At 40.8% G+C, this 107,777-nt stretch overlaps 1 protein-coding gene across 5 annotated transcripts; it reads right to left on the bottom strand.

Annotated features, from left to right (window-relative positions):
• Nucleotides 1-1,488: 1,488 nt before the first annotated feature.
• Nucleotides 1,489-91,546, bottom strand: ATG4D (autophagy related 4D cysteine peptidase). 5 transcript variants are annotated; one of them, XM_058168463.1, is made up of 12 exons: nucleotides 91,339-91,546; nucleotides 89,030-89,330; nucleotides 74,759-74,842; nucleotides 74,204-74,377; nucleotides 73,997-74,032; nucleotides 73,450-73,783; nucleotides 71,769-71,833; nucleotides 71,491-71,639; nucleotides 70,985-71,063; nucleotides 70,314-70,390; nucleotides 4,362-4,481; nucleotides 1,489-2,799 (listed from the first exon to the last, which is right to left on the bottom strand). In XM_058168463.1, exons 2-12 carry the CDS (start codon nucleotides 89,244-89,246, stop codon nucleotides 2,617-2,619), a joined length of 1,518 nt encoding a protein of 505 aa, XP_058024446.1. In that variant the 5' UTR covers nucleotides 89,247-89,330; nucleotides 91,339-91,546; the 3' UTR covers nucleotides 1,489-2,616. The 5 variants fall into 5 exon arrangements, with proteins under 5 accessions (XP_058024446.1, XP_058024445.1, XP_058024450.1 ...); XM_058168462.1 differs by having other exon boundaries at nucleotides 91,348-91,546; XM_058168467.1 differs by lacking the exon at nucleotides 89,030-89,330 and having other exon boundaries at nucleotides 74,204-74,375; nucleotides 91,348-91,546.
• Between the last annotated feature and the right edge of the window lie 16,231 nt (nucleotides 91,547-107,777).

The raw sequence follows: 107,777 nt of genomic DNA, 5'->3' as shown, positions 1-107,777 counted from the left end.
AGCTAAACCATGCAGGGTCACCCAAGATAGACAAGTCATAGTGGAGAAGAGATTAAAAACTAAAATCATGGCATACGGTCCCATCACTTCCTGGCAAATAGAAGAAGAAATAGAAGCAGTAACAGATTTTATTTTCCTGTGTCAAGATCACAGCAGAAGGTGATTACAGCCATGAAATAAAAGATGCTTACTCTCCGAGAGGAAAGCTATGGCAAATCTAGACAGCTTATTAAAAAGCAGAGACATCACCTTGTCAACAAAGATGTTTATAGACAAAATTATGATTTTCCCAGTAATGTATGGATGTGAGAGTTGGACCATAAGGAAGGCTAAGCACTAAAGAATTGATGCTTTTTAATTGTGGTGTTAGGGACGCGGTGGCTCGGGCTAGGACGTTGAGCTTTTTGATCGAAAGGTCGGCAGCTCAGCGGTTTGAATCCCTAGTGCTGCTGTGTAACGGGGTGAGCTCCCGTTACTTGTCCCAGCTTCTGCCAACCTAGCAGTTTCGAAAGCACATAAAAATGCAAGTAGAAAAAATAGGGACTACCTTTGGTGGGAAGGTAACAGCGTTCCGTGCGCCTTTGGCATTGAGTCATGCCGGCCACATGACCATGGAGATGTCTTCGGACAGCGCTGGCTCTTCGGCTTTGAAACGGAGATGAGCACCGCCCCCTAGAGTCGGCAACGACTAGCACGTATGTGCGAGGGGAACCTTTACCTTTACCTTTACCTTTAATTGTGGTGTTAGAGAAGACTCTTGAGAGTCTCTTGAACTGCAAGGAGATCAAATCAATCAATCTTAAAGGAAATCAATCATGACTGTTCTTTGGAAGGACAGATACTGAAGCTGAAATTCAAATACTTTGAATTATTTGAGAAGAGAGGACTCATTGGAAAATACTCTGATATTGGTAAAGACTGAAGACAAAAGGGGAAGGGGATGGCAGAGGATGAGCAGATAGTGTCATTGATGTGGTGGGAATGAGTTTGGGCAGATTCTGGGAGACAGTGAAGGACAGGGGAGCTTGGTGAGTTCTGGTCCATAAGGTTGTGGCAGATCAGGTACGACTTATTGACTCAACAACAAAACACCATTCTAAAAATGATTGGTTCTAACTGCAACTTGTTAACTACAGTATCCTAGACAGTGGTGTGATTCAGCCAGTTCGCACCACTTCGGGAGAACCGGTTGTTAACTTTCTGAGCAGTTTGGTGAACTGGTTGTTGGAAGAAATCATTAGGGCAGAGAACCGGTTGTTAAATTACTTGAATCCCACCACTGATCCTAGAGTATCTTAGCGTGAGAATTTTCTTCTATAACAGAGTCCGGTGCAGAACATGCTTTTGTGGACATTTCTGATAAATACATGAACTAATTCCTCATGTATTTATGGAATACCTTGAATAAATGGTGTGACCATTTATCAAACTAATTATTGTAGAAAAAACCACAGCATTAGTTCCCAGATACAGACACAGGTAACTTGCAAATTTTCAGAGAACATTTATTGTCTAAAAGTGGGAGTGTTGCCTCTGAAGGGAGGAATCTCTTTGCAGTAAACTTGTAAAGTGCCAACTGCATATTACAGGACAAGTTTGACTTCCTGTTCCTGCACCCACACCTAAATTAAGAAAAACCATTATTTATAAAAGGCAGAAGGCATATAAAATGTCCAACCGCCAAAACTGTTAATCTACTTGCAAGTGGAAAAGTGTCATGAGGAAGAGAAATAGCTCTGAAAACAGTACTGGGTGAATGAAGGTGGAGAGAACTGAAACATACCTAGCGTAAGTGAACCAATGGTGGTGACCAATAGCTTTTTGTAATAGAACACCCAACCAATGTGCAAGGCTCTGAGAGGCTGACTCTACCAGATATATTAATTTTACCTGATTTCTACTTGCAATATTTCTCCTCCATGGGAGAGTAAGCCCTTCAGTTTTTATTTATGTTATGACTATATTGTTTATTCAAGCCAATAAAGGTATTACCAGCCACTCTGTTTTATACTTGTCTTGTTTTCCCCAATTCAGTTGCTCAATGAATGGCTGTTTGAAGAAATCCTCAGTCTTTAAACTGACATTAATACAGGGTCTTCCCTCCATATGCACAAAAATGCAACTTAAAAAGAGACTATTCCTTTTCTTCCTTCTTTTTAAGGGCCTATGAAACAAGTCCAGAGCTGATGAAAAGGAAGCTCTTGTTTTCAGGCGGGTGCTCAGTGTCAGTAGGAAAGACAAATCTGAAGCTAACCGACAGTCTCCTTAATAATCCTCATCTGACTGTTTCCTTTCTACTAAAAAAAAGGTCAAGGCTGTCATTTTAGTACTAAATGTCCTTTTTTTACATTCAGCAGCTTTATTCCAGTGTCACGACCTTCTGTTAGCGCCTAACAAAAGGTGAGAATAGGTCCGTGTATGGGTTTATTAGATTGTGTTTTTTTTTGCAGTGTCCTTTATAAGGAACAGCTGAGGTACTACAGGTCAGAGAAGCAAAGACAACTGCTTTGTTTCAGATTTCTTTTTTGGACTTAAGAAATGCAGCGCTATTTCAAGCCTACATTCTCTACATAAATAAAAAATAAGTTTGAGATGGTGGGTCTGCCTAGCCAGCAATCATAAGACAACAAATTCCTCAGCTGAGGGCTTCTTTATTCTGTCCCGTTTACTATGTCGTTGGACTTGCATGGTTTGCTGGGCAAAGTGGTCACACATCTCCTCCAAACCATATTCCTGAGCGCAGCCCTCCACAATCGAGAACATGGGATATTTTTCTTTGACAGCTGCATAGTTTAGGATCTGCAGTGGGAATGAAGAATAATGAACTGGCACAATCCATTTACTTTAATAAAATTCAGACAAGTTGGCTTGGCCTTAATTTTTATTAGGCCTGGATTTTGCTCCATTTCTGACTGGAGGAGCAGTCCTTTTATAATGGCTTGTAATAATTACACAGAACTCACAATTTATGATGGAAGCTTCCAGTTTTCTAGGTCTGAAGAATCTTAAACATAGTGGGTAAAATGCTAGTACCTTCCTTTAAAACAGGACCCCAACCTTTTGGACCTCAGGGACCACCAAGTTCATAATTTTAAATCCTGCGGACCACTAATACGAATCCAGTGCGCTGCTTGCTGAAGCGCCTGGATTCCCAGTGATGGGATGGGGTCCTTCAGGCCCTCTCCCTCCTCTCTCTCTCTCTCTCACTCTTTCTCTCTCATTCTCTCTCTCTCCCCCTCTCCCATTCATTCTCTCTGATTCCCTCTCTTTCTCTCTCTTTCTCTCTTTCATTCTGTCTCTTTCTTTCGTTCTGTTTCTCTGTTTCTCATTCTGTCTCTTTCTCTCTTTCTCATTCTCTCTCTCATTCTGTCTCTTTTTTTCTCTCCCCCATTCTTTCTCATTCTCTCTCATTCTTTTATTCTGTCTCTTTCTCTCTCTATCTCATTCTCATTCTCTCTCATTCTCTCTCTCTTTCTGATTCTCTCTTTCATTCTCTCTCTCTGATTCTCTCTTTGTCTCTTTCTCTCATTCTTTCTCTCCCCTCATTCTCTCTCCCCTTTCATTCTCTCTCTCCACCCTCTCTTTCTCTCTCTCATTCTCTCTCTCTCTTTCTCCACCCTCTCTCATTCTCTTTCTCATCTCATGGGCCAGCCAGTGTCTTGGGGCTGAGAGGAAGTCAAGCATCTCCCCAAGAGACCGAGGTGCACGGAGCACCAACAAGGGCTGATGAGATCCAGCAAGAGACGAAGCTTCGCTTCCACTTTGGAATATGGAGCGAATCTCCATCCCCCCTCCCCTTACCTTGCCAGGCGAGGAGTGACTGGGAAGGGAGGGTGAGGGGCGGGGACAGCCACTGGTGGGTTCAGATGACAGGAAGGTACAGCAGCGGGAAGAAACAGCCCAGGGTTCCCGCCACCTGGTGCTTCGGCCCGCCTCCACTGCCACCCACCCCCCTTGCACCATTACCTCATTCCAGCCAGCAAGGGCTACGCTGCAAAGTTGCAAGTTGCACAAACCTCCCTTTACGACTAACCAAGCCCCACTATGAGCTGCCTGGCCAATCCCATATTCCAGAACTCTAGTCACAGGACTGGCCATTGCTCATCCCGGAGCAGCTCCTCCACCCAGGTATGCCGCAGACCACCACAATTTTCTCACGGACCATCAGTTGGTGACCACTGCTTTAAAACACAAGCCTCTTTAAAAACTCATCCCAAGTTTTCACAGTTTCAAATTCTGCAAATAAACACTTTGCATTTGTTTCCCCAAATTTCTGTCAAGTTCTCTATTTAATCCAGAGTAAACATGCTGTAATTCAGAGAATAACTTGCAAGTGAACCCAGAAAGATATAATTCCTCACCCGAGTTAAGTCTAAGCAGAGATGTTCAAATTCCATTCTGTGACGTACATAGAACCCAATAGTACAGCTGGGATCCAACTTTGTGAATGATGTTTTTCGAGGGTAGTTACAATGGAAAGTCTGGAAAAGAGTTAACAACATTAAGTTCCTCCAATTTTTTTAGACTGCCTGTCTCTAGAATCAACCTTCAAATGAAGTCTTAGATCATTCCACCATAAACAGGAACTGGTAAGATTGAGAACAGACATCATAAGTCTCAATGCCTCTTTCTGTAATGAGGCATTGAGAAAGAAAAAAATAATTATTTTTTTAAACTAAAAGAAAAAAAACTAAAGAAAAAAAGAAAAGAAACTAAAGAAAAAAATGATTATTTCAAAGCCAAATATACAAACCACTACAATATAATAGATTGATATCAAGATATCTTTGCTTTCAAGATGATATGCTTTTACATGTAAATGTATGGAATAGATCTTACAGTTCAATCTCATTATCTTGAGAAGTCAGCATAATTGAGATAAATGTTTTAAAGAGGAAAATTTAAAATAACCTGTGAAATTATTTTTAAAATAAGTTATTTATACATTTTTTATTTTTATTATAGAAAAAAAGTTCCTATTGTCTGCAACTCATTAGCATCCTTAAAACAATGACATCACATCTTGATATTCATGTGATATTGGAATTGTTACTTACAAACAACCTCAACTTTAGGTCACCTACTATGAACTATGATATAGAGAGATCCCTCTCATACCATGTTTCCCTGAAAATAAGACCCAACCAGAAAATAAGCCCTAGCATGATTTGTTAGAATGTGCCTAATAGAAGCCCTACCCCAAAGGCCTACCCAGGGGTTGGCAACACACAGCTCTGGAGCCACATGTGGCTCTTTGATCGCTCTGCTGTGGCTCCCTGCCAAACTGGTAAATTTCTGCAGTTTGGTGAATCAGCTGATCCCACCACTGGCTGGTCCCTCCCCTCCCCGTCACTCCTCGCCTCACCTGAGAAGGTAAGGGCGACAGCAGGGGATGGAAAAGCGGATGGATCCCATCTCTTGCTGGGTTTCATGGTCACTTCTTCTGAGGTGCTGAGCGTGCCTCGGCCACTCGGGCAAACATCCAACCTGTTCTCCGCCCAGAGACACTGTCTGGCTGAGCCACGGCCAATGCCGGCCTCACTAACATGAGAGCTGGCGGGGTTTGAATGGGATCTGGGAGGAGGAGATGACGAAAAGTGGGAAGGATCCGCAGTGCTAAGCCGCAGCTTTAAACCTTGCGTGGGGGGCTTTTGCCGCCCAGAGGATGCTTTTCAATCAACTCTGGATGTGGCACCACTCCACTAGAGGAGTAAAGCTCAGGGCAGCAGAAAAAGGGGGCTGGTCCCACTGAACCTTGGATGTCCACCCTGGGGGTCTGGCTCGGAGAAAGCAGGAACCCTCACCAAAGATGCCCATCAGCTAGTCAACCTGCCAGACCTGCCTGCCTTTGCTGTGCTTTGGCTGAGCCCGGCTGTTCACTTGAAGAGGGTCTCCCTGCTTGTGCGTGCCCTCCTGGCCCCTGCCTTAGCTGGCCACAGTATCGCGTGAGGAGAAAGAGGATGATGGTCATCTTCAGGGAAGCCTCCACCATAACTTGCACTCGCTCCTCAGCCAGCCCAGATTTCCAAAAAGTTGCCAAGAAAGAAATCTGGGCTGGCTGAGGAGCGAGTGCGAGTAACGAAGAGCCCCAAGGAGACCTTACCAGGTCGGCCCAGCCTCGGCTTTCCAAGAGAGAGAGAGATACAGATACAGAGAGAGAGAGAGGGAGGGAGGGAGAGACAGAAAGAGGGAAAGAGAAACAGGAGAGGAGAGAGAGAGAGAGAGAGAGAGAGAGAGAGAGAGAGAAAGGTGAACACCTGAGGCCAGGTGTGGCAAGAGGTGATGGGTGAGTTGTGGCTGGGTGTGGCAAATAATTTAACAACCATTTCTCTGCCTTAATGATCTGCTGGGTAGGCATGCCTAGGGTTTTGTGTCATGTGACTGGGTGGAACTAAGTGACATTGAGTTGGCCGCAACCACCCAGTCACACCAATTGTTAAATTATTGGCTCCTGGTGTTTTATGTGGGAAGCAGGTCCAAATGGCTCTTTGAGTGTTTTAAGGTTGCAGACCCCTGCCCTACCCATTAAGCCCTAGTTAAGAGACTCAGCCCTGGGGGGAGCGGGGTGGGTGTAGCCAGTACGGCGCGTGGGGGAGCTGCAGTATGGCGGCACCACCCCTGCCTCGCCCCCTGCCTCATCTGATCCATTCGATGGTAGCGCTTCACAACCTCATCAACAAAATTGGCAACAAAGATGCTGAGAAGGAGGGGCTGCAGAAGGAAGAGAGTAAGAAGTAGAGGAAAGATGACAAGGAAAAGAAAAAAAGGCCAAGGAAGAAGAGAAGTACCACCATAGTATTACTAACCAGGTTTTCTATTTGTAAATTAAAATCATTAAATTGCATCAGGCTGTTCTGGTTGAAGGTTCTTCCCTGTCGGTGGCTTGGGAGGGACTGAGAACTGGATGAATTCATGGCTGTCTGAAATGTGCTTGCAGTGACTGCTAGACATAAGAGTTGGCAGCCCCGTGCCTCCGCCTGCTGTCGGTGCTCCTGCAGTCGTCCCAGTTGCTGCAAATGATTGGTGAGCATGTCGAAAGTGAAAAGTGGAACTTGCCTGCTGCCTTTGCATTGCGGAAGGTGGTGAAATGTAGAGAGGCTCTTTCTCCCTTCCAAAACCCGCTAGGACGTGTTCTGAATAACACCTGGCTTGAACTGCTATTGAAAGGCCTCCCGGCTCTTTCCTTAAAGGAGGGTGGCTCTTCTCTATGTTATGCTGCCTTCTGCAGGGCAAGGGATGGTGTGCGAGTCCAATTTTTCGCTTTTCACATGCTTGCTGATCTCTTGCAGCACCTAGCACAAGTGAATACCCATGCTTCTGCTGGCCTCATGGGGGCTCTTCACCTTCTTGGCAGTGCTGCTCTTGGCTGCCCTGCTGGGCTGCTCCTGCCTGCGCAGGGTGAGTTGGCCCAGATCTACGATTTCTAGAGTGCCCTCCCCTGCTGCCAGCCTGTCAGAAACCCTTCACCAGTGGCTGTCGTGCCACCCACGCCAACCCGCCTGCTGCCTTCAGGCTGCTGAGCGCCAGTAGGCATGTCTACTCGGCACTGGGCTATGCGCTGAGGCCGACACTCTTTGGACCCTGGCCCTGATGGGTGCTTCAGCTCTCATGCTGGCTGTTAGAATGGGCTTCCTCTGGCCACCTTCAGCCTCTACCTTACCTGTGGCTGCTCTACAGCCAGCTTTTGCCGCCGCCTTTCCTTCCACCCAGCCCCTACGGAGGGCTGCCGCAAGGTGAGGTAAGGCAGGTGGTGGGGGAGTGGCGCTCCTCCCTCTGCCTGCCAGACACCTGCCAAAGGCAGGCAGGGGAGCGGCCCTTCACCTGGCCTGTGGGGTGCGTGGGGAGCTGCAGCGGGAGGTACTGGAAGCTGCTGGGTAGCAGCCGGGGTGTCAGCCTCCACTCCAATCTTCGTATACTTTTGAATGATTATATCAGTAGATAGAATGTGAAATGTTTATTTCTGTATTATAAAACTATTAAGGTAATGGGATGTATCATACCACCGTACGGGGTAAGGGAAAGGAGCCTATTAAGAGTGTCGGCTGACATAACAGTGTGGGAGGGGGGATTAACGACTGAGTGTTATCAGCGCGGGTTTTTTCTAACAGACACTGCATTCCTAAGATGACTGACAACTAGAGACCTGTGGAAGAAGATTACCACGAGGGGCCGAGAAGGAGCTGGCATTGGACCAGACCAGCCTGACCTCCTGGAGGAGGAGGGACAATTGGGGGGATATGATATGTTAGCCATATTTTGTCTCAGATCCAACTTTACTATCTGCTATCAAGACTGTAAATAGTAAAAGTACTTTTCTTTATTCCAAATGAAGTCAAGGTGAATTCTTTCCTAATTATAGTCGGAGGTAGCCTGACATTAAGTTGGATCTCAAATCATGTCTACCAACCAGGATTGCAATCGCAATACCGGGGGGGGAGAAAACCCAAATGTGATGGAAGGCCAGCTGCTGACTGAGCTGGGGGAGGCGTCCGGAGGAATTTTTGCTGACACTTTTAACCCTGAGCTGGAAGATTGCAGAGCTCGGTGGATTGAGCAATTAAAGCTGGAAGAGGAAAGGTGGAAACCAAGTACCGAAGAGCCTCAGTCTGGAGAAACAAAAAGGGGGGAAAAAAAGACGGTGAGACTTTCGGATTGGCAGGAAGAGAGAGAGATAAGAGACAAACGCCAGTTGGAGGAAGCATTTCGTCTTTTCCGTGAGGTGAAAATAAGACAAGCAGCTCGCCAAAGGTATGAATCCCCTATTCGGTCCTCCAGGTGGGAGGGAGAAGAGGAGGAAGATAAGACAAAGGGGCCAGCTAGAGGTGATTCCCAGGGCGGTGAGATTTCTGAAGAGCCAGAGCCGGGAACCCTCTCCCCAGAGGAAGCTGAATTGGATGGGGGTCGCGCGCCACCTGCTGATCAAGCAAGGCTGCGCAGGGGAAGGAAAAAGCCAAAAATTCCCCCCATATCAGAGAAATTTGATGGAAATGCGAAGGAGTTGGGACTGTTCCTGGCGAAAGTGAATGACCACATGATAGACTGGGGGGAAGATTATTGGTCACAGGCAGCACAAGTGAGAGCTGTGACCCACAATTTGACCGGAAGAGCAGCTGCGTGGTATGTGTCGTTATATACCAACCACTCCCCCTTACTGCAAAACTACGAGCATTTTATGACTGCACTGAGGAGGAGGTTTGAGGACCCCCTGGCAGAGCAAAAGGCCAAAGGTCGAATGAAAACCATCAGGCAAGGGAGGAGACCGGTGGCTGATTATAACCAGGAGTTCAGTGATTTAGTTCCCTTGATGAGAGGGTGGTCGGAGGTGACCCTTGTGGACATTTTCAAAGATGGTCTGAATGGAGATCTCTACGAACTGTGTCGAGCACGAGCCTCTCCAACTACGCTGTATGGCTGGTACACCCTGGCAGCAGAGATGGAAATCAAACTAGTGAAGGACCGTGGCAGAAGACAGCGCACTGGAGGGCCATCCCTTGGCCGTTCTCCAGGAGGCACCTATAGGGACGTCCCTAGATTGGAGGGAGGAAGACCACGTTCGTCTGCGTGCTACAGATGTGGAAAAGAAGGCCACCAAGCAGCCGACTGTAGGGTTAAGTTGATACCAAGCACGACCTCTGATGGTGAAAAGGAACCAGTGAAACCAGCGGCTAAGGCGCGTAAACCAGCAAAAGTGGGGGAGGGCGTTGCCAAGAAGGGCACGCCCATCAAGGAGGATGGCGAAGCGTCGACCGATACTGACGACAGCAAAACCACATCAGAGTCCGATGAAGACCTTCTGGTGAGTTGGGCACGGGGCCCCTTGAACATTCCAGTCAATCTACATGTACCCTCTTCGGGTAATAAGGGGGAACTGCTAGCACTACTTGATTCTGGATGTACTAGATGCATGGTCAGTCCCGAACTAGTAGAAAAAATGGAACTAAGATTGAGAACCCTAAGTAGGCCCATAACGTTTGCCCAGTTGGATGGCTCTGTGGCAGGGGGAGGACCCGCCCATTTCGTAACAGAACCCATAGAAATGATAATGGGAGACCACCGCGAAATTCTGAACTTCATAGTAGCCCCAGGAATGGACCAACCCCTGTTGCTAGGCCTGTCATGGTTGCGGAAATGGAACCCCCATATTAACTGGAGAACGGGAGTCCTACGTTTCCGCTCCAAAACATTAAAAGGGAAAAAGGGGGAACCCAAGAAGGGATCTACCGTGGCCATGCACCAGGATACGTTGGGGGCAATGATCGAACGGATAGACGGGGAGGAGAGGATACCCAAGGAATACTGGGACTTGCGAGAAGTCTTTAGTGAGAAAGCATCAGACGTACTTCCTCCCCATAGGCCTATTGACTGTGCCATAGACATCCTTCCGGGGGTAAAGCTTCCAAAACCAAAAGCTTATCCCATGACCCAAAAAGAATTGGGTGAGCTACGCAAATTCATAGACAAAAACCTAGAGCGGGGTTTTATCCAACCGGCTAGACCTCGCGTGGCTGCGCCAGTGATGTTCCGGGAAAAGAAAGATGGCTCCTTTCGTCTTATAGTTGACTATAGGAATTTAAACGCGTGTCTTGAAAACATATACCCCATGCCACTCATGAAAGATATGTTAGCACATTTAGCGAAGGGAAAATTCTTCACCAAACTGGACCTGCGAGAAGCCTACTACAGAGTTCGTATAAAAGAGGGGGATGAATGGAAAACCGCTTTCAACTGTCCACTAGGATGTTTCCAGTTTCGAGTACTGCCCTTTGGACTGCAGGGGGCGCCCGCAGTTTTTATGCAACTAATAAATGAAATACTCCATCAGCATTTGTTCAAAGGAGTTCTTGTCTACCTTGACGACATACTTATCTATACAGAAACAATGGAAGAACATATTAAACTAGTAAGAGCTGTTCTCAAAAAGTTATTATCTGCAGAACTATATTGCAAGCTATCCAAATGTGATTTCCATCAAACCAAAATAGACTACTTAGGGTATCGCATTTCAGCTGATGGGTTAGAAATGGATCCAGAAAAAGTGAAAGCTGTCTTGGAATGGGCCCCCCCACGCACACGCAAGCAACTCCAAAGTTTTTTAGGATTCGCAAATTTCTATCGTCAATTCATCCCCTCCTTTGCTCAAATTGCTTTACCAATCACCAACCTCTTGAAAACTAAAGGAGACACGAAACCCAAACCATCATTACCTCTCGAATGGACAATGGAATGTCAGGCAGCATTTGAAAAATTGAAACGACTCTTTGTCACGAACCTATTTTAAAACACCCTGACATGGATGTTCCTTTTGTAATACAAGCTGATGCCAGTGATGTAGCAGTCGGAGCCGTTTTGCTCCAAAACAATGCTGATGGTAAACTACAACCCTGTGCTTTCACTTCTCGAAAATTGACTGAAACTGAAAGACGATGGGCTATTTGGGAAAAGGAAGCATTTGCAGTTCATTGGGCTCTCTGACGTGGAGACAATTCTTAGAGGGTTCAAATCATCCTTTTGAAGTTTGGACTGATCACAAAAATCAAGAAGCCCTAAAGACTCCTAGAAAACTTTCACCTAAACAAGCCCGCTGGGCTCAATATTTTAACCGCTTTAATTTCACTTTACATTACATTCCTGGAGGGAAAAACTTCTTAGCGGATGCTCTCTCACGTTTGCCCCAATACAATTGCACTCGCTCCAAGGTGGTTCACCAATACTTCCTGTGCAACAGTTGGCAGCCCCAGCAATAACTAGAAGCCACTCCAAAGCTGAACCCTCACTCCCAGATGAACTGACCAAGTCGTTTAAAGAAGCTTTAAACACCGATGACTGGTACTTAGCGCATTCCCATGAATGCACACTCCGTGATGGACTAGCTTGGATTGGAACAAAACTGTATGTTCCTCTATCACTCAGAGAAACCATCCTACAACGATGCCATGATGCCAAAATGGCAGGACATTTTGGATTTGTGAAAACTTTGCATCTTCTTAAAAGACAATTTTGGTGGCCAAGTCTTAAAAAAGACATTCAAGCATATGTAGCAAGTTGCCCTATTTAGCATCATCCAAAAGGCCTCCGGGAAAACCTCCTGGACTACTTCAAACGGTAGCCAGGCCAGGAACCCCATGGAAAGAAATATCCATGGATTTCATAGTGGAATTACCTGAAAGTTCAGGCAATACTGTTATATGGGTTGTGACTGACCTTTTCTCCAAACAAGTCCATTTTATTCCATGTTCAAAAATACCCTCCTCAAAGACTCTAGCAAAGTTGTTTGTACAACATATTTATAGACTCCACGGAGTTCCTGATCGCATCATTTCAGATCGAGGAGTTCAATTCACTTCTCAATTTTGGAAAGAATTTTTACGACTCATTGGCTCCGCCAAGGATTAAGCTCCTCCCATCATCCCCAAACTAATGGAAGCTGTGAACGTTCGAACTCTGTACTAGAACAATATCTACGATGTTATGTTAACTACCAGCAAGACAATTGGGCAGACCTCTTACCTTTTGCTGAAGTTGCCTACAACAACTCAATTCATAGTAGCACGGGATTTACTCCCTTTAAAATAGCTTCAGGTCAAGATTTTGTTCCTATCTCGGAACTCCCAAAGGAAGAAACTACTGTTTCCTCTTTGTCAGAATGGATAGATCAAATACAAAGCACATGGAAAATGACTCGCAAGGCGATCGACGACGCTCACCGTGCGCATAAAAAACAAGCAGATAAAAAAAGGTCCCCTGAGAACAAATATCAAGTGGGCGATAAGGTTTATCTTTCCACCAAATATCTTCAAACCACTCAGAAATCTAAGAAACTTGGACCCAAATATGTGGGACCTTTCCCATAGTAAAATCATCAACCATGACAGTACAACTAGATTTACCAAAAACACTTAGGAGAATTCACCCCGTTTTCCATGTGAGCTTGCTGAAACCTGAACACACATCTACTTTCCGTCCTAACCATACACCCCCTCCTATACCAATTCTCATAGAGGGCGAACAACACTTTGAAATAAAAGAAATTTTGGATTCAAGAAAACATAGAAATAAAATTCAATATCTTATTGCTTGGAAACACTTCCCGTTATCCCAAGCTGAATGGGTGAACAAAGAAGATGTTCGTGCTTCGGAAAAGATAGCACAATTCTATAAAAAATATCCTGACAAACCCTAACTTCTCTTTTTTCTTTCTAGGACTGACGTCCTTGTTGCAGGAGGGCCGAATGTCAGCCTCCACTCCAATCTTCGTATACTTTTGAATGATTATATCAGTAGATAGAATGTGAAATGTTTATTTCTGTATTATAAAACTATTAAGGTAATGGGATGTATCATACCACCGTACGGGGTAAGGGAAAGGAGCCTATTAAGAGTGTCGGCTGACATAACAGTGTGGGAGGGGGGATTAACGACTGAGTGTTATCAGCGCGGGTTTTTTCTAACAGACACTGCATTCCTAAGATGACTGACAACTAGAGACCTGTGGAAGAAGATTACCACGAGGGGCCGAGAAGGAGCTGGCATTGGACCAGACCAGCCTGACCTCCTGGAGGAGGAGGGACAATTGGGGGGATATGATATGTTAGCCATATTTTGTCTCAGATCCAACTTTACTAGCTGCTATCAAGACTGTAAATAGTAAAAGTACTTTTCTTTATTCCAAATGAAGTCAAGGTGAATTCTTTCCTAATTATAGTCAGAGGTAGCCTGACACGGGGTTTGGCGGGCCAGCCGGAAGGCGAGGTGGCTGCAGGTGAGGTAGAGATTGAAGGCAACCAGGGGCAGCCCCATGCCCACCTCACACAACCAGAACAAGAGATGCAGCGCCCACCACAGCCAAGGCCTGAAGAGCGCCCAGCTCAGCCTGTAGCCCAGCACCCGTAGCACTGAGTAGGCGTGCAGGCCGGCACTCAGCAGCCCAAAGATGGTTGTGGGCAAGGCAGCATGGCTCCACTGGTGGTGGGGGTGTACTCCAGAAATCGTAGAAGTAGGCCAACTCCCCCCGCACCAGGTAGAAGCAGCCCAGCAGGACAGCCAGCACTGCTAGGAAGGCAAAGAGCCCCTGCGAGGCCATCAATAGCACGCAAAGCTGCTTGGCGGCCAGCAGCTAAGAACTGTCTTACCAGCAGCAAGGCCAACGGGCAGAGGCCAGGTCATGCTGAGAGCTTGGCCTATTGTGGCTGCGGGCAGACGGGATGGAGAGGGATGGCCCGGCGGTAGCAACACTCTCACTCCCATCAGCCCCCGAGCTTGCTGCCTCCTGTAGATGGAAAAAATAACACATCCCCAAAAGTAAGCCGTAATGGGTCTTTTAGAGCAAAATAGAAAAGAATTTTTTATTGGCCAAGTGTGATTAGACACACAAGGAATTTGTCTTGATGCATATACTCAGTGTACATAAAAGAAAAGATATTTTCATCAAGAATTCTAAGGTACAACACTTAATGATAGTCAAAGAGTACAAATAAGCAATCAGGAAACAATATCAATATAAATCGTAAGGATACAAGTAACAAAGTTACAGTCATAAGTGGAAGGATGGGTGATGGGAACAATGAGAATCTGCAGTAGTGCAGATTTAGTAGATAGCTTGACAATGTTGAGGGAATTATTTGTTTAGCAGAGTGATGGCGTTCGGGAAGAAACTGTTCTTGTGTCTAATTGTTTTAGTGTGCAGTGCTCTGTAGCGTCGTTTTGAGGATAGGAGTTGAAACAGTTTATATCCAGGATGTGAGGGGTCTGCAAATATTTTCACAGCCCTCTTTTTGACTTGTGCAGTATACAGGTCCTCAATGGAAGGCAGATTGGTAGCAATTGTTTTTTCTGCAGTTCTAATTATCCTCTGAAGTCTGTGTATGTCTTGTTGGGTTGCAGAACCAAACCAGACAGTTATAGAGGTGCAAATGATAGACTCAATAATTCCTCTGTAGAACTGGATCAGCGGCTCCTTGGGCAGTTCGAATTTTCTTAGTTGGCGCAGAAACAACATTCTTTGTTGTGCTTTTTTGATGACATTTTTGATGTTAGCTGTCCGTTTTAGATCTAGAGTCCTAGGTAGAACCTAGAAATTTGAAGGCCTCTACTGTTGATACTGTGTTGTCTAGTATTATAAGAGGTGGAAGTATGGAAGAGTTTCTCCTAAAGTCTACCATCATTTCTATGGTTTTGAGTGTGTTCAGTTCCAGATTGTTCCGGTCGCACCATGTGGCTAGTTGTTCAACCTCCCATCTGTATGCGGATTCATCATTGTCTCGAATGAGACAATTACTATTGTGTCATCTGCAAACTTCAGTAGTTTATCAGATGGATTGTTAGAGATGCAGTCATTGGTATACAGAGAGAAGTGGGGAGAGCACACAGCCTTGAGGGGGCCCTGTGCTAATTGTACAGGTATCTGATGTGATTCTGCTTAGCTTCACCTGCTGCTTCCTGTTTGTTAGGAAGCTTATAAGACTTATAAGTCTGTTCAGGTACCTGTAGCTGGTTTACCTTAGTTAGAAGAGTGTCTGCAATGATGATATTGAATGCTGAACTAAAGTCTACAAACAGGACCCTTGAATAGGTCTTTGGAGATTCAAGATGTTGTAGGATGTAGTGCAGAGCCATACTAACAGCATCATCTGTTGATCTATTTGCTCGGTATGCAAATTGCAAGGGGTCTAACAGCAGATCCATGATAGTTTTCAAGTGGGACAGCACTAGCCTTTCAAAGGTTTTCATGACTACAGATGTTAGAGCAACTGGTCTGTAGTCATTCAGTTCCTTGATGGTGGGCTTCTTCGGCACTGGGATGATAGTAGAGCGTTAGAAGCAAGAAGGAACATAGCACCTCTCTAGTGATGGGTACCTGTAGATGGTTTAGCTTAGTTAGAAGAGTGTCTGGAATGATAGTATTGAATGCTGGACTAAAGTCTACAAAGAGGACCCTTGTATAGGTCTTTGGAGATTCAAGATGTTGTAGGATGTAGTGCAGAGCCATATTAACAGCATCTATTGATCTATTTTGATCAGTTGATCTATTTGCTCGGTATGCAAATTGCAGGGGGACTAACAGTGGATCCATGATAGTTTTCAAGTAGGAAAGCACTAGCCTTTCATGTTTTCATGACTACAGATGTTAGAGCAACTGGTCAGTAGTCATTCAGTTCCTTGATGGTGGGCTTCTTTGGCACTGGGATGATAGTAGAGCGTTTGAAGCAAGAAGGAATATAGCACATCTCTAGTGATTTATTGAAGATACGGGGGCTTCCGGTGGCGCCACCTTCTTCGCTGGACGCCTAATTAAGGTGCTCCGCACTGAATTTTGTAAAAGCCGGCGAAAACAGCGAAGAACAGCTGTTCGCCGGCTTCAATTTCTCTCCCTGGGAGAAATGGAGAGGATAGAGCAGTGGGAGAGTGGTAGATCTCCCCAGGGGCTTTGTTTTGTTATGCAAAGCTCTGGAGGGTTGAGTCCCACTGAAATCCTGCCAAGCTCTGATCTTCAGCGCGCTCCTGAAAAGGCAGGAAAAGAAGAAAGTGTCCATCTCTGCTTAATTGATTTTTTTCCTTGTGGATTTCTATATGCAGACGGAACAGTGAACAACTGTTACAACAGTGAACAATAGTGAACAACTATTAGATTGCAAGTATTTTTGATTTCCTGACTTCTACCTTTTAAAAAGAGAAATTTTCCTTTTCGCTTTAACTGATTGCTTAAAATGGCGTCTGAGAGGAAGTGAAAGTGAATTGAATCAAAAGTGGAAGCAGGCTGTGTAACTAAGAAGCTAAGAAACGCTACTTGTGGATTGTAACAAACTGAGCTCTCCTATACTTAAAGGGGAAAAGAGAAGTTTTTAAACTTAAATTTTGTGACTTTAAAAATTGAAATGGCTACTAAACCACCTAAGACTGCTGGCAGAAGGGGATCTGAAGTAGCTTTGGAAGATTTGATTAAAGAGCAAGGAAAAGTGTCTGAAGAGAGATTTAAGGAGATGATGGAAAAAATTACGGATAATAATGAAAAAATAAGAGAAGAAATAAAAGAAAATAATAAAAAGATTAGAGAAGATATTTTGATGGCTTTTCAAGTTTGCCAAATAGACTGGAGGGGTTGGAGGAGGAAGTGCAAGAAATAGTCCAGTCAAACCAGCAATTAGAAAATAAGATGGAAGGGATGCAAATAAAATTGGACAAAAATGAAGATCAAGTGGTGGTGATGCAGTATAGAATGATGGAAAGAGCTCTGAGAATTAGGGGATTACAGGAAGAAAAAGGTGAAGATTTTTTAAAAAAAATTATCAGAAGCCCTGGCTGAATTTATTGAATTTGATCCACAAGAGGTTGCCTATCAAATTGACAAAATTTACAGAGTTAATTCCTGGATTGCTAGGCAGAAGAAACTTCCTAGAGACATTGTGGTTTACTTTTTGAAAATGACAGTGAGAAATCAGATTTTGCAAGTTGCATATCAGAAAAAGTTGAAAATAGCAGACCAGGAGCTGAAGGTTTTGAAAGAGATTCCTCCCAAGATGTTAAGAGATAGGAAGGACTTTATATTTTTTACATAAGAACTTAAAAAGTACTAGATTCAATTTAGATGGGAAGTTCCAGTTGGTTTGACAGTGTATTATCAAGGAAGAAGATATCGTATTGATACTGTGCTTAAGGCCAAAGATTTTCTTTCTACTGTGCTGAAAGTTGAAATAGAAGTAATAGAACAAAAAATTCAAAAGACCCAAATGGGTGTGGAAGCTGAGGTGACCCCAGTGATGTTACCATCTAAAGAACAACCACAAGAACGAAGAGTAAAGGTCAGGATTCTGCTACAGAAGCGGTGGGAGGAGCAAGGCCGAAGATACGGCTGATTGTTCAAAAGCTTCAGGAGGCCAGTAATGGCAAATAAAATTCTGACTTGGAATGTTAATGGTTTGAATTCAGCTAAGAAGAGCAGAAATATATGTCATTATTTGAAACAATTTAGAAATGATGTGATTTGCCTACAAGAAACACATATTAAATCATCAGATAATAAATACTTAATAAACTCAAAATTAGGTAAACATTTTGCTGCCTCAGCTTTGGATAAGAAAAACGGTTTAGTGGTATATTTGAGAAAAGATATACCAGCCAAGTTAATAGAGGCAGATACTCACGGAAGATATATTGCCATTGAATTTGTATTAGAAACAAAAAAGACCCTTTTGCTTGGTATATATGCACCCAATCAGCAACAAGAAAAATTTTACAGAATGTTGTATGACAAGTTGATTCAATGGGATTATAAATCGTGTATTATATTAGGAGATTGGAATGGAGTAATAGATACACGAAAGGATAAGAAAATTTCTTCTAAGAAGATACCTGCACATGCAAAGCTGCCTAAATCCTTTTTTGAGATAATAGAAGATTTTGAGTTGAGAGATGTATGGAGACTGCGGAACTTGGAGGAAAGAGACTATACTTTTTTCTCTGATAGGCATCTATCCTTCTCACGTATTGATTTTATATTAACTTCTAATGATTTGCTTTCTAGGGTGAAGAAAACTAAGATATTTCCAAGATATTTGTCTGATCATAGTCCTGTTTGGATGGAATTGCAATATGGAAAAGAAGGCAGAAGAACATGGAGATTAAATGAAAATTTGTTTAGATATTTGTTTTTTTTTTTTGTTTGTTTTTTAATATCAGGATAATGTAAATCAATGTAAAAAGCAGATGAAAGAATTTTTTGATTATAATTTGAATAACGAAACATCGATAGAAATGGTTTGGGATGCCAGTAAAGCTTTTATGAGAGGTATATTAATATATATTAATAATAGACATAGAAATAAGCAACAAAGACAGTGTAGGTATCTAGAAGAGGAAATTTATAAGAAACAACAATTATTAATACATAATCCGCATGATCAAAAACTTAAAGATGCAATAAAGTTATTACAAAGTCAATTTAATATGATAATGGCTGACCAGGTGGCAACAAATATACAATATGCCAAACATAATACTTTTTGTAGTGCAAATAGACCTGGTAAGTGGTTAGCATATATTTTAAGGAAAAAACAAAAACAACACACTATAGAAAAAATAGAATATAAAGGTAAAGAGAGATATCAACAGGATAAAATTAAAAAAGCTTTTTTAGAATATTACACAAATTTATATCTTAAAGATAATATATTGAACAGGGATATTGATAATTATTTGAAATAGATTCTGAAAGGGACTTGGTAAAGGACTGTATGATAAAGTGGACACAAAATTTTCAGGAGCCAATATTACTGGAAACTTGGGAAAAAATTTGGGTTAGAAATGTTAAATTCACGCAGGCACAGAATTTAAGGGAAATTTTTATAAAATGTTTTATAGATGGCATTTAGATCCTAAGAAACTATCGTGTATGTATCCAGATATGCAAGCAAAATGTTGGAGATGTAATTGTGATGACGCTACATATTTTCATATTTGGTGGACTTGTAAGGATATTAAGGCCTTTTGGATAAAAATTTGGTGGATTTTACAAAATGTTCTGAAAAAGAAGATAAAGTTCCTGCCGCAATTTTTTCTGCTGGGAATTATTACGTACTGTACAGTAATTGAGACTAAATTGATTTTAAATCTAAAAACAGCGGCAAGATTACTGATAGCGACAATATTGGAAGAAAAAAGAAGTACCTACAATAGAAGAATGGATATTGAAAGTTGCCAATTTGGATGAGATGGCAAAAATCTCAGCCTTTTGAAAGATACTTAAAGGAATGGAAAAAATGGATTGACTATATTCAAAGTAGGTATCAGACTAAGAGTTATCAGACTGCCTTTGAATGATTAGGATATATTATTTCGGATTGTTTTGGGGGAAGTTAGGAACTGATGAGAATTGTAGGAGTATAATTGAGTTGAGAGGGAAAATTTTTTAGCATATGTTTATTTTTAACTACACCTTGTGTTTGTTCTGGGAAGTCGGGGGGGAGGGGGGGTGGGGGAAAAGGGGGGGGGGAAATTTTGTAAAACTTTTTCAATAAAAAAAAACAACCCGAAGATAACAGGTGAAGATGGGGCCAATTGGTCAGCACAGACTTTTAAGCAAGAAGGACTTATCTTGACTCGGCCTGGAGCTTTTCCTGGCTTTTGTCTGTGAAATACCTCTTGCACTTCCTTTTCTGTGATCACTAGGGGTTGTGAACCCAATGGGATGGGGTCAGTTGTAGGAGGCTTGACTGTTGGTGTGTCTGAGATGGGGGTTGTGGAGATAGGTGGCTGTAGTTTCCTTTCAAACTTGCAGTAAAAATTCCTTTCAAACTTGCAGTAAAAATATTCAGGTCAACTGCCAGTTGCTGATTTCCTTCAGCCTGGGAAGAAGGTTTGCCATAGCCGGTGATATTTTTAAGAGTTTTCCACATGTTTGCTGGTTCTTTTGTTGAGAACTGATTCTTTAGCTTTTCAGAGTAGTTTCTTTTTGCTGCTCTGATCTCCCTTGTTAATACATTTCTGGCCTGATTGTATAGCATTTTATCACCTTTTCTGTAGGCTTCCTCTTTGGAATGATGTAGCCGCTTAAGTTGAGCTGTGAACCAAGGTTTGTTGTTACTGTATAATTCACAAGTTCCTGGTGGGTTCACATAGGTCTTCACAGAAGCTGACGTATGATGTTACAGTCTCTGTGAGTTCATCCAGGTCTGCAGAGGTATCTTCAAAAACATTCCAATCAGTGCAGTCAAGGCAGGCCTATAGCTTTAACTTTGCCTTCTCTGTCCAGGTCTTCACTGATTTAATTGTTGGTTTTGTGGTTTTAAGTCTTTGCCTGTAAGCAGGTACAAGGTGAATCATGCAATGATTCCAAAATTCCAAAAAGGGTCATTCCAAGACAAGTGGTCAGATTTCAGGAAAGTGCCCAGGTCAACCATCACAAATTTTGATGAAATTTGTTTGGGAGAAAGCTTTCGGGGGTTTTTCAAGTATTCGAGGTTTTTGTGGTCCGTCCATACCTCGAAAGGTTCTTTTGCCCCTTCAAGGAAGTGTCTCCAGGAGAGGAGTGCCCAACGTACTGCAAAGGCTTCTTTTTCCCAAACTGCCCATCTGCGTTCAGCGTCGGTCATGCACACACGTCCCCAATGAACATTGGTAAAGTGTTCTGTTTGTTGATGCAATACTTGCGGAGATAAAGTCATTTGTATGACCCCTGACTCAGATTTCAGCAACTTTGAGTCATAATATCTCCGACAATATTTTGTTGGGAGAAACAAAACTTGGCCATGTTGTACAACTTGTGCTCTATTAAACAAAATAATAAAAACATTCTCACGCACAATCTCCATCTAGATAATTGGGAGCAAATTTGGCCGAAAATGCTGCAGCGCGAACAAAGGGTAAAGTTTGGCTTCTTATATTATCTCTGGAACGAAAGGTATGAGGAACACAAAACTTTGTGAATAATAACTTAGCAACACAAGGTTGATGAATATAAAATTTCATTCTTCTACTGCTTTCCAATAGTTCACACATTGAATGTATATTTAACAGTTTTTGTAAAAATGCCAAAAATAGGGTATTTTCAGTCCACTTTTACAAAAAAAGACCTGGAAACTCTGTTAAACCATTCTCAATGGAAAGAGCATGTTTCAACCCCTCTTAAAAAGTAGAGTTGGTGAAGAGATTTGACCGGAAGCATTATGGCGATATTCGGGGAATAGCAGACTCTGATGAGCCTTGCGAAAACCCGGGCTGACAAACCACTGTCGGGGGGTCTTTGGACTAGGTCTGTCCTGTAGGGACGGAGAAGAAAGAGAGGCACCTTGGACGACCAAGAGGAACAGGGAAGTTCCTCGGAGGTCGGAGGAAACTCTTCGACTTGGCGGCTAAGCCATCACTAAGCTGGGGCAACCAGACTAAAGTTTTGAGCAGGAGCAGTGATTTGGATGGAGTACAGGTACCGAGTGAGTGATTGGCCAGCTCACAAGTAAAGAAGAAATATTTTTAAATTGCTAAAAGATGCCCCAGTGAAGAAACAGCAGCTAATGGGCGTTGAGGAATGTTAATGGAGAGAGAACAAAGCGGAAGTTTAAAGTGTCAAAGCCCGAAACGGAACTTGAGTTTTGGTTTAGAATTTGTCTGGAGATATTTAAATTATTAGAAGAAGAAATCCGAAATAGTGGTGAAGAGGATTGGAAATCATTCTAAAACTTTTGAACATTGAAGGAAGAACAAAGAAAAGTTTAAAATTAAAAACCCTGCAACAGAGTTTTTGTTAACTGGATTTGAATCTGGATTTTAAAATTGGAACTTGGGGAACATTAAAATAATAATAATAAGATCGAAATTGGCAAATATTGGCAACGTGGATTTAATAAATAAATTAGATTTTTTTTTAATTTGTTGATTAGAAGTGTGGATTGGAGAGAGACATCTACAGGCGGAAAGAAACATTACAATGGTTACTTTTGAGGAGGATTTGTTTTTGTTTAAACTGTTTGATCTCAACATTCAAAGAAAGTGGAACATAACAAAACTTAAAATTGGAATAAAGACAACTAAGAAACAACAAAATGACACAGGAACTACTTGAAATGATTAAAACAATGCGCATATCATTCAAATTGAAAATAAATGAAATGATTACAATGATGCAGGAAAACCTAAACTGGATGAACTAGAGACTGTGTTGGAACATACTCAAGTGGAAGAAACCAGGAACGAGAAGCAAGAAAGTAGTATTAAAACTAAAGACATTGATTATTAAAAATTAAATGATTATGATGGCAGTAACAATGAAAAAAGAGAATTTAGGAAAAAATTAATGGGAAAAAGGAAACAAATAAAGGAAAGAAAAGGAAAGGATAAAGGTTAGAAATGAAGATAAACTTTAAAGATTACATTGGGATTAACAATGACAAAAATAGAGGGGTTGGAAAGAGACGAGAAAAAGAAGACGGGAAGAGACAAAATATAAAAAATTCAAATTATTACACTGGGATTAACTGGTAAAGCAAGAAAGGTGAATGGGGAAAAGGAGGAGAGTAGTTGGACATACAGGGCAAACTAGGAGAGTAAGGATTTTTAAAATTAGGAAAAAAAGGAGAAAATAAGAAAATAAGAGGATGGGATAAAAGATAGTAAGATCTATAACTGAAATTAATTATTAGAGGGATGACATAGAAATGAATGACTTTAAAGTGAATAGTATAATATATTTGACTGCAGTACTTGGATAAATGGCGGGGGGGGAGAAATGGAAAAGAGGGAAAGAAATGAGTTGTTTATGTAAAAGGGTATGAACATCAAGATTTATATCTGGAATATTGGTATTTAGGGAAAATATGTGAAAATATATTTAAAAAGGAATGGAAAATTGGGTTTATTAAATGATTTTAATGTTATATACTTAAGTAAATTGTAGTATTGTATTATTTGGTTAATCTGATAAAAAAGAAATGGAAAAGAGGGAAAGAAATGGGTTATATAGGTAAAAGTGTATGAAAATTAAGATTTATAACTGGAATAATAGAATCTAGGGAAAATATGTGGAATTACGTAAAAAAAGAATGGAAAATTGGATTTATATATATAAGTGAATTGTAGTATTGTACCATTTGGCTAAACTGATAAAAAAAAGAAATGAAAAAAAGGGATGAAAATATTTGAAATTATATTATATTGTGAAAAGGGAGTAATGGGAGAACATTTGAATAAGATAATTTAAAGTTAGATTTAGATTTTAGAAAAATGACTGATTTCAATTTAAAGGGTTTCAATTTGAAAAAAGTAAAGAGAGGAGTGGAAAAAGAAAAATTGATTAAGATTAGAGATTAGAACGAATGGTAATATTGTTTATATATTAGAAGAAATAGAAGGAAAATAAAATAAAAAATTAGAGAGAAGGAATTTTATGGCGAAAAGTTAAATATATAAAATGGTGTTGGAGAAAACTAAAAGCGGTACAAATTTTGACTCAGCCAATACTCTGTTCAGAAAAAACCTACTGTTTGTTTGTATGTGTGTTTAAAAAAAACAAAAAACTTTTTTTTAAAAAAACTAGAGTTGGTGTTTCATTGCTGACGTATAAAGCCCTAAAAATAGGGATAAAGTGGAGGACATTGTATGGCAACCTCACATCCATTCTATCATTGTTTCGTCTTGTTTGTTTTATATAGACATTATTACTACTATTATATTGTGTTGGTCCATGGTGACATTGTCACTACCAGTTCAGGCACTTGACCCAGCAACCCCATCGTTATAGGGGGCATACCTGATAGCCATGTAATACCAGCTATATGTGGGTTTCTTCGTTCAGGATACCAAGCCTGTAGTTTGGTTCCTTCCTTGAGGTTCCAAAGCCTTGTGTGTGGGTATCTGTCCAGTTTCCAAGCTGGCAATTGGGCAGCTTATCGTAGAGATATTTAATTCCGTGAATGTTTCTGTTGCAAAAGTTGAACAGATCTGTTGGCATATTAGGTTGGTTGCTGGTTGCTGAAGGCTGACTTAAGCAGTCAAATGTTTAGTCATGCCGCCAACTCCATCGCATGGTGATTTAGTGAAACAAAATCACAGGGTGAAACATTCATGGACTTAAATATATCTATGTTCCGAAAGAAGAAATCAAAGAAAGCAGGATGCTGCAAGAAGATGATGGAAAGTTAGCAGCACAATAGCTGGCACAAGAGATCATCGCCAGTTTGTGTCAGTAGATTCAAATTCGATTTCTGTCAACAAAGTTTCAAATGACACAATTATCTTTGTGGCCAAACTGTCCAATACCGTCGATCCGAATTTAAAATATGCAAACCTATTTCCCGGTTGTTATGTTGCCTGCATTTATGACAAAAAATGATGGATAGGTAGCGTCGGTAACATTTGTGCATCTGAGAGGTCCTGCTCATTCATTTTATTGGCCTGAAAGATGTTTGTTGGGTTCCGGAACCACATCTTATTTATGTGCTTCCAGTGCCTTCAGTTACATCATCAGATCGACAGTATCAATTCTCAGAAGCGATGCTAAAAAACATAGTGCGTAAATTCAATAATACATAAGCAGTTATTGGAATTTGGCAGTTCATATGAACAGTATGGACTTTGACTTGGAAACCCTATAAGATTTCATTTCATTTCATTTCATTTATTAAATTTTTATACTGCCCTTCTCCTGAAGGACTCAGGGCGGTTCACAGCCAACGTAAAACAAAATTCATACAATATATATAGATAAATTAAAAACACTATAAAAATCTGATTAAATTTTGGCTAACAATTAAAATTAAGTTATTAAAATGAAATAATAAAACCCCAGTTAAAACACAACACATTAGGCTAGCCCTGTGTGATGAAACAGGAGAGTCTTGAGCTCGCGTCGGAAGGTCCAGAGGTTGGGGAGTGATCGTAACCCCGGAGGAAGCTCATTCCAGAGGGTAGGAGCCCCCACAGAGAAAGCTCTCCCCCTGGGGGTCGCCAGCCAACATTGTTTGGCTGATGGCACCCTGAGGAGACCCTCCCTGTAGGAGCGCACAGGTCGATGGGAGGCTACCGGTGGCAGCAGGCGGTTCCGTAAATACGCCGGTCCTAAGCCATGGAGCGCTTTAAAGGTGGTTACCAACACCTTGAATTGTACCCAGAAGACCACCGGCAACCAGTGCAGCCTGCGCAGGAGAGGTGTTATATAGGAGCCATGAGTGGCTCCCTCTATCACCCGCGCAGCCGCATTCTGAACCAGTTGAAGCCTCCGAGTGACCTTCAAGGGGAGCCCCATGTAGAGAGCATTACAGTAGTCCAGGCGGGAAGTGACGAGGGCGTGAGTGACCGTGCACAAGGCATCCCAGTCTATGAAGGGGTGCAACTGGCGAATTAGGCGTACCTGACAAAAGGCTCCCCTGGCGATGGCCGTCAAGTGATCTTCTAACGACAGCCGAGCATCCAGGAGAACACCCAAGTTGCGAACCCTCTCCATAGGGGCCAATGACTCTGCACTAACAGCCAGCAATGGAACCAGCCGACTGTACTGGGACGCCGGCATCCACAGCCACTTGGTCTTGGAGGGATTGAGTCGGAGCCCGTTCCTCCCCACCCAGACCCGCATGGCCTCCAAACACCGGGACATCATGTTGACGGCTTCATTGGGGTGGTCCGGGGTGGAGACGTACAGCTGAGTATCATCAGCGTACTGATGATACTGCACCCCAAAACCACGGATGATCTCCCCTAGCAGCTTCATATAGATGTTGAACAGAAGAGGCGAGAGAACCGATCCCTGCGGCACCCCACAAGTGAGGTGCTTCGCAGTCGACCTCTGCTCCCCTGCCAACACCGTCTGCGACCAGTCAGAGAGATAGGAGGAGAACCACCGAAAAACGGTGCCCCCCACTCCCAATCCCTCTAATCGTCACAGCAGGATACCATGGTCGATGGTATCGGAGCCTTTTGTCAGGTACGCCTGATTCGCCAGTTGCACCCCTTCATAGACCGGGATGCCTTGTGCACGGTCACTCACGCCCTCGTCACTTCCCGCCTGGACTACTGTAATGCTCTCTACATGGGGCTCCCCTTGAAGGGCACTCGGAGGCTTCAACCGGGATGCCTTATGCACGGTCACTCACGCTCTGGTTACATCTAGGTTGGATTACTGCAATGCTCTCTACATGGGGCTGCCCTTGAGGTGCACCCGGAGGCTACAGTTAGTCCAGAATGCGGCTGCGTGAGTAGTAACGGGAGCCGCTCGTGGCTCCCACGTAACATCACTGCTCCGTAGTCTGCACTGGCTTCCTGTGGTTTTTCAGGTGCGCTTCAAGATTTTGGTTACCATCTTTAAAGCGCTCCATGGCTTAGGACCTGGGTACTTACGAGACCGCCTGCTGTTACCCTTTGCCTCCCACCAACCCGTACGCTCTCACAGAGAGGGTCTCCTCAGGGTGCCGTCCGCCAAACAGTGTCGGCTGGTGGCCCCCAGGAGTAGGGCCTTCTCTGTGGGGGCAGTGACACTCTGGAACGAACTTCCCCCTGGCCTACGTCAAGTGCCTGATCTTCGGACCTTCCGTCGTGAGCTCAAAACACATTTATTCATTCAAGCGGGACTGGCATAATAGTGTTGAATTTTAATTTGGGGTTTTGTTAATATTTTAAAATTATAAATCTAAATTTTTAATTACAGCCTTTTATAATCTGCTATGTTTTAAATGTTGGTTTTAATTGTATATATCTTGTGTTTTATTTTTGGCTGTACACCTTTGGGAGAAGGGCAGTATAAAAATGTAATAAATAATAATAATAATAAAAAAGCCGCTGAGAGGTCTAATAGGACCAGGACAGAGGAACAACCACTATCCCGAGCCCTCCAGAGATCATCAACCAACGCGACCAAAGCCGTCTCCGTGCTGTAACCAGGTCGGAAGCCGGACTGGAACGGGTCTAAATAGACAGTTTCCTCCAGGTACCGAGGAAGTTGTCGTGCCATCACACTCTCAACAACCTTTGCCAAGAAACGAAGGTTGGAGACAGGACGGTAGTTTGATAAAATAGCTGGATCCAGGGAAGGCTTCTTGAGGAGAGGCCTCACCACTGCCTCCTTCAAGGCGGACGGGAAGACACTCTCCCTCAAAGAAGCATTTACAATTCCCTGTAACCAGCTTCGTGTAACCTCCTGTGTGGCCAGTACCAACCAGGAGGGACACGGGTCCAATAAACACGTGGTAGCCTTCAACCTCCCCAGTATCCTATCCATGTCCTACTTTTGTAGGAGGTTTGAAACATGCTCTTTCCAATGAGAATGATTTAACAGGACTTCCAGCGATGGCGCCAGAGCAAAGTGGGTGAGGGTGCGATTTACAGCTTCCGAAAGCCCAATTAATTCCGGAAAAGGAGCCCTTTTAAGGGCATTCCCAAACCCGGAGGATTTGGGAAACTAAAGGGGAAGGCTTTATTCTTTGGATGAGATGCTAGCATCCTGGAGGAAAAAAGCTGAACCCCTTAAATCCGGCAGGAAAAAATCTGTTTTTAAGGCAGATCGAGAGCAATGGCGTCCGCATAGCATGGAAGTGAAAAAGGGATCCCAGCATCGGCGGTCACGAAGGATTGGAGAAAGTAAAAGTGAAAACTTCATCAAAGTAGTCATGAACGAGAGAGTCGCAGAGGGTAAAGAGAGCAGCGGCTGTGAAGGAGAGCGCTTAACAGGGGACAACCAAACGAAGGCAACAGAGTAACAGAAGGTACGGAAGGAGCAATTAACAAAGAAGATACAAAGTAATAAACTGTAATAATCAGACTTGAGTTAAAGATCTAATTGCATTACAAGAAGGAAGAATAGCGAAGATATAATACACGGTGGATTTAAACTTTAAAGTAAGGAGTCTTCATACTTAGATAAGCGGATTTGGTGGATTTAGTGAAACAAAGAGGGGATAATTTGGAAAGAGATTAATAGATACGTGGACAATTGTGGATTTATAACTATTAAGAAGAAGACAGAGTGGACTGGAATAAAGAGGTTAAAGAAGAAATAAATACAAAATACAAAAAGAGAGATGGGAGGACGTGGATTTGAGAGTGACTAAGCCTGAATGGACGATCTGATGCAATAGGGAGTGGAAAGAAGAAGAAGAAGAAAATCAAAAAAGAACTTTAAAAAAAAGGAAAAGTCTGGTTGGAATTCATTATAGTTACTGGATTTGAGAGTGACTAAACCCAAATGGATGATCTGATGCAATAGGGAGTGGAAAGAAGAAGAAGAAAATCAAAAAAGAACTTTAAAAAAAAGGAAAAGTCTGGTTGGAATTCGTTATAGTTAATATATACATTGATAAAATTCTTATTTGGGAGGAACCACTTGGTTTGTTGTTAACACTTGAAAAGGAGAGGTTATAAAATATACAATTAAGAACAACAATTTTAAAGAACTGTTTGGATAAGTGCAGAAAGGAGGATATATTTTGATTATTTGATAATATATAATAATTACAGTAAAAATACTTGAAGATTATAATAGTTAATTGAATAATTGATTAGCTAATTTGATCTGGGGGAAAAAGTGGGGGAAGACTGTTAAAGAGTAATTGAAAGGTAGGGCTTGATTTGCGTGGTGGTAAATAATTAAAGGAATTGATATATATAGGAATTAGGGGTAAGAAGTAAATACTGAGTATTACAAGACTATACTTTTATGATATTGTGGAAAAACCTTACAAGAAATTTAATAATGTCAACCACATCAATAGTAATAAGAACCGGGAAAAAGCCCATCTCTAACCCAACATCTACAGCATCTCCCACAACCCAACGGTCAATTGAAAATATGTCAGAGAAAGAAAAAGCCAAAACAGAATCGACAATGCAGAGTATGCAAAATATGCTCCAAATTATTCAAGAGATACTGATGAAGTTCCAAGAAACAATGGCAGATAACCAAGAAGAGGCCAGGAAACACCATCAAGAAATTAAAAATGAGATAGAAAGATTTAAATATGAAGAAAAGGATGGAAAATATACAACATACAGCTGCAGAAAATGAGCAAAAAGTTACAAAAATAGAAACCAAGGTGGACCAACTAGACCTCAAAGTAGAAATGGCGGAGCAGAAGGCATCACAATCAAATAAAGAATTAATGGATTCAATCGCTTTCCTGGAAATGGAGAAGGCATCGTTTTTCCTGCGCTTCCAGAATGTCGTGGAAGAAAAAGAGGAAGACCTGGGGGGGGGGAAATAATTGAAAACACAGCAGAGCTAGTACAGAGAGATAAATCGGAAATAAGAGGAACCACAGATGAAATCTACTGAATACACAACAATTATATAAGGCAGCATCGCTTAACATGGGAAGTGCATATAAGATTCACACAAAAAACAGTAAGAGATGAAATCTATAAAAAATCAAGAGAAGAGACTCTTAACATATAAAGGGAAAGAAATTATAATTTTAAAACAAAATCCGTGCAGAATTCGAGACCAAAGACAGCAATACCATTTTCTAAAATCACGTCTCATAAAATATAAAGTAATGTTTAGGTGGCTTATCCCCGAAGGTATATTAATTACATGACAAGATAAGAAGTTCAAAGTAGACTCAATAAGGAAAGCTCAAGAACTTTATAAAAATGATTTGGAGGAGGAACAAGAAAGCAAGGATGAATTAGAAAGCAGAAGTCAAGAAGATGACCTACAAGAGGAGTTAGAAAGAGAGAGAGAGTTAAGGAGAACTCAAGAAAAAGAATGAGAAGAAAAGAAGGAGCAAGAAAAGAGAAAAAACAAAACAAGAAACACCGAGAAACAAATACAGTAAGATATGGAAGAGACATTATCCCTATTTTCAGTGAACAATGGTTTAAATGCACAGAAAAGAGAATACAAGTATTTACAAAATTAAAAAAACTAAATATAGATGTGATTTGTTTGCAAGAGGTCCATATAAAAAAAGGATTCTAAAAACTATTGGAAAATAAGAAATTGGGAAGACTATATGTATCATTATCACAACAAAAAAAAGAGGAATAGCAGTGTATATAAAAGAAAAAATAAATTCAGAATTAGCATATGCAGATGATGAGGGGAGAACTTTGATGATAAAACTAGACATGGAATATAAACAAATTTTATTAGTAGTTGTATATGCTCCAAATAAAAATCAACAGGGATACTACAAAAATTGCACAATACAATAACAGAACAAGAAATAGAAAACGCATGCATTATAGGAGACTATAACACCATCATTGATAGTAAAAGAGATTACCATAGCAAAAAGAGAAAAAGAAGAAGGAAATATTACCCAAAGAATTCTTTAACATGGCATTAGAACTAAAGTTAAGAGACATATAGAGAGAAGTTCACAAAGAACAAAGGCAATATACATATTATTCCCATCCCCATTAATCATGATCCAGGATTGACATGGCCTGGATGACAACACAATTGCAAATAAAAATAGAAAAAATAGAAATAGGAAAAAATAAATGGGTTGACCATAATCCGATAATCATCTACTGGAAAGGACAAAAAAGATATAAAAGATGGACCTTAAACCAAAATATATGTAGAGACAGAATATAAGAAATTCCTGGAAAAAGAATTAGAGATTTTCTTAAGTATAAATAAAAAAGAAGATACATTGATCCAAACTCTTTGGGACACATTTAAAAGCATATATTAGAGGAGTGACGATTGCATATATGACAAAAAAAAAGAAAAGAGAAAAGGTCCCACCAAAACAAACTACAGGAAGAGCTTAAAACAGCAGAAGAGGAACTGCAAAAAGATCTCCAAAATAAAAAAATAAAAGAGGAAAGGAGGATAATTAAACATAAATTAAATCTGATAATTCAAGAGGAAGTGGCATTGAAAATAAAGATGCCCAAACAAAATTATTTTGAGCATGCAAACAAGGTGAGCAGATGGTTCGCCTATAAATTAAAAAAGATAAAAGAACGATTCAACATTTGAAAGATGGGGAAGGGAAAATCCAATACAAAAGAGAAGATAAGAAACGAATAGTACATACTTTCTTTTTGAAACTATATACACAGGGAGAAACAAAAGAAGCAGAAATTCAAAATTATTTAGAGGAAACGAATGTATCCAAATTGATAGAAGAATAGAAAGAAGTATTAAACTGGCCAATCTCTGAAACAGAATTTGGAATGGCAATAAAAAGACAATAAAACAATAAAACACCAGGCCCAGATGGAATACCAGTTGAACTATATAGGAGTATTCAAAAAACAAACAGGAAGATTAACGCTGGAAATGTTCAACGAAGCATTACAACATAAAAACATACTCCAAACATGGACAAAAGCATTAATTACACTTATACCTAAGGAAGACACAGACCAGCAATTAGTACAAAACTACAGGCCTATAAATATATATGTCAATTATTGCTGAAGGTTAAAAACAATTTTAGATCCAGATCAAAATAGTTTCCTGCCTGGTCGACAAATCAAAAATAATACCCGGACCATAATTGTCATATTAGAATATTATGAAGTACACCCAGAGAAACAAGCTTCACTGGTTTTCCTTGATCCCCAAGAAGCTTTTGATAATTTGAATTGGAGATTCATGATATAACAAATTAAAAAAATGAAATTTGGATCCAAATTTGAAAAGACGATTGAAAAAATATATTCAAAGCAAACTGCAAGGGTGATTATTAATCAAGACATGACAGATAGATTTGAAATAACAAAAGGTGTAAGACAAGGATGCCTACTTTCCCCACTTTCATACTATCATTGAAGCCACTCTTAAAAAAAAATTAGAGAAGATCGGGAGATAAAACGATTGAAAATAAAAAATGAGAAGTATAAACTGCAAGCTTTCGTAGACGATATGATTTTTATAATTGAGGAACCCTTAAAATCAGGCCCCAAACTTTTTTTAAAAATAGAAGAATTTGGCATAGTGGCAGGTTTGAAAATTAATAGGAAGCAATCCAAATTACTAACAAAAAAACCTTACAAAAAACAAGAGACAGAACTAGAAAATAGCATGAACATTCAGACAACAAAAAAATAAAATATCTAGGGATTTGATTAACAGCAAGAGGTTCCTCAATTAAAAAAGATAATTATGACAAATTAATACTGCAAATTGGGAAAGATTTGGAAAGATTTGGAAAATTGGAAAAATTTACAAATTTCATGAATGGGAAGAGTGGCAGCAATCAAAATGAATGTCTTGCCCAAAATCTTGTTCCTCTTCTAGGTTATACTGATAAGAATAGAAAAAAATTACTTTGATTTATTAAATAGATTGACCTCAAAATTTATATGGCAAGGAAGAAAGTCTAGAATTAGATTTAAAACCCTACAAAATACCAAAGATAGGGGAGGAGTAGTCCTACCAGATTGGGAAATTTATTACCAAGCAGCATGCCTGACATGGTTAAAGGAATGGATGGAACTGGAAACAAAAGAATTTTAACAATAGAAGGTCACGACCTACAGATAGGATGGCATGCATTCTTGTGGGGTGAAAAGTACAAAACCCATGGGTATTTTAGAAGACACATAATTAAGAATTCATTATTAATAATTTGGAATAAAGAGGTTAAAGAAGAAATAAATACAAAATACAAAAAGAGAGATGGGAGGACGTGGATTTGAGAGTGACTAAGCCTGAATGGACGATCTGATGCAATAGGGAGTGGAAAGAAGAAGAAGAAGAAAATCAAAAAAGAACTTTAAAAAAAAGGAAAAGTCTGGTTGGAATTCATTATAGTTACTGGATTTGAGAGTGACTAAACCCAAATGGATGATCTGATGCAATAGGGAGTGGAAAGAAGAAGAAGAAAATCAAAAAAGAACTTTAAAAAAAAGGAAAAGTCTGGTTGGAATTCGTTATAGTTAATATATACATTGATAAAATTCTTATTTGGGGGAGGAACCACTTGGTTTGTTGTTAACACTTGAAAAAGGAGAGGTTATAAAAATATACAATTAAGAACAACTTAATTTTAAAGAACTGTTTGGATAAGTGCTGAAAGGAGGATATATTTTGATTATTTGATAATATATAATAATTACAGTAAAAATACTTGAAGATTATAATAGTTAATTGAATAATTGATTAGCTAATTTGATCTGGGGGAAAAAGTGGGGGAAGACTGTTAAAGAGTAATTGAAAGGTAGGGCTTGATTTGCGTGGTGGTAAATAATTAAAGGAATTGATATATATAGGAATTAGGGGTAAGAAGTAAATACTGAGTATTACAAGACTATACTTTTATGATATTGTGGAAAAACCTTACAAGAAATTTAATAATGTCAACCACATCAATAGTAATAAGAACCGGGAAAAAGCCCATCTCTAACCCAACATCTACAGCATCTCCCACAACCCAACGGTCAATTGAAAATATGTCAGAGAAAGAAAAAGCCAAAACAGAATCGACAATGCAGAGTATGCAAAATATGCTCCAAATTATTCAAGAGATACTGATGAAGTTCCAAGAAACAATGGCAGATAACCAAGAAGAGGCCAGGAAACACCATCAAGAAATTAAAAATGAGATAGAAAGATTTAAATAATACGAAGGAAAGGATGGAAAATATACAACATACAGTTGCAGAAAATGAGCAAAAAGTTATAAAAATAGAAACCAAGGTGGACCAACTAGACCTCAAAGTAGAAATGGCAGAGCTAAGAAGGCATCACAATCAAATAAAGAATTAATGGATTCAATCGCTTTCCTGGAAATGGAGAAGGCATCGTTTTTCCTGCGCTTCCAGAATGTCGTGGAAGAAAAAGAGGAAGACCTGGGGGGGGGGAAATAATTGAAAACACAGCAGAGCTAGTACAGAGAGATAAATCGGAAATAAGAGGAACCACAGATGAAATCTACTGAATACACAACAATTATATAAGGCAGCATCGCTTAACATGGGAAGTGCATATAAGATTCACACAAAAAACAGTAAGAGATGAAATCTATAAAAAATCAAGAGAAGAGACTCTTAACATATAAAGGGAAAGAAATTATAATTTTAAAACAAAATCCGTGCAGAATTCGAGACCAAAGACAGCAATACCATTTTCTAAAATCACGTCTCATAAAATATAAAGTAATGTTTAGGTGGCTTATCCCCGAAGGTATATTAATTACATGACAAGATAAGAAGTTCAAAGTAGACTCAATAAGGAAAGCTCAAGAACTTTATAAAAATGATTTGGAGGAGGAACAAGAAAGCAAGGATGAATTAGAAAGCAGAAGTCAAGAAGATGACCTACAAGAGGAGTTAGAAAGAGAGAGAGAGAGTTAAGGAGAACTCAAGAAAAAGAATGAGAAGAAAAAGAAGGAGCAAGAAAAAGAGAAAAAAACAAAACAAGAAACACCGAGAAACAAATACAGTAAGATATGGAAGAGACATTATCCCTATTTTCAGTGAACAATGGTTTAAATGCACAGAAAAAGAGAATACAAGTATTTACAAAATTAAAAAAACTAAATATAGATGTGATTTGTTTGCAAGAGGTCCATATAAAAAAAGGATTCTAAAAACTATTGGAAAATAAGAAATTGGGAAGACTATATGTATCATTATCACAACAAAAAAAAGAGGAATAGCAGTGTATATAAAAGAAAAAATAAATTCAGAATTAGCATATGCAGATGATGAGGGGAGAACTTTGATGATAAAACTAGACATGGAATATAAACAAATTTTATTAGTAGTTGTATATGCTCCAAATAAAAATCAACAGGGATACTACAAAAATTGCACAATACAATAACAGAACAAGAAATAGAAAACGCATGCATTATAGGAGACTATAACACCATCATTGATAGTAAAAGAGATTACCATAGCAAAAAGAGAAAAAGAAGAAGGAAATATTACCCAAAGAATTCTTTAACATGGCATTAGAACTAAAGTTAAGAGACATATAGAGAGAAGTTCACAAAGAACAAAGGCAATATACATATTATTCCCATCCCCATTAATCATGATCCAGGATTGACATGGCCTGGATGACAACACAATTGCAAATAAAAATAGAAAAAATAGAAATAGGAAAAAATAAATGGGTTGACCATAATCCGATAATCATCTACTGGAAAGGACAAAAAAGATATAAAAGATGGACCTTAAACCAAAATATATGTAGAGACAGAATATAAGAAATTCCTGGAAAAAGAATTAGAGATTTTCTTAAGTATAAATAAAAAAGAAGATACATTGATCCAAACTCTTTGGGACACATTTAAAAGCATATATTAGAGGAGTGACGATTGCATATATGACAAAAAAAAAGAAAAGAGAAAAGGTCCCACCAAAACAAACTACAGGAAGAGCTTAAAACAGCAGAAGAGGAACTGCAAAAAGATCTCCAAAATAAAAAAATAAAAGAGGAAAGGAGGATAATTAAACATAAATTAAATCTGATAATTCAAGAGGAAGTGGCATTGAAAATAAAGATGCCCAAACAAAATTATTTTGAGCATGCAAACAAGGTGAGCAGATGGTTCGCCTATAAATTAAAAAAGATAAAAGAACGATTCAACATTTGAAAGATGGGGAAGGGAAAATCCAATACAAAAGAGAAGATAAGAAACGAATAGTACATACTTTCTTTTTGAAACTATATACACAGGGAGAAACAAAAGAAGCAGAAATTCAAAATTATTTAGAGGAAACGAATGTATCCAAATTGATAGAAGAATAGAAAGAAGTATTAAACTGGCCAATCTCTGAAACAGAATTTGGAATGGCAATAAAAAGACAATAAAACAATAAAACACCAGGCCCAGATGGAATACCAGTTGAACTATATAGGAGTATTCAAAAAACAAACAGGAAGATTAACGCTGGAAATGTTCAACGAAGCATTACAACATAAAAACATACTCCAAACATGGACAAAAGCATTAATTACACTTATACCTAAGGAAGACACAGACCAGCAATTAGTACAAAACTACAGGCCTATAAATATATATGTCAATTATTGCTGAAGGTTAAAAACAATTTTAGATCCAGATCAAAATAGTTTCCTGCCTGGTCGACAAATCAAAAATAATACCCGGACCATAATTGTCATATTAGAATATTATGAAGTACACCCAGAGAAACAAGCTTCACTGGTTTTCCTTGATCCCCAAGAAGCTTTTGATAATTTGAATTGGAGATTCATGATATAACAAATTAAAAAAATGAAATTTGGATCCAAATTTGAAAAGACGATTGAAAAAATATATTCAAAGCAAACTGCAAGGGTGATTATTAATCAAGACATGACAGATAGATTTGAAATAACAAAAGGTGTAAGACAAGGATGCCTACTTTCCCCACTTTCATACTATCATTGAAGCCACTCTTAAAAAAAAATTAGAGAAGATCGGGAGATAAAACGATTGAAAATAAAAAATGAGAAGTATAAACTGCAAGCTTTCGTAGACGATATGATTTTTATAATTGAGGAACCCTTAAAATCAGGCCCCAAACTTTTTTTAAAAATAGAAGAATTTGGCATAGTGGCAGGTTTGAAAATTAATAGGAAGCAATCCAAATTACTAACAAAAAAACCTTACAAAAAACAAGAGACAGAACTAGAAAATAGCATGAACATTCAGACAACAAAAATAAAATATCTAGGGATTTGATTAACAGCAAGAGGTTCCTCAATTAAAAAAGATAATTATGACAAATTAATACTGCAAATTGGGAAAGATTTGGAAAGATTTGGAAAATTGGAAAAATTTACAAATTTCATGAATGGGAAGAGTGGCAGCAATCAAAATGAATGTCTTGCCCAAAATCTTGTTCCTCTTCTAGGTTATACTGATAAGAATAGAAAAAAATTACTTTGATTTATTAAATAGATTGACCTCAAAATTTATATGGCAAGGAAGAAAGTCTAGAATTAGATTTAAAACCCTACAAAATACCAAAGATAGGGGAGGAGTAGTCCTACCAGATTGGGAAATTTATTACCAAGCAGCATGCCTGACATGGTTAAAGGAATGGATGGAACTGGGAAACAAAAGAATTTTAACAATAGAAGGTCACGACCTACAGATAGGATGGCATGCATTCTTGTGGGGTGAAAAGTACAAAACCCATGGGTATTTTAGAAGACACATAATTAAGAATTCATTATTAATAATTTGGAATAAAGACGACTTCCTGGTTGGCTCCATTGGCAATGGAGGTGATCTGTTTGATCACCAACCTCTGGATCATGTTGGACCGCTAAGGCAGCGACAATCAGCTGTCCAGCGGTTCGAAATTCCCCCTCTTCGGGCGAAGAAGAGGAGGTGAGCGAAAGAAGCAGAGGTAGAGCTTCCCTAGAACTCCTGGAAGACACCAGGGGGCTCGAAGGGTTAAGCCTCCTCAGAACTTCAAAGCACTCCAGATCTGAGGCTTTTTTCCTGCTTCGGCAGGAAAATTGCCACGACCAACTGCCGGGACCAATTTTAACTTAAAGAAGAAAATACCAGACTGAACAGAAACAGGAGAGCTCTAACTATAAAAGCAAGTAATTGAATCAATTCCCTGTTATTTTTTTTTTAAGTTTTGGAGTTGACTTTAAAGCGAAAATGGCGGTTGTTCTTTAATGAGCTACGCAGTTGAAAACGAAAGTGTTACAATTCTCACTGTTTGCTGTTTATTGCTGAAGACCAGCTGGAGATTTTTTAAAACATTGTAATGAGAAGGGAGAAGAGATATTGAGACTGTTTTTTTAAAAAAAGACTTAGAAGATTTATATGTAACATTAAGTTAAAGAGAAATTTTAAGAGATGGCAGCAAAACAATTAAAGACAACTGTTACAAAAACCCCAGGAAATCAACACCGGGAGTCTCTCCAGCACATACAGCAGATACAAAATCTGTTGATGCTATGAATTTGCAAACTTCTCAGATAGAAGATAAGTTTAAATTAATTACAGAAGAAATGTCAGTGATGAAAAAACAGATGTCAGAAATTCAAATTGGAAATAAAGAAGTCAAAGAAGGTTTGGTGTCAGCAGTACAGGGTCTGGCATCAAATGTGATTTTACTGGAGCAGGAAGTAGAAGAAATAAAGAAAGTTAATTTAAAATTGGAAAATAAGATTGAGGTAGTTCAAAGTAAAATGGATAAAGTTGATGATGAAATTGTTTTGGTACAATATAGAGCTATGGAACTTACTTTACGAATACGTGGCCTGAAAGAACATAAACAAGAGAATTTGAAGCAAATTTTTTCTGAGGCCTTTGCGGAGATTTTGGCAGTTCGGCCAGCAGATGTGGCTTTTCATATTGATAAAATTTATCGTGTGAATTCCTGGATAGCAAGACAAAGAAATCTTCCGAGAGACATTGTTATTTATTTTACTACTAGAACAGTGAGAAATGAGATTTTACAAGCTTCTTTTAAAGGAGACAAGATTCAAGTGGCTGGCCAAGATATTTTAATACTAAAGGAAATTCCCCCCAAAATGTTGAGAGGTAGGAAGGAGTTTGCTTTTTTGGTGAACGAACTTAAAAAACGTCAGATTGAGTATAGATGGGACATCCCAACTGGTATAATAGTTTACTATGAAGGGAAAGCACATCATCTTAATACAGTCAGTAAAACACGAGAGTTTTATGCTTATGTGCTTAAAGCTGGAAGTCCACCATCTCCGGATGGTAGGAGAAAGGAAGGCGAAATTAAAGAAAAAGAAATGATAGTAATGGAAGAAGACCTTTTACAAGTGTTGGATGTGTCTAAGATGGGATCAGAGATTCCAAAAGAGCCAAGGATGACAAGAGCGGCTGTCAAATGCAAGGAACAAGAAGAAAAGGCTCAACAGGCTCAATCTGCTATTACCAAGATGGAAACAGTGGGAGGAGCAAGGCCCAAAGAAAGATATGATTTGCGGCTGGTGCTTCAAAAGTTTCCGATTGCTGATAATGGCAATTAGACTTTTATCTTGGAATGTTAATGGATTAAACTCACCACAAAAGAGAAGAAAGATATTTCATTATTTGAAGCAATTTAAAAATGACATTGTATGTTTACAAGAAACACATATTAGAATATTAGACCAGAAATATTTGATAAATTCAAAATTGGGAATACATTTTGTTGCATCCGCTACAGAAAAGAAGAATGGACTAGTTGTTTATATAAAGAGCAATTTATCTGCAACATTAATTGAGGCGGATAATCAAGGAAGATATATCGCTATTGAACTTTTATTGGAGGGGAGAAAAATACTTTTAATAGGAGTTTATGCACCAAATCAACAACAAGAAAAATTTTATAAGTTTTTTCATAAAAGAATAACATCTTGGGATTATAAAACTTATATATTAATGGGTGATTGGAATGGAGTGATGGATATCCAGAAAGATAAAAGAAGTCTTAGAAATATTTCCAATCGTGTAAAACTGCCAAAGGCCTTCTTTGATCTGATGGAAGATTTAGAATTGAGAGATGTATGGCGAGAACGCAATGAAAAAGAGAGAGATTTTACATTTTTTTCTGACAGACATCAATCTTTTTCTAGGATCGATTTTATCTTAATTACTAATGATTTGTTTTTCAGAGTGAAGAAGACAAAAATTTGTTCTAGAACTTTGTCTGATCATAGCCCGGTTTAGATTGAGCTAGATCAGGAAAAAGAGGCCAGGAGGTCGTGGAGGATGAATGAGAACTTGTTTAAATACGAACAAAATGTAAATGAATGTAAAATTCTAATGAAGGAATTTTTTTCTTTGAACATGGATAAAGGGACACCTATAGAGATAATTTGGGACACCAGCAAGGCTTATATGAGGGGAATTTTATTAGAGATGAATAATAAATATAGAAATAGATTGCACAAAAGGCGAAAAGAATTAGAAGAGGAGATTAAAAGGAAGGAGCAGTTATTGGTATGTAATCCAGGAGATAGTAAAATAAAAGAGTCAATAAATATATTAAGAGGTCAATTTAATATGCTAATGGCAGATCAGGTGGCAACTAATTTACAATATGCAAAACACAATTTGTTTAATAATTCTAATAAACCTGGAAGGTGGTTAGCATATTTATTAAGAAAGAAACAGAAACGACGTATAATTATAGAGGTAAGGAAGTATATCAGCAAAATTTGATTAAAAAAGTTTTTTTAGAATATTATACTAAGTTATATTCTAGAGATGTGATTAATGATAAAGATATAGATAGATATTTACAGGACCACGGTATCTTAGAAATTACAGTAGATCAAAGGGAAGAGTTGAATCAATTAATTTCTTCAGAGGAAATAGTGTTTGCAATTAAGCAGCTTAAAGCGAATAAAGCACCAGGTACAGATGGTTTGACAACTACTTATTATAAAAATTTACAAAATAAGATGATTGTATCACTTAAGGAGTTATTTAACAGAATACAAAGGGGAGGAGAAGCTCCTCCCTCATGGAGGACAGCTTTTATTTCATTAATACCTAAAGAAGATCGAGATGGTGTTAAACCAGAGAATTATAGGCCAATATCGCTTTTAAATACTGATTATAAGATATTTGCTAAGATATTAGCGAATAAATTGATGCCACTGATGACTCAATTAATTCATAATGATCAAACAGGATTTATTAAGGGGAGACAGATGAGATATAATATGAGACAAATTGTAAATTTACTTGAATATTTGGAAAGAAACAGCCAGGTCTCAGCAGCATTCTTCTTTTTGGATGCGGAAAAAGCTTTTGATAGATTGGATTGGCAGTTTTTGTTTAAAGTAATAGAAAAAATGCAATTTGGGGATTATTTTATTCAAGCAATTAAGGCTATATATCAAAAGCAAACAGCTCAAATAATAGTGAATGGTGGATTAACAGAATCTTTCAAGATTGAGAAAGGGACTAGACAAGGATGTCCCTTGTCACCATTAATATTCATTTTAACTTTGGAAATATTATTGAGTAATATACGTGGTTTAGATCAAATAAAAGGAATTAGAATTAAAAATCAAGATTATAAATTAAGAGCGTTTGCAGATGATCTGGTTGTTTCTTTATCTCAACCAATACATTCAGCTGTATATCTGAAGGAGACAATTGATCAGTATAGTAAGGTATCTGGGTTTAAAGTGAATCAACAGAAGACAAAAATGATAATTAAAAATATGAATACACATCAGAGGGAAGAACTAGAAAGAATAACTAGATATGAAGTAGTTAAAAAGGTTAAATACCTAGGAGTATATATTACAGCATCGAATGTAAAATTATATAAAAATAATTATGAGGTATTGTGGGGAAAAGTAATTAAAGAAATGGAGAATTGGAAGAAGTTACAATTATCATTGTTGGGAAGAGTGGCAGCTATAAAAATGAATGTTTTGCCTAGATTTTTATTTTTGTTTCAAATGATTCCAATATTGAAGAAAGATGCAAATTTACAAGAATGGCAAAAAGGGATTAATAATTTTGTATGGAAGGGTAAAAAACCGAGAATAAAGTTAAAAATAATGCGTTAGGGAAAGAGGGGGTTTAAAAATGCCTAACCTGAAATTGTACTATGATGCAGTTGTTTTAGCTTTAATTTCTGATTGGATTAACTTAACAGAGGAAAGGATTTTGAATATAGAAGGTTATGGTTTATTATATGGATGGCATGCATATGTAATATATGACAAGAAAATTGATAAGACATTTAAGAATAATATGGTCAGAAGTGCTCTGTTGAGGGTTTGGAAAAAATATCAATATAAGTTAGATGGAAAGATACCAATATGGACCATCCCCAGACATATGATAGAGAATATAACTATATTACAAAAAATGGAGGTTATCACTTACAAAGAGCTTTTGACTATGGAAAAAGGGGAATTACAGTTAAAATCTAGGGAGAAATTGAGGGATGAAGGGAGAAATTATACATGGTTCCAGTATGGACAATTGCAATCTAGATGGAAAATAGATCAGAAAATTGGTATAAGGCAGTGATGATAATTTGGTAAAACAAATAAAAGATCAAGGTCAACAGCATATAAAAATACATATATAATGTATTGGTTGAAATTGATTCAGAAATGGAGTTGGTTAAAGATTGTATGGTAAAATGGGCACAAAATTTTCAACAACCTATAATGTTAGAAACATGGGAAAAAATTTGGGTGAGGAATGTTAAATTTACGCAAGCACAAAATTTAAGAGAAAATTTTTATAAAATGTTTTATAGATGGCATTTAGATCCTAAAAAACTTTCATGTATGTATCCAAATGTGAAAGCAAAATGTTGGAGATGTGATTGTGAGGATGCTACCTATTATCATATATGGTGGACTTGCAAAAAAGTTAAAGCCTTTTGGATTAAAATATGGTGGATTATGCAGAACATTTTGAAAAAGAAGATCAAGTTTGTTCCACAGTTTTTTTTTATTAGGAATAATTCCAGATTGTACTGTTATAGAGACAAAACTGATTTTGAATTTAATAACTGCTGCAAGACTATTGATTGCACAATATTGGAAGAAAGAAGACTTACCGTATATACTCGAATATAAGCCGATCCGAGTATAAGCCGAGGTCCCCAATTTTACCCCAAAAACTGGGGTAAACTGGGGACTCGAGTATAAGCCGAGGGTGGGAAATGAGGCACCTACCGGTTGGGGAAACCCTCCCTCCCTCAGCTGAGAAGGCTGGCGGCTCCCCGCCCGCCCTCTCACTGCACCGGCAGGGCTTCCCCCGCCGTCCGGTAAAATGTGAAAAAGAAAAAAAACTCGAGTATAAGCCGATATATCGAGTATGCGAGGGCTTAAAAACAAAACTCGAGTATAAGCCGTATAGACCCGAGTATAAGCCGAGGGGACGTTTTTCAGCACAAAAAACGTGCTGAAAAACTCGGCTTATACTCGAGTATATACGGTACCTACAATTGGAGAATGGATTAGTAAAGTATCAAATTTAGCAGAAATGGCAAAAATTTCTGCCTACTTGAAAGACTGTACACAAGAAAAATATATTTTGGAATGGAGAAAGTGGATTGATTATATTCAAACTAAGTATCAGATTAAAAAATATCAATTAGTTTTTGAGTGAAGTTAGGAATTGCTATGTATTAGAGTTTAAGAAAGAAGGGAATTGATAGTGTGATGGTGTTATATGGAATATGTTTTATGTTATATTTTAGATTATGTTTGTTAGTTACAATAGCCTGTATTCTGTTCTGGGAAGTCTCGGGGGGAGGGGGAGGGGGGGAAATTGGGGGGGGAAGGGGAAGATTATAAATTGATTAATTGCCATTGTACAGGAATAATGGTAGAATTAAACAAGTTGGAATGGTGTAAAGTCGGGACTGCTCGGTAACCACTCCCGAAGGGAAAGGGTAAGGAAAGAGGAGTAAAGAAGGAAGAAAGTAAGTAGGCAGGTAGGTAGGTAGGAAAGAAGGGAGGGAGAAGAAAGGATAGGAGGAGAAGATAGAGGGTTAGAAAAGATGGTAGTGAGAAGTGGGAAAGAGGCGGGGAAGTAGGAAAGCGAGGAGAAGGATGGTGGGGAAAGTTGAAGAAGGATGAGAAGGGTAGAAAGGATTAAGGGAGGGAGTGGCGGTCGAGAAGCCCTGATTGAGTATAATTTGAGTATAGGATCGATTGTTGGATAAGTGATTGTATTGTACACTGGTCAAATTGTGGGAATTATTATGGAAAATAAAAAATTTTGCCCTGGGAAGGCAAAAATAATAATAATAATTTGGAATAAAATTAAAAAACAACACTATATGAATATAAGATCTTGGATTTCCCTCAATGAAATACTAACACATCCAAATTTAATAGATTGGTCCAAAATAATTAGGTATAGAAATATATCAATTGGGAAAATTAAATATATCAATTGGGAAAATTAAAAACAAAACAAGAATTGGAACAGGATTTGAATAGGGAAGTCCAATTTTTATATTTATTATTTATTATTTTGATTTATATACCGCCCTTCTCCCGAAGGACTCAGGGCGGTTTACAGCCAAATAAAAACAAAAATATAAAAATTAAAAACATTATTAAAAGACTTATTCAATTTGGCTAACAACTAAAATTCAATAAAAAACTAAAACTCAATTAAAAGCCCCCATTAAAACCATTAGGCCAGCCCTGCGCGATGAAACAAGAATGTCTTTAGCTTGCGTCTAAAGGTCCGGAGGTCAGGGAGTTGACGTATCCCTGGAGGTAGCTCGTTCCAGACGGCAGGAGCCCCCAAGAGAAGGCCCTCCCCTTGGGGGTCGCCAGTCGACATTGTCTGGCCGACAGCACCCTGAGGAGGCCCTCCCTATGGGAGCGCACTGGTTGATGGGAGGCATTTGGAAGCAGCAGGCGGTCTCGTAAGTAACCTGGTCCTAAGCCATGGAGCGCTTTAAAGATGGTAACCAACACCTTGAATTGCACCCGGAAGACCACCGGCAACCAGTGCAGCTTGCGCAGGAGAGGTGTTACGTGGGAGCCTTGAGTTGCTCCCTCTACTACCCATGCAGCCGCATTCTGGACCAGTTGGAGCCTCTGAGTGCTCTTCAAGGGGAGCCCCATGTAGAGAGCATTGCAGTAGTCTAGGCGGGAAGTGACGAGGGCATGAGTGACCGTGCATAAGGAATCCCGGTCTAGGAAGGGACGCAACTGGCGTATCAGGCGAACCTGATAAAAAGCTCCCCTAGCTACGGCCTTCTAGAGACAGCCGTGCATCCAGGAGGACGCCTAGATTGCGAACCCTTTCCACGGGGGCCAATGCCTCGCCCCCTACAGTCAGTGAAGGAGTCAGCTGACTGTATCGGGATGCCGGCATCCACAGCCACTCTGTCTTGGAAGGGTTTATTTATTTATTTATTTATTAAATTTTTATACCGCCCTTCTCCCGAAGGACTCAAGGCGGTGTACAGCCTTATTTAAAACACATAAATACACAAAAATCCCAGGACTTCCGTTGGCGCCACCTTCTTCGCTGAGCTACTAATTAAGGAGCTCCGTACTGAACTTCGTAAAAGCCAGGAAAATGCCGGCTTTAATCTCTTTCTCTGGATGAAAGAGAAAGATAAGAGCTGCAGGGGTGTGGTAGACCTCCCCAGGAGCTTTGTTTTTAATTAAGCAGAGCCCTGTGGGTCGAGAGTCCCATAAATATTCCTGCCATAAGCTCCGACTTCAGTGCGCTCCTGCAAAAGCAGGAAAAGAAGAAAGTGTCCATCTCTGCTAATTGTCTTATCTTTATGGATCTCTTTAAGCAGACGGAATGAGTGCGAGCGAACAATTACTGGATTGCAAGTATTTTTGATTTCCTGACTTCTACCCTTTTAAAAACAGAAACTTTTTTTTTCTTTGTTTCAACTGACTCTTTAAGATGGCGCCTGAAAGGGAGTGAAAATGACGAATGGAATTCTAAACAGCCTGTGTAACTAAGAAGCTAAGAAATGTTATGTGTGGATTTTAATGAAGTGAAGTGAGCTCTCCTACACTTAAAGGGGAAAAGAGAAGTTTCTAGACTTATATTTTGTGAATTTTAAAAACTGAAATGGCTACTAAACCACCTAAGACTGGGGGTGGAAGGGGTTCTGAACCAGCTTTAGAAGATTTGATTAAAGAACAAGGGAAAGTCTTTGAAGAAAAGTTTAAGGAGATAATGGATAATAATGAGAAAATAAGAGAGGAAATAAAAGAGAATAATAAAAAAATAAGAGAAGATATTTTGATGGCTTTCCAAGGTTTGGCAAAAAGACTGGAGGTGGTGGAGGAGGAGGTGCAAGAAATTGCTCAGTCAAATCAGCAAATAGAAAATAGAATGGGGGGAATGCAAATTAAATTGGACAAAAATGAAGATCAAGTGGTGGTGATGCAATATAGAATGATGGAAGGAGCTTTGAGAATTAGGGGCTTGAATGAGGAGAAAGGGGAAAATTTAAAAAAAAAATTATCAGAAGCTCTGGCTGAATTTATTGAACTTGATCCACAAGAGGTTGCTTATCAAATTGACAAAATTTATAGAGTTAATTCCTGGATTGCTAGGCAGAAGAAACTTCCTAGAGATATTGTGGTTTATTTTTTGAAAAGAACAGTGAGAAATCAAATTTTGCAAGTTGCATTTCAGAAAAACTTGAAAATAGGAGAACAGGAGCTGAAGGTTTTGAAAGAGATTCCTCCCAAGATGTTAAGGGATAGAAAGGACTTTACATTTTTTACACAAGAACTTAAGAAATACCAGATTCAATTTAGATGGGAGGTTCCAGTTGGTTTGACAGTGTATTATCAAGGAAGGAGATATCGCATTGATACAGTGCTTAAGGCCAAAGATTTTCTTTCCACCGTGCTGAAACTTGAAGTAGAAATAATAGAAAAAAGAATTCAAGAGACTCAAATGGGTGTGGAAGCTGAGGTGATTCCAGTGATGTTACCATTTGAGGAACAACCACAAGAACAAAGACTGACGAGGGGAGCCCTTAAGCGTAAAGAAAAGGAGCAACAAACTCAAAGTAAAGTTCAGGATTCTGCTACAGAAGCGGTGGGAGGAGCACGGCCGAAGATACGGGAGGACGATCTTCAGCTGATCGCTCAAAAGCTTCAGCAGGCCAGCAATGGCAAATAAAATCTTGACCTGGAATGTCAATGGTTTGAATTCAGCTCAGAAGAGAAGAAAAATATTTCATTATTTGAAACAATTTAGAAATGGTGTAATTTGCTTACAAGAAACGCATATTAAACTATCAGATCAAAAGTACTTAATAAACTCAAAGTTAGGTAAACATTTTGTTGCTTCTGCTTTGGACAAAAAACATGGCATAGTGGTTTATTTGAGAAAAGATATACCAGCCAAGTTAATAGAGGCAGATATTCACGGAAGATATATTGCTATTGAACTTACAATAGAAACAAAAAAGACCCTTTTGTTTGGTATATATGCACCCAATCAGCAACAAGAAAAATTTTATAGAATGTTGTATGATAAATTGATTCTATGGGATTATAAATCGTGTATTATATTGGGAGATTGGAATGGAGTAATAGATACACGAAAGGACAAGAGAACTTTTTCTAAGAAGATACCTGCACATGCAAAGCTGCCTAAATCCTTTATTAAATGCTTAAAGAGGCCAAATTTACTAAAAAGGTCAAACCCGATATAAACCTTTAAAATTTAAAATTATAAATAGATTAATACATTAAAATTAAATTAAATTAAAATTAAGTTAAAATTAAATTAAAATACTTAGGCTAGTCACGCCCGATTAAATAATAGAGTCTTCAGTTCCCGTTTGAAGGTTCGGAGGTAAGGAAGTTGACGCAGCCCTGGAGGTAACTCATTCCATAGGGTCGGTGCTGCCACAGAGAAGGCTCTCCCCCTGGGGGCCAACAGCCGACACTGTTTGGCTTGGACAAAGCAATGAATTTGTGCGGGCAAACTGTATCAATGGAGGGAAGAATATATTCGTGAGTAATTCTGGCCTTATCTATAATTTCCTCGTTATCTCCAGAGACTTGGCAGGCCCATGGGTAGACGTGGCCAGGACATTTATCTATGTAAATAAAGTAGAAGAGAAGGCCTTTGATTGACTCTTTGTTGGGAGTATTGGGGGAGGGAAACAGAACATTTTGTCCAAGACCCCGACTAAACCATCTTCCACCAAAGATGGACCAGCAGCAGGTACAGCAGCAGTTACAGCAGCTACAAGCGGCTAATCAACAGCTCCAGCAGCAAGTGGCTCACTTGGCAGGCCAACTTGCTGCCGGGAATGTGCCTGCAGCCCCCCCCCCCCGGTCCTCCCACTCCTCCTCCTCGTCGCAAGTGCCCGATAACCATGCCAGATAAGTTTTCTGGGCAGCCTGAGATGTAACCCGACCTTCACAGTGCCAGCTCTACATGGCTATGCGGCCAGAGGATTTCCCAGACGACCGGACTAAGGTGGCCTTCGTGATTAACCTTCTTTCCGGCTCGGCTGCCTGATGGGCCACGCCCCTCTTGCTCCAGGACAGCCCCCTGCTGGCGGACCAACAGCGTTTTTGGCAGCACCTGCGCATCATGTACGAGGACCCCGTTCGGATGCTGACGGCAACCAGGCGCCTTAAGGAACTCCGTCAAGAGAAACGCCCCCTGCAGGAGTACATCGCCGAATTTCGTCTTTTGTGCCAGGACTCTGACTGGAATGATGCAGCGCTGGTGGACACGTTCTAGGAGGGACTCTCAGAGGAACTGCAAGACAAGCTGGCCCGGGTGGAGGCGCTGCGAACCCTTGACAACTTGGTGCCCCTTTGTCTCCGCCTCGATGCCCGTCTGCAACGGCGAACGTCCTGTCGCACCCCCGGGACCCGCCGTCGACATCTGCACCCCCGCTTCCTGCGCCACCAGCACCCCGGGTCACCCCACGTTTTGTAACCGCTGCGGAAGAGCCCATGGAGTTGGGAGCGGCCAGACCTCGCCTGACAGCCCAGGAGCGGAACCGGAGGTGCCAAGGGGGATTGTGCCTGTACTGTGGGGAGCCCGGCCACTTCGCCGCTTCTTGCCCCAGAAAGTGAACTGGGGCACGCACGCTGGTCCCTGAATCACAGCGTGACCAATCGGGAAACGGAGCAGGCCCGACCTCGGGGAAACCCTAGGTCGGGCACGTACTAAGCCCACACTGGACGTTGCGGAAGTAGACTCTGGGCCCTCTCGGCATCTGATTCTGGACACACAGATATGGTTGGGGAACCAGTCAGACGGGCTCCAAGCGCATGGGGCCACAACAAACTTTATGGACCAGGCCTTTGTGACCCAGTTTGCGGTCCCCGTGGTTAAGGTGGACCCTCTGATGCGGGTAGAGACAATTGATGGACGAGAACTGGTGTCCGGCCCCATTAAATTCACCACCCAGCCTTTGCGCCTAGCATGAGGACCATGAGGAGGCGATCCAGTTTTATGTCACGGCGGACCTTCATTTTCCCTTAGTCCTTGGGTTGGCCTGGCTTCGGACCCACGATCCTCAGGTGGCCTGGTCGCGGAACGCCATTTCTTTCCCGAGTCTGCAGTGCATCGACCACATCCGCCACACTTGTGCTGGCCAGAACATCCCCACCGCTGCCATCACCTTGCCTCCTGAGCTGACGGACTTCGCCGACGTGTTCAGCGAGAAGGAGGCGGACCAACTACCCCCGCATCGGCCCTACGATTGCCCCGTGGAACTTCTGCCCAATGCACCACTGCCTGTGGGACGCCTGTATTCCATGTCGGAGCCCGAGTTGGCCGCCCTCAGGGACTTCCTGGACAAAAACCTGGCCCGAGGGTTCATCCGGCCTTCAAAGTCCCCTCTCTCGGCCCCGGTCCTCTTCGTGAAGAAGAAGACAGGGGACTTGCGCCTCTGCTGTGATTACCGCCGGCTAAATGCCATTACGGTGCGGAATCGCTACCCCCTGCCGCTCATCCCGGAGCTACTGGAAAGGTTGCGGGAGGCCACGATCTTCACCAAGCTCGATCTCCGGGGGGCCTACAACCTGGTGCGGATGCGAGAAGGAGACGAATGAAAGACGGCATTCGGCACCCGATACGGACACTATGAATACACTGTCATGCCATTTGGGTTGACCAACGCTCCCGCCGTTTTCCAGCACTTCATGAACGACGTGTTCCGAGACATATTGGATCGGTTCGTGGTGATCTACCTGACGGACATCCTGATTTACTCACGGTCCAGGGAAAGCCACCTTCGACACGTCGGTCTGGTTCTGCAACGCTTGCGGGAGCAACAACTCAATGCGAAGCTGGAGAAATGCGTCTTCTTCCGGACTTCCATAGAATTCCTCGGGCATATCATCTCGCCCGAGGGCATTGCCATGGACCCACGCAAAGTAGAAGCTTTGTGTAGCTGGGAAGCCCCTCGTCGGGTGAAGGATGTTCAGCGCCTGCTGGGCTTCGCCAACTACTACCGGACCTTCATCCCGGGCTTCGCTACACTGACGGGTCCACTTACCCAGTTCCTCAGGAAGAAGGTCGCGTTCCGGTGGGGTCCCCCACAGCAAGAAGCATTCACAGCCCTCAAGAAAGCCTTCGTCACGGAACCCGTCCTGAGGCATCCCGACCCACTCCGGCCTTTTGTGGTGGAGACGGACGCATCCAATGTGGCTCTGGGAGCGGTGCTGCTACAGGCTCCGACAAATGGCGGCACACTTTTTCCCTGCGCTTACTACTCCGGAAACTCAATCCTTCCGAGCGCAACTACACCATCTGGGAAAAAGAGTTGCTGGCTATCAAGGATGCATTCGAGGCTTGGCGACACCATCTGGAGGGGGCCCGACATCAGGTGGAGGTCCGAACGGACCATCGGAATCTTGAGCACCTCACCACAGCTCGGAAGTTGAACCAGAGGCAGATCTGGTGGTCGTTGTTTTTTTCCCGGTTCAACTTCTGCGTGACTACATTCCCAGCGGTCACAACCGGAGGGCGGATGCCCTGTCCCGCAAGCCAGAGTACCTCTGCGCCAAGGACCCCCTTCCTCCACGGACGGTAACCAGGTTTGAAGCCGGACTGGAACGGGTCTAGAAAAACAGTTTCCTCCAGGTATTGGGGAAGCTGATATGCCACCACACTCTCAACAACCTTCGCCAAAAAGCGAAGGTTGGAGACTGGACGATAGTTCGCCAATACAGCTGGATCCAAGGATGGCTTCTTGAGGAGGGGCCTCACCACCACCTTTTTCAAGGCGGTGGGAAAGATGCCCTCCAACAAGGAAGCGTTGGTAATTCCCTGGAGCCAGCCTCGCATAACCTCCCGGGTGGCCAGTACCAGCCAGGAGGGACACAGGTCCAATAAACATGTGGTCGCTTTCAGCCTCCCCAGTATCCTGTCCATGTCCTCGGGAGCCACAGCGTCAAACTCTTCCCAAATAATGTCACCAAGATCTACCTCCGTCATCCCGCCTGCATCTGCCCAATCCACGTCCAGACTGTCCCGGATCTGAGTGATTTTATAATGCAGATATTTTCCAAAGTCCTCAGCACGCCCTTGCAAGGGGTCCTCCCGTGCTCCCTGCAAAAGGAGGGAGCGGGTCAACCCAAACAGGGCGGCTGGGCAATTATCTGCCAATGCGATAAGAGCGGAAATATACTCCCGTTTTGCCGTTCTTATCGCTACTAGATAGGTCTGAATATGAGACCTTACTAGTGTTCGATCAGATTCAGAACAACTGGCCCTCCAACCACTCTCTAGGCGTCTTTTCCGGCGCTTCATCTCTCTCAGCTCCTCAGAGTACCAAGGAGCTGGTCGAGACCGGCGCCAGGTCAGAGGCCACAAAGGCACGACGCGATCCAAAGCCGCAGCCACCGCCCTTTCCCAGGCAGCCACTAGTTCTTCAGACGAGCCGTGAGCTAGATCCTCGGGAAATGGCCCAAGCTCCATCAGAAACCTCTCCGGGTCCATCAGGTGCCTGGGAGGGAACCAACGAGTCGGCCCCGTCTCCCTGCGGTGGGGGTTGGTGGTTCGAAAGTCAAGTCGAAGGAGCGAATGATCCGACCATGACAGGGGTTTGATGATTAAATCCCCTAATTCTAGATCATTCAACCACTGCCCAGAGACAAAAACCAGATCCAGTGTGTTTCCCCCGATGTGAGTGGGACCCTCCACTAACGGGATGGAGAGATATTCTTTTTGTTCTGCGCATGCGCAAGATGGCGCTGTTCTGAATATTCAAGTCGGTGGTTTGGTGATCAGCCCGGCTGATGGTAGCATTGTGGTCGCCTACCTAGCCATTTTCGCCCCCCGGCCCACTGCGGACCCTTTAGGACCCACGGCTGCCGAGAACGGAGCCGGGAGGGCGATCGGTGGATGGCGACAGCCATTTTAGGCGCGGGGGATGAGATGGCGTTCTGGTCGGCGCTCCGGTCGGCGCTCCAGCCTCCCCCGGCCTCCTCCTTTGTGCTCTCCTGCCGCAAGGACAACTGCGGTCTCTTCGATATCGGAGGTGAGGAGGGCGTCCTGGCCTGTTTCTTCGGCCTGGTTCCCCGACAGTGGCGATGTCAGCTGTGGCCCCCCGTCTGCTTGGGACTTTGGGACTTATTGTAACTTCTCTTGGGCCCCCTGTGATTTCTTGGGAGCTGTTTGGGGAGACCGGTTTGGAGTTGTCGGGACTGGATTGGAGTTGGACTGGAGTTACTGGAAGTTGCTGGGAGCTGCTGGGAGCTCCATCTGGAGACAGCGATGGACTTGGATGGTGGCTTGGATGGTGGCTACGGAGTGCCCCCCCCCCTATTTTAGGACCCGGGTATTACCTTTGGACAGACTGTTTTCATCTATGCCCTGGATTATTTAAGATCTTGGTTATGGATCTGCCAGGATTGCACCATGGGTCTGGTCGATATTGTATATTTTATATCTTATACTTTATATTTTACCTCTTATACCCCATATCGCACCATGGAGATTGACTGTCCATTTTTCCATCCTATGTCATCTTATACCTGGATCCTAATCAGAGAGCTACCTCAGGATAACATCTTTGATAACATCTTTGTCAGTCTGGGACGATCCACCTTTCTGCTGACTTTTATTTTTATTTCATGCGCTACTCTTTACCTGAACTTTTGCACCTGCAAGGTGCCCCCGCCTCGCAGGAACGGCCCTCTACATTACCGAAGGCCAGCCTTAATGAGGGGTCTTGGGACCCAGAGAGGTGGCATGCGTCCAGAAAGAACCTTTGGGGTTTTTTAGACAGGGAATTTTTAAAGGTGGGGGGAGGGAAAGGATGGGTATTGGGGGTAACCCGTCGGGGAGGGGGCCAGTTCCTGCATGTGCTTGCGGCATCTCTACAACAGGTTCGAAGGTAACGGGGGATGGTTATGTTCCTATTAGTGAGGGTGGTTCCATCTGCATGGTAAGTAGGAGGGGCAGATATGGCGGAAGTGAGGGGCCGTATCATTTTCCGGGGGTGCGCGTTCGCTGTTTAAAAGCGATCGCTCGCCCCGGCCCCTCAGACTCTTCCCGTTCCCCGAGTAGCCAGAACCCTCTGGGCTTGGGACTTTGGCTGATACTGTGCAATGCACGGTCCGTCGTCAATAAAGCCCCCCTGATTCATGATTTTATACAGGGGAGGGCTGCAGACCTCATGGGCATTACGGAGACCTGGTTGGGCACGGAAGGGGGGGTTACCCTTGTCGAAATGTGCCCTCCAGGTTTCCGAGCATTCCATCAGCCAAGGGCCCAAGGTAGGGGTGGGGAGGTGGCGGTTGTTATTAAGGAGAGTCTAGAACCGAGGGAGACCACTATACCTCAGATATCCGGTTGTGAATCCCTTTTTGTGAAGTGGGGTCATAGAGTCCAGGTGGGCTTGTTGATCACGTACCTGGCTCCTTGCTGCGTGACAACAGCCCTGCCTGAGCTGCTGGAGATGCTCGCTGGTGTGGCGGTGGAGACCCCCAGACTTATGGTCATGGGGGATTTCAACTTGCCATCGACCAGCGCGGCATCGACAGCAGCTCGGGAGTTCATGGCTTCCATGAAGGCCATGGACCTGACTCAAGTAGTTGATGGCCCTACTCACATCGGGGGAGGCACACTGGATCTGATTTTTATCTCTGGATAGTGCTTGAATGATCTGGATTTAGGAGATTTAGTCATCGAGCCTTTGTCATGGTCAGATCATTCTCTCCTTCGTCTGGACTTTCGGACAGCCACTCAACACCGCAGGGAGACGGGACCAATACGCTGGTTCCGTCCCAGGTGCCTGATGGACCCGGAGAGGTTCCTGACGGAGCTTGGGCCGTTCCCTGAGGGTCTGGCCCACGGCACGGCTGAAGAACTAGTCGCGGCTTGGGAACAGGCCGCGGCTGGGGCTCTAGACCATGTCGTGCCTTTGCAGCCTCTGACCCGGCGCAGGTCTCAACCAGCTCCTTGGTTTTCCGAGGAGCTGAGGGAGATGAAATGCCGGAGAAGACACCTAGAGAGTGCCTGGAGATCCAGCCGTTCGGCAGCTGACCGGACACTAGTTAGGTCATATAGTAGGACCTACCTAGTGGCATTGAGGGAAGCGAAGCGTTTTTACGTTTCCTCCCTCATTGCATCGGCAGATAACCGCCCGGCCACCCTGTTTCGGGTGACCCACTCTCTCCTTCAACAGGAGGTGCGGGAGGACCCCTTACAAGGGCGCACCGAGGATTTTAGCGTTTATCTATACGATAAAATCGTTCAGCTTCGGGATGGGTTGGATCAAAATTGGGTAGATCCAGGTGAGATGTCGGAGACTCGTCTTGTTGAGACTGTTTGGGATGGGTTTGACCCTGTGACTCCTGAGGACATGGACAGGTTGTTGGGGAGGTTGAATGCCACCACATGTTTACTGGACCCGTGCCCCTCCTGGCTGGTGCTGGCCACGCAGGAGGTGACACGAGGCTGGCTCCGGGGTATTATTAATGCTTCTTTGTTGGAAGGGGTTTTTCCTGCTGCCTTGAAAGAGGCAGTGGTGAGACCCCTCCTCAAGAAGCCTTCCCTGGACCCAGCTGTTTTAGGAAATTATCGTCCGGTCTCCAACCTTCACTTTGTGGCGAAGGTTGTAGAGAGTGTGGTGGCATGTCAATTACCCCAATATCTGGATGAAACTGTCTATCTAGACCCGTTCCAGTCCGGCTTTCGTCCCGGATACAGTACGGAGACGGCTTTGGTCGCATTGGTTGATGATCTCTGGAGGGCCCGGGACAGGGGTTATTCCTCTGCCCTGGTCCTATCAGACTTCTCAGCGGCTTTTGATACCATCGACCATGGTATCCTGCTGCACCGGCTGGGGAGTTTGGGAGTGGGAGGCACCATTTATCGGTAGTTCTCCTCCTATCTCTCTGACCGGTCGCAGACGGTGTTGGCAGGGGGGCAGAGATCGACCGCGAGGCGCCTCACGTGTGGGGTGCCGCAGGGGTCGGTTCTCTTACCCCTCCTGTTCAACATCTATATGAAACCGCTGGGTGAGATCATCAGTGGTTTTGGGGTGAGTTACCAACTGTCCGCTGACGATACACAGCTGTACTTTTCCACCCCAGGCCACCCCAACGAAGCTGTCGAAGTACTGTCCCGGTGTCTGGAAGCCGTACGGGTCTGGATGGGGAGAAACAGGCTCAAGCTCAATCCCTCCAAGACAGAGTGGCTGTGGATGCCGGCACCCCGGTACAGTCAGCTGCAGCCGCGGCTGACTGTTGGGGGCGAGTCATTGGCCCCGATGGAGAGGGTGCGCAACTTAGGCGTTCTCCTGGATGGGCGGTTGTCTTTTGAAGATCACTTGACGACCGTCTCCAGGAGAGCTTTTTATCAGGTCTACCTGATTCGCCAGTTGCGCCCCTTCCTTGACCGGGATGCCCTATGCACGGTCACTCATGCTCTTGTTACCTCTCACTTGGATTACTGCAATGCTCTCTACATGGGGCTCCCCTTGAAGGGCACCCGGAGGCTCCAGTTGGTTCAGAATGCAGCTGCGCAGGTGATAGAGGGAGCCGCTAGTGGCTCCCATGTAACACCACTCCTGCGCAGGCTGCACTGGCTACCTGTGGTCTTTTGGGTGCACTTCAAGGTGTTGGTTATTACCTTTAAAGCGCTCCATGGCTTAGGGCCGGGTTACTTACGGGACCACCTACTGCTACTTACGGGACCACCTACTGCTACCGCTCTCACAGAGAGGGACTCCTCAGGGTGCCGTCCGCCAAGCAATGTCGGCTGGCGGCCCCCAGGGGAAGGGCCTTCTCCGTGGGGGCTCCCACCCTCTGGAATGAACTTCCCCCAGGACTCCGTCAACTGCCTGACCTTCGGACCTTCCGCTGCGAGTTGAAGACATATCTATTTATTCGCGCAGGACTGGCATAGAAATTTTTAGAAGTTTTTAATATTTGGATTTAAATTTTATGGGGTTTTATGGTCTTAAATGGATTTTAATTTGGCCTTATATTTAATAAGTTTTTAATTACTGTTTTATTGTGCACTTTTTACTGTTTTATTTGGCTGTGAACCGCCCTGAGTCCTTCGGGAGAACGGCGGTATAAAAATTTAATAAATAAATAAATAAATAAATAAAAACTGGGTCAGGTCCAAGGCCGTCATGGAAGCCATGAACTCCCGAGCCGCCGTTGACGATTCACCAACCGATGGCAGATTGAAATCCCCCATAACCATAAGTCTGGGGGTATCAACCGCCATCCCAGTTAACGCCTCCAGCATGGACATACTTCCAAATTAGATCAAAATATATAGAAGATACAAAGACTAATCAGATACAATTGGAGCAAAATGAATTGGATAAAATAATATATGGGAAGGACCAAAAATTAATTAGTAAAACATATAATTTCTTGTTACGGTATAAAATGAAAGAGGAAATAGTGAAAGATATGATTAAATGGGCAAGAAACTTTAATCATACAATAGAACTAGAGAAGTGGGAAAAGATGTGGAGATCAAACATGAAATTGACAATATTGACAACATACAAGGAAAACCAGATGAAGATGTTTCACAGATGGCATCTTCCACCAGCTAGAATAGTAAAGATGTTCCCTAGTAACTCACCAAAGTGTTGGAAATGTAAGAGTAACTATGGAACATACTATCATCTCTGGTGGACCTGTTCGGTGGGAAAACAATTCTGGGCTAAAATCAAAAAGTGGTTAGAGGAGATAATACAGGAATCAATAAAGGGAGAGCCAGAACAATTCTTATTAGGAATTCCAACAGAAAACTATACAAATGATACACAATACTTAATACTACACATATTAACAGCAGCACGTTTAGCTTATGTGCAAAATTGGAAGAAGGAGAACCCACCAACAGAAGAAGATTTAATTAAGAAAATCCTAAAATGTACAGAGATGGATAAACTCACAAAAGAAATCAAAGAAAAAGAGGATATAGAATATTATAAGGTCTGGTGTAGATGGTATGAATGATTGGAAAATAGGAAAGATAATGAAAATTGAACAACAGGGTAAAATGTAGGTGAAATAAAGGAAGATAGATAATATAAAAGTAAAATAAGATAGAATTAAAATATGTATAAATAGTAAGAAAGGACCGCTTTGAATAGCTGATAAGAAACAGTGATATATATATAAATGTTGTATGTTTGTCTTGTGTTTTAATGTGTTCAAAAAAAAGAGAATTATTTAACAGAGTTTCCAGGTCTTTTTTTGTAAAAGTGGGCTGAAAATACTCTATTTTTGGCATTTTTACAAAAACTGTTAAATTTACACTCAATTTGTGATCTATTGGAAAGCAGTAGGAGAATGAAATTTTATATTTGTCAACCTTGTGTTGCTAAGTTATTATTCACAAAGTTTTGCGTTTCTCATACCTTTTCTTCCAGAGATATAAAAAGCCAAACTTTACCCTTTTTTCACGCTGCAGTCATTTTTGGCCAACTTTGCTCCCAATTATCTAGATGGAGATCGCTCATGAGAATGTTTTATTATTTTGTTTAATAGAGCACAACAAGTTGTACAACATGGCCAAGTTTTGTTTCTCTCAACAAAATATTGCCGGAGATATTATGTCTCAAAGTTGTTGAAATCTTACTGTCAAAGGCTGTATAGGGTCATACAAATGACTATATCTCCGCAAGTATTGCATCGACAAACATAACACTATACCAATGTTCATTGAGGACGTGTATGCATGTTCACACCAAATTTCATCAAAATCCGTGGTAGCTGACCTGGGAGCCCTAGACCACTTGACATGGAATGACCCAAAATCAATATGACCCAGTCTTATTTTCAGGGAAACATGGTATTCATACTTTGAAATATTAATACTGTGGGGTTAGATAGTGTCCTGGGATTCACAATTCTGGTGAATTCTGGTTTGAGAGATAAAATATTTTGCTATTTTATTATTAATATGTGAAAAATACATATATTATAAAAATATTAAATACATTTTCCTACAATAATGGCAAATTCTAGGATCATCTGGTCATTTTCTCCTACAGTTCCAATAACTACCACTTCCTCAACCATTTCTTCCTTGTTAGTAATTATTAAGTTCAGTGTAGTTGATCTACTAATTTCTTCATTTATATTTTGGCCAATTAAATTATCTGAAAGGAATGTCAAGAATAAGTTGGATCTCCCACTGGATGTTCAATCTGATTCCCATATTTTTCAGTAACTGAAAAATCTCCCATTAGCACACTGGTATGTTTCCTGGATACTGTGGTCATCTGATAAGATTCTAGATCTTCTGCTTGGTTGAGTGGCCTGTATGTTTCTTTCTGGTTTTCACCCTTAGTATTATGATGTCAGCCCTGAAGTTGGAAGGTAAAGGGAAATAGATTGCTTAAGCAATTTCATGATAAATACCCACATAAGCCAAAGGGACTACCTGGATGGGCGGGGGGAGAAGTCCCCAACTAACTTCTCTGTGATCTTGTTCTTTCTTACAGGAAACTTTCTTCAATTGAAGGGTGGCAGTCCATCAACCCTGAAGTTGGCTGAACTGTGTGTCAGCCTCCGCTTTAATTTAGTGTATTTCTCCTACTAGATTATCTGACTATTTTATTACCTTGTTAAACGTTTGCTCTACTGATTGTCTTACATGCTTTATGGAGAAGAGGGGGGAGGTTTTCACTGTTCCCAGCGTCGGCTGACATTGTATGTGGGGGAGAGAGGAAATGCCATTTTCAAAACCAGAGGTTTGAATTGTGTTGGCGCGTGAATGTAACAGCAGCTGCTGATTCCACATTCCATTCGGAAGATTGACAGAGGGAGAATATCGGAAGTGAAACTACACGTGACTGAGGAGAAAGAAGACATTGGACTATTATTGTATGACCTCTAGTAGGGGGAGGGTTCAGGAGAGAATATGACTCTGGGGATTTGATTTACTTCCAGTTCCAGCTTTGCTTTTCACCGCATCCAGACTTGTATGATAAAGATTACCAAATTCTTCAACATGATGAAGTTGGGTTTTTATTTTCTCAAACACTGATCTGGGGCAGGCTGACATTAAGCTGGAACACACCCAAAATCAGTCATCCCGGATCACAACCGAGGGGACTGAAAAAAAATTTTTTCCCCATAACGATGTCGGAGCACGAATATGAACCTGATGAGGAACAGCTGGCAGACATCTCATCTCAGGACCATCGCAGACAAGCTGATAAAAAATACTTTCTGGGAAAAAAGCCAATCTCAGAAGATGAGCTGGAGGAGTCAGAAGCAGCTTTGGCAGCCACATCGGGCCCTCCCAAATACTCAGGAATTTCTGCAGAGTGGCTGGAGAAATTACAAATAGAGGAAAAACAGGAGAAAGCCAAACTGGATTTTAAAAGTTTTCCAGACCCAGGGAAACCACAATCCGGAGTTACTAGACATAAACAACAAAGAAAACTCTCTGCTTGGCAACAGGAGCAGCAAATCAAAGATCAGTTACAGATTGCAGAAGCTGTGAGACTGTATCGTGAGGCGAAAGAGCGACAGAGATATCGTGAAAGGTATGAAAACCCCACCCAAACGCCCTGGGGGGAGAGGGAAGAGGTGGAAACAGAAATTTCAATGGCCACCGGTGATGCAGCATACACCAGAGAGCTTCAGGAAGACCGAGAGCCTGAGCTGCGTTCTCCAGGAGCCGCAGACATGGCCACGGGTCAGGGGGTCCCCACTCCACAAATGTTGCCTCGCAGAAGGAAAAAACCTAAAATTCCACCAATTCCCAGAAAGTTTGATGGGGACCCCAAAGAATTAGGCTTATTCCAGGCTATGGTGGATAGCCACATGCAAGAATGGGGGGAAGATTACCTGTCAGAAGCCTCTAGAGTAAGAAGCGTGACTCAAGTCTTGAGTGGTAGGGCGGCTTCCTGGTACGTGACTTTATACCAAGAGGATTCCCCTCTCCTAAGAAACTACCATCATTTTATGGCCGCCCTGAGAATGAGGTTTGAGGACCCCTTGGCAGAACAAAAGGCCAAGATTCGCATGCGGTCCATCAGACAAGGGAGGAGACCAGTGACCGACTACAACCAAGAGTTCAGTGATCTGGTACCTCTCATGAGAGGGTGGTCGGAAGTGGCTCTTTTGGACTAATACAAAGATGGCCTTAACGGAGAATTATATAAATTATGTAGAGCCCGAGCATCCCCAACTACCCTGCATGGCTGGTACACCCTGGCAGCAGAAATGGAGATAGACCTAGCCAAGGACCGCCTGCGAACCGATCGTAGCTGGAGGCAAACCCAACCTCAATTCCAGAGGGAACCAACCAAGGATTCTGTTGCACTGGAGAGTGGGAAGAAGAAACCCACAGGCTGTTTCAGATGTGGAAAAGAAGGCCACCGAGCCGCTGATTGTCGGGCAAAGCTGCCGCCAAAGGCGACCCCTAGTGGCAAAAAACCAACGGCGCAGGTGGAACCAAAATCGCGAGAGATCGCAAAGAGGGGAATAGATGACGCAAAGTACGCTCCTCCCATCGAGAAGGAACTTGGGACTCCGACCGGGTCAGATGACACCGAGCCATCTTCGGAATCGGATGAGGACCTTTTGGTGAGTTGGAAAGGGGGGCCCCTTACCGTTCCTGTACAACTGCTTATCCCATCCTCAGGAATGCAAGGGGAAATGCTAGCCCTCCTAGACTCTGGTTGTACCCGATGTATCTTAAGCCCCGAGGTGGTGGAGAGAATGGAACTGAGACTAAAAACATTAAGCAGGCCCATAGCCTTCTGCCAACTAGATGGATCGATTGCGGGGGGAGGCCCAGCCCACTTTGTGACAGAGCCCATAGAGATGACCATAGGTGACCATAAAGAAATCATAAACTTCATAGTTGCTCCAGGAATGGACCAACCTCTCGTGCTGGGTCTCTCGTGGCCCCGAAAATGGAACCCTAAAATAAACTGGAGAACAGGGGTGGTGCGCACAAAGGCACTAAAGAAGAAGAACATAATTTTAAAAACCCCTGATCCTGATTGCCCTGAGAAACTAGGGGCGATGGTTGAGCGCCTAGAGGGGGAGGAAAAAATTCCTAAAGAGTACTGGGAACTACGAGAGGTTTTTAGTGAAAAGGCCTCTGACGTACTGCCTCCCCATAGGCCCACAGACTGTGCAATAGACATTCTACCAGGAGTGAAACTCCCAAAACCGAAATCTTACCCCATGACCCAAAAAGAATTAGGGGAATTACGGAACTTCATAGATAAAAATTTAGAACGAGGATTCATTCAACCGGCTAGGCCTCGAGTTGCAGCCCCAGTCATGTTCCGGGAAAAGAAAGATGGCACCTTTCGCTTGATAGTTGACTATAGAAATCTAAACTGTGTGTGCGTGGAAAATGTATACCCCATGCCTCTTATGAAAGACATGCTCGCCCACTTAGCCAACGGAAAGTTCTTTACTAAACTGGACTTACGAGAAGCGTATTACAGAGTACGCATAAAAGAAGGGGATGAATGGAAAATGGCGTTCAATTGTCCCCTTGGTTGCTTCCAATTCCGAGTCTTACCATTTGGGTTGCAAGGGGCCCCAGCAGTTTTCATGCAACTAATAAATGAGGTTCTCCATGAACACTTGTTTAAAGGAGTTCTTGTTTATCTTAATGACATACTTATCTACACTGAAACCATGGAGGAGCATGTGAAGCTAGTAAGAGCAGTACTTAAAAAATTGCTGGCCGCTGAACTTTATGCAAAATTGTCAAAATGTGAATTCCACCAATCAAAAATTGACTATCTGGGATACCGTATTTCCTCTGATGGCTTGGAGATGGACCCTGCCAAAGTCCGAGCAGTACTAGAGTGGGCACCTCCTCGCACCCGCAAACAATTACAGAGCTTTCTGGGATTTGCTAATTTTTATCGCCAATTCATTCCCTCTTTTGCTGACATTGCCCTGCCAATCACCAATCTCCTCAAAACAAGAGGAAATACTAAACCCAAACCATCCTTACCACTGGAGTGGTCAATGGAGTGTCAGGCCGCTTTTGAAAAGTTGAAGCGATTGTTCGCCGCCGAGCCTGTCCTCAAGCACCCTGACATGGAATCCCCATTCGTGGTTCAAGCTGATGCTAGTGACGTAGCAGTCGGAGCAGTTTTACTCCAAACCAATGCTAAAGGTGAGCTACAACCATGTGCTTACACATCTCGTAAACTCACTGAAACAGAACAGAGATGGGCCATCTGGGAAAAGGAGGCTTTTGCAGTGCACTGGGCTTTGCAAACATGGAGACAATTCTTAGAGGGGGCCAAACACCCTTTTGAAGTATGGACTGATCATAAAAACTTAGAAGCCCTGAAAACTCCCAGAAAGCTATCACCAAAACAAGCTCGATGGACCCAATACTTTAACCACTTTAATTTTGCCTTGCGCTACATTCCTGGGGGAAAGAACTTCCTCGCGGACGCCCTTTCCCGTTTACCTCAGTACAACAGTACTCGCAAGGAAGTAGCACGGCCTATACTCCCAGTGTAACAGCTAGCAGCCCCAGCGATTACTCGTACCCAAGCTCATACCGATCCGATGTTACCAGACGACCTCACCAATTCGCTCAAGGAAGCCTTAAACAAAGATGACTGGTTCTTAGCCCATTCGCACGAGTGCACTCTTCGCGATGGACTAGCTTGGGTAGGAGCAAAGTTATACGTGCCTGCATCTCTGAGAGAGGTCATACTTCTACGTTGTCATGATGCTAAAATGGCTGGCCATTTTGGATTCGTCAAAACCTTACACCTCCTGAAAAGACAGTTTTGGTGGCCAGGTCTTAAAAAAGACATTGAATCCTATATAGCAAGCTGTCCTGTTTGTGCATCAGCTAAAAGACCACCAGGGAAGCCTCCTGGATTGCTACAAACAGTAGCCCGTCCAGAAGCCCCATGGAAAGAAATATCCATGGACTTCATAGTGGAATTACCTGAAAGTGGAGGAAATACAGTAATCTGGGTGGTTACTGACCTGTTCTCCAAACAAGTGCACTTTATCCCATGTTCCAAAATTCCTTCTTCAAAAACGTTGGCAAAACTGTTTGTCCAACACATCTACAGACTCCATGGGGTTCCTAAACGAATAATCTCTGACAGAGGGGTGCAATTCACTTCTAAGTTTTGGAGAGAATTTTTGCGGTTGATAGGCTCCACCCAAGGTTTAAGCTCCTCCCATCATCCTCAAACTAATGGTGGCTGTGAACGCTCAAACTCAGTACTGGAACAATACTTACGATGTTACATTAACTATCAACAAGATAATTGGGCAGATTTAATACCATTTGCGGAAGTGGCGTACAATAATTCTGTTCATAGCAGCACTGGATTCACCCCATTTAAAATTGCCTCTGGTCAAGAATTTGTCCCCATTCCCGAACTCCCTGAACAAAAACCATTGATTCCGTCCCTGGCTGAATGGATTGAACAATTGCAAAGTACATGGAAGATTACACGAAAAGCTATTGATGATGCTCATCACTCACACAAAAAACAAGCAGATAAAAAGAGAGCTCCTGAAAAAAAGTTCCAAGAAGGAGATAAAGTTTTCTTATCTACTAAATATTTACAAACAACTCAGAAATCTAAAAAACTTGGACCAAAATATGTGGGCCCATTGCCCATCGTGAAAATCATAAATCCAGTAACGGTCCAACTGGAACTACCTAAATCTCTCAAAAGAATTCACCCGGTTTTCCACGTTAGTTTGCTCAAACCTGAGCACACATCCCCCTTTAGACCAAATCCTACTAAGGCCCCTGTACCTATCCTCATCAACGGAGAAGAACATTTTGAAATTAAAGAAATTCTAGACTCTAGAAAACGTAGAAATAAAATCCAATATCTTGTAGCATGGAAACACTTCCCTCTATCACAAGCTGAATGGGTTAACAAAGAAGATATGCAGGCCCCCAAAAAACTGGCACTATTTTATAACAAATATCCTGATAAACCCTAACTTTTCTTTTTCTTTTCCAGGACTAACGTCCTTCTTTCGAAGGAGGGCCGAATGTCAGCCTCCGCTTTAATTTAGTGTATTTCTCCTACTAGATTATCTGACTATTTTATTACCTTGTTAAACGTTTGCTCTACTGATTGTCTTACATGCTTTATGGAGAAGAGGGGGGAGGTTTTCACTGTTCCCAGCGTCGGCTGACATTGTATGTGGGGGAGAGAGGAAATGCCATTTTCAAAACCAGAGGTTTGAATTGTGTTGGCGCGTGAATGTAACAGCAGCTGCTGATTCCACATTCCATTCGGAAGATTGACAGAGGGAGAATATCGGGAGTGAAACTACACGTGACTGAGGAGAAAGAAGACATTGGACTATTATTGTATGACCTCTAGTAGGGGGAGGGTTCAGGAGAGAATATGACTCTGGGGATTTGATTTACTTCCAGTTCCAGCTTTGCTTTTCACCGCATCCAGACTTGTATGATAAAGATTACCAAATTCTTCAACATGATGAAGTTGGGTTTTTATTTTCTCAAACACTGATCTGGGGCAGGCTGACACTGTGGCCATTTTCCTTTTTGTAGGTTTCTCTAGGGAGTTTCTTTTCTCATTGCTTCAGGGCTGACACAGCCTGGCCAAGGGGAAGATGTTCACCAAACTAGATCTGCAGGACGCATACTACCGGGTCCAAATGGAAAACTGCTTTTAACTGCCCACTGGACAGCTTCCAATTTAAAGTAATGCTGTTTGGATTACAAGGGGGCCCTGCTGTCTTTATGCAATTAATCAACAAAGTGTTGCATGAGCACCTATACAGTGCTCATAAAGAAGCATCTTATAGGCGCCCCTATAAGGGAGTCCTCGTCTATTTCTATGACATTCTCATATTCTGTGAAACAATGGAGGAAAATGTAAAACTAGTGTGCTAAGCTATACGTCAAGCTGGCAAAATATGAGTTCCACAAAACCACTCTAGACTACCTGGGCTACCAAGTATCAAAAGAGGGGGTAGAAATAAATCTGGCAAAAGTCAAAGCCATACTAGACTGGCAGCCCCTTCGCACTGGCAGACAACTTCAAAACTTCCTAGGTTTTGCCAACTTCAACAGTATCAACAGTATCAACAGTAGAAACCTTCAAATTTCTGGGTTCTATCATATCGCAAGATCTCAAATGGACAGCTAACATCAAAAACATCATTAAAAAAGGACAACAAAGAATGTTCTTTCTGCGACAACTCAGTAAGCTCAAACTGCCCAAGGAGCTGCTGATCCAGTTCTACAGAGGAATTATTGAGTCTGTCATTTGCACCTCTATAACTGTCTGGTTTGGTTCTGCAACCCAACAAGAAAAACACAGACTTCAGAGGATAATTAGAACTGCAGAAAAAATAATTGCTACCAACCTGCCTTCCATTGAGGACCTGTATACTGCACGAATCAAGAAGAGGGCCATGAAAATATTTGCAGATCCCTCGCATCCTGGACATAAACTGTTTCAACTCCTACCCTCAAAACGACGCTATAGAGCACTGCACACCAGAACAACTAGACACAAGAACAGTTTTTTTCCCGAAGGCCATCACTCTGCTAAACAAATAATTCCCTCAACACTGTCAGACTATTTACTGAATCTGCACTAATATTAATCGTTTCATAGTTCCCATCACCAATCTCTTTCCAATTATGACTGTATGACTATAACTTGTTGCTGGCAATCCTTATGATTTGTATTGATATATTGACCATCAATTGTGTTGTAAATGTTGTACCTTGATGAACGTATCTTTTCTTTTATGTATACTGAGAGCATATGCACCAAGACAAATTCCTTGTGTGTCCAATCACACTTGGCCAATAAAATTCTATTCTATTCTATTCTTCTATAGGCAATTCATCCTTTCTTTGCAAAATAGCCATGTTCATAACAGAACTATTAAAGAACGGGAGGGGGGGCATCCGAAACCCTGCTCTGGTCAACCCCTATCCTGGATTTTAGAATGTCAGCAGGTGTTTGAGATACTAAAGCGACTGTTTGTTGAGGAACCAATCCTCAAACACTCTGACCCCAACCAGCTGTTTGTAGTGCAAGCAGACGCCAGTGATATCGCTGTCGCCACGGTCCTAGGCCAAAGAAATACAGGTGGAGATCTGCAGCCATGTCTTATACTTCCAAAAACATAACTGACACCGAAAGGAGATGGGCAGTGTGGAAGAGGAAGCTTATGCAGTCTGGTGGGCCCTGCTAACCTGGAGACACTTTCTACAGCACAGTCCAATGCTGTTTGAAGTCTGGATCAACCATAAAAACTTAGAAGTGCTAAAAAAAACCAGAAGACTCTCCCGAAAGCAGGTTCGATGGGCACAGTACTTTAAACGGTTTAACTTCGAACTAAAGTACATCCCGGGAAGGAAGAACCTACTCACTGACACCCTATCCAGAAAACCACAATTCAACAATAAGCTGTAGGAAGTAATCCATGCAATCATTCCCTCCTCCCAAACAGCAGCACAAGCAACCACTTGGTCACAAAACAAACAGCTAAACCTCTGGGGGGCGGGAAACATGGAAAAAAACTTAAAAAGGGAACTACTAATAGACCCCTGGTACTAAGAGGCACTACCCCTTAAAGACGAACTAGCTTGGAAGGGCTGACAAATATACATGCCTCAAAGCCTACACCTTCAAGTGCTCCAAAAAAGCCACGATGCCAAGTCAGCTGGACATTTTGGATACTTAAGATGCTGCATCTCGCCGGGAGGCAGTTTTGGTGGCCAAGAATGAAGAAAGACATTGAGGACTGTGTGAAAAGCTGTGCCACTTGTGCAACCATGAAGAAAAGACTAGGTCTGCTCCAGCAAGTGGCAGACCTGTCCCAAACATGGAAGAAAATTGCCATGGATTTTATTGTGGAGCTTCCCCACAGCGGGGGGAACACGATCATTTGGACCATAGTGGACTTGTTCTCAAAGCAAGCCCATTTCATAGCTTGCCCAGGACTCCCATCATCAGAAAAGCTGGCTAGATTATTCATCAAACAGATTTATAGGCTGCATGGGGTGCCCTGCAGAATCATATCAGATAGGGGAGTCCAATTCACGGCAAAGTTCTGGAGGGAATTTATAAAGTCCATTGGGTCATCACTTTTCATCCAAGTATGAATGGGGCAGCAGAACAAGCCAATGCAATGATAGAACAATATTTGAGGTGCTATGTAGACTACCAGCAATCGGATTGGGCAGAACTACTGCCATTTGCAGAGGTGGCATATAACAACGCAGTACATAGCAGGACAGGCCTGTCTCCTTTCCAAATCACAACTGGAATGGAATTCGTCCCAATGCCTGAATTGCCAAGAGAACCCCCTTCATCCATGTCATTAAATAAATGGACAGAATTCCTGAAAGGATTGTGGGAAAACACTAAGCACACTTTGAGGGAGGCGGCAAAAACCTATAAAAGACAAGCTGACAAACGCCAATCCCTCCAACCGCAATTCCAGTGGGAAACTGAGTATACCTATCCACAAAATATCTAAAATTAAAATTAGCCTCTAGGAAATAGGGTTTGAAGTTCGTAGGACCATTCCCCATAGTAAAGATAATTAACCCTGTAACAGTACAATTGAAACTGCCCCGGCTGTTGGGGAAAGTGCATCCGGTCTTTCACTGTAGTTTGCTGAAGCCAGTAGCAAGCTCACAGCTCAGGCCACTAGATCGGGCAGCCCTGAAATCGATTTTGATTGAAGGGAAAACACACTATGGGATTTTCTAAAATCTAAAAGGATTTTAGATTCCAGAGTGCACAGGGGGCAATTACAGTACTTAGTCTATTGGAAGGGGTATCCCCTATCCGAAGCTTCCTGGGTGAAAAGTTGAAAGGTAAAAACAGATAGATTGCTCAAGCAATTTCATGATAAGTACTCCCATAAGTCAAAGGACTACCTGGGGAAGGAGAGCTTAGGGACTTCCTCAACTTTTATTTATTTATTTATTTATTATTCGAATTTATATACCGCCCTATCTCCCAAAGGACTCAGGGCGGTTTACAGGCATATAAAACATCAATATCAATATACAAATTAAAATAATCCTTAAAAAAACTTATTCTAGCGCCCGAATTACTAACTTCTCTCTGATCTTATTCTTTCTTACAGGAAGCTTTCTTCAATTGAAGGGGGGCAGCTTGTCAACCCTGAAGTTAGTCAAACTGTGGGCATTTTCCTTTTTGCAGTTTTCTCTAGGGAGTTTCTTTTCTCATTGCTTCAGGGCTGACACAGCCTGGAGTGAAGGGGCCAGGGAGTGGGGTGTAGAAATAGCTGGAGTATTGTAGCCTAAATGAAATGCCTTCCTGTGGGAATTGAGGATGTTGGTGTAGGTGTTCGAAAGGTAGAGACTTAGGTCACCTAGCAACTGGACTGTATGTTGACTGGACCATGTGTCTGGAGACTCTGGAGGAAGTTGTAAATGCTCCAACACCGGAAATTTTTAAGAAAATGTTGGATAGCCATTTGTCTGATATGGTGTAAGATTTCCTGCCTGGGCAGGGGGTTGGACTAGAAGACCTCCAAGGTCCCTTCCAACTCTGATATTATTATTATTAAGTGACAAAGTTTTACTTTTAATTGGGTGAAAAACTGGTGGGAACGTAGAGCCGGTTTTTCACCAGGAACATGCCAACTTGGGCCTCTTGTGGTTCAACAGGCTAATGCAGTCTGTTATTAACACAGCTGCCTGCAATTACATACAATTACTGCAGGTTCGAGTCCCACAAGGCCCCAAGCCTTCCATCCTTTATAAGGTAGGTAAAATGAGGACCCAGATTGTTGGGGGGGCAATACAAGTTGACTTTGTATATAATATACAAATGGATAAGACTATTGCCTTACACAATGTAAGCCGCCCTGAGTCTTCGGAGAAGGGCGGGATATAAATTCAAATAAAATATATATATAAAAAACTTGATATATCCCAATAAAATGTTCTTTGAGGAAATTGCCTGCCTCGGAGATCTTATTGAATGGGATGTATTACTTGGAACCTTGACACATGAATCTCTATACAAATGGGCTTATTCGTGTGTATTATACTATTATTGCTTCTGTGGGGTCTGGTTTTTTAAAGAAATTAAATCCTTTCAATACTGTATTCCATTCATAAATTCCATCTCATCAGGTGTTAAAAATACCAACAAGCCATATTTACTCCCTCTTTACTAAATCTTCTAATTTTCTCTGCATGCTCCCCATAATTTGTGGCCTTGAATATAGCCCTTCTTCATCTTCTGATGTATTCATGAGCATCCCTTTCTTTTTATTGCTTCCTTATTTATTATAAGATTATGGATATGGACATTTTTTAGGGTGGTTCTGGATACTGATGCTTCCCTTCCCCTCCCCCACCATCCCAGATTTAGTTTAAAACTTGCCAGATAACCTGAGCTGATAACACTTTTCCTCGGAAAGAAGTATCAAGATTTAGGAAGTTTTTACATTGTAATGCAAAAATGATGTAATGATACCTTGACTCATTACAATGGCTTTTCTCTGATGCTGAGAACAGTCTGTCAAAAACTGATAATTATATTAATATTGGATCTTAAGTTTAACTTTAAGATCCAATATTAATATAACCATCGCGTTAAGTGTAAGGTCTGCTTTAATATTTACACTGCATGTTCTGCTTCTAAAAGGGGGGGGGGGCTAATTTACTACTCATTGTTTACGATGTTCTTGTTCTGCTTTCAATATCTGATTGAATCCAGAAAATCCCATTCAATTCTCAATCTATATAAATTCAAGAAAGTAAAATTTAAAGATAGCTCCAAGCCTGACTTCCAAAGTGCCACATTATAAGAATTTCTGGCCATAGTAAAATCTACTTTTCTTCTCCTTATGCTTGATCCTACCTCCAGTACTAATATGTATAATTTGGCTATAACAACACGAAAATACTTTCTTCAAACAGAGTATTCTTCCTAATATTGGGTTATTTCTGGAGTTCTAATTGCTTTCTTTCATGATTTCCTCAACTATTAGATTCCTTAAGTTCAAAGAGATATTGATAAAAGCTCACCTCTACAGGAAAGTTCTCCTTAGTGGTATCCACAAAAGGCTGGCAGTAATGGGGATCCAAGTATAATAAGAAGTCATCTAGGCAGCAAGGGAAGTAGGAGGTGGAAATAAGCAATGCATCTTAGTATGACTATCTTCTACTTGAAAAAAAACTACACTTGTCAGAAGAGACATGGACCACCCAACATGCCTTTAGCTGCTTTTTCAACAAATTGCCTCCTTTTTGAATTAGTCTGCTGCTTAACTGGTAGCAATTTTACGAATAGCTATTAGCTTTTTCCCCATTTACCAAGGATAATTCTACTTTTTATTAGGTAAATAACAGGAGTTACCTATATGCAGGAATATTCTCCAAGTACAGAGAACAACTACTGCCTTTTTAGCTACAATCCATTCAGTTCCAACTAGATAGTTCTTTCTTTTCTAAAAATAAGCAGCTCCAAAAAATAAAAAAATCCCTGCTTATTTACTTCTTTTTATATTGACCATTCTTCAAACAAGAGCAACTTTACCATATGCATTGGTTACTGTATATTAAGAATTTGGGTAATAAATTTACTGGCTATATAGTTTAGTGTAGAAGTTAGAAAAGCTGATTTGGCTTATATCAACCTATTATTAGGAGGAAAAAATAGATTAGAGATTTCTGAGGTTCACAGTGAAATTGATTACCTTGATATCCGACAAAGTACAATGAATGTTTTGGTTTTCCTCCAATAATTCCAATGCAGAAATCTAATTTCAACAGCTCCTGCAGGATAAGGTTTAGAATTCAGGAATTCCACCAAATCTTTGTTCTTTTTTTACTGTCATATTCAACCCCCAGTACTTATCTAGGAGAGAGACTATCACTTTTCAACCACATTGGACAAATGTAGGGAAAGAGAATGTAAGTGGTAAGAGTTGGAAAAGCTGATAATTCAATTTACTGTTATTCCTGATTTGCTGATTTTGTAAGAGCAATTTTCTTGCCTTAGTTAAACAAATGGGAATATGTACAAGGAGATTCTAGAAACCATCTCCTACACAGACATTGTACAATTCTGCTTACAGAATATTACAACTTTGAGACACAATCAATATGTCTTTTTCATGAAATCAGTTGGAAAAGAACAAGACATCAACATGGATTGTATGTGACCCTGGTATCCCACTATTTGCACCTGTTCTCAAGTCACCTTGATGCATTCCACATAGGCAGGATTAAAAGTCTCTCCACCCAGCCGCATGGGCACCAGGATAATGATTGCTTTCCATTCTGCCTCAGGATCCCATGGAGTCCTGCTGTTATTCTTCTTGGCTAGGTTTGCCACATCCCCTTTGTACACTATGGGGACATGAAAGAAGGGAATTCAGTCATAAACTATATGGACAAAAAGCTGGTTAAATCCCTTTGACTGTCCTGAGACTTGAGCCTAGGACAAACCTGCCCAATTCCCCTTTCTCCAAACCTTACCTGTGCAATCCTGAGAAACATATATTACCAGGTTGCCTGCTTCTATGGAGCAATCCACTGCTTTCCTACAGGAACAAAATAGCACACTTCAGTGGAACAGTATCCTGCCAATTTTCACAGTTCAGATGATTGTCATGGGAAGGAGGATGGAAAGTAGGCAAACCGTAAACTTATTAATAGGAAATATCCTTGCTGGAATAAAAAGAAATTGGGCTCAGTTTGGGATAGCATAATGATGTAGGAGTCAGAAAAGCTTCCAAGATGCCATTGCTGCTCCAATACATAAAACTGTAGAATCTTTTATCCTCTTGATATTGCCGACCCACAACTCACAGAAAATTGAATCAACATAGCATGCCAGGAATTCTAGTTTAGCAGCATTTGGGAGGCCATAGGTTCCCCTTTCCAAATAAGAATATATTTGGCTTGCAATGTGACAGCTTCTGAAAAATTCAGATTCTAAAAAGATGTGAACTTTGCCATGTATTGCCTTTCTCTTCTTTTTCATAATTAATGATGCAATTCATCAACGACAAGAGAACCAGCAAAGTTCTATTGTTACTATTTTCAGTAAAATTTGGAAACGTTTCCTGCACTCTAAGCCGGCATTTTAAGATTTAGTGCTTTAGTCAACCATTCTGAAACCTTGTGATAACAGAGTTTGATTATCCTTGGTTGTGTTATCAAAAAATTCCCAAAATAAGAACTTGGAGCATTCTTGGCAGAGAACCTGACTCTCACATAGCTAGCTGAGCACCCAATAGAATACTGAAATAATTAGGAGCATGCAAAATGTTTCAATGTTAACCATTTGAAACATCCACTTTTTAAATTTGAAACAAATTACCATATTTTTCAGAGTATAACACACACTGGAGTATAAGACGCAGCTTTGTTTTTGGGGAGGAAAATAGGGGGGAAAAATCTGCCTACCAGGTATTCATCTGGCTAGTGTCCTTAGTTTGGTCAGCTTCAGCACATTACTTTGCTGGTTTTTTATCCTCTGCTTGGGGATAAAAAACAGCTTCTAAGGCACAACTGAGAGGAAGCAGCAATGAGAAAAGCAGGCAAAGCACGGGGAGATTGCTTCATTTAGGGAGATCGCTTCGCTCGGCTAGCACCTAGTTAGAACTGAAAAAAAAGCTTCTAAAGAACAGCTGAGAGTCAGAGCAAAGCATAGAGATCACTCGCTAGCGCTTCGGTTAAAGCACACTGGAGAGTCGAGGGAGCAGGCAAAGCTGGGAAGATCACTCACTAGGACCTCATTAGCACCTTGTTAGGGCTGAAAAAAGCTTCAAAAAAGCTATGTTCCAAGTATAAGATGCACCCAAATTTTCAGCCTCTTAGGGGGGGGAAAGGTGCATCTTATACTCCGAAAAATACAGTATTTCAGTCTCAAAACATTACCAAAGTGATTGAAACAGCCTATTTCAGATGCAGAACAGCTATTTCAAATTAGAATTAATTATTTTGAACTCCGTCGGATATTTCCATTTCAAAATTATCAAATTCAAAGTGCTCTGTACAGAATAAACCTCTCAACTTAACTACCAACAAATGGACCAGAATATCTACCCATAAAAACTCCTGCTGAGAGAATGTTAATAATCTCCAAACCTGCTCTTCCTCATCTCTGTAATATAAATTCCTTCAGATATCATATTACCATATTATCACTCACCTGAGGATGTGGGCAGTAACAGAAGGGCCATACCAATCTCCAGCTTTCTTCCCTGAATTATGCCCAAGATCAACTAGTTGGTGGATCCCAAAGGGTGCTTGTGGCTGATCTGCAAACCATGAAATAATCTTACGGTGGTAGCATTCCTTCTCCAGTTCATCAGAGCTGCAGGTATGCTGATGAGCCCACAATTCCCAGGGACCTATGGTCTTATTAGTGGGGATGGATGAAGCTTGGTGTAGATGAGAGATGCTGGGACAGGGCAGAGAGGCAGCTTTCATGGGCTGCATATCTGTCAAATTGGTAGTGATAAGGACATCTGACCAGGTCCAGTCTGAAAAGTGAAACACAAAATCAAGAAAAATAAGAAAGGATAGCAAGCCATCCAATTCCCCAATGCCCATAGAAAGTAATTGAAGTATCATTTATTCACTCAAGAGCAAACAAACTGTAACATACTGTATATGTGGTTACCATTCCTGCTGAAGGTATGATCCACATTTTGGTTGGTGGAGGAATCTGGTATCACCAATTATGAGCTACTCACATTTTCTATTATTATACAGATGTCCTCTGTTGATCTCTGGAAGATGACAAATCCAAAGAAACTACTGAATTAGATAAATCTTTAAGATCCTCCATGGGACAAAATGTAAACATTATACATTCGTGATACTTAGCCTATATGTCCTAGTACAAAGGCATGAAGAATAAAGTCCCTCTCAGATGTTTCACATATAGCCTTGCCACTCACCTTTGCTAAGAAAATGGACAAGGAGACCCTGCGCAAGCAGCATCTGCCCACTGCGCAACATACAGCCCCAGCCACAGTCAGTGGTCCATGCAGTGCCTTCAAGCTGCTGAAAATCTCGACGGTAAGTCAGCCAGATACGAGAGGCAAAGTCTTTCTGGAAACGCTCCACATCCTCTTCAACGAAAAACAAAATTCCGTCAGGTAGAGGTCCTCTGTGGCAGAGGCACTATTTTTTTATCAGGCCTCAAAGAAGCCTGAAGACACTTTCATACAAACTAAAGCTGCAGGAAATCTTAGCGTATACCTTTGCAGTATATGGCAAGACAGGGAGAGAAAGGGTATAAAGGGCTAGCATAAAAAAGTTTAATGAATCTAGGTACTTTTTTTGTGTGATCCTGACAATCTTCTAAAACATAGCAACATTCATGGATGTATGGACTGTACACCAGGTTGCTGAGATTTTGAGATTTGTTTCTTAGAGAAGAAGAGGGGTAGTCAAATAGAACTCAGCTAAGTGATGAGAAGACCCTGCCCTATTGCATCAAACTTACTCACCCTCTTCTCCAAAGTGATAGACACGTCCAAAGAGATGGACTGGGGAAACCTTGCTAAAATTGGTTTTGATTCTGAGACTCCAACCTGAGAAGAAAAAAGAACAGGAAATTCAATCTCAGATCATGTGATATGTCAGTTTAAAGCAATTGAGCAATCACTTTTTTCTTATAGAAATTACTGAGGAAATGTGTTACCTGACTTCCAGTTTTCCAAAAGTACATAAATAATCTTCGCTTGCACAAATGATTGACAGCAGAGGACAATCCTCTGAACACAGCCTTTTCCCTGTTAATCTCTTTTGTCATTGAGGCAATCAAGGAATAAGAAACAAAAGGAGTCTAAGGGCAGGAATACATTCAAACACATTCCAATTATTGGCAATGAGGATAGGGTGGAGGTCTAACCAACACACACATTAAATTCATCAAATGCACATACATGTATAAAAAAACTAGTTCAACTCTTGTCTTTAGAATACAGGTAGTTCTCGACTTATGACCACAACTGAGTCCAAAATTTCTGTTGCTAAATGAATTTAAGTGAATTTTGCCCCATTTTATGACCTTTCTTACCACAATTGTTAAGTGAATCACTGCAGTAGTGAAGTTAATAACACTGTTGTTAAATCAATCTGGCTTCCCTATTCACTTTACTTGTCAGAACCCCAGGACACTGCAACCATCATAAATATGAGTCAGTTGCTAAAGCATCTGAATTTTGATTACAGACTATGGGGATGCTGCAACAATCCTAAGTGTGAAAAACAGTCATAAGTCACTTTTTTCGATGCCACTCTAATTTTGAATGGTCACTAAATTAATTGTTGTAAGCCAAGGACTGACTGTATGCACAACCATTTACACCTATGCAGTGACTGATGATATCTATATGGATGCTATGAAAAGTGAAGGTTGTCAACCCTGGAGCCATCTTTGAGTATCTTGAGGGTTGCCACAGTGAGGCTGGATGGAACTGTGGAAAAGGGAGGGGGGGATAGAGATAGCTGGGGGAATATGAAGCCAAAATAACATTCTTTCTGCTAAAAAAAAAACTAAAGAAAAACCTAATTAAGCAACATTTCTTTAAGGAGCAGCTTTCTGTGATCTCAACCCCACCCCTGTCTTTATAAATGCGGAGAAGATTCTAACACAGGAAGAAGCAATTTCCCCGGAGCCATGGATTACAAAAAAAACCAAATGGAGGAAGCGGAGAAAGAGGTAAAAGGGCAGGAATTTTAATCAAGCTAAGAAATAGGAGAAATAAAATTCCTCTGCCTTCAATTTTCCTAACCAACGTATGTTGACTTGTTAATAAGATGGATGAAATACTCCTTTTAAACAGATACAATTCTGATTTTTACAATTCAGCAGCCTTATGCTTCTCTGAAACCTGGTTAAATGAATCAATTGAAGATAGCAGCCTGCATATCCCAGGGTTTCAGATTCAACAATCAGACAGAATTGCAGAAACATCTGGTAAAAAGAAGGGAGGAGGCTTATGCTTATATATCAACAACAGCTGGTCTCAGAATATAACTATAGTATACAAATTCTCTGACGAAAACCTAGACACATTATCAACTGCAAACCATACTATTCGCCTCGTGAATTTTCCTCATTTCTTCTCATTGCAGTTTATGTCCTACCACAAGCCTGTGTAAACAAGGCATTACAAACTTTAGCTGACCAAATTATAGAGACTGAAGCCAAATACCCTGATTCACTGGCCATTATTTTGGGAGATCTAAACAAGGCAAACTTAAGGAAAGAGCTACCAAAATACTTTCAGCATGTCGATTGCCCCACTAGAGACAAGAATACTTTAGACCATTGCTACACAACACTAAAAGATGCTTATCGGTCTTTACCACGAGCAGCTGTAGGACACTCTGATCATTGCATCATTCACCTTGTACCTGCTTACAGGCAAAGACTTAAAACCACAAAACCAACAATTAAATCAATGAAGACCTCGACTGAGGAGGCAAAGTTAAAATTATAGGCTTGCTTTGACTGCACTGATTAGAATATTTTTGAAGATACCTCTGCAGACCTGGATGAACTCACAGATACTGTAACATCATACGTCAGCTTCTGTGAAGACCTATGTATACCAATCAGGAACTTGCAAATATATAGTAACAACAAACCTTGGTTCACAGCTCAACTTAAGCAGCTACATCATTCCAAAGAGGAAGCCTACAGAAAAGGTGATAAAATGCTGTACAATCAGGCCAGAAATGTATTAACAAGGGAGATCAGAGCAGCAAAAAGAAACTACTCTGAAAAGCTAAAGAATCAGTTCTCAACAAATGAACCAGAAAACATGTGGAAAACTCTTAAAAATATCACTGGCTACGGCAAACCTCCTTCCCAGGCTGAAGGAAATCAACAACTGGCAGATGACCTGAACGTGTTTTACTGCAAGTTTGAAAAGAAACTACAGCCATCTATTTCCACAACCCCCATCTCAGACATACCAACAACAGCCAAGCCTCCTACAACTGACCCCATCCCATTGGGTTCACAATCCCTAGTTATCACAGAAAAGGAAGTGCAAGACCTATTTCACAGACAAAAGCCAGGAAAAGCTCCAGGCCGAGACAAGATTATTCCTTCTTGCTTAAAAGTCTGTGCTGACCAGTTGGCCCCCATCTTCACCCGTTATCTTCAATAAATCACTAGAGATGTACTATGTTCCTTCTTGCTTCAAACACTCTACTATCATCCCAGTGCCGAAGAAGCCCAGCATCAAGGAACTGAATGACTACAGACCAATTGCTCTAACATCTGTAGTCATGAAAACCTTTGAAAGGCTAGTGCTGTCCCACTTGAAAACTAACACGGATCCACTGTTAGACCCCCTGCAATTTGCACACTGAGCAAATAGATCAACAGATGATGCTGTTAATATGGCTCTGCACTACATCCTACAACATCTTGAATCTCCAAAGACCTACGCAAGGGTCCTCTTTGTAGACTTTAGTTCAGCATTCAATACCATCATTCCAGACAATCTTCTAACTAAGCTAAATCAGCTACAGGTACCTCAACAGACTTGTAAGTGGATCATAAGCTTCCTAACAAACAGGAAGCAGCAGGTGAAGCTAAGCAGAATCACATCAGATACCTGTACAATTAGCACAGGGGCCCCTCAAGGTTGTGTGCTCTCCCTACTTCTCTTCTCTCTGTATACCAATGACTGCATCTCTAACGATCCATCAGTTAAACTACTGAAGTTCGCAGATGACACAACAGTGTTCGGTCTCATTCGAGACAATGATGAATCTGCATACAGACGGGAGGTTGCCTTGTGGTGCAATGGGAAAAATCTGGAACTGAACACACTCAAAACCATAGAAATGGTGGTAGACTTTAGGAGAAACACTCCATACTTCCTCTTCTCACAATACTAGACAATACAGTATCAACAGTAGAGGCCTTCAAATTTCTAGGTTCTACCATATCGCAAAATCTAAAATGGACAGCTAACATCAAAAACATCATCAAAAAAGCACAACAAAGAATGTTCTTTCTGCGCCAACTAAAAAAGTTCAAACTGCCCAAGGAGCTGCTGATCCAGTTCTACAGAGGAATTATCGAGTCTGTCATCTGCACCTCTATAACTGTTTGTTCTGCAACCCAACAAGACATACACAGACTTCAGAGGATAATTAGAATTGCAGAAAAAATAATTGCTACCAACCTGCCTTCCATTGAGGACCTGTATACTGCACGAGTCAAAAAAGGGCTGTGAAAATATTTACATATCCCTCACATCCTGAACATAAACTGTTTCAATTTCTACCCTCAAAACAACATTATAGAGCACTGCACACCAGAACAACTAGACATAAGAACAGTTTTTTCCAGAACACCATCACTCTGCTAAACAAATAATTCCCTCAACAGTGTCAAACTATTTATTAAGTCTGCGCTACTATTAATCTTCTCATAGTTCCCACCACTCATCTTCTTCCACTTATGACTGTATGACTGTAACTTTGTTGCTTGTATCCTTACGATTTACGGTTTCCTGATTGCTTATTTGTAACCTATGACTATCATTAAGTCTTGTACCTTACGATTCTTTTTTTTTTAAGTTTATTTTATTTCTTATAAACATATTGTAAATGTACATTCTTATTCATAATTAATCACACATATACATTTTCTGAAGGAAAAAGAAAAAAAGTTTTTTTAATTATATTCAGGGTTGCTCTTCTACCCTTCTTCCTTCTTCTCCTTCTTTCCCTTCCCTGCCTTCTTCTCTCCTTTTCTTTCTTCTCTCCTCCTCTCTTTCCACTTCTCTACTTCCCCTTCCTTTCCCTTTTCCCTTCTTCCCCCCTTTCTAACCTTCTCTCCTACTCTTTTTCCCCTCCCTTTCTTCTCCTTTTCCCTTTCTTCTGTTCCTCTCTCTCCTTCTCCCCTCCTATCTTACCCTCTATTCCGCCCTCCATTCTCTCTCCTTTGTTGTCCAATATTTCCCCTATTGGTATCCAAGAAGCCCCAATTTTCTATTAATATATGCTTTCTTTTCAATTTCTTTTCTATTTTACCAATTACACATTTATCATCATGATTGTACATTTATGTAGTAACATTTTTCCTTTCCTCCCCTTCCCCCTTTTCCATTTACGCAAGTGTCATCTGAATTTCTATTTCTTTTTGTCTTGTCTCTCATTTACCTTAACATTGTCTAATTTATTAATCTATCATCTTTTATTCATATTTTTTTTCTAACCATACATAAAATCGTACCCACGTCTTGAAATACACCAATTCCTCTTCATCTTTTATTTTTAATGTTAATCTGTTCATTTCTGCGCAATCTAAAATCTTCTTTATTACTTCACCTTCTGGCGGGATTTTTTCTACCTTCCAATTTTGTGCAAATACAATTCTTGCTGCTGTTATTATATGTATAATTAAATATGTATCTTCTTTACTATATCTCTCTGGTAAAATACCCAATAGAAAAATCTCTGGTTTTAATTCTATACGCTGGTGTAACATTTCCTCTAATCCAATAATTTTTTGCTTCTATATATGACCACCACATATGATAATATGATCCCGGCAAGTGCAAACATTTCCAACATTTAGCTGATTTATCCTTAAACATTTTTGCTAACCTTTCTGGTGACATATGCCATCTATAAAACATTTTATATAGGTTTTCTTTATATGCTGTTGTCATTGTTAATTTATAATTTCTTTCCCATAGTTGTTGCCATCTCTCTAATTCGGGGTAGTCAACCTTTTTATACCTACTGCCCACTTTTGTATCTCTGTTAGTAGTAAAATTTTCTAACCGCCCACTGGTTCGACAGTAATGCGCCATATATCGTTGTCTGCACATGCCTCTCTCGCATCGTGGATTGGATTGGGGGGGGGGGGAGAAACCAGCTACCAGCTCTGCTTGTCTGTTACAACTGAGTGGTGTGGAGGGAGATGCGCGAGCTATTCTGGGACGAGGCTCTTTTGTTTGCAGTCGCACTATAGCGCCATTTAGTTTCACTTACGTAACATGAACTAAACTTATGCGCGGGCGATACAAATAGTATATTTTCAGAAGTTTAAATTTTCATGGGGAATTTTATGAAAACCTAATGAAAATGTTTTTAAATAATGCTATGATTTTTTTTAAAAAAGTCAATTAAATTAAAAAAAAAGGAAAGTCCTTCAGTATTGGACAAAACCCCTACCGCCCACCATGAAAGCTGGAACGCCCACTAGTGGGCGGTAGGGACCAGATTGACTACCACTGCTCTAATTCTATTGTATAATCAAAAATTTTTGCCCATGTTATCATTGTCTCTTTTACTTCTTCATCTTCTAATCTAATTTGCAATAAGTGATTATACAATTTCTTAATCATTTTTTCATCTGTTCCAGTCATTATCTCATCCAGTTCTGATTTTTCCAAATTAAAACAATATTGTTTCAAGTCTTTATCATATCTTGATTGTATTTGCAATCAAGTATACAAGTCTGTCTCAATCCCTTGTTTTTCTAGTTCTTGTTTCTGTTTTAATTCTCCCTTCTCTGTTAAAATGTCCTTATATCTCACGATATTTTCCATGTTGATCACATTTGGGTGTGTCAATGCTTCTATTTTTGAAAGCCACATTGGTGTTTTTATATAATGTTTTTCTTTCACTCTGTCTCATACTGTTAACAAACCATTCCTTATACAATGTCTCTGGAAGTATCCGTGTATCCCATTTTTCCCAGACCATAGAAAAGCATGCCAAACTAATTGCAAATCAAGTCCTTCCAAAGTTTATTTCTCAATAAAATTCATTCTTTAACTCAAGTTAATATCGCCGCTTGGTAGTAGAGATCCCAATTTGGTAGGCCGAACCCTCCTCTAGTTCTAGAATCCTGGAGCAATTTAAGATTAATTCTTGCTTTTTTTCATTGCCATATATATTTCCACATCATTTTATTCAAATTTTCAACATATTTTTTCTTCAACTTTTATTCGAATCGTTTGAAAGAGAAACAAAATTCTTGGTAATATATTTATCTTAATTAACGCTATTCTTCCCATTAGTGATAATTGCAAATTTTTTTATTTTTCCAAATCTATCTCAATTTGATTTCTCAATTTATAGTAATTATCTTCCTTCACCATAATACACCTTGAAGTTACTTGGATGCCCAAATATTTCACTTTCTTCACTACTTGAATATCTAACTTCTCCATTAGTTGCTTCTTTTGTTTTTCTCTATTTTTAACTATATTTTTTGTTTTATCTTTATTGATTTTCAGTCCTGCTAATTCTCCATATTTCTCTATTTGCTCAATTAACTTTGGACCCTTTTCTGTTGCTTCTTCCATAATGAATACTAGATAATCCACAAATGCTTGTAGTTTATATTCTTCTATTTTGATTTTCATTCCTTTTATTTCTTTATCTTGTCTCATTTTTCTGTTTAAAATTTCTAGAGTCAAAAAATAATAATAACGGAGATAGAGGACATCCTTGTCTGGTCTTTTTCTAATGTCCACTTTTTCTGTCATTTCACCATTTACAATTACCTTTGCCGATTGATCTTTATATATAGTTTTAACCATATTAATAAACCTATCCCCAAAGTCCATCTTTTATAGTTGTATAGTCATAAATTGCCAATTCACATTATCAGATGCTTTCTGTGCATCTAAAAATAACAATGCCATTTGTTTCTCTGAATGTGCTTCATAATATTCCAATGTATCCAATGTGATTCGTATATTATCTCTGATCTGTCTTTTAGGTAAGAAACCATTCTGATCTGAACGTATAAACTCATTTAACAACCTCTTCAATCGTTCCGCCATAATTGATGCAAATATTTTATAGTCTGCATTTAACAATGAAATTGGTCTTTATTTGTTGTAAATCTGATTCTTCTTTTGGTATAAGAATTATACAGTCATGGCCAAAAGTGTTGGCACCCCAGAATTTTTTCCAGAAAATCAAGTATTTCTCACAGAAAAGTATTGCAGTAACACATGTTTTGCTATACACATGTTTATTCCCTTTGTGTGTATTGGAACAAAACAAAAAAAGGCAGAAAAAAAGCAAATTGGACATAATGTCACACAAAACTCCAAAAATGGGCTGGACAAAATTATTGGCACCCTTTCAAATTTGTGGATAAATAAGATTGTTTCAAACATGTGATGCTCCTTTAAACTCACCTGGGGCAAGTAACAGGTGTAGGCAATATAAAAATCACATCTGAAAGCAGATAAAAAGGAGAGAAGTTCACTTAGTCTTTGCATTGTGTGTCTGTGTGTGCCACACTAAGCATGGACAACAGAAAGAGGAGAAGAGAACTGTCTGAGGACTTGAGAACCAAAATTGTGGAAAAATATCAACAATCTCAAGGTTACAAGTCCATCTCCAGAGATCTAGATTTGCCTTTGTCCACAGTGCGTAACATTTAAAGAAGTTTGCAACCCATGGCACTGTAGCTAATCTCCCTGGGCGTGGACGGAAGAGAAAAATTGATGAAAGGTTGCAACGCAGAATAGTCCGGATGGTGGATAAGCAGCCCCAAACAAGTTTCAAAGAAATTCAAGCTGTCCTGCAGGCGCAGGGAGCATCAGTGTCAGTGCAAACTATCCATCAACATTTAAATGAAATGAAACGCTATGGCAGGAGACCCAGGAGGACCCCACTGCTGACACAAAGACATAAAAAAGCAAGACTACAGTTTGCCAAAATGTACTTGAGTAAGCCAAAATTCTTCTGGGAAAACGTCTTGTGGACAGATGAGACCAAGATAGAACTTTTTGGTAAAGCACATCATTCTACTGTTTACCGAAAACGGAATGAGGCCTACAAAGAAAAGAACACAGTACCTACAGTGAAATATGGTGGAGGTTCAATGAAGTTTTGGGGTTGTTTTGCTGCCTCTGGCACTGGGTGCCTTGACTGTGTGCAAGGCATCATGAAATCTGAGGATTACCAAAGGATTTTGGGTCGAACTGTAGAATAGAATAGAATAGAATAGAATAGAATAGAATAGAATAGAATAGAATTTTTTATTGGCCAAGTGTGATTGGACACACAAGGAATTTGTCTTGGTGCATATGCTCTCAGTATACATAAAAGAAAAGATACGTTCATCAAGGTACAACATTTACAACACAATTGATGATCAATATATCAATATAAATCATAAGGATTGCCAGCAACAAGTTATAGTCATACAGTCATAATTGGAAAGAGATTGGTGATGGGAACTATGAAACGATTAATAGTAGTGCAGATTCAGTAAATAGTCTGACAGTGTTGAGGGAATTATTTGTTTAGCAGAGTGATGGCCTTCGGGAAAAAACTGTTCTTGTGTTAGTTGTTCTGGTGTGCAGTGCTCTATAGCGTCGTTTTGAGGGTAGGAGTTGAAACAGTTTATGTCCAGGATGCGAGGGATCTACAAATATTTTCACGGCCCTCTTCTTGATTCGTGCAGTATACAGGTCCTCAATGAAAGGCAAGTTGGTAGCAATTATTTTTTCTGCAGTTCTAATTATCCTCTGAAGTCTGTGTTTTTCTTGTTGGGTTGCAGAACCGAACCAGACAGTTATAGAGGTGCAAATGACAGACTCAATAATTCCTCTGTAGAACTGAATCAGCAGCTCCTTGGGCAGTTTGAGCTTAGAGCCCAGTGTCAGAAAGCTGAGTTTGCGTCCGAGAGCTTGGGTCTTCCAGCAGGACAATGACCCCAAACATACGTCAAAAAACCCAGAAATGGATGGCAACAAAGCGCTGGAGAGTTCTGAAGTGGCCAGCAATGAGTCCAGATCTAAATCCCATTGAATACCTGTGGAGAGATCTTAAAATTGCTGTTGGAAAAAGGCGCCCTTCCAATAAGAGAGACCTGGAGCAGTTTGTAAAGGAAGAGTGGTCCAAAGTTCCGGGTGAGAGGTTTAAGAAGCTTATTGATGATTATAGGAAGCGACTGATTTCAGTTATTTTTTTCCAAAGGGTGTGCAACCAAATATTAAGTTAAGGGTGCCAATAATTTTGTCCAGCCCATTTTTGGAGTTTTGTGTGACATTATGTCCAATTTGCTTTTTTTCCTGCCTTTTTTTGTTTTGTTTCAATACACACAAAGGGAATAAACATGTGTATAGCAAAACATGTTACTGCAATACTTTTCTGTGAGAAATACTTGATTTTCTGGAAAAATTTCTGGGGTGCCAACACTTTCGGCCATGACTATATATGCCTCCATCCATGAGTTCGGGACCTTGGCTTTTATTAATAAGGCATTAAATACCTGTAACATTGTATTACTTAATACATCTTGCACCCTTTTATATAGTTCTGCTGGTAATCCATCTGATCCTGGGGCTTTGCCATTCTTGTTTTTTAATTCCCTCCATCAATTTTATCATCGATATTCTTTCTTCTAATGCCTTTTAAAAATTTTCTGGAATTTTAGGAGTCATCACTTTTTCTAAGTATTATTCTATTTTCCCTTCTGGCACCTTCTCTTGTTGATATAAACTCATAATATTTCTCAATTATTTTTTTCTTTTCCTCACTTTGATAACATAACTTTCCATCTTGATCTAGTAATCAGTTTCTTTTCTTTTTCCTTTTTCCTTTTATATGCTAGCCATCTTCCTGGCTTATACACATTTTCAAAGAAATTTTGCTTTGTTGATTTTTTTTTATGCCTGTTTTTCATTTTCTATTAAATTCAATTTGTGTTTTTGCAAGTACATCAAATTTTTAATTTTTTTTGTCCTGTGGATTTTTTTGTAGATCTTTCTCTAATTTCTTATACTCCTCCTCCAACTTCTTTTGAGTTTGTCTATTCTGTTTGTTCCTTTTTTGTATGTATGTCATTGCCAATCCTTACTATGCCTTACTAATATCCCATACGTTTTGAAGTGATGTATCTTCTTTTCTGTTTTCTTTAAAGAAAAAGGTCAGTTCTTTTTCAATGTTTTGTAGAAAATCCTTTTCATTTAATAAATTTTGATTTAGTGTCCATCTCATTCTTTTCCTCTGCCCCTTCCATATCATCGTTATTGGACTGTGGTCTGCCCATATATTTGTTTCTATATCAATTTTGTCTATCTTAGATATTAAGTCTGTTGACATCCATATCGTATCTATTTTTGACCACGATGTGAGCCTATTTGAGTAGAATGTATAGTGCTTCTACTTTAAATTTCTTTTTCTCCATGCATCTTGTAAATTTAATTCTTCTGTCATTATGTGGAATGCTTTTGGGAGTGTCTTTCTTAATTTTTTTATTCACTTTTGTCAATTTATAGTCTAACTCATTATTAACAAACACACTGAAATCTCCTGTTATACAGATATCGTCATATTTCCTGTGTAATTTTGCATAAAATTCCTCTTGGTATTCATTTGGAACATGTTGTTGTTGTTAGTTGTGAAGTTGTGTCCGACCCATCGCAACCCTATCGACAATGTTCCTCCAGGCCTTCCTGTCATCTACCATCCTCTGGAGTCCATTTAAACTCATGCCTACTGCTTCAGTGACTCCATCCAGCCACCTCGTTCTCTGTCATCCCCTTCTTCTTTTGCCCTCAATCTTTCCCAGCATTAGGATCTTCTCCAGTGAGTCCTTCCTTCTCATTAGGTGGCCAAAGTATTTCAGTTTCATCTTCAGGATCTGGCCTTCTAAAGAGCAGTCAGGGTTGATCTCCTCTAGGACTGACTTGTTTGTTCGCCTTGAAGGGACTCTGGTGGCTCATCAGGCTAATGCAGCCTATTATTAACAGCAACTGCCTGCAATATTGCAGGTTCAAGTCCCACCAGGCCCAAGGTTGACTCAGCCTTCCATCCTTTATAAGGTAGGTAAAATGAGGACCCAGATTGTTGGGGGGCAATAAGTTGACTTTGTATATAGTATACAATTGGATGAAGACTATTGCCTGACATAGTGTAAGCCGCCCTGAGTCTTCGGAGAAGGGCGGGATATAAATGCAAATAAAAAAAAAAGTCCAAGGGATTTGCAGGAGTCTTCTCCAGCACCAGAGTTCAAAGGCCTCAATTCTTTGGCGCTCAGCCTTTCTTATGGTCCAACCTTCACAGCCATACATTGCAACTGGGAAAACCATAGCCTTGACTATACGCATTTTTGTTGGCAGGGTGATGTCTCTGCTTTTTAGTACGCTGTCTAGATTTGCCATAGCTTTCCTCCCCAGGAGCAAGTGTCTTTTAATTTCTTGGCTGCAGTCCCCATCTGTGGTGATCTTGGAGCCCAGAAAAATAAAATCTGTCACTACCTCCATTTCTTCCCCATCTATCTGCCAGGAATTGAGAGGGCCAGATGCCATGATTTTAGTTTTCTTAATGTTGAGTTTCAAGCCAACTTTTGCACTCTCCTCCTTCACCCGCATCAGGAGGCTCTTTAGTTCCTCTTCGCTTTCTGCCATTACAGTGGTATCATCTGCATATCTGAGGTTGTTGATATTTCTCCCGGCAATCTTCATTCCAATTTTTGATTCATCTAGCCCCGCTTTTCTCATGATATGCTCTGCATATAAGTTAAATAGACAGGGTGATAGTCGGATTCCTTTCCCAATTTTGAACCAATCAGTGGTTCCGTGTCCAGTTCTCACTGTTGCTTCTTGACCCGCATACAGGTTTCTCAAAAGACAAATGAGATGGTTTGGTACTCCCATCTCTTTAAGAACTTGCCACAATTTGTTATGATCCACACAATCAAAGGCTTTAGCATAGTCAATGAAGCAGAAGTAGATGTTTTTCTGGAACTCCCTAGCTTTCTCCATGAGCCAGCGTATGTTGGCAATTTGATCTCTGGTTCTTCTGCCTCTACGAAATCCTGCCTGTACTTCTGATAGTTCTCGCTCCACATACTGCTGGAGCCTAGCTTGTAGGATTTTAAGCATAACCTTACTACCATGTGAAATGAGTGCAATGGTGCGATAGTTTGAACATTCTTTGGCATTGCCTTTCTTTGGAATTGGAATGTAAACTGACCTTTTCCAATCCTGTGGCCATTGTTGAGTTTTCCAAATTTGCTGGCAAATTGGGTGTAGCACTTTTACTGCGTCGTCTTTTAAGATTTTGAATAGTTCAGCTGGAATACTTTCTCCTCCACTAGCTTTGTTGTTGCTCAGATTTCCTAAGGCCCATTTGACTTCACATTCTAGGATGTCTGGCTCAAGGTTAGTGACCACCCCATCGTGGTTATCAGGGATGTTAAGCTCATTCTTGTATAGTTCTTCTGTGTAATTTTGCCACCTCTTCTTAATCTCTCCTGCCTCTGTTAGGTCCCTGCCATTTTGGTCCTTTATCATGCTCATCTTTGCATGAAATGTTCCCTTCATATCTCCAATTTTACATATGTGGGAGTTACGGTTAATCTGCATGCCATGAAAGAGAACTAATATTTTCCCTGGCCCTTTTGTTTATTAAATAATCCTCTGTACTCATAGGAGTTGAAATACAAAGCCAGAACAGATGAAGTGTTGTGCTTTATAGAAATTCCTACACTCAGTATCATTTTCCTGGAGGATGAATGACAAATTTTAACTACCAAGTAGCCATTTATTTAGATTCAGATATATGATCAGTTCAATTATGTTAAATTATTTCCTCCCACCACATTCTTTTGTTTTTCTAGAATATGGATGATTATTCTTAAGAGCTATGGATTGGAATTGTCAGGCAGTGTTAGAGAAACTCTGGCCAGGTTTCTGGGTTTGGGGCTATTTCATGGACATCAAAGTAATGGAACAGAATGGTAAGCTTAAATATCATTTTTTCTTCCTTTAAAAATTCAAAATCTGAAAAATCTAATTTTGAATAATTTCAGAGAGTACAGAACATAATGTATACAAGAGATCTGATAATTTTTTAAAAAATCTTTAGAGACAGATATGTGCAAAAGATAATCTTTGTAAATAACTAAATTCTAAACCTACATATTTAGAGGCTAACAATTAAGCCTCTAAAGTAAGGAGGCCTTAAATATATCCTGACAGACAAATGAATTGATTTTATAAGTGTGAAACTTAAAAAAACACAGGTCTCCTGATTTTAAAGTCACAAAATATATTAAGAATTTCACTGGGGGGGGGGGGGAAGGAGGCGGGGAAGGGGAAGACTATAAATTGATTGGTTGCCATTGTACAGGAATAATGGTAGAATTAAACAAGTTGGAATGGTGTAATGTCGGGACTGCTCGGCAAACACTCCCGAAGGGAAAGGGTAAGGAAAGAGGAGTAAAGAAGGAAGAAAGTAGGTAGGTAGGTGGGTAGGGAGGAAAGAAGGGAGGGAGAAGAAAGGATAGGAGGAGGAGGAGAAGGAGAAGATAGAGGGTTAGAAAGGATGGTAGTGAGAAGTGGGAAAGAGGAGGGGAAGTAGGAAAGCGAGGAGAAGGTGGTGGGGGAAGTTTAAGAAGGATGAGAAGGGAAGAAAGGATTAAAGGGGGGAGTGGCAGTCGAGCAGCCCTGACTGAGTATAATTTGAGTATAGGACTGATTGTTGGATAAGTGATTGTATTGTACACTGGTCAAATTGTGGGAATTATTATGGAAAAATAAAAAAATTTTGCAAAAAAAAAAAAAGAATTTCACTGAAAATTCAAACCGCATAAAAAAAGAGAAATATGCAGGATGCCCAGCTGATGGAAGTACTTTACAGCTGTTACATAGATTTTTTAAAAATCTATATTTCAAAAGATCAATGTTCACCTTAGTGACTATTAAACAGTGATAGGATCTGCCCATTCCCATGCAGTTGCTATAACCTGAACTTACCATATTTCATATTGTTCCAGGTAGAGAGGAGCTTGCTCTTGATCTTGTCTACTTCATCAGGTTCATTATACTGGCTGCAGATAGCACTTCTGGGGAAAAGACCTGGATAGCTCCCTCCCTGGCTGCTGGCTCTGGGATTAAAAAAATTCCTTCCATCTGTATGGTGCAACTCTTCCTGGCTTAAATATTGCACTGAGGTGGGTGACACGGAATTCATTTAACAACTGAGACTAGTGGAGACAATGTCCTTTTTGACAGGTTGAGATGAAAGCTTCATGTGCATTGCTGGGGAAGTAGAACTCTAAAATCAAAGGCAAAAATATTAAGAAAGCTGGTGTAGAGGTATAACAGCTCAATATATAATTATTAAATACAAATATCTGCAAATATGTCTTATATTCAAATCATCTTCCTAACTATATCAAATCTCAAATCCTGCACAAGTGTTTACTTCTCTGTGTCCAATTCAGTTGGGGGGGGGGAAGAAGGAAGGAGGAGGTTTTAAGGAATGTCAGATGTCCTATAAAGGCCAAACAGTAAGGTAAGAATTATAATCCACTCAACTTCTTTAAGCAATTGATTTTCATTTTCTGTTCATAACAGTTAAAATATCATGTCTGTGCAAATCTTTGCACAAGAAAAGTTCAGATAGTTTTAAAATCTGCAACATGGGAGAGAAAACAGAAAAGTCCACGATTCCTTCAGTAATGCTTAAGATGTTTATACCAAAACTTTTTTTAAAAATATAGAGGATGTGTACTTCAGGAATAAGTTTGAAGTTCACCTCTTCAGTTACTTCAGATGAAGTAACTCATCTGTTCAACACTAACAAAAGCTAATTTAGAAAGGCCAAGGAAAGGAAAACTCCAACATATTTCAAATCAGTACTGTCAAACCTATGTTTGTCAAACTATTTAACACCACAGACAACACTTCTATCATTCAAAACGACCTTGACCATCTAACCGCTTGGTCTAAAAATTGGCAGCTCCAAATTTCAACCAGCAAATGCTCAGTCTTACATATAGGAAAAAAGAACCCTAAAACTAAGTACATACTAGATAGACATTACCTTACAGACGACCCCCATCCCGTTAAAGACCTTGGAGTTTTCATGTCAAATGATCTAAGTGCCAAAGCCCACTGCAACTACATAGCAAAAAAAGCTCTAAGAGTTGTAAACCTAATTTTGCGTAGCTTCTTTTCCAAAAACACCACACTACTAACCAGAGCATATAAAACATTTGCTAGACCAATTCTAGAATACAGCTCACCTGTTTGGAACCCTCACCACATCTCTGACATCAATACAATTGAACGTGTCCAGAAATATTTTACAAGAAGAGTTCTCCATTCCTCTGAAAACAACAAAATACCTTATCCCACCAGACTTGAAATCCTAGGCTTAAAAAACTTGGAACTCCGTCGCCTTCGACAAGACCTAAGTTTAACTCACAGAATCATCTATTGTAATGTCCTTCCTGTCAAAGACTACTTCAGCTTTAATTGCAATAATACAAGGGCAACCAATAGATTTAAACTTAATGTAAACCGCTTTAATCTAGATTGCAGAAAATATGACTTCTGCAACAGAATCATCAGTGCTTGGAATACTTTACCTGACTCTGTGGTCTCTTCCCATAATCCTAAAAGCTTTAACCAAAAACTTTCTACTATTGACCTCACCCCATTCCTAAGAGGACCATAAGGGGCGTGCATAAGCGCACAAACGTGCCTACCGTTCCTGTCCTATTGTTTTTTTTCTTTTATTCTTCCTATATATGTTTATATGTGTATATACTATATAATCTTTTTGTATGATGTTGTGACAAAATAAATAAATAAAAATAAAAATAAATGTTCTACTGATTACCATATCAGATTCAGGTTTGGGCTCCCTAAATTATATGCCGAGATTGCTTGTATTGCTCACCTGGAGGGGTTTATAAGGAGAGTAGAGAACTATCTGTTTTGATGTCTTAATCATAAAAGCATCAGGAAAACTTAAACAGAATATTTAGAAGAAACCAGGAAAGCTCCACAATCAGCTCTGGAGAACAATCCGGTTTACCCGGCCTATGGTGCGTGTGGGCGCGGGGGTGGGTGGGGGGAGGACGACACAGGGATCGCCTACTCCCGATCTTGGCAAGTGGAGAGGCCAGCGGCCTCTTCCCGGTCTACACTTGGCCCATTTGCCCTAACTCACAGGTCGTCCCCCACCCCCGCCTTACCATGCCCCTCGCAACCAAAGCGATGACCTGTCTCAAAGCCCCACGCAGCAAGCTCAGCGGAAGAAGGTCTCATCTCACCCTCCTTACCCAAACGGCGCAGGCATAGGATATGAGAGTACGGGCCCTCTCCGGGTGTCTCGTAGTTCCAGGGGCCGCTATTCAATCCGCCATGAGCGCCCAACTCCGCACTACCATACCGTACGCAACGATGCCTCCGGTGCCGTCATTTTAGATCCCCGGAACAAGATTTCGGCGGAAGTGCTTCCTTGCCTTAGACAGCGGCCGGAAATGCTTTAGCCAAGGGATAAAAAGAAAGAGAAGCGTTACACTAGCTTGTGCCTAGTGTAAAATCGAGTCACGTGAGAATTCGGCTATGCTCCTCTCCTAAATACCTTTTCGACCGCATTTTTTCGTTTGGTGGGAAGAGCATGATTTTTCAAGGCCTTTAAAGCTCTGCTTCATAATTTTAATAATTAATAAATTGTAAAAGGCAGCTTTTCATGGAACAGCTTACATTCAGCTACGATGTCTTTAACACAATCAAACAACCATGTCTATCTATTCCAGGTCTTTGGAAGTGACTCATTAAATGGATAACAATAACAAACCTAGCCTTGACTGAGCGGTGAGATGAACAGCAAATAAATTTGATAAATAAATATATCCCTGGCTGACTGTGAGATAAACATAATTATTCTGATAATTCTTAGGTCCTTGGTTAGGATTTGAATTACGTTTTCACCAATTATTATTATTAATCTAATTGTAGATTATCCAGATCTCATAACACCAGATTTTAACTTTGTTTTAAAAGAATAAAGTATGGATAGTTGATCACAAGGTGATAATAGACAATTTGAAAAGGTCACAAAATATCAACACTTAAAAATTGAAGTTGAAAGATGATGGCATAAACCAGCCATGGCGGTCTCAGTGGTGATTGGCACATTAAAGGTAAAGGTAAAGGTTCCCCTTGCACATACGTGCTAGTCGTTGCCGACTCTAGGGGGCGGTGCTCATCTCCGTTTCAAAGCCGAAGAGCCAGCGCTGTCCGAAGATGTCTCCATGGTCATGTGGCCGGCATGACTCAACGCCAAAGGCGCACAGAACGCTGTTACCTTCCCACCAAAGGTGGTCCCTATTTTTTCTACTTGCATTTTTACGTGCTTTCGAAACTGCTATGTTGGGGCTTCCGGTGGTTTCGTTTTCCCCGAGAAGGACGCCTGGAATGGTGTCCCGAACTGAGATTCTGTAAAAGCTGGTGAAACAGCGGGAGAACGGCTGTTAGCCAGCTTCAAAGCTTTTCTCTGGGTGTAAGAGATTAGCCAGAGCGGCTGGAGAGCAGAAGATTGCCCCAGGGGCTCTGCTTTCTTATGCAGAGTCTCGGAGGGCTGCCTGCATAACCCAGCCCCACTCCAGACTCGGCTCGATCCTGTTAATTAAGCAGGACAAGAGGAAAACGCCCACCTCTGCTCAATTGATTCCGTTTTGAATAACTTCAAGCAGACGGGACAAATACAAGCGATCGATTACTGGGGAAGCAAGAAGAGAGCTGACTTCTACTCCTTTTAAAAGGAAAACTTTTTCTCACTTGAACTTAGTGAAGGAAGAAATGGCGTCTGAAAGGAAGTGGATTGGAGGCTGCTTGTGAGAGAAAGCGAAGTTCGTCTTTGTGGATTTTAGCTGAATAGAAGCTTTCCAGAGGAGGCAAGGTGAAAGTTTTTATTTTAGAACTTTAATTGGAGACTTTTTGAGACTTTGAGATTTCCTAATTTTAATTAGAGACTTTACTTAAATTAAAATGGCTTCTAAGCCACCAAAAGCTCCCATGACGAGAAGGGGGTCTGAAACTAATTTAGAAGATATATTAAAGGAACAGAACAGAGTTTCTGAAGAGCGATTTAAAGAAATTATGAATAATATTCATGGTGTGAAGGATCAACTTAGGGAAGAAATTAAAGAGACTAATAAAAAAATTAGAGAAGATTTATTGATGGTTTTTCAAGGTTTGGCAAAAAATTTGGAATCCTATGCATGCAAAATTGCCTAAATCTTTTTTTGATTTGATGGAAGATTTTGAGTTGAAAGATATATGGAGAAGGCAGAATTTTGATGATAGAGATTATACTTATTTCTCGGATAGGCATCAATCTTTTTCACGTATTGATTTTATATTAATTACCAATGACTTGCTTTCTAGGGTTAGGAAAACAAAGATATTTCCAAGGTGTTTAACTGATCATAGTCCGGTATGGATGGAGTTGCAATATGAAGGTGGAAGAAGATCATGGAGAATAAATGAAAATTTGTTTAGATATGAGGATAATGTAAATCAATGCAAAAAACAAATGAAAGAATTTTTTGATTATAATTTGGGAAAGGGAACTTCGATAGAAATGGTGTGGGACGCGAGCAAGGCCTTTATGAGAGGAAACTTGATATATATTAATAGTAGACAGAGGAGAAAACTACAAAAACAGCGTGAGGATTTAGAAGAGGAAATTCAGAGGAAACAACAATTATTGGTATATAATCCACATGATTTAAAAACTACTGAGGCGATAAAGATATTACAGAGTCAATTTAATATGTTAATGGCAGATCAGGTGGCAACCAATATACCATATGCTAAACATAATACTTTTTGTAATGCCAATAAATCAGGGAGGTGGTTGGCTTATATGTTAAGGAAAAGACAGAAAGCATGTACTATTGAAAGAATTGAATACAAGGGTAAAGTGCGATTTCAACAGGATAAAAGAAAGCTTTTTCCAAGCTTTTTCTTGGAATATTATACAAATTTATATGCCAGAGATACAATATTGAATATGGATATTGATAAATATTTGAAAGAATATAAGGTTAAAGGTTTAACTAATGAACAAAGGGAAGAGTTGAATCGGCCTATAACTTCTGAGGAAATTATTTTGGTAATAAAGCAATTAAAAATAGGGAAATCCCCGGGCACAGATGGACTTACAGCAATATATTATAAAAAGTTACAGGATGAGATAGTTGGTCCACTTATGGAGTTATTCAATCAGATATTGAGGGGAGGAGGAGTACCACCATCATGGAGGACTACTTTTATTTCATTGATACCAAAAGAGGATCAGGATTGTACTAAGCCTGGGAATTATAGACCAATTTCACTCTTGAATAATGATTATAAGATTTTGCAAAAATAATGGCAAATAGGTTAATGGAAATTGTACAACAAAGGATTCACACTGACCAGTCTGGTTTTATAAAAGGGAGACAAATGAGGAATAACGTTAGGCAGATAGTGAATATATTGGAATACTTGGAAAAGAAAAATCAGATTCCGCAGCGTTTATATTCTTGGATGCAGAGAAAGCTTTTGATCGTTTGCATTGGGAATTTTTATTTAAATTAACAGACAAAATGCAATTTGGAAATGGTTTTATACGAATACTTAGGGCAATTTATGGAGAGCAAACAGCTCAGATAATAATTAATGGTAGTTTGACAGATAGTTTTAAAATTGCGAAAGGAACAAGGCAGGGTGTCCTTTATCACCTTTATTGTTTATTTTATCTTTGGAACCTTTATTGGATAAGATAAGAGAGTTAAGGGAGATAGAGGGTATTAGAATTAGAAGATATGAATATAAAGTCAGAGCATTTGCAGATGATTTGGTTGTTATGTTGACTCAGCCTATAAATTCGAGTGTATATTTGTTGGAAGTAATTAATCAATATGGAAGGGTCTCAGGGTTTAAAGTGAATCAAAATAAAACAAAAGTGTTAACCAAAAATATGATTAAGAACCAGAAAGAAAAACTAGAGGAAATAACAGGATTTTGAAATTGTAAAAAGGTTAAATATTTAGGAGTCTTTCTTACTTCATCAAATGGAAAATTGTATAAGAATAATTATGATGTGTTATGGAAAAAATTCAGAAGGAAATGAATACTTGGAAAAATTACAATTATCTTTGTTAGGAGAATAGCAGCTATAAAATGAATGTTTTGCCTAAATTCTTGTTCTTGTTTCAGATGATACCAATAATTAAGAAAGATAAAAATTTGGATGAATGGCAGATTGGAATTAATAAATTTATATGGGAAGGAAAAAGCGAGAGTCAAAATGAAAATAATGCAAGATACACGGAAAGAGGAGGATTAAAATGCCTAATTTAAAACTGTATTATGAAGCAGTTGTTCTTTCGGTATTAAGTGATTGGTTTAATTTGACGGAGGAAAGGATTTTGAATATAGAAGGTTATGATTTATTATATGGTTGGCATGCATATTTATTGTATGATAAGAAAGTAGATAAAGCTTTTAAGAATCATGTGTTGAGAATTTCTCTTCATGCGTGTCTGGAAAAATATTATTATAAGTTAAATTACAAAATTCCTATATGGGCATGTCCTAGGCACGCAGTAGAGAATATAAATATAGAACAGGAACAAGAAATGATTACTTATAAAGATCTTTTATACAATGAGAGGGGAAATTTACAACTAAAATCTTTGGATACATTAAAAGAAGAAGGGAGGAATTATACTTGGTTTCAATATGGACAGTTAAAGGCTAGATGGAAAGAAGATCAGAAAATTGGTATCATTCAAAATGAAGAAAATTTGGTTAAACAAATTAGAAATCAAACTCAGGGGCATATAAAGAGATTGTATACTGTGTTGATAGAAATAGATTCTGAAAGAGATTTAATAAAGGATTGTATGATAAAATGGGCACAGAATATTCAAGAACCAATAATGTTGGAAACATGGGAAAAAATTTGTTAGAAATGTTAAATTTACGCAAGCGCAGAATTTAAGGGAAAATTTTTATAAGATGTTTTATAGATGGCATTTAGATCCTAAGAAATTATCATGTATGTATCCAGATATGCAAGCGAAATGTTGGAGATGTAATTGTGATGATGCTACATATTTTCATGTATGGTGGACTTGTAAGAAAATTAAGTCTTTCTGGATAAGAATCTGGTGGATTATGCAGAATGTTCTGAAGAAGAAGATAAAGTTCCTACCGCAATTTTTCCTTTTGGGAATAACAACGGACTGTACAGTGATTGAGACTAAGTTGATTTTGAACTTAATAACAGCAGCACGACTGTTGATTGGACAATATTGGAAGAAAAAAGAATTACCCACAATAGAAGAATGGATATTGAAAGTTTCCAATTTGGCTGAGATGGCTAAAATCTCAGCCTTCTTGAAAGACAGTACTCAAGAAAATATTTAAATGAATGGAAGAACTGGATTGATTATATTCAAAATAGATATCAGATTAAGAAATTTCGGATTGCTTTTGAATGAAGGATGTTATTTTTGATTTTAATGGAAGAAGTCAGGTTATGTGAGAGAGAAAGATTATAATTGTGTTAGATTTTAAAAATTTAATGTATGACTGTTTTGTTTAAGGAACTATACCTTGTGTTTGCTCCGGGAAGTCCGGGGGGGGGGGAGGGGGGTTTAGGAGGGAGGGGGGGAGGGGAAAAAAAATTTAATTGTTGTAAAACTATTTTAATAAAAAAAAAAAAAAAAAGAAACTGCTATGTTGGCAGAAGCTGGGACAAGTAACGGGAGCTCACCCCGTTACATAGCAGCACTAGGGATTCGAACCGCCGAGCTGCCGACCTTTCGATCAACAATCTCAACATCCTAGCCCCTGAGCCACCGCGTCCCGGATTGGCACATTAGGTACCAAAAAATCTTGGACTGCACTAAAAATATCTCTATTGACAAAATTTCCATCTGTCAATTACAAGAGGTCACACTGCTTGGATCTGCACATATATGATAGTGATACATTACAACATTGCTCTCCTATAAGGAGGGGTAAACTGGGCAGGCTGAAGGGGAGATACTTTGTCAAGCTTGAATAAGCTAACATGAAACACGGTGGACCTAGAACTTCCGGTGATGCTGTCAGGGCAACACAGAGGGAAAAGAATAAGCTCTGTTCTTTGACTCTGTTTATTTTGTGCTTGGGGACCCTTCGAAGGCATGTTGAAGGCTTGGAGAGCTACACGAAGCAGAGGGGAAGCCCGGGGTGAAGTGGTGTGCAACCGCCCACTGGAATGAGGGAAACCCTCTTTAACCCAACACAAATGTGTCTGTCATCTCATTCTGACATGGCCAACCCGAGGCCATGACAGCACACAATAGGATTGGAAGAGGAAATTTAATCAGCAGACTGTGCCCATTTTTACTGGTGAGAGACTCCTAGATGCATATCAGTTGGAACTGTCAAAAGTGAGTAAAAACAGAGTATTTGGCAAAATACAAGAGAGCTCTAGCAGGAAACTAGCGGTGACTTAAAGAGGCGAGCTGTGCCTAAGTGAAAGTAACTGCCAAGAGAGGAATTGGTGAAATAGAAAGGAAGACTGAAAGCTGACTGTAAAGGGAGGAGTGAGAGCAAGCAAGTGTAAGATAACACAGGAAGAGAAAGAGAAGGAAAAAAAAGAAGAACTTATACTTTGAAAATTGACAAGGAAAAAAGGGGTTGGTGAAAGATGATCAAAGGCGGAAGAAGATTGGGCAACCAGGGAAGGTATGAGAGACAAGGAAAGGCATCCCAGTACAGTCAGTTGCAACCGTGGCTGACTGTTGGGGGCGAGTCACTGGCCCCAATGGAGAGGGTGCGCAATTTAGGCGTTCTCCTGGATGGGCGGTTGTCTTTCAAGGAACACCTGACGACCATCTCCAGGAGAGTTTTCTATCAGGTACGCCTGGTTCGCCAGTTGCGCCCCTTTTTAGACCGGGATTCCCTATGCACAGACACTCGTGCCCTCGTCACTTCTCGCCTGGACTACTGCAATGCTCTCTACATGGGGCTTCCTTGAAGAGCACCCAGAGGCTCCAGTTAGTCCAGAATGCAGCTGCACGGGTGATAGAGGGAGCCACTCGTGGCTCTCCTATAACACCTCTCCTGCGCAAGCTGCACTGGCTGCCTGTGGTCTTCCGGGTGCACTTCAAGGTGCTGGTTACCACCTTTAAAGCGCTCCATGACTTAGGACCGGGTTACTTACGGGACTGTCTTCTGCTACCACATGCCTCCCACCGACCAGTGCGCTCCCATAGAGAGAGCCTCCTCAGGGTGCCGTTAGCCAAACAATGTCGGCTGGCGGCCCCCAGGGCGAGAGCCTTCTCTGTGGGGGCACCTGCCCTCGGGAATGAGCTTCCCCCAGGACTTCGTCAACTTCCTGACCTCCGGACCTTCCGCCGCGAGCTGAAGACTTATTTATTCTTCCGCGCGGGACTGGCGTAAAATGGGTTTTATTTGGATTTTAATGGGGTTTTTATTGTTATGTATTTTATATTAATTATCAGCCAATTGGAATAAGTTTTTTAATTTTGATTTTATTGTATTATATTTATGTATGCTATTTTTACCTGGCTATAAACCGCCCTGAGTCCTTCAGGAGAAGGGCGGTATACAAATTAAATAATAATAATAATTATTATGATTATGATTATTATTATTATGATTATGATTATTATTATTATTATTATTATTATTATTATTATTATTATTATTATTATTATTATCTGGAGGAGTAGAAGATTTGACAGCGTTGTGAATAAACAAACTGAGAATGGTGTCTGGTGGAGGAAAATTGGAATATATAATGAAAAAGGGGAAGTGGAGTGGCAGAAACGACCTGGACTCAAATAACAAAGTTAAAGACGTTTGAAAGGGACAGTGAGAGGACGGTGAAAAGGTGAAGAGAAGAAAGGGGGGAAAAACTGTAAAAACTGAGAAATCCAGATATAACAAAGCATTGGGAAACTTTAAAAGTTAAAATAGAGGGTGACTTTTGAGTGAAATAGCAAATAGACTGTTATATTATTACACTATAGTCTGTGATCAACATTCTGGTAATAGGATATTTTCTGATAGTGATGTTCACTTCATTGATGATGTAAGTGTAATCTTTGTGGCAAAGTCATATTTATAAGCATACAATGAAATATTGATATAGACAGTAATTTAAGGTTAGTTAGATTGTTTTGAAGGTATTATACTTAACATAGAATTATTTATAATTAATATTTATTAGAAAATAGGATATTTAAGTTAATTTAACCAACTAAATTAATTCGACTGGTAACCATAGAAGATCCGTTTAGAGTGATTCATAATTATATCATATTGTATTGTACACTCTTATAATTGACTTATAGTTATAAACGTTTATAAGTTTTTGGGTAGGTAGCTAACGATAATAATAATAACTGAAACCTAGAACCTATAATCAGCAAAACGTGAAAGAAGCAAACACTGCAATATTGATAGGTAAAGAGAAAAAATATTGAGAAAGTTAAAAATAATATAAAAGTGGTCAAACTAACATTAGACATAAGGAAAAAAAGAACATAACTATAGGAAAATTAACCTAGAGGGATAAAAGAAAATACTATTAGCGATAAAAACAGTGGATGGTAATCTGGGAAAAGAGTTATAGAATTTTAGGACAACAAAGTAAAATTCTAAAAAAAATGACAAGTATCACTACCACAACACTGAGAACAGGGAAAAAGGCGGCATCAAACCCAAAGTGGCGATGGCTTCTCCATCAACCCAAACAACAATAGAAGGAATGCTGTCTACAGAAAAATCAAGCCCCAGTTTGACTTCCCAATCGATGCAGTCTACTCTCGTAATGATACAGGAAACTATGATGAAACTTCAGGAGATGATGACAAAAAACCATGGAGAACTGAAATCCAACATACATAATTTAGACAACAAAGTGGATTCAATTCAAAAGGTGATACAAAGAAATGAGCAAAAAATTAGGTCCATGGAAATAAAAGCTGAACAAACTGGAAAAAAAACTAGAGCAGATAGACCAAAAAATGATGGCAGCGAACAAAGATTCAGAAAGTTCGCTAATACATGTTGAAATGGACCGAACCTCTTTTTATCTGAGCTTTAATCTGACGTTTATCTTTTCTTTTATGTACACTGAGAGCATATGTACCAAGACAAATTCCTTGTGTGTCCAATCACACTTGTCCAATAAAAATTCTATTCTATTCTATTCAAAATGTGGTGGAAATGAAAGAAGATGATCTAGGAGAAGTAATGGCAGGATTGATTGCGGAAGCCCTCCAGAAAGATAAAAACTAGATCATAAACGAGATGGACGAAATATATAGAGTCCAAACAAATTATGCAAAGCGCCACCACCTACCCAGGGAAGTATACATCAGGTTTGTTCGAGATATTATCTATAAAATTACAAGAGATGAACTGATGATGTACCATGAAAGAGAAATTATAACATTGAAGCAAGTCCCCAGGCGGATTTGAGAACAAAGGAAGAATTACCGGTTCTTACCATCTTTACTGAACAGAAGGAAAATATTATTTTGGTGGATCATTCCGGAGGGAATGTCGGTAACATGACAGGGCAAACACATTAGAAACAATGATCTAGATAAAGCCCAAGAACTATAAGACCAACTGATGGGAATGGAGGAAGATTCGAGCAGAATCTAGAAGAACAGAGAAGAACAGAGAACAGAGACAAGAATCTGGGGACGAAGATGTAGAAGAAGGAGCCAAGATAAAGAAAGGGAATCAAAATGAAGAAAGGGGTGCTATTACCAGATCACAAAAAATTACAAGAGCAAACCAAAACCAGAGACCAGCAGACATTTAAGATAATATAGAAAGAAACTAAATTACTATCAATAAATGTAAACGAATTGAATGACCAGGTGAAAAGAAAAAAATACTTAATGAAACAGAATGTAGATATCATATGCCTCCAATAGGTGCATATTAAAAAACAGGACCAGAAATATTTGGAATATAATAAATTGGGAAATTTATATGCAGCACTGGCAGAGAAAAAAAAGAGAGGGGTTGTGGTATATGTTAGAAAAGAAATAAAAACAAGTGTAATATATGAAGATCCGAAAGGAAGAGTATTATTATTGGGATTAATAATAAGGGAAGTTAAAATGTTATTAGTTGATATATATGCTCCCAATAAAAACCAGAGGGAATTCTACAAAAAACCACATGGAAAAATTATTGAAACGGGTTATAAAAATATATGCATAATGGGGGATTATAACGGGATAATAGATACGAAAAAGGATTATATTAGTGAGAAGAAAAAAAAGGGGGGGGGGAGAATGTATTACCGAAAACCATTTTTGATATGGTGGAAGTACTAAACTTGATTGATATGTGGCGAAAGTTAAATCCCAAAGAGAAAAAAATTACTTTTTATTCCAACCCACATAAGTTCTTCTCAAGAATAGACATGATATGGACTAACAGAGAATTAAGTAAAGAAGTAGAAAATGTAGAGATTCTCTCAAACATTTGGGCAGATCGTAACCCCTTAAGAATAATATGAAAAGGTCAAAAAAAGAAAATAAGAAGATGGACTTTAAACCCACAGATACTACAAGAGAAGGAATACATACAAAAGATTAACCAGGAATTGATCCTATTTCTTGAGGTAAATAATAAACAACATACTTCTTTGCAGAACTTATGGGACACAATAAAAGCATATACAAGAGGGGTAACTATATTATTATTATTATTATTATTATTATTTATTGGATTTATAAACCGCCCTTCTCCCGAAGGACTCAGGGCGGTGTACAGCCAGGATAAAAAAGAACAATATACAGTTAAAATACAATTAAAAAACTTATTATACAGTATGGCCGAAATAATTAAGAATTATGAATCTAAAAACCCCAATTAAAACTAGAGAGAAAATTTAAGATTTAAAATTCAACAATTTAAGAAAGCCCCGCACGAACAAACAAATATGTTTTCAGTCCGCGGCGAAAAGTCCGAAGGTCAGAAATTTGACGTAAACCAGGGGGGAGTTCGTTCCAAAGAGTGGGGGCCCCCACAGAGAAGGATCTTCCTCTGGGGGCCGCCAGCCGACATTGTCTGGCGGACGGCACCCTGAGAAGGCCCTCTCTGTGGGAGCGTACGGGTCGGTGGGAGGCATGAGGTAACAGAAGGCGGTCCCGTAAGTACCCAGGTCCCAAGCCATGGAGCGCTTTAAAGGTGGTTACCAAGACCTTGAAATGCACCCGAAAGGCAACAGGAAGCCAGTGCAGTCTGCGCAGGAGAGGTGTCACATGTGAGCTACGCGTGACTCCCTCTATCACCCGCGCAGCTGCATTCTGGACCAACTGAAGCCTCCGAGTGCATCTCAAGGGAGCCCCATGTAGAGAGCATTGCAATAATCCAGGCGGGAGGTAACCAGAGCGTGAGTGACTGTGCATAGGGCATCCCGATCAAGGAAGGGGCGCAACTGGCGCACCAGGCGAACCTGGTGGAAGGCTCTCCTGGAGACGGCCGCCAAATGATCTTCAAACGACAGCCGTGCATCCAGGAGAACACCCAAGCTGCGCACTCCCTCCTTTGGGGCCAATAACTCGCCCCCAACAGTCAGCTGCGGCTGTAGCTGACTGTATCGGGGTGCCGGCATCCACAGCCACTCCGTCTTGGAGGGATTGAGCTTGAGCCTGTTCCTCCCCATCCAGACCCGTCTGACCTCCAAACACGGGACAGCACTTGACAAGCTTGGGGTGGCCGGGGTGAAATACAGCTGAGTATCATCAGCGACAGTTGATATCTCACCCCAAAGCCACTGATGATCTCACCCAACGGCTTCATATAGATGTTGAACAGGAGGGTGAGAGAATCGACCCTCGGCACCCCACAAGTGAGGTGTCTCGCGGTCGACCTCTGCCCCTGTCAACACCGTCTGCATCGTCGGAGAGATAGGAGGAGAACCACCGATAAACGGTGCCTCCCACTCCCAATCCCTCCAACCGGTGCAGCAGGATACCATGGTCGATGGTATCGAAAGCCGCTGAGAGGTCTAATAGGACCAGAGCAGAGGAATAACCCTGTCTCTGGCCCTCCAGAGATCATCCACCAACGCGACCAAAGCTGTCTCCGTGCTGTATCCGGGTCGGAAACCGGACTGGAACGGGTCTAGATAGACGGCTTCATCCAGGTACTGGGGTAGCTGCCGTGCCACAGCATCTCTACAACCTTCGCAGTGAAGCGAAGGTTGGAGACCGGACGGTAATTACCTAAAATAGCTGGGTCCAGGAAGGCTTCTTAAGGAGGGTCTCACCACTGCCTCCTTCAAGGCGGCAGGAAAACTCCTCCAACAAAGAAGCGTTGGTAATCCTGGAGCCAGCCTCGTGTCACTTCCGGGAGGCCAGCACCAGCCAGGAAGGGCACGGGTCCAGTAAACATGTCGTAGTATGCAGCCTCCCAGCAACCTGTCCACGTCCTCGAGAGTCACAGGGTCAAACTCATCCCAAATAACCTCCACAAGACGCGACTCCGCCTCCCACCTGGATCATCCCAATTTCGGTCCAAGCCGTCCGAGTTGAAACGATTTTGTCGTATAGATAACCACTAAACTCCTCGGCACGGCCCTGCAACGGTCATCCCGCACCTCCTGATGAAGGAGGGAGCGGGTCACCAAACAGGGCGGCCGGGTGGTTATCTGCCGACGCAATGAGGGTGGAAGCATGGCGCCTCGCCTCCTCATTGCCACTAGGTAGGTCCTAGAATAGGATCTAACTAGTGTTCGTCAGCTTCTGAGCGGCTGGACCTCCAGACGCTCTAGGCGTCTTCTCCGGCGTTCATCTCTCTCAGCCTCGGAGAACCAAGGGGCCGGGCGAGGCTCGCCGGGTCAGAGGCCGCAAGGGCACGACACGGTCCAAAGCTCCAGCCGCAGCCCGTTCCCAGGCCGCAACTAGCTCTTCAGCCGTGCCGTGGGCCAGGTCCTCAGGAAACGGCCCAAGCTCCGTCAGGAACCTCTCCGGGTCCATCAGGCGCCTGGGACGGAACCAACGCATTGGCTCCGTCTCCCTGCAGTGGTGGATAGCGGTCCGAAAGTCTAGGCGAAGGAGAAAATGATCTGACCATGACACCGGTTCTGTTTCTAAGTTGTCTAATACCAGATCATTTCGCCACTGACCAGAGATATAAATCAGGTCCAGTGTGCCACCCCCTGTGTGCGTGGGGCCATCAATTACCTGGATCAGGTCCAAGGCCGTCATGGAAGCCTGGAACTCCCGAGCCGCTGTCGATGACAAGCCCGTCGATGGCAGGTTAAAGTCCCCCATGACTATCAGTCTGGGGGTCTCCACCGCCACCCCGGCGAGTACCTCCAACAGCTCGGGTAGGGCTGTGGTCACGCAGCAAGGAGCCAGGTACGTGATCAACAAGCCCATCTGATCACGATGGCCCCACCTCACAAAGAGGGATTCACAACCGGCAATCTGAGGAACAGTGGCCTCCCTCGGCTCTAGACTTTCTCTAATGACAACCGCTACCCCCCCACCCCTACCTTGGGCTCTCGGCTGATGAAATGCTCGGAAACCTGGTGGGCATAGCTCCACAAGGGGAACCCCCCCCTCCGGGCCCAACCAAGTCTCCGTAATGCCCATAGCATTACTATAGCATATATGGCAAAAAGAAATAAGGAAAAATGGAAGCAACAAGACGTATTAGTGAAAGAATTAGAACAGCTAGAAAAAAAATTTCAAAGAAGGCCAGGTGATATACAACTAATTGAAGAATTAACATGAGTAAAACATAGATTAGACCTAATTAAGAAAAGAAAAGGAGAGTAGAATAATACACCAACTGCAGGATGAGGTTGGGGAGTTACAAAATAAAGAAGAAGAAATTAAAAGGATTGCATTAAAATACTTTGAGAATTTATATGATCAGGAGGAAACTGAGATAGAAAAAAATAACGACTATTTAAAAGAGAAAAAGATGCCCATTTTAGAGGAAGATAAGAGAACGCTGCTAAATAAGGATATAACACTGACAAGAGTTAAAAGAAGCAATAGTAAGACCCTGGGATGAGATGGTTTACCAGGAGAATTTTACAAAAACATGGGGGAACTATTAGAACTGCACAATGAAATCCTACTGGAAGCAAAAATGCCTTTTTCATGGAGAGAAGCATATATCACAGTGATTATGAAAGAAGGTACCGATCCAGATCAAATCCAAAATTACAGGCCAATTTCACTCTTAAACACAGATTACAAAATCTTTATGGCTATCATAGCAGGAAGGATGAAAGGAATACTGAATGGGTATTCAGTATTCCTTTTAGACAAATTAGAGATAATACAAGAATAGTACTGAATATATTAGAGTATTATGAGACACATCCAGAAAAACAAATTGCCCTTCTTTTTCTGGATGCACAGAAAGCGTTTGACAATTTAAATTGGAAATATATAACATAACATAACATAACATCAGAGTTGGAAGGGACCTTGGAGGCCTTCTAGTCCAACCCCCTGCCCAGGCAGGAAACCCTATACCATCTCAGTCAGATGGTTATCCAACATTTTCTTAAAAATTTCCAGTGTTGGAGCATTCACAACTTCTGAAGGCAAGTCGTTCCACTTATTAATTGTTCTAACTGTCAGGAAATTTCTCCTTAGTTCTAAGTTGCTTCTTTCTTTGACCAGTTTCCACCCATTGCTTCTTGTTCTACCCTCAGGTGCTTTGGTGAACAGCCTGACTCCCTCTTCTTTGTGGCAGCCCCTAAGATATTGGAACACAGCTATCATGTCTCCCCTAGTCCTTTTTGTTAAACTAGACATACCCAGTTCCTGCAACCGTTCTTCATATGTTTTATCCTCCAGTCCCCTAATCATCTTTGTTGCTCTTCTCTGCACTCTTTCTAGAGTCTCAACATCTTTTTTACATCGTGGCGACCAAAACTGGATGCAATATTCCAAGTGTGGCCTTACCAAGGCATTATAAAGTGGCACTAACACTTCACGTGATCTTGATTCTATCCCTCTGTTTATGCAGCCCAGAACTGTGTTGGCTTTTTTAACAGCTGCTGCACACTGCTGGCTCATATCTAAATGGTTATCCACTAGGACTCCAAGATCCCTCTCACAGTGAGTTTGAGCTGCTGCTTTAAGGTGAATTGGGGGTGGAAAATTTTTGCATTTCTTTCTCATTTTCACAACCCGCGCCTAATCACTATAAATAAAAAATAGCAATAATATATTCAGGGTTGGTCCACTTGAGATTGTGATTTTATTCTATTCAAAATGACTGGCTTAGTTCAGTGCAATACTTGTTTTGCAGCTGTCTTTCGCAGTACCTTTTCAAATTTGGGTACTGTCCTCTTTGTAAACAAATTAGCAGTCTACGTGGACAGATTACATATCTAGAATCTCTAATCTATGCTCTCCAAGCAGAAATTAGGTACCCAATTCAGCCATTCCAGCTGCTGAGCCATCAGCCCCCTCTACCACAAAGATCCTGCAGGAAAAGGGCAGTATGGACAACCGTGGGATCTGGCAGGGTGAGAGCTGTGAACCATAAACACAAAGCTTTTACAGTGTCCCAGTATAACAGATATAGTGCCCTTGCTGACCTAAATAGGAACACTAAAGTGACAGATCAAGGTAGTTGTGATACTGATAACTCAAACAATCAAGGGATTATGGTTCAAGATGAAGAACTTACTTTGGAAAAGTGTGAACCTACTTTGGAAAAGTGTGTATCAAGTATTACAGATCGGTCACACAAGAAGAGCAAGGTATCCAAAAAGAGAAGCCACCTTCTGATTGGTGATTCAATTGTAAGGGATGTAAATTTAGGAAAGGATATGGAGGTTTTGAAAGACGTCAGGTGACTACCTGGTGCTACTGCCAGCAGAGACAAGAGGCGTATTCTTAAGATAGTCAAGAATGCCAGTAAGGATTCTGATGTTGATGCTATTATACATCTTGGCACAAATGATCTGTCCCAAAAGGATGTGCTTTCTGTGCAGAATGATTTCCAGAGCTTAGGGTATGAACTTAATAGCATAGGTTGTAGGCTTAACTTTTCAGAGGTTTTACCAGTACATAAGGAACAAAAAGGCAAAGGCCAGCGTGTAATGGAGTTTAATGTGTGGCTAAAGGAGTGGTGTAAAAGGGAAGGCTTTGGTTTTATTAGTCATGATGTCTGCAACTGGTCCAATGAAAAATTGTACAAAAGAGATGGATTGCATCCATCAAAGAAAGGACTGAGTTACTTAGCAATACATTCACAGATTTTCTGGATAAACATTTAAACTGAACAGTGGGGACAGAGAATTAACTGATATAGAAAATTTCTGTCCCCAGCAATCGAAAACTAAAAGGGTTATCAGTGCATGTAACATAGATGTCTGTATGGGTAAGACTATCAACCATGCTATCAAGCAAAACCAAGCATTTAACAGTGAGTGCCATACCATGTGCACTAAACCAACAGGTGGCAAGAAAGTAGGGCAGTCAACACAGGTTATGTAGACAGTAAACACAAGATCAATCCAAATGGACTCAAATGTCTATACACCAATGCACAGAGTATGAGGAATAAACAGGGTGAATTAGAAATCCAAGTAAATGAGGGTAGATATGATATTGTTGCCATTACGGAAACTTGGTGGGATGAAACTGACAAATGGATCATACAGCTAGAGGTATATAAA

This window comes from Ahaetulla prasina, chromosome 2, assembly GCF_028640845.1.
Source record: "Ahaetulla prasina isolate Xishuangbanna chromosome 2, ASM2864084v1, whole genome shotgun sequence".
Lineage (NCBI taxonomy): Eukaryota > Metazoa > Chordata > Lepidosauria > Squamata > Colubridae > Ahaetulla > Ahaetulla prasina.
Note: the sequence above shows the minus strand (reverse complement) of the source record. Positions and strands in the feature narration are given on the sequence as shown.

Excerpts from the sequence above, each read along its gene's own strand:
- ATG4D (XM_058168463.1), bottom strand. The coding sequence starts at position 89,246 with ATGAATTCCGTGTCACCCACCTCAGTGCAATATTTAAGCCAGGAAGAG. Across the intron at positions 74,843-89,029 it reads CTGGAACAATATGAAATATG|GTTGGAGTCTCAGAATCAAA; the intron begins GTAAGTTCAGGT and ends TTTTCTTCTCAG. Across the intron at positions 2,800-4,361 it reads TCTGCTTAGACTTAACTCGG|ATCCTAAACTATGCAGCTGT; the intron begins GTGAGGAATTAT and ends TTCCCACTGCAG.